A 144,179-nucleotide genomic window follows, 5' to 3' on the forward strand; every position below is an offset into this window, starting at 1 on the left:
CTAGCATAGTTATGTGAAGACAACTTGGGGTAATTCACATGGCACCATAAGAATGTCAGTACAAAGGATGCGGATAATCCTTTGAAAGTTATATTGTGCGATTACTTTTGATTGGCAATACCTGTAAAAAACACCTTAGAGCTTTATTTATTATACTTGTTTTAAGATTTTGTTTTTATACATGAGGTCAGATCCTTTAGGTTACTTGGCATTCAAACTTGGTTTGATTATTCTTAACATGTCTTATCCTGGTATCTTCAACCTGAAAATTCAAGTTTTCTTAATGACCGAATTCATTCTTTGTTGATCCTGTTTAATCCTTTTCAGTGTCAAGAGTCCAGAGCTATACCAGTAAGAAGGTAAAATCCAGCCATGAATGCATTTCATCGGTCAATACAAAAATCAATTGTCCAAATACTAAGCGTCATCAGGAGTCCCATCACATTATATTCCTGCAAAACCTTGCAGAAGTCATTCAGGAATACATGGTAATAAGTCCCCTCCACATCAACTAGGTTGCTGAACTGCCACAAGGTTTACCTTAGGTTTGGGAACCTGTCAAGATAAACAGCCATTGACAACCTTCACTACCAAGATGGTAGTGAGAAAAAAGCACAAAGACAAATAGATACCCCCAAATCCATGTGCATTCAATTAGGAAAAGAAGATTCTTGCTGAATTCCAGGCCTGTGGTTGCAGTTTGTTTGTAAGCATTTTGTAATCGGATCACCAATATAACCCAGCTAATCTATGACCTGATACGGTTTTGTGGAGGTGCCATGTGAGCTTCCCACCTGCAGTTGAAGGATGGGAGATGAGTTTAAGAGAGTTCATAAGCAAAAAATGGTAAATTTTGTATCTTTTTCCACATTGTTTGTAGTAATGGTTGAGAATTTTTTTAAATATCATGTTTTCATTGAAAGTAGAAATAACAAAATTCATCATACAGTGGCCTTGACATTGGGCCCAAAATTAATAACAGGAAAGTTTTCAAAACATCCATTAAAAAAATCTTAAGTTACTTGGATTGCATAATCATAATGTCAGGTATTCAGCCATATGCCACCAACATCCTAAAAATGCATTTTTGCTAAAACAAAGTCACACCTTTTAGTCTTTCATTGGCCGTTAAACATATGCTCATAGCAGTAAACTACAACTGCAGTACTTCAATGACAATTTGTGAAGCTGTATTTGTGAATTGATCTTTTGCTTGTTGAAGCATCTCATTATGCATACCGAGGCATACTTTTCACTTATTAATGTTTTCAATTGCTTTTTTTTTTTTTACTTTTAATGTACAACTGTACACCTCTGTTCCACCTCACTCTGCAATATTGATATTATGTGAAGCACCAAGGTAATCATTGAATAAGCTATTACTGGACAGGACTCTTGACCAATAAATGAGGATGGAGACAAGTCTTCAATTTAAAAGCTCAATCATCTTGTGCACACCTCACTCACACATAAAATGTTTTGAGCATATGATTAGATAGTTGGCATCTGGGTTATGCAACACAAGTAGTTTGAGATTTTTATGGGAATTGTGCTACTGTGTGCTATTGTTCAGTATGGATGCCTATTGAAGCCCATTATATGAGATGTATAGTTCAATGAAAACATGAGATTAACAGTTTTTCTTGCCCATTACTGCAAGCAATGTGGGGTTAGTAAAACAAATTATTATAAATTATAATAATAATAATTCATTACATTTATATAGCGCTTTTCTCAGTACTCAAAGCGCTATCCACACAGGGAGGAACCGGGAAGCGAACCCACAATCTTCCACAGTCTCCTTACTGCAAAGCAGCAGCACTACCACTGCGCCATCTGTGAGGTCCATCTACAGTAGTGACCAGAATACATATGCAAGCATTCAAATAGAATAGACCTTGAATTGAGACAAACAATCATATTCTTTTTATTTCTCGCTTTTGTCACAATCACCAAAAGGGCTCCATCACTGAGTTCAAGAATTATCCACTAAATATCTAGTTGCACCAAACATCACAATATTGTGACTCCTGGAGTCAAAATATGAACTTCAAATTGGTCTAACAACGGTTCCCTCCTTGGTGTTCTCTGTAATTTCTTATGCTCCCATCAGGATGTCAAGCCAAGATCATTAATGAACTGCAGCCTGTTAAGTTTATTCAGGGTAAAGTCTTAAAGATATTTCCTGAAGACTTTGAATCATGATTAAGGCTCTCCTGCTTCTTCTTGCTACTTTTCAGACATCCTTGAGCCCACTTCTCCTTAGTCAAGAAATAGAGCAGAGCATTTAGCCAGGCATTAAAAGAAGCCAGTGGCCTGGTCACTTTATAACAGATGGACACTAGTCGCATGGATCTGCAGTCAATGCCAGAGGAGACTTTCAGGAGTAAGAAGATGGTACGGGTCACATGAAATGGAAAGAAGCACAGTGCGAAAAGGAAGGTGATAGTAATGATGGTTTTAATAGATTTGCGGCGTTTGTAAAATCCGGGAGTGGTCACAGCTGAAAGTGCACCAGCTTGTAACTGTTGCTGGGAGCGCAAAGTTTGAAAGATTGTACGGACTACTCTAGAGTAACACCAGCCTATAATGGAGAAGGGGATGAAAAAGCCAAGGATATGTAGCAGAATCCCATAGGGCACATAGTGGGGCAAGTCATGCTCCATGGCATCATCCCAGCAGTTTACTGTGCCCTTTTGTACTTGGCCAGTCTTAGCAAAATGAAATATAGGACTAGTGAAGGCAAAGACAACTGCCCACACTAAAATGCAGATACCCTTGACGGTGCGTTTCGTTTCCAAGGTGATTGTCTTCATTGGGTGGCAGATGCCAAGATAGCGGTGAAAGGAGATGCATGTGAGGAAGAAGATGCTGCAGTACAGGTTGAAATAAAATAAAAAGCGTACTAAGCGACACATGAAATCACCAAAGACCCAGCAGTCTTTCATGACATAACTGGCAACCAGAAAGGGCAGTGACAGGCCATACATGAAATCGGTGGAGGCCAAGTTGACCATGTAGATGAGTGAAGGGTTCCAGCGCTTTGTCCTCCTGAAAGAGCGATGAAGAATGACTGCATTGAGGCTGAGACTGAAAACAAAAGTAAAGGAGTAGCAGAGTGGAAGGAACACATATTTGTAACTTTCATCTATACTGCAGGACGCTGATAAGTTAGCATATAAAACAGGCAGGAAGCTTAGGTTTCTGGTGCCACTTAACCTCAGGCTTTCCGAAATGCTGCTAGCTTCTTCGTCAGTGGTGTCTGGATTCACATCTCCATCCATTACAGCTGGGTTTCAAGGATGTTAGCCAAGTGATAGAGTTTCTGTACTCATCATTGACAGCAAACAAGATAGAAATATGGACAGCGTATTAAATGCCAGGAGCACTGTAAAGAAGAAAAACAAATATGAAATTAAGAGACTCAATACAAGTTGTATTGAAATGAGAGTACAGGCCTTGGTTCAGGATTCTATGGAATGAGCCATGTAAATCCCAATATTTAATCCGATGATGCTATCCCATCAGCAGCATCTGGAGTGACCAGGGGAGAATTATACCTTGTTTATTTGACTTACTATTGGACCCTTATTCAATGGCAGTAACCTAGATGGGAGTTTTGCTTCATAGTACAGTTGCTTGTTGATTTTGGCTCAATCACACAGTACTTAGTGCAGCTTTTTCATAGCTCCAGGGACCTGGGATTGAATCCTGGCCACATTGCTAACTGATTTAATGTCATATTTCTTTTTTTTCTACTATATATTTATTTATTTATCATAAAGAACAGTAAAAAGGTAATAGTTAACCATCAAGTGTAGACAAAACAACAATTTAAAAGAATCTGAAAGCATAATAGATGCATATATAAACCACTCCTACCTCTTCTCCCTAACACTGTTCAATATCCCTACCCTGGAGATGCAAAATATTAAACGATACAGTTCTGCTATAAAAAATTTAAAAAAAAAATATTTCAAGAATTTTTGTGCTGATTGCCACCTGTTTAAATGATGCTTAGAGGCATCATTAATTGTCTTGGAGGTTAACTACAGATGAGCTACTGTCAATTATAAAATGGGGTGTACCAGTGCCTAAGAGCTAGGTGATCCTGGGATGTCCAGTAAGATGTTATTAGAAGCTGTACCCAACAAAAGTAGTCTTCTGTGAAAGGGATTAAGAGAGGATGCAAAAATCTTAAGTGGTGTTACAGTGTTAGGATTATGGTGCAGATTCTATTTAATGATAATTGTTAAGAGAACAATGTGTGTGGTGTGGTAATCATATGTTTATAGGGTCAACACTGTCACGTGAACATAGTACAGTGGTGTATATAAGTGTCCCTATTTGTCCCAGAGAAAGCTTCATACTGAAAAGTTTTGGTGGCGTATGATAGAGTTTATGTAACCACTTATGTTAGGGATTCATGAGCATAACTAGGCAATATTAAATATGATATTGCAACATAGAAGTAATGGGTACTTTCAGAGGTAAGGTAAGGACCCGATTTGATGGGTACTTAGGTCATTATAACTGTATTCTTAAAGGAGTAAGCACCATAAGGAGACTACTCCCTTTCCAAATGAGCATAGAGTGCTAAAGATCTGAAACTGAGAATAAACATAAAATGAAAAGTTAAATAGAACATGAAGCATTTTAGAACTGAGCACAACTGTGGGACAAAAGACATATAAAGCAGAAGAGATATTTATATAAGTACTTCATTTCCTGGAATGTGTTCAACCCAATACCCTCTTCAAATCAGTCACCCAACTTATGAATCCCGCTGCTTGTTCAGAAGGAACATTTGCATGGTTAACCTCTAATTATTAATTTTATATTATTATAAAATGGAGTAAAAGTATGCCACTTGTGGTTGCATCCAATTTGTTTTCTACAATGTGTCATATCTAGAGAACATGTCAAATGGTCCTATTTCAAATATATAAGACTTGTGATTTAACTTAACAGAAAGCAGCCAATGAAGGAGACAGAGTGAAGCCACAAAAAATGCCATTTCTAGGCAAGAATTGAGTAGAAGCATTACACATAAGTTTGACAAGATGGAAAACAAATGTAATGATTAAACTCTTAGTCAGGCAAAAATAAACTGGTCTTGTCCCTGGATTGCACAAGAAAATTATTGTTTATGTCAGGGTTTATTACTCTTTAAATATATACATTTTGAAGGCAGATATCTGATAAAAGCCCAACATTAGGTAGGAGGGGAAAGAGGAATCATTGAACGAACAAAGTAAACTGTGGGATCATATTCATTTGTAATAGGTGCTATCCACACCAAAAATGAGAGTTCAATAGCCTTCTTAACATCTGTCGATATTCTGCAAAGAACTGGTTCTGCGATGTGCAAAGTGAAATACAAATGTTGATGCACAGACATCTAAAATGAGAAGATACTGAAATATTAACTGAGAGATCTGTCAAATGTGGGATGACACCAAGAAGGAACAATACTGACTTGGTCAAGCTGATATTGTAGCAAGAGAGGTTTTCATAAAGTTTACACAGTTTCAAGATTTAATTAAGTCAGTTTCAACATTTCTTAAAAATAAAAGGATATCATCTGCATAGAGAGATATAATGAGAAGATTCACAAATATTTCTGGACATGATTAACTTTTAGTTATGAAATGCAATAGCCAATTGCTCAAGTGACAACACAAAGAGCAATAGTGACAATAGATAGCTTTGCTTATAGCTGAGTTTAATAGGAAAGAAGGAACGCATGGTTGATTTGTCAAAATAAGAAAGGAAGGGTTTGCATACTAAATTTTACCAGTTAAATAAAATGGGCCCCAAAAGGCATACTGTGCAGAGCTCTCGACAAATAACTCCAATTTATTTGATCAAATACTTATTCTCCTTTCAACTTGGGGTGATAGAGGAACAATCCATTATATGCAGTCCTATACTTATTATCAATGCTAGTCTGATTCTAGTTTGATAATTACAGCCTCCAGTTCACCTTACAGAACTTGTGTTAAAACGTCAACATCAGATTTTGTGAGAGGTAAATATCTACACCCTTAGTAGAGTTTCAGAAGTGATGAAATTACTGTCATAAACCTATATGGATGTCTAAGTTGTCCATCTTATATTCCCTTATTAAGCATGTCAAATATATAGGGGAAAAGGGGAAAAATACTGTATATATTTTCTTAAAGATAAGTGTTTGAGAGGCATACCAAAGTGCTCTATATTTTTCATTAACTTGATAGTGTCCTTCAGTTCCTGTATAGAAATATGAGCTTTTCCACTTTAGATAAATTAAAAAAATTAAACTTAGATAAATATTATTAATTTCATGGGAAGTAATATCTTCTTCAAGTGCAGACAGCTTAGAAGAGAAAGTCTTAAACTCTGAATTATTGGGGTCAGTAGTTACAGTATGACACTGAGGTATAGCAGTTAATGTGAATGATTAGTTTTTCTACAGACACATAGCTAGCAGTTTACCTGGCTTTCTTCTGTTACTATAATAATGGGCATATAAATGATGTGTTTAGAACTCTGTGTGCTAAAATAATAAGGGCCTTAGTTCTTACTGTTGAGATTTGAATTTCATATTAGTGGTTAAGAATATTAGTATAATTGTTCTTTCCTAAATTCTTTAGTTTTCAGTTAGCTATTTTACTAAGTCTCTACTGATTTTTATGAGATTCTAAAGTCATGGAAGTTTTCCTAATAAAGCTGGAAGGGTAAAATGGTGTATTCATGTAAGCTTATATGTAAGCTGAAATAAACTGTACGTTTTTAGTGCCCTGTTCAGCAAGTATACATGGTGTATATATGTCAGTCTGGCATACTTTTCTGTTGAAGCATTGGATTACATAACTATACTTTAATGTATTTTTTTTCAGAAAGGCAATATTGACCTTCCAGGTATGGAGTAAGTCTCAGTAGCCTATGCAATAGTTTATTGAATTATGGGAATGCACATTCCTTGAAAGCACAGTTATATTAAGACCATCTGTTTGTTATGTGCACAAAAGAGGTTTCTCTGCATATAAAGGTTTTCTCCCACATAGGAAAGATGTACAGTTTAGGCTGACTGGCAACTCAAAATTGTTCTTGTTTGCGTGAGTGTCTAGTCTGTTCCCCTGTGATGGATTGGTATCCGATCATGAGCTGATGCCTGCCAAGTCATGGGTGCTGCCAGTATACGTCCCAAGAGCTGGAAAAAGTTAATTCAGAAAATGGGTTAATGGTGGACTTTGTCAACAAGATACGTAAGCAAAGAGAATGTTTGTGGGATGTGATTAATAAATAAACTAGCCATAACAACACCTCCTGCCATCCATGAAATGAAGTCTATAATATTAGACAGATGCACAGCAGTTAAGAAGGATAAGAAAATGCACAAATTACTTGTACGCTAACATGCCTCTGTGTATAGATTTAGTTTGTATGCTCAAATGCATGCAAACATATATAAAACATATAAATGTTTTATGCTTATGTATCTTCTTATTGAATTAACTACCATATTTAAGATGTAAATACCTCCTTATAGTTCCTTCCTCAGTCCAAAGATCTGCAGGTTAGGTCTGTTGGCGATGCTAATTTGGCCCTACTGAGGGTGTGAGTGAATGTTCATCCTTTGATGGACTGGCTGCCTGTCCATGGATTGTTCTTGCCTTGTGCCCAATGCTTGCCAGAATAGGCTCCAACTTCCCTACGACCCTGCTCAGGATGGAGTGGCTTTTGTAAAATTAATGGATGGATACTTATTTATACGCAATATTTTGAGTAAACGCTCTGTCTTCATTGAGAATTATTTTTCTTTGCTTTTTTGTATCGAGAATCTTTACCATTTGCTCCTGTGGTTGGTCTAGACCAAGTAACATATGCTTGGCCTTGTGCAAAAAAATATCTTGATATAGTGCAAAAAATATCTTCATTTTGCTGAGCAACTGAGATGGAGAAAATGGCACATGTGCTTGCACACTGAAATATAGCACAAAAATGAATGCAGTAACCTGGTTATAAACACACATATCTGCATAAGCCTTATAATCTGTACTCTGTACACGGGTGGTCCAAATCACAGATTCCAGTCTGTTTCACTGCATTCATTTCCAGGTGTTGCATATCTTTATGCTATATCCTGCTTGTGAGTATATACCCAAGATTCAAAGTTGTGAAATCTAAAATGTCATCGGTGAGCCATACATAGATATAAGGATATACTGTATGTATAAGTAGATCCTATAAGCAGTCCATCTGGCAGCTTCACCCTGTTTGCAATAAGCCATCTCATGGACTGTATTTTTTAATGCATGTAATAATAAACTACATTGTATTTTGTGGTTGCTCCTATATGCTTCTTTGGAATATACATGCAAGATTCAAATTTGTGAAATCTAACTGTGGATATTACGAAAGACCATTGGAAATGTAATTTTGCTGGATAGTACTTAATTATAATAATAAAAATCTTAGATAAATCAGTTTGTCATATTTTAAAATGATCAAATTGTCCCCTCATTTTCTACAAATCTTCTGTTCATACATTGTCTCTGTTTATTTATTTGATTCACCGGATTAGAAGTTGTATGAGAAACAGTAAACAAACTCCTCGCTGTGGGTAAAGGTTAAGTAGTGCAGGCAGAGTGGTGTAGTGGTTAAGGCTTTGAACTACATAAAATGGAGGTTGTGGGTTTAAATCCCACTTCTGACACTGTTTGACCATGAGCAAGTCACTTGATCTGCCTGTGCTCCAATTCAGAAAAAAAGAACAATAAAATAAAATGTAACCAATTGTATCATAAATGTGGTAAGTCTCCTTGGATAAAGGCATCAGCCAAATAAAGTAAATGTGATATTCATTCAATGCTGTTTTGCATGTCTGTGATATCCTCCATTTGGACCGTCTACTTTTTGGATTGCATAGCCCGTTTTATGGCACTGTATGTTGCAATACTGTGTATGAATGGATGGTATGACAATAAAGCAACGTGACTTGACCTGACCTGTGAATGTATAGAATACTGTCCGGTGGATGATCGCCAGTATTCATTTCCTGTTTTCCTCCATGTTGCGCAAACTTCACCATTTTCCCCTTTCCAAGCTGTTCAGGGTTTACACACAGGCGCTGACTCAGGTGCCGTGCTCCATTACTCCCACAATGAGTAACAGAGCCTCCTCTCACATGGCACATTGGTGCTTTTGACTACCCTGACTCTCCTGTCATTTTTCTAAAACCCATTGTTATTTGTCACAAATAATACACAATTGTTTTATCCATTATCAGGTAATACTGGTTGATAGATAGATAGATAGATAGATAGATAGATAGATAGATAGATAGATAGATAGATAGATAGATAGATAGATAGATAGATAGATAGATAGATAGATAGATAGATAGATAGATACTTTATTAATCCCAAGGGGAAATTCAATATAATAAATAATTGATAAATAAATAACATCAGTTACTACCCATTTTAGCAGTAATTGCTGTAAGCTCCTGTAGTGTGTCATAAACTATGTGTACTCTGTGCTTAAACCCTCTCCCAAGCTCTCAAAAAATCTTTTTGATTTGCTTTGCTGCCCTTTGGAAAATTACCTTGGTTATTCCTGGCGCCTTATCATCCCACCAGTTAAGGTTCTGGAGAAAGAGATTGTTATTCCTTGGAGCGATACAGTTCCAGCTGCTTGGACCTTAGCAACAGCCTCCAGTTCCACCACTTCACATTGCTCTGTTCCTGCCGTTTGCTTCCATATGTGAGAGTGAACCTCAATGCAGACTTGCCTTCTTGGTGTTTCCTGCTTATTCCAAGTGACAGTTCCACTGTTGTAAACTACAGTGCCATCCAGGAAGCCATTTGAAGCTCAATTTCAGCTCCTCTTACATGCACTGCTGCCTCTGTTGCTGAACAACTGCACAAAATGTACCTGAGCGTCTGTGGCCTCTTCAGCATGTTTCCAGCTCCTGCATGCACACCCCCTCCCACTCCTTCTGGAGATCTCACGGATCACTGGTCACCATGTCCACATGAACACACAGACACACCACCATCTCCACACATAAACTCATCAACTTTAACAGAGACAAATGTAAGCAGCCAGACACGATCAAGGATGTGAAAGAGAGCAAAATGTAGCACACATTACCACATTTTCTCCATTGTCTGGCCATGCCTGCATGATGATTTTACGTGTAAAAGAGATCTTGACTCTGCTAGCTGAATGTGATATTTTCCCATCAAGGACAGAGTATTGGGATTTGTATTAATGATTTGTTTTTATTTATTTACTATTTTATTTACAATTTTTTATTTTTTTGTAACAGACTCAAGAGTTTGAGGTTTGCTACTGTATTGTCATGTTTGCTCCATAAATTGCCATGTAATGGCACATTTTTGTGGATGGCATCAAATAAAATAAAGAGTGACAAATAGTAGCAAAGCAATCCATATTGGTCTTTCACAATGTTGCTCTACAAAATAGCACAAATGCTTGCGATAGAGTGAAGTTAACGGAAAACCTTTTGCAAGGTTTGTTGACTTTGTGAAGAGGTCAGGTTGGAGTCAAAGATTTTTGTGAAATTCCTTCCTGAAAAGCTTTTTCCCTTGTAACAGTAAAAAAGAATGTCTTTGTCTTCAAGCATCTCATCTGTGATATTTGGAATGACTTTAGTGATCTTAGAGAAAAATACAGGGTGGTCTGTTTGACGTGATATACTTTAGAGCTCTTTTAATAAAAGGTAAATAACCCTTTTGTTTTCTTGTTTATAGCACTTCTCACATTTATTAAAATTAAAGAATTGTTCAGGAGTTCAGGGGTATGATGGTTAAAGAATAGCACTGACACCCCAAGGGATAAGACTATGTGTCTGAAAATAAGACCATAGTTTTTGGAATCATATTTGGAATCCTGCTGTGTATGCATTTCAGCCTGAGGATGCTTAGACTAACTTCCAAACATCCTTGCAGATGTTTTCCACTTGTGTGAGAAATTCATCCTTATCACAGATTCAGAAGCCAGCAGCAAAAGTTAGCTAAGATCTTCATGGCTTTATCCTGCCCAGTTCCAGACATACCATGACCTCCAACAAGAGACATGTAAATTTGAGAGCTGTCTGCTTCTAGTAACATGGAGATTCTGGATGAAATGTATTAAAATGTAGAATAAACATTCTTCTGTTGCCCATTTCAGGTTCATTCACGCTGGCGGTATGGTCGTCTGGTCCGATCAAACCTGGTTTGCTTGTTCTCAGCTATGCTGTAAACATAAAATGAAAAAAGGGAAAATGGTGAGATAATAATGTAAAGATGAAACCAAGACTTTCAGTTTGGACATCTTTTCATACCAATAGAAAATCCATCATGCAGACTTCTAGCTTTTAATCCATCAATGTTGGAACATGAAGATGCTTTGAGTAGATGGTGGTGGCGCAGGTCGCCACCACAAAAAAAACAGAAAAAGAAACAGAAGAGAGAGTAGGGGTTAGTACGGATTTTAGAGCCACCATGAATAGTTATTATAATGAATAGAATATACAGAGTATCAGGATTAAATTAAAGTGAAGTTTAAGAAGGCCATGTTACAATAATGTGTTTTCAGCAGTTTTTTAAAGTGCTCCACTGTATTAGCCTGGCGAATTCCTACTGGCAGGCTATTCCAGATTTTAGGTGCATAACAGCAGAAGGCCGCCTCACCACTTCTTTTAAGTTTTGCTCTTGGAATTCTAAGGAGACACTCATTTGAGGATCTAAGATTACGATTTGGAATATAGGGTGTCAGACATTCCGATATATAAGATGGAGCGAGATTATTTAAGGCTTTATAAATCATAAGCAGAATTTTAAAGTCAATTCTAAATGACATAGGTAACCAGTGTAGTGACATCAAAACTGGAGAAATGTGCTCGGATTTTCTTTTCCTAGTTAGGATTCTAGCAGCTGCATTCTGCACTAGTTGCAAACAATTTGTCTTTTTTGGGTAGTCCTGACAGGAGTGTGTTACAGTAATCTAGTCGACTGAAAACAAACGCGTGAACTAATTTCTCAGCATCATTCAATGATATAAGAGGTCTAACTTTTGCTATGTTTCTTAAGTGAAAAAATGCTGTCCCAGTGTCTGATGAATATGCGAAATCATAACAGATAAGGCAAAGCATGAGCATCAAAAAATATTAAAACTTTGCATCTTATTTAGTCTTAGTATGGCTTGAGAGTGCTACCTATAGTTGAAAGCGTGTTGCGGTTTTCTGTAATGCAGCAGATAAAGTGATATTGACAAGACAGTTGGAAAGAAAGTCATCATCAGCTAGGGGAGACTGAGGATAGAAGCACAAACTTGTTTACCATGATAATTGTGAGTTAACTTTATTTGACTTCAAATGCCAGTGATGCAAGAAGTTTAATAAAAAAAAAAACCATAGAGGGGATTCTGTTTCTGTTTTCAGGACCCTTATCCAATGGATTAGGGGGAAAGGAGGGTCTTTATTTTAAAAGCTCTGTATTACATGAATGTGTTTTTTGTTTATGAAGTTAGCTAAGTTTCCTGGGAAAAATGCATGTGCTTTCGCATAGCAAAAGACTGGATAATTGATGTGTGGATTATGGGATGCAAGCTATGTGACTATTTTTTTTCCCCATGAATGCTTTTCATATTGTTTGCTGTTATACAACATTTGACAACCTTAGCTACTATTATGTCATACACTTTTTATGTTCATTCTCTATGAAAAGAAAAGATTACACATTTTTTTTTGGTTGTCACCTCAAACTACATGAGGCAAGTAACATATAACAAAACGTACCATACAAAAACAAAATATTTAGGAGGAATATTCCTTTAGTAGGCAGACTGCTCAAATAATAATTCTTTGCATTTATATAGTGCTTTTCTCACTACTCAAAGCGCTCAGCAATTGCAGGTTAAGTGCCTTGCTCAAGGGCCCACAGAGCAGAGTCCTCTTTGGCATTCACGGGATTCGGACCGGCAACCTTCTGATTGCCAGTGCAGATCCCTAGCCTCAGAGCCACCACTCCGGAACACTTTGAAAACACATCAGATCTCAATGGGAAAAAAAAATCATGCTGGATATCTATACTGCTACTGCTAGGTAAAGTGTTAGGAATGAAAGGGTGCCACATAGCTTGCATACTTAGCTAGCCTGCATACTCTCACCACATGAGGCCGGGCATTGTCATGCACCAGGAGGAACCCAGGACCCACTGCACCAGCAGAGGGTCTGACAATGGGTCCTAGGATTTCATCCTGATACCTAATGGCAGTCAAGGTGCCATTGTCTAGCCTGTAGAGATCTGTGTGTGCCTCCATGGATATGCCTCCCCAGACCATCACTGACCCACCACCAAACCAGTCATGCTGAACAATGTTACAGGCAGCATAATGTTCTCCACGGCTTCTCTAGACCCTTTCACGTCTGTCACGTGCTCAGGGTGAACCTCATCTCATCTTTGAACAGCACAGGGTGCCAGTGGTGGACCTGCCAATTCTGGTATTCTATGTCAGACAGTGAGCACAGGGCCCAGTAGAGGACTTCGGGCCCTCAGCCACCATCATGAAATATGTTTCTGATTGTTTGGTTAGAGACATTCATACCAGTGGCCTGCTGGAGGTCATTTTGTAGGTCTCTGGCAGTGCTCATCCTGTTCCTCCTTACCCAAAGGAACAGATACCAGTCCTGCTGATGGGTTAAGGACCTTCTACGGCCCTGTCTAGCTCTCCTAGAGTGACTGCCTATCTCCTGGAATCTCCTCCATGCCCTTGAGACTGTGCTGGGATACAGAGCAAACCTTCTGGTAATGGCATGTATTGATGTACCATTCTGGAGAAGTTGGACATCCTGTGCAACCTCTGTAGGGTCCAGGTATCACCTCATGCCACCAGTAGTGACACTGACTGTAGCCAAATGCAAAACTAGTGAAACAATAGTCTGAAAAGATGAGAAGAGAAAAATGGCAGTGGCCTCCACCTGTTACACCATTCCTGTTTTGGCGGTTGTCTCATTGTTGCCCCTCTAGTGCACCTGTTGTTAATTTCATTAACACCAAAGCAGTTGAAACTGGTTAACAACCCCCTCTGCTACTTAACTGACCAGATCAATATCCTAGAATTTTCATTGACTTGATGCTGTACTCTGATTACAAAGTATTCCTTTTACTTTTTTGAGCAGTATATATGTGTGGCACATATAAAAAAAATCTGCAGACTTCAATGTTTATTTCTTACAGTGAAGGATGTTGGTTGCTGTCTTACTGTGTAGAGTGCGTTTTCCTAACATGGTTTAGGTTCACTTAGAGATGAAGGGAGATCCAGCAAACAAAATTTAAGTCTGATAATTTCCATCCTGTACTGATCTATTGCTATGTTGATACATGTGGAATTCACCAGGAAAATAATGTCACCTTCATCAAGACACAAATGCTCAATGAATGGCTTGAAGAGCAAGACAGTGACATGAACTGTATAACATGACCATCCTAGTTACAGTATTACATTTTAACCAAATTGAGTTTGTGAACAGGAACTAAGACTGCATTATCTACTACAATCAACAACAAAAAAAAAACATATATGTAATTTCACAAAATAGTGTTGTATCCTACAGTTCTAGACCCTGGAAAAATGTATGACCACTCACCATGAAGTACAGTAGTTATAGTGACTCATAGTAGTCTAATCATCTATTAAGAACTTATGCACAGGGGTGATCAACATATTTTGAGGGTGGACCTAAATAGGGTATTCTTGATTTTGTAATTTCTGTGCACTAAAGCATGTGAATTGTAGGTTTCTAAAATGTGTAGTTTGTAGTTTATTTTTTCAGAACCTAGGAAAAAAGGTTTCTGAAAACCACAAAATCAAGTATCATGTTATCATTAAATTTCTAACTCTAGAGAACAATAATCTTTCACAGATTCAATAACACCTCTCTACCAGAACCAGGGATTGCATAGCAATGGTGTTTCTCTTAATATTTCAGGCTCAAGTAATTTTGATCAGTACTTTACACTACGTTTCCTTTATTATTGCAATTGACTGTGTATCTGAATTCCATAATAAAAATAAATTAGGTGGTATAAATTTCATATTTTTGTAGTGTTACTCTATGGCTGCTGATCTTGGGCAAATCCCAAAGCTCTTGTCAGCAGGACATGCATTTTCTAACCAGGAAAAAAAAAACAACTAATGTTTACTTTTCTTTCAAACCGGTATTTAAAAGTAAAGTAACCATGGTTCTAAAAAGAAATAGTAAACACTTACACTGTCAGGTCTTCCACCTCGGTTAGGATGGCGTCCCTTTCAATTTGCAGCTTGTCCCGGCACAGTAGCAGACATACCAGCTCCGAGCTCAGATCTGTGGGCAAGAGTCACAGATTCAGCAGCATTCCTGCATTCCTACAGTTACTCATCTGCTCCCATTAAGTGTTTTACTTTTTGATCTCTTTTAGTCCAAGTAAAAATGTCTGAAGAACTTCAATTGAGTTTTATGTAGTCTATTAGGCCATTTTTATTCATTTCAAAAATAAGATTTTTATTCCTGCTCTTAAAATATATTTATTATAGTATGTCTTGCTAATCTGTAATTTGCCTTGCTAACCTGTAATTTGGTTGTGTGAAACTCATTGCCTTGGGACAATGTAATATCAAGTTAGTTTCTAAAAGTAAAGAAGCCCAAGTCATTAAGCCTCAAAACATCTGTCATGGGGTCTAGCATTCTAATAAAAGACCTAACATCCCATGTTTGTGATTTAAATGGCCACATGCTAAGGAAGAGTACATAGAGAGTCAGGTATAATTTGGAAGGTCAGGTTAAATAAAATAATATTTGGTCAGCCTCTTAGTCTGGGCAAGCACCAGCAAGGATGGCTGAAACCTTCTTTTTAAAAACAGATATCAAACAAATTCTGGTAGGTTGGATTGAAGCATCCAATGTATGTATGTGTGATGCATGCTGTGATTAATAAAGTATCTATCTATCTATCTATCTATCTAGACAATTATATATTTTGAAATACAGGATTGTTTACTTAAAAAGAGGGCAAAAAAGCTTGTTCAAAACAAATACTACTTAGTTTAATTCAGTCTGTTTATGGTTGGTCTTCTAAATGTAAAGAATTATTATTATTATTATTATTATTATTATTATTACACTGATAACAAGTAAAATATTGCTACCAAGGAGCAAATAGTAATGTGAAATCAAAAAGGGATGGTGCATGTGATAGCAGACATTATATGGATTAGCTATGGATCAGTTGAGACCTTCATCAAAAGTGGCCTCAGGACAACTTATAGTTGATTACATGGATTTTGTACAATTGGAGTACAGGCAATAGAGAGGAATGAACTAGCAATCTTATGGCTTGATGTTCAATGTCTAATGGACTGTGGCTCAGTCAAGGTTTCGTTCCAGTCTTGTGACAGTTGATGGCTCCCTGTAATCCTAAATAGGAAAAATGGGTTCAGATAATGGGCATGTGTAAGAACTAAAATAAAGATGGGCAGTAAGCAATTGTATTACTCACAAATTGTTCTGTCCAATTCTCAACCACTGTAATAAATGTAGTACCTGCAGACATACAGTCATTGTACACACATTTGAACACCACACCCAGAATTTCTAACTCACCCTGGACAGCCTGCATCAACGATGCTCTCAGAGACTCTAATTTCTGCACCGAAAGTTTCTGCAGATCTACTCTTTTAAGTCTTCTAGGCAGTTCCGTTGGGCTTTTACTTTGCTGTTAATGAAAAAGATCATTGGATAAACAAACAGACAGAGGTGGGTAGAGTAGCCAAAAATTGTACTCAAGTAAGAGTAGCGTTACTTCAAAATAATATTACTCAAGTAGAAGTAAAAAGTAGTCATCCAAAAAATTACTCAAGTAAGAGTAAAAAAGTACTTGGTGAAAAGATTACTCAAGTACTGAGTAACTGTTTGATCATAATAAATGATTTATTTTTTAGAAATGTTGTAATAAGACAGACAAAAATATAAAATAATGTGCAAATTCTGCTATTTCCAAATAAAATAAAAAATGATTAAAAATAAATAACATCTTCACAAAATAAAGATGCAAAATTAACACAAAGTTCCAAATCTCAGGTTTTCACAACAAAGCTTTTGAAGCCAATACCTACAGTAGGTAACATGTATGTCTGAACAGTGCAAACTACTTACAGTGACAAGATATACTGACTGTACACTGACAGTATAATACTGCATATTCACTTGCCCTCCAAATAGCACAGCTGATAGAAAATGACATTAGAACAAGCCAGTTGCGGATAGTTGACACAGTTGACACAGTCACTGTATAATAGATGTAGGATGCTCTTTTTAAATAAATTAAAAATTGAGACTGCAATTAACATGAACAAGTGTTCTTATAACTGTTCTTATTTTTAAATTCTGTAAGACATACACTGTCAGACAGATCACTGAATAATGCACAGACAGAGAAGTTACTAGATAGATAAACTGGGAAGGCACTGTATAATAGAAGATATAAAACTGTCAGGAGAAAAAAAAACAGCTAGATAGATGGTCTAGCTCAGGCAGGCAGAGCGGCGAAACAGGTGGTAGAAAACAGATCACATGGGTAGTGGTTTACTACATACTACCATAGAGAATGAATGGGAAACAGTTTAGGGAGTTTTAGCTAAAGAATACGCAGCGGCCGCCTTCCGCTGTGCATGTTTGGAATACAGCGTATATAATGGAAAAAAAGTAACGATTCGAGTGTTGCCCAATGTAGTGGAGTAAGAGCAGTGTTTCTTCTTCACAAATGTACTCAAGTAAAAGTAAAAAGTATGGTGCAGTAAAACTACTCTTAGAAGTACAATTTTTTTAAAAAGTTACTCAAGTAAATGTAACGGAGTAAGTGTAACTCGTTACTACCCACTTCTGCAAACAGATACATGTGAACCTGGATTTGTCTAACACCCAGTATTAACTTTACTGTCTCCTAATTTCCTTCTTTTTCCTTATTTAATCACCTTGTCTTCTCTTTGCCCCTCCTTTGCAGCACCTTCTTTAGGTCCAGCTGAAACATATGACTGGTTTTGCAACTCTTCTGGTCGCTCTGCTGTATTTCTGTGCGCCACTGGGGGTGGGGAGAACTCTTCTGGTTGGGTGTCATAATTGTGCTTCTTAAAAGAAAACAATACAGAGACAGAGGCAAATGTCAAATCCACATGTATGCTTTTATACAGTACGACATAATTAAGAACCTAGTGTTTATCTTAAATAGAACCTTTCATAATGATCATCATGACATTTTATAAGACAGGAGTACTCTTTGAGTTACCCAAGATCATACTGGTGGATCTGAATGTGTAAGTGCTGGCTTTATATTTCAACTCTTTAATTTCAGTTTATTTTGTGCAGCATTCTTTTCTGAGTATAGTCTCAGAAGGAGTGCACACATGTGTAGCTATAATGCCATAACAGAAATAATTACACCATACATTATTTACATACATCCATTACTCAATATACAAATAGAATATATTAAGTAATAAAATGACTGACACAGGGGCATGTTTCCATTGTTTGAGAAGAAACCATCACAGTTGCAAAAAATATAACAAATAAAAGAAACCAATACAGCCAATAAGGAATGAGCTGAGATAAAACTTTGGTTCTGGACTTTTGTCTAGACTGGCCCACCTCAATAAGCTGGACACCAAGTATCCTTGCAATCCCTTCATTACATGTACACATAAAATTCTCAAATTACTTGTAAACAAGTTAGTATAAAGTACTCCCTGACATACGAGCAAAGGCTGTGCAGAAACTGCTCTGTCCCCTTTACCCACTCCAATGGTCCTAAAAATTTCAATTAAGACATTACACCACAGAATTGCTCAAAATTATTTAGGAATTGCCACAGAGGTCGCTGATGAACATGGGTTATTGTGAATTTAACACAGATGCTAGAAACTTTTCCCTCATTTTGAGAACAATACAGTAGTGTGTTAGACAGCAGTACCATTCCAACTTGAAGATGTTAGGTAAATAGGGTTTGAATGGCCCATATTTATGTAAAAGTATGATTTTATAATTTTCTTTCCAAGTACTTCACACCATAGTTGTCTCCTTCCTGAGCACAGTTATTGTCAGCTAAAATAGAAATTGAACAGAAATCACTTTGAGCCAAAAGGAGTCACATCTGACTGCATTTTTGAGTTAGCAGTTGGAAATACTTTTTGTGATGCAAAACCTTAATAGTCAAGTGATCCAGTGTTATAATAAAAAAGCAAGTAAAAACATACACAGAGCACACTTCTGCTGGAACAAGGAGGAAGAGGCGACTGTAGTTTAGTGACCAATATAAACCAAGTCAAAATTTGTTAAAGGGAAGTCAATCCTACTTTTGTCTTCATTCAGAAGTGGAGAAACAAAGCAAGGGGTCTAATACCAGACCACTTAAAGCCTATCACACAACAATGAAAAAAAATATGTTTTAAATTATCTTGGATCTTCAGGGTGTACATGGTGCAGACCTTTATACCAGAATGTAATTCTGGCAACATGAGGGTAGCAACGCAGTGGCAACTCTGACGAAATGACGATGTCCATATGGAAAGCAATATGGCTTACCAATAAGATGAAAAAAACCTACTGCACATAGCACAACATAATTAGTTCTGTGATAAAAACTCTTCAATAAATCTCAAAATAACAAACATACTAAAGGATAACAGAAAATGTGAAAATCATGAGCATAGCAATATACAGTAATGACTCAGTTAAGTGAATGGGATTGTAATGACTTAATTGAGGCTCAAAATATTTTGATCTTCTTAAGCTTATTATTATTTATTATTAATCTTTAACATTTCGGTATTGCACAATGGTGATGTTATCAGTTCCAACATTTTGAGTTTGTCTTAATGATCGGGAAGATTGTCTAGATGTTGTATTATAACATTATACAAAGTTATTGTCTGTTTTTACCTGCATTATTATCAATCTTTAATTTAATATTGTTTTTTTGTAACAGTATGCTGCTGCTGGAGTATGTGAATTTCCCCTTGGGATTAATAAAGTATCTATCTATCTATCTATCTATCTATCTATCTATCTATCTATCTATCTATCTATCTATCTATCTATCTATCTATCTATCTATCTATCTATCTATCTATCTATCTATCTATCTATAATACTGAACTATTAGGATCTAGACACTATATTATAATACATTTCAAAGTTTACAACAGTTAATCTTAATTTTAATTGGAAAAAAAATCAGCAGATGTAGCAAAAGCCTAAATACGATACATTGCAATAAGCTTTTAAGTGTGAACAGTGTTGTTGTGCAGCAGGTTTAAAAGTGTTCTACATGCAAGAAGCTAAAAAAGAAGTTGTGGAGATAAAAAAAGCTACTGTATATACTCGCGTTTAAGTTCTCGCATGGATAAGTCGGAGTTTGATTTTACCATATAATTTCCCGTATTTTATAATGTCGGTCGTATAAGTAGAATGCGGAAAACTTGCGCTATTGGTCCAAGAGCTTATGATATGATATGCTAACGCCCACCTGAGAGAGTAACCACGGAGTACACTGCCTTTTTTTCTATTTATTGTGCCTACGTAACCACACGGTAATACCCAAAATATTCAGAAGCGACTTTTGCACTGTTTTGTGTTTTTTTTATATCTCACACCCTCATAAACCTTTGTGTAAGAGCATCCCTTATCTACAATGGAGTGTTCGATCAGAAGAAAATATGAAGCTGGTTTTAAATTAAAAGTCGTTGAAGTGGTGAAAGAAATTGGTAACTGCGCTGCTGCAACAAAATTTGTTGTGTTTGAGAAACGGGTGTGAGAAACTGGTGGAGGATGCAAGAAGATGTAAAAAAAAATAAGTGTTGCATTTTTGAACAGGCGTATTATAAGTCGGGGTCTGATTTTATGATCGTTTTTTTGGGTTTCAAGACCTAACTTATACGTGAGTATATACGGTATATGATGCACATGAAACTAATATCTTCTGTGATAAATTTAAGGCTTATGAGAGAAACCACTGAAAAGGATATCAGGAAAGCTAAAAGTCTCTAGGAGAAATATGTTGCAGAAAAGGCAAAATATTATTAAAAAAGTTTCTTTCAATATTTTAATAGTAAAAGAACAGTAAAGGAGGTACAGTCATATGAAAAAGTTTGGGAACCCCTCTTAATTTTTTGGATTTTTGTTTATCATTGGCTGAGCTTTCAAAGAAGCAACTTCCTTTTAATATATGACTTGCCTTATGGAAACAGTAGTATTTCAGCAGTGTCATTAAGTTTATTGGATTAACAGAAAATATGCAATATGCATCAAAACTAAATTAGACAGGTGCATAAATTTGGGCATCCCAACAAAGATATTACATCAATACTTAGTTGAGCCTCCTTTTTCAAATATAACAGCCTCTAGACACCTCCTATAGCCTTTGATGAGTGTCTGGATTCTGGATGGAGGTATTTATGACCATTCTTCCATAAAAAATCTCTCCAGTTCAATTAAATTTGATGGTTGCCGAGCATGGACAGCCTGCTTCAAATCATCCCATATATTTTCGATGATATTCAAGTCAGGGGAATGTGACAGCCATTCCAGAACATTGTACTTCTCCCTCTGCATGAATGCCTTTGTAGATTTCGAACTGTGTTTTGGGTCATTGTCTTGTTGGAATATCCAACCCTTGCGTAACTTCAACTTTGTGACTAATGCTTGAACATTATCCTGAAGAATTTGTTGATATTGGGTTGAATTCATCCGACCCTCGACTTTAACAAGGGCCCCAGTCCCTGAACTAGCCACACAGTCCCACACCATGATGAAACCTCCACCAAATTTGACAGTAGGTAGCAGGTGTTTTTCTTGGAATGTAGTGTTGTTCTTCTGCCATGCAAAGCACTTTTTGTTATGACCAAATAACTCAATTTTTGTCTCATCAGTCCAAAGCACTTTGTTCCAAAATTAATCTGGCTTGTCTAAATGAGCATTTGCATACAACAAGCGACTCTGTTTGTGATGCGAGTGCAGAAAGGGCTTCTTTCTCATCATCCTGCCATACAGATGTTCTTTGTGCAAATTGTGCTGAATTGTAGAACGATGTACAGATACACCATCTACAGCAAGATGTTCTTGCAGGTCTTTGGAGGTGACCTGTGGGCTGTCTGTAACCATTCTCACAATCCTGCACATATGCCGCTCCTGTATTTTTCTTGGCCTGCCAGACCTGGGTTTAACAGCAACTGTGCCTGTGGCCTTCCGTTTCCTGATTACATTCCTTACAGTTGGAACTGACAGTTTAAACCTCTGAGATAGCTTTTTGTACTTTGCTCAATTTTGTTTTCTCTATTACAAAAAAGACATAACAGCACTAGAGAAAGTCCAGAGGAGAGCAACAAAACTGATTCCAGGACTAAGGGTTATGAGCTATGAGGAAAGGCTAAGGGAGCTGAACCTTTTCTATGCCTATTACTTAATATTGCAGCCTATTATGTGAAAGCGTAATATCAAGAATTCAAATTTGAATAATCCAAATGGTGTTTGGTGGACATGAATGCTGAAACTGTGCTTCTTTATATTTATCTCAAACCCATATCTTTATCTTAATACCCATTGTCTTGGGTATGACGTTAATCTGCATCCAGCCCTGCATGTAGGCCCTAGAACCTGCAGGGAAAAACCTGGGGGTTGGTGGCAGAATTGGCACTTCAGCCACCATGAAAAAAACTCACACTGTTACATTCCATCTGAACAAGTGTGGTGCTGAGGTGTCGCCCGTTGCATGGCTGCACTCGGGTCCTAATCTGGGATCCAGAGTTGGTTTGTCATGTGATGGGTGTGGCAATGTGCTGTATCAGCGCATGCTCCTAACTTCTCTCTCTCTCTCCCTCTTAAACTCATTGTATTTTTAACTATAGTTTGTGGAGCCAAACATCACATATAAAAGTAGTACAATGTTTCACAGATGCTCCGTGACAATCCCCTTAACCTGTGTCTTGAAAAAGTGAGATGTTATCTCCCTTAATTGAAATGAAATATAGGCATTCGATCATAAATAGCAAGGAGCCACATTCTAGTAAACATAATGGGCAGGATACACCATGTATCACTCCAACCCACCCAATCTAAAGCTCACAGACTCCTTTTCATTTAAATCCAGTTTGACTAGTCCATACCTGTTTGCTTTGCTCTTCCTCCTCTTCATCTTCACTTTCACTGTTATTAATAAAACACAACTGCAAGTTCATCCGACTCTGAAGACTTCATGGTATGAAAGGGCAGAAGAAAAAAAAAAGAAATTAAAGAACATTGACAGGTAGGTGTGCTGTTAATCTATGTGAGGCTTTCTTTCTTGCACTTCAGTTACTGGAAAATGTTATGCTGTGTCCAGGTTTCTTGGCAACCCTGGAGATGGACAAAGCCGACAGCACTGTATCTAAAGAGCATATGGTGTGAATCATTATGATGTACTTGTCTGGCCTTTCCTGTGATGTTTGCATTGGAATTATGTACGAAATGACTGTTGACTGTTTTGAGACTTGCACAGTTCTGTGTTTTTTAATGTAGATCTATCATAGTGATGGTGTGACTCTGTAATATCATTGTGCAGTGTGCCAGCTAGTCACTCATGTTTACAGTTTTTATCTAGAGTGTGGGTGTGCATATTTTGCTGCCTGGCACTTATATTAGGCCTCTGAGAAAGCTGGCGTCTCAGTAGCACACAGTTTATTTCACTCCACCAGGGATCCACTTTCTAAACACCAATTTAAGCCAAAATGTTCAGGGATCCAGATTCTGCTCAGTATGGAGTTATGTCACTACCATGAGAGCAACAAATCAATTAATATCTACTAAACTCAGCATGTTACAGTGTGCATCATCACAAACAACTTCATAAAGACAGTTCCCTTTCCTTACTGGAGCACAATAATATGAACTGTGTGGCACCCGGCTGGGGTTCCTACCCTGCCGGGATGCCCGGGGAGACAGGAGGAGGGCTCATGCCCTGGTTGTATTGGGGGCCACGGGTACTGGGCTTAGAAGCTCAACCCTGTAGGGGCCCGTGGTCACTGCCAGGGGGCGTCCCTGTGCCTGATGGACCCTGGACCCCAGTACTTCCACCACACCAGGAAGTGCTGAGGCGAAGAAGAGAGGCAACACCCGGAGTGCTTCCGGGGAGACAGCCGGCACTTCCGCCACACTGGGGCGTGTCGGGTGGAAGATTGCCGGTGCACACCTGGAGCACATCCGGGTATGGATAAAAGGGGCCACCTCCCTTCATTCGAGGCTGGAGTCGGGTGGAAGCAGGACAAGGTCGGAGAAAGAGAGAAGGAGGCGGTCCGAAGAGGCAGAGTGGTTGGCCTGGACTTTGGGGAAGATTGGGGTTTGTGGTGCACTTAAGGACTGTGTAAATAATAGTTAGTGTAAATAAACGTGTGGTGGTGCAAAAATAACATGTCTGCCTGTCTGTGTCCGGGGCTCATTCCACAACTGGTAGGAGCAGACTGAATTTTAATTTACCGAGATGTCAAGGAGATCACATGTCTTGTTGTCTCATCATCTCCATCATCATAGGATGCCCTTATGCTCTGCTTATCATGCCCTCCTGCAGTCTGAAAAACAAGAAAATAAGATTTTTGCTTTGTTGCTAATTAACCATACCATAACTAAAATTTTAAATGGTTTTCCTAAGTATTGCTTTGATTTGATCAATCTCAAATATATCTTAGTTAAAACTCTTCTCTTTCTATTTACTTAGAAACATCATTTTTGTATATATCACAGATTTTAAGTATAAGTGCAATATATGTCATCAATAGATGACTCCTGCATTTGTAGGATGCATTGAGAATTGGAATGAGGAGTAGCATAGACATGTGGCAGAGGACTTTATAGAGAGAACCACCTGGAATTCCACTTAATCAAGGTAACATTGTTCATGGTGGACTCCCAGTGGGCCAGGGAGTCTCTGAGATAAATCAACATAATGTGTGGTAGTGCATAAATCCCCGGAAGTTATCTTGAACAGAAGACTGGGTTAGGTGAACAAAATACTGTACAAAATGAGCCACAGCAGGCTTTTTCTTTTTGAAGAGGCACTTTGATATATGCAACCCCATTGCTAGTGATGTAGGAATAAAACAAGGTCAGAGAATGAATAAATTGATCAGGAAGAACAGTATTACTGGACTGGAGGCAGTGGCAAAAAAGAGAATGATAGAAAAATCAAAAGCCATTATGACTAATATTGCTCATCTACTCTATGACATATTGTTCTGGAACAACTTAAGTTACCAGCTCATTTCACCATGGTTTGGGAAGAGGCACTACTGGGTGTCCTTTTTTGGTTGCAATCATTAGATTTTACAATGATCATTCCAATCCTGTCCATCTTAATAACAGACATTTATAACAAACATGTTGAGATAGGAAAAACATTTCTTTGTATTATTAACCCCCTTAAAATTAACTCTGCTAATGACTCAGCCTTGGAATTCAATGTAATTTCGGTTAAGCTTGAGTCCGAACTGGGGGAAATGGGACTAACTTCAGCCCGCAATACCTATGATATAGGTTCACTTAATGCCCACAGCATCGATCACAAAATGCCCTTTGAGTTCGATAACTCTTACATAACCCTAATCTTAGCCGAAGTGTAACTGGGCCTGCGATGGGCATTTCATGACTAACATTCTGGGCATTTCATGATGTGGGGGTGTTATGTGACTGCCCTCACAGATGCTGTTGGCTGCAGTTGCACTCGGCTGACTGTAATAACCCACGTTACGTTTTTAAACCCAAATAACTCTTTGGACTGTACTCTGCTGCCATCTAGTGAATAAAATAAGATTCTTCTTCTTCTTTTGGCTGCTTATGCTGCAAAAAAAAAAACATGAACAATTCTATGCATTTTGGTACCCTAAGATAACTCATCAATATTCAGGAATGGGATGGAGTCTTCAACCAAAACTCAATGGTGTGCAAACAACAAGGTGTAAAGCCAGTTTTAGTACAAACTAAAAGTGAACCATTAGTTTAATCAAGTGAGAGTGATGAGAATGTAAATTGGCCTTCAGACATTGACACGGATAGTGAAACTGAAGCATACTGTTCACAACACAGCAACTGTTGTTCATGTCAATGGAAATGTGGATGTCACTAAGCCTTGTGCTGTGATAGCCTACAATAACACAAGGGGTGTATTGATCATGCAGATCAGACACTGACATTCTACCCTCTCATGCACAAGCAACAGAAAAAATATTATAGGAATAGTGTGAAAAGAAATAAGTTTCTAATGTATCAATTGCAATGTCATGCTTGATGACTGTTTCAAAACATATCACATGAAGGACTAAATCTACATCAGTACAGAAGTGGACATTAGACAGATAATAATTTCTTTTTGTGATCAATAAATTCCAGCATCCTGAAACTCAATGAATGAAATAAAGTGGTCATAGAAAATATATAAATGGTTTACTGTATAATTTAAAATATAGTGAATGCTTAGTCTTAAACTCAAATATTTTAGGTTAGAGTTACAGAACAAATTAATTTGTTTCTGCACATAAAGTCGTTTATTAAACTCACATTTTTAAGTTTGCAATATTTATTTGAACATTCCAGAGTCTATTCTTCTATTCTCTCTCTCTGTATCATTATACATACTGTAGATAATAATAATAATAATAATAATAATAATAATAATAATACATTATTATTATTAATTAATACATCTATTTTATCCCTGAAAAAGAGAATTGGCCTTATGGTGTATTGTGCTTTGTGCTTCAACCCACAGTACAATCAAGTCCTAGGTATTGAAAGTGATATCTACCTTGCTTCCACTGTCCACTGGACAGCTTTTTGAAATTTCACTCGCTCTGGTTATCTATGAATTCTGTGTATCATAACCCTGTAGGGGATGATTCAGTGGTTAGTTCTGCAGTCTTACAAATGCAGTATCCTTGGTTTGAAACCTACACCGGTTCATTGTCCATGTGGAGTTTGCATGTTATCCCTGTGTCTGTGTTTGTACCTTCTTGCCATATTCCTAAACACATGCTTAGTAATTTAATAGTTGACTCCCGATTGTCCCTGTTTATATGAGTGTATGAGTCGGCCCTGCAATGGACTAGCACCCTGCCCATGGGTGGTTCCTGTATTGTACCTAGTACTTTTAGAATAGGCTCCATCCCCCATAATTCTGTATTAGTTTAAATTTTTTTGCAAAAAAAATGTGTGTATAACCCTATAGGCCAGATCATGTCTGGGGACTGCTTTCTGCCTGTCATCTTTTGAGACAATCTTTAATTCATTAGGGACCCTTCAGACTCACCTCTGCTATTCCAGCCAGCAGATTCTGTGTTTTCCGTTTTTTCTCTCTTTCCACCTCCTGCATCTCCAACTCTTCAATGCGTCGACCAAGTTCCTCCCATTGCATGATGGGAAGCTCAGTATCATCCTCAGATTGCTCCAGCAGAGTGAACTGCTTTGATTCATCACTTTCTTTTTCTTCTCTCTCCTTTTCTTTGTCCTCCTTATTCAGTCCTTTCTCTCTGTCCATGGCTTATTCAGGAGGTCAGACCTCAAATCCAAGAGGAAATGAATGAGGCTGGGTGAGATTAGAATGCTGCTAAAAAGAAGAAGTACACTTTTAATCTTTAATAGGAAAATAAATACTAAAGCCATAGAATTTCAATGTGCTTGGGAGCGAGCTGACATTAAGAAATAGAAAGACTTCATCCTAATAGGGGAAGACAACTTCTGGTAAATGAGTGACTTAGAATGGCCTTGGAATTATAGGTATCTATTGATGAAGCAGATCGAGATACATGAGTACGAGCTCCTTATACTGATGGACGTAAAGTGCTTAGAATTTCATTTAAAGGGGAGAACCCCCTATTCCAATCTGATCAGAGGATAATCAGTGAGAAAAATACTGGTGCAACAGTTAACACTTCTACCTCACAGATCTAGGGACTGGGATTCAAATTCAGTCCTGATTGCTGTTTCTGTATTAATTCAATGAGTATTTTAGGTTAATTATGCAAGTTTGATTCTGAATCCTGGCCCAGCATTTGGTAGTTACAAGTTTAATAGCAGCAGTCTGTCTTTTCTGAATAATTCTGTGTTCTGGTCTGGCCTCCAACATCTTTCCTATTTTTGGAGTATACTCCACATTGCTTTGAGGAGGCAGAAAAGGAAGGAGAAACCTACCTGAGCTGTAGACCGTCAGGTTAGCAGGGGGGTTCAAAGGGAGAAGATGCAGTATGGCCGGTATTAGCTCCTTCAGGACAGGAGCACATTTGAGAAAGAGCTGTTTTTGCAAGCGTCCTTTACGTTTCCAAAGAGCCAGGGGAGGTCTGCTCTCTTTTCTTAACACCAACTTCCTGAACTGAGAGCAGCCACACTTAGTAATTCTGCCCAGCAGGTCTGAGCGTGCCTGAGACGCAGATGTGTGCGTTGTTGGAGTGTGGGTCACCCGTAAATCCCAGCCTTTTGCATATTACTGTAAAAAAGTTTTATCTGCTGCATATTCCAGTTCATAAGAAGAGAAGAAAAAGTAAGAGGCCTGTTCTAGATTGCCGTCCTCCAATCTGGAGCCCAAGGCAAGTACCCTAAAAATCCAGCACCAAATCTCAGAGGCACCAGTCAGCGTCCTGTCCCACCCCCTGTCGTAAGTTGCTGTGCCTCGTGCAGTCATGCAGGGAGGGACAGCCTCAGGGATGGCTAGAAAGCACTCTTGGAGAGGTGTGAGCCAGCTGAAAGGAGGAAAAAAGTAAGAAAGAAGGAGTGGTGGTGCTGGGGAGGGGTTGAAGGGCTCATGAGGAGGAGGAGGGCCGTAGTCAGAAGGAAGAGAAAGAGAAGGTGTCCAATTTCAGAGGTAATTCCAAACAGACACACAGAGGAGTCTGTGTGAGCTAAACACAAAAATGCAGAGCAAAGCTTGCTGGCTCTGGCTTTTGTTACCGTTCCTTACCAGGCAACAGCTCCCTGGTCAGACTCAGCTGGGCCTCCATTGTGGGAGGCTAGCATTGAAGCTGCAAACAGAAAAATGGACTGCTCGGAAACTTATTTTGACTTTTAAAGGAGAAGGTAGTGGTTATAAGTTTCCAGCCTGACTTAATGAGCTGACCTCACCATGGCGTTACTAGAATATCTTCCTTCTGCAGATCTGGCTGGATTAGTAACAACTTGGGTATGAGTGACATTCATAGATTACATGGAAAGCATGTTCTCCCGATTTATAATATAGACAGTGGTGTTTATGGCATGGAATTTCTGGTAGGGCCTTACCAGAATTTTCCTATTTGTGTGCACACTGCTAAAACAGAAATATTAATTTACCTAAATAACAATATATATATCCCTCTTTTGCTGCTAGTGTAGTGTGCAAGTTCATGTACCTTTCACATCACAAAAAATCAAGCAAAGGGATGCTAGTGCTTGATGTGTCTTGAATGGCATCAGATCACTTTGATGATCACTATGATGTCACCTGACAAAACATAGTCATATTAAGTAAAGTGAGAGCCTTGTAACCAATCAATACCTAGGAGAATCCATTGGTTAGGAACTGCCTAAAATGGAAGGGCAACAGCTAAAGTTTAGAATCAAACAGCTTTGAGGCAAAAAAGGACAAGACATGATAGCATGGAAAGAATTCTCAGACTGCACAACACTGTGTGAATGAAACACAAGTTTTTCACCAGACAGCATGAAGCTAGAAACAAAAAAAGAAAACCATTTTCTACTGTCATGTTTGCTGTGGGAGTGTATTGGAGACTCTGTGCAGTAGTTGAAACTGGGGTGGGTTTGAATGAAGCTTAGTTACTAACCTGTCTTCTAGCTCTAGAATGGGTAGGAGCCCACAGAAAAGCACTGACCTCACTTCTGGACCATTTCTGAAGTCCCATGCCCTCTGGTCCATTCCTTATTGTCATGCATGCATGTTGGAGGATCTTCTCATGGGCTCCATCGAGGTATGTGATAACCCGCTAGGGCAAGAGGAGATGCTGTCACTAACATTCTTTTGTCCTTTTCTCCCCACAGTTCAGAGAAACAGTCCTGTGAGGGCACTTAGCCTCACCCCTTCTGGTTTATGTGATATAAGAAACCCAGCTGTCCGGAAGGAGGCTACTTTTGCATTCAGAGCAACCTGCCAGAGGAGCTCCAGTAAATGACCCTCAATTCTGTGGTGAAGAACCGAATACTTTTGTTGTTATCTGCCCAAGGGGCTGCTTGTATTGATGCCAAGAGGCGTGTTTTTTGTTGGACTTTATTCAATTAAATAGGATGACTCAGTTGGTGTCCCGACTATTCATCCATTCCACGACCTGTCGTTCCTGCACCAGGTCACACTACATAAGAAATGAAATGAGACTACCAGAAGTTGGCATTTATTGTCAGGGCCACATCTGCTGGAGCCACGCTAACCCGCAGAAGCCCTTATTCTAATGACCATGGAATAGCTTTATTTTCAGTTCCTCCCTTTTACCTTCTATTTAATTGTACTTAGCATTGCTGCTATTAAATGGGAATCTCTAGAAGACCCTAACACTTCATCTGGTCTCATCTCAGTTCTTTACACACTACATACCTGTTATTTTCACACCACAACTCAGTGTTTTTTTAAAACAAAAACTTTGCACTGCTGAAATGGAAGGAGCAATGTAAGGCTTTCTTGTGGTCTGCCTTTTGAAATTTAATGCTGTTAGGCAGTCCATCTCAGCATTAGGTGAAGATCAAAATGTCAATTAGCCCCATCAACATACTGTCTTGTGTTCAATGCATTCCTGATATTGAGCTTTCTTTTTTTTCAGATTACTGTGGCTACCTTTAAAAAGAAAAAATTGTACTGGACATTTTGTATCTCTTTGCTAGCTTGCATCTCATAGCCTTAACTGAAAACAGCTTGAACTGTAAGTGCAAATAAGTGATTAAAAAACAGGAACAGAAAGACGGTGCTCATTTAAATGTTGTGGGTTCTAGCCTTCAAGCCCCCACTCTAAACAGAAAAGTTGAGGTGACACGTGTTTACAAACTCCCACTGGTAAACCAAGAGCACTGCAGGGTCAATAGAGCTAGCCCCCCTGGCAGAGACAGTACTATAACACCAATAATTTTCTAGATAGGAAATTACATTGGTCATATAATGGAAAATTGGAAAACAAATTGTTTATAAAGGCACTTAATCCAGGGCAGGGTCACAGGGTAGCTGAAGATTATCCCATCAGTCATTTGGCATAAGGCAGGAACAACACCTGGGCAAAGCGCCAGTCCATTGCAGGGTGAACACACACACATTTGGGCCAATTTAGCAACATCAGTCTACCTAAGCTGCATGTCTTTGGAATGTGGGAGGAAACTGGAGACAAACCCACACAGACAACATGCAAACTGAACCCAGGTAACACCAAGGACGCATAACCTGGTCTCCTTGTTGTAAGACAGCAGCTATACAACTTGCCAAAAAGTCACCCTAAACATTTTAATAAGTTAATTTACAGAAGGCAGCTTATTACTTATTTTGCACATCAACTGGTAAGCTGTGCCCCGCTGACCCTTAATACAGAAATGCCATTGGATATAATTAAAATTGTTGAGCTGTAACTCACTATGGCTTGGCTGCTTGAGACACATACACTTCATAGGTGACCGAGGGCCAACTGACAAGTGTTTTCTTCTCTCTGCCTGCAAATGAGTTGCTCATGCTGGCACTCAGTCAGTATATTCCTGTGCTAAGGCCTAAGGTTACTGCCATAGCATGTGAACCAGTCACTCAGCCGGACAGACAGTGCTACAACCTCCCTGGAGCTGGGTCATCAATAGTGAGGGTGGTATCTCTGAAAAACGTAAGTATAAAATGTAAGGTAGTAGGTCTATTTAGTCTGGATTTAAGAACTCTGGTTGTAACTGGAAGCTGTTTTCTTCATCTTAATGTTAAGTCTGAGAGGACATGTAAGTTACACTGATGGCTTTTCTTTTCTTTTCAGAAAATGAGACTGACAAATCTCCCATAGTGATCTTTACAAATATCTGCTCACCCAAGCATCAAAACACATTTGCTTCAAAATCATTTGAATCATATGGAGCAAATAAGCAGGATTGCTAGTTCAGTCCCCACCTATGACTAGATGTATGATGCTAAGCTAGTCCAACTGCTTGTATGTTCAGTATAACAAAATATAAAGTAAGAAATTCAGCACTTCTGCCTTAGGATTGTTTAAGCTCTCAACCCTAATTTTAAATATTTACTGTTTCTTCTGACCATATCATTCAGTTTAATTTTCTTGATAGTAGATTCATGGCAGTAACTGTGGTATTAAACTTCCTATAACTATACAGAATAATTCAAAAAGAGCTGAACACTTTCAGAAAAGTATAACTCACTAAGTCAGTATAATGTGAACATGTAGTATAAACCAAATTATAAAGGAACTCACACATTATTTCATTCATCTTACAAATGCTCAATACGTGCCCCTCATGTCACATGACACACGTTAATCCAGTAGTCCTTTGGTTTTTAAGTTCAATCGTTGGTGACCGAACGGGTGCAGTTTTTTTGTATTAGTTAATTTCATAATCAGCGCGTCACACATACGTTTAATTGATCATGTGTTTTTAATCATCTGCATTTACAAATCTTTCTAAGAAATGTGCTTATTCTTTGCCATAGTTGTAAATGCTTTTGTTTCAAAGAAGTTTAACTTACCCTTTTGTGTGGAGTCCTCTCCCTTAATTGTCTCCAGATGCTGCCGATTAGCAACAAGCAGCACAGGCAGAACCAGCGCCAGGGAAAAATCAGCAGGAGGGCATCTGAAATTTTGAGGTGGGTGGTGATATTTTGGTTAAAATACTACCATCACAACCACTCAAGTGAAACTTTATTTTCATTTTTAGTCCCAAAAAACAGCAAACTAACAACAAATAATCAGTAGTAAAATATGGTATATGTTCAGTCTTATTTATTATTTAATTATTTACTATTTTATCATTTTAGTAATAACCTCTACTCAAACAAAACATTATATGGTTGTATGCTTGACTTCCTCCTGCAGTAACCTGAACAGATTTACAGTTGTTCTGTACCTATAAACGTTAAAGCAAGACAAACACACCATATGAGGAACATGTACAGCTATTGTAAATACGAAGGCTGATCGAAAAGTAATGAGACTGTCTCCGTTTCCATTTCAGTGAGGTAGACATTAGAATGCTGTGCAAGTGTTTGTGAATGGCATACATCGACATGTGTGGACCTGCACTTGCATTCTTCAGCGTTCTCTCATTGCGAATGGAAGCATCTGGTACGTGTTGTCATGGCGGAAAAAGAAGACGTTCCTGTCAGAATACGACAGGGATGTGTGATTGAATGTTGCGTTAAGCTTGGGAAGAGCGGTAATGAAACTCTTGAAATGTTATGGCAAGCATACGGGAATGAAACGATTAGCCATGCAGCTGTATTTCGGTGGTGGAAGCCGTTTAAGATCAGTAATGTGCGGTTACAGATGTCAACATTGGCAAGGCTAACGAACTGTTGCATGAATAATAGAAGATTCCTGATTTCTTACCCTCAATCGTGATGTGTGAGCCTTAAATCAGGAATCTTCTATTATTCATGCAACAGTTCGTTAGCCTTGTGTGTAGGAATATTTTGTATCTTTAGGACCTTTAGGTGTCAGTCTGGTTTCCTGGTAGTCTAGTTTTCTTCACTTATTCAGATTTGGGACTCCAAAGTGCTTGGTGTGCGTGGATATGGGTATGTGATAAGTAATGGACAGGCTGCCACCTCGTCCAGGGTTGCTCACTGCCTTACATCTAATCGTACTTAAGCAAGCTCACCAACTCCTCCAACCTAGGTTGGTTGCGAGCATGCGCTGATACAGCCCGTTGCCACACCCACCACACAATGAAGCAACTGGATTGGGACCTGAGTGCAGCCGTAGAATTTGACTAAATGCACACAGATGACGGATCGATTACAATAATATGAAGAAGAGCATGTGGTTCCCAGTGACTCAGAATTGGAACTTATACAGAAAATAGATGGATAAATATGCTGATCTGAATTTGCACTGCAATAGACTAATGGGCTTTTTATACCAAGTGCTTCTCACAAATTAACAATCACTCAACATCTATGTGAAGTTCTCTCATTTTACAAGCAGTCAAAAACTGGATAATAATGTGTGATGTAAAATGGGCACCACATTATGTACCAAACAAATGTAAAGGCTTACGAATATTAGAAAATTAATGAAAGGAGATTGCAAAACAGTTCCCAATCTGTTTGTTTGCTTGCTTGAAGGTCATCAGCTGATATAAACAAGAACTGGAGTACTCCTCTGCATCACAGAAGAACATGGGTATTGAGCTCACATGCAGGAGGGCAGCATGGCAGCATGTTTGCAGCCATTTTCTCAAGTGCTGATCAATTATGGCTGCTAATGGAACAAGTCTGTAGCCTTAAGTTTGTTTGACCAGCTTTCTAAGGCTGTATCCACACTGCAACATTTTCATTTATAAATGATGTTTGTAAACCAAAACTAGAGTTTTCACATTATTTAACAAAGTGTTTATCTCCATCCACACTAAAACAACTGAAAATGCATATGACGTAGATGTTCACATCTGCTGGGTATTTGTGAATTGCTGGAAAAATTCTTGAAGGAGTGGTAATGCCACCAGTCACGGAATTTATTGCAAAACTGTAGTAACCAGTATATTATATGTTTGCAGTATTCAAACTGTACAAAACGCAATTTTGAAGCATTCAGATAAGTAACACAAGAAACATCATGGAAAGCAACTCTTCTAAGCCTGTTATGTTGGAAATAGTTTACTTCTGTGAAGGCTGACAAATTAGAGAATGAGACTTTGCAATGATCAAGATCCAACCAGAGAAATGCAAAGTAAAGAGAAGAAACCAGTGTGCTTGCACAGGCAATGTCCCTACTGGCTGGGACTCTCTCAAGATGGAAGGACCGGGGTAGAGAGTGTGCACAGGGCATTATCTCCCCTGAATGGCTAGATGGCAGCCCCCCCTGGGTTGCAGCAGTGCCTTAGATTCCCACAGGGCATCATGGATTATGGAGATTTTTGACTCGGCCCTGTTGGATTCCAGGAGTACCACCAGGGGTACTGGGGAGCCCTACTTAATGGGGCTTCCACCTTACCTGGAAGTGCTTTCAGACGACATATATGGAACACCGGAAGTACTTCTGGGTGATAGATAAAAGGAGCTGCCTGCCTCAGTCCTGAGAGCCAGAGTTGGGAGGAAGGAAAATGAAGCTTGTGAGGAGGAGTGGAGGAATGAAATGACCAGTGGCACAGAGAGGAAGAAGACAAAGAGTTGTGTCTGTGCTTACTTGTACTTGTGGCTGTGGTGGGAAACACTTGCCTAAGAAGAGTTTCCCATGACTAGAAACTCTTCATTTTAAATTTGTGTCCAAGCCTGCTTGTGTTGGTGCCCCATATCAGTGTCCACACCAGTCAGAATGCAATTAAAGTCTGTGTTTTTAAAAGTCTATGTTTTTGCCTTTCCAAACCAACATTTTCTGAAGTACTTGGCTGTAGAGAGCTTGTTCAAAGGTATGCAATTTCATGAGTTTAAAACTCCAGGTTAGAGTGGATGAAAGTTTAAAATGGACACAATTGTCTGCACTTTTCAATGAAAATTTAGTAGTGTGGATGGCAGAATTAATACCCTTAATTGTTTCTTATCTCCTTTACCAGCGGAGAAACATTAGTAAGACTCCAAACATCACTTGTTTCACTAATAAGATAGAGTCAGACCATTCCTAAATCTGATTCTGACAGTGGAGACCAACTAGTCATGGCAGTTGGTAATAAAAGTGACACTGACCAGCCGCCATAGTCAGTACCAGATCTGGCGTCCACAATCAGTTATAACATACAAAGTCAAAAGGCAAATTAGTCTCAATCACAGTGCTGAGCCATCTAATATTATGACTTTACTCTGATATGCCCTTACTAACTCTATCAACACATCCACCTTATGTCTGCTTGATTCCATCCTGCACCTATTAATACTCCCATCTTCTCCACTTCCTCCTCTACTCCGCTAGGTGAGTCCTAGTCCTTGCTTCACTCCTGATTCTCCTGGAATAAATGAGCAGATGCTGTCTTAAATCCTGGTCACGGACTACTTCCCACATCGAAATGATGTCTCCAAGCAGCACTTCCAGTGAGCTGAAAGCCCAGGAACTGACTCAGATAAGCCCCTGTATTCCTTCCACCAGGGCTGCCATCCAGAATTACATCTACCAAGTAGCCCCAGCAGGATTCAGAAGCATTCCAGCATCAGCCTGCTGTTGCATTCTTATCTCAAAGATCGGTGGTTGCTCTAGCCCAGTCCTCCAGGCCTTATTTAGATATTCTGGACCCTATCTCAGCATTTTGTCTGTGACATTGCCCAGGGTACATCCCAGATGGGGCACCCAATTCAGTGCAGTGGCCCCTAGCGGTTTACTTTCACAAACATAGTTTAGGAAAGACTGCTGGTTTACTGTAAATGAAAATTAGATTTACAATCGCATATGGCTTCCATAAAAATGTAGAGTAAGTGTACAAAGATAAGTAACATAAAGCTGAACAGCTCAACCAAGTTCAGAAAAAGCTAGTGGTTCTTTTTAATTTTTTTTAATGAATGAATTACCAGTTCAATGCTATATCACAATTAAATCAAATCTAACATCCTATCACCTACTTATCCAGAGGGAAAAAAGTCAGAAAACGTAATATGAAGTTATCAACGTACAGAGGCATTTGAAAGGCTCGGCATGCTTAGGTCATGAAGGAAATTATTAAATGCCTGTCAAATTCAAAACAAAGTTTTAGAAGGCCCCTTGTAATTTGAAATAGATTTTGTCTAATTTGAAATGAAACAGGACATGATTTTCTTACTGAATTATAGTCCACTGTCACATGTGTCCAATTGTTGAAGAGCATACACTGGGATGATATCAATAAGGAAAGCAATTGAGGTTACACCAACTGTTTATTTTCTTCCTTTGCAGCAAGGAGCACCACAACCCAGAAGAATTTCACTAAGTCGTGTTTTGACTTGCTTGAAACTCTTCCTCTTCCAGTCTCCAGGATTAATAAAACCAGGAGGTTTGTAACCATTCAGTGCCAAAGACACACTAGTGTATCTAGAGCATTGGCATTCCTCATTTTAGGTGACTTCACATGCCCTTCTGGCAATAAATGAGGTGTTCTGACTTGGATCCCCATTCCAAGTTACATTTATATTTTTATACACTGGTAAGGTAAGATGACATGCCAACAGTGAAGTGTAAATTATCATAGTAGATCATTCTTTAAGCAGTAATGTTTTTTCTGGGTTACTCTGAATAGTGCTTAAGCAGCTTTAGGGATTATTGTGAATAGCAATTCATGCAAAATTGCATTTGAAATGAAAGCAAAAAATGTTGGTGTTACAGTAAGTGACCAGAAACATTCATGCCATTAATGCAAGAAGAAAGATGTGTTTAGGTCCTGTTATCAACACTCAACAGTAACCTTATAACCCTGGCCCAATCAATTGTAATGAGCCTGGTGGTCTGCATCCGTTTTGTTTGTCTGTTTCTGTAACATTATCACTTTCTGAATAAGTAGTGCTTTGAGTAGTGAGACAAGCGCTATATAAATGTAAAGAATTATTATTATTATTATTAAGTAAGAATTCATGCATGTGATGCAAAAATTAATGCAGGTGGATGTGGATGTGATGCAAAAGATGGACGTGATCATAGATGTTGTACAAACAAATACATACAGGTAATACAAAGAGGTGTGACAGATCTGAAAGGGGTCCAATGGAAATGGTCAAGAATAGGAAGGGTTGACTTTACCTGCAAAGACCTCTTGAAAAGGATGTTGATAGATTGAAGCAAGAGTGTGTGATAATTTAAAGGAAGAAGAGTAGGAGATGTGGAGCATTTCCTTGATGACCTCCTCATTATTTAGTAGATCATGGTGAACTCCAATCTGTAAGTTTATCTAAAAGGAAACAATGCTGGTAATAGGCTTGGACAGTGCCTGAAGATATCTAAAGGTAGGTCAGCTACGTTCAAGTTACGTTTAAGATTTTGGGGAGCGCTCTTTGTCACCCATTCTAACATTCACAATTCTTAAATCAGAGATTTTTCTGTAGTGACATCTATAAGGACTGTATCCATTTCAAACATTTTGTTGGTTCCAGACTTTCATTGTTTTGCTATTATTATTTTTGTTTATTTGTATTATATGTTGTGAGTAATATTAATAGTTCTATTTGAAGAGGGTTTTGGATGGGTTTGTAAATAGGTATTTGAAGGTCTGCAGCATTATGAATACACAAGCTTGATTAGCACAATTGTGGTTGTTTCAGGGTGGCAATTATAGGCGTGTGATTGTGATTTATAAAGGGTAAATTGCATTCAAATGTGTGTATGCTAGGTTTTTTAAATCTGATTTTTTTTCTTCTGGCAAATACATTTTCCTGTTTTTTGGCGTACATATATTTTCATGCTCTAATCCATTATAAATAAGACGTGATCTGGACTTACGTGTGTGAATTTTTGTTGGCCTACTCCCATTTTTTGCACTTCATGTGGCTGGATTACACAATGATTATAAATACAAATTTTATCCTATCTTATATATAAATGTCTACACATGGAAATGTGTGCATCTGTCTGTCTGGCCCAGAAATGCGAGGCTGCAGCATGAAACTCAAAGAAAGCCACACTGTCGCCAAAGTGAAACCGCAGATAAAAGAGAAACTCGCTTAGCCACTAATACACAACTGATGCGATCGATTGATTGAAGTGTCAGAATCCATGGTTTCTAGAAGCCCGGGTTTTTTACAGCATGGGTTTACACAGAATAGAGGAAGGTGCCTGTCTATCTCAAATTGAATTTGTAGTTTGGGGGAAGCGAGTGTGTTTTTTTGTTTTATTTAATTCATTTTCTATATTTTTGAACACTATTGCATGATACATTAATGGAATGTTCAACTCACCCGGCTTGCTTTCAGTTAGGGTTTATCCTGCACACTTTAGGCCTTGTCATACCTACAGTGTACATGCAGAAATGGTGTTAACTCAAGTGCACTTTCCGTGTATTTTTTGTGCCTCGATGTGTGGTTTTCACACTCTTACATTCATGCATTTTCATGCACTAATTCCACATGTCTTCCTCGAATGTGGCCCATTTTCTGTTTAAATAAAGCTCTCTGATAGATAAAACAACTCTCACATGCAGCTCCAGGAGGCCTGCTGTGGTGCTCTTGCTTGTGCAATTCCATTTTTAATGGCTCTATTGGTGATTAATGGATTCAGAAAGTATTCAGACCCATTTCACTTTCTGCCCAATTTATTGTTTAGTAGATTTAATTTTAAATAGATATATTTGCCATTTTTGTCCATCAATCCACATTCAATAACCCATAATAACAAAGTGAAGCCATCTTTCCACAAAGGTTTGCAAATTTATTAAAAATCAAAAACTGAAATCTCTCAAAGAATACTCCAACCAATAATGGAATTTTTTTATATTTTACTTATTCTATGTTGTTTGCAGTGCTGAGAAAAAAAATTATGAAAAAAAAGAAAAAAAAAAAAGTTTTCATTGAGAATGGAGATCATAAAATTTCAGATATACTGAGCTTCAGTGGAGACCAGCAGGGGCAAATGCTGAACAACAGGAAACAATATTAAAATGTCAATGGAAAAAAAATCAAATTACTCATATACAGTTCAGCTATTCAGTCATATGCTCATAACGTACAAAGCACATGAATTTTATTTTATAAAGTATTGTTAAATAAGTATTTCTGGAAAATGAGAATTATGCACAAAAGTGAAGCGCATTCAAGTAAATTTGAGCTTTTAATTGAAGACAGGGCTTTTGACCAATCAGGCAGGTCTTTGAGAGGAACATTCTTTTAATACACTTTTATATACTCTGGAAGTGTTGTCTAAATCTTCATCCACACTGGCCGGCATGGCCTCCGAGAAAGATGAGGGAAGTGAAGATAGACAGGTAGCTTTTGGTGAAACTTATATTTGGCATATTTTAATACATCTCTGAAAAATTAAAATGGGGGCTTCATGGATTCAAAGGATGCAAATATTTTATCAATATGGAGATCTCTAAAGTCACAATCTTTCTAATCTTACATAGAGTGAATACTGCATAAATAAGAAAAGGGTGAAATAAGCATTTATCATGTATAGGAGCAGCAGATAAAAGCCTCCCCTCAGAATTTCAGATTCACAGTTGTGGACTCTTCCAGTGCTGCTGAACTCTTGTCAAGTTCTTCTTATGAAGAGCTCTTGGCTGACACCAATAATGTTGAAATGACAGTTGAAATGCTACTTTTAACATTGTGACTTTCCGAGTGTCTTGTGATGCAACTGGAGTTGAAGTATATCCATCTGTCCATCCATTTTCTAACCTGCTTCATCCTGAGCAGGACTGCTGTGCAGCTGGAGCAACAATAGAGAGCAATGCAGGAACAACCCATGGAGAGGCCACCATTCTATTGCAGGGCGAACAGCGACACACACAAATACACACACTAGGTCCAATTTAACATTGCTAATCCACATAATCTGTACATCGTTAGACTGTGGGAGGAAACCAGAGAACCTGGAGTAAACCCACACAGACATGGGGAGAACATTCAAACTCCATGAAGGGAAGTGAGCCCTGGCCTCCTTACTGCACAGCAGCAGTGCTACCATTGTGCCACCATGCCGCTCAGCTGATTTACAGTATATATACAATTAAAATCGACTCACATATATTTATTTACATTTTTTTTCAATTTTTTCAGAGGACTTCTGAAGTTAAGAGTGACCAGATTGTAGATTAACACATTCTTATCTAGAGAGGCCATGTGTGAACATGAGCTTATATGTCAGTAGACCCTGTTATGGTCAGGCTCCCTGAATTGCATTAAACAAATTTGAGAATGTTTTGCTGCATTATGTTGTGCAGCTTTGTTTTTTTCTGGATGGCTCCTGTGAATGACCGGTGCTGTCATTCATTCCTGCCTTGTGCTCACTGCTGCTGGGATAGCCCTCGGGGTGTTGAAGTAGATCATAAATGTTTGAGAATATTATGTCACACTATTTCATACTGGCCCAGTGTGGGTATGTGTGTGTGTGTGAGAGTGGGTCCTGTGATAGATTGACGGGCCTGTGCAGGGCAGTTTCCCATCTTGTGCTCAGTGCTGCCAAGATAGTCTGCACCCCTCCATAGTTATTATCTAATAAAACATATTTTTGTCGATTTGTTATGAAGATACACGAGTTTCTGTATTTTATTGTGTTTTTTGTTTTGAAGTTATAATGTAGCATTTTTTATATCTTTTCGATTGTGTGCTTAATTATGTTGTCTCTTTAAATATTCAGCCGTTTCTTGTTATTTGTGAGTGGAGTCCACCACTCCCGAGACCTCCCTCTTGCTATATAAGTAAGCTGGGAAGGCTCAGAAGCTGGAGATCATTCATTTATAGATAGATAGATAGATAGATAGATAGATAGATAGATAGATAGATAGATAGATAGATAGATAGATAGATAGATAGATAGATAGATAGATAGATAGATAGATAGATAGATAGATAGATAGATACTTTATTAATCCCAAGGAGAAATTCACATACTCCAGCAGCAGCATACTGATACAAAAACAATATTAAATTAAAGAGTGATAAAAATGCAGGTATAACAGACAGTAACTTTGTATAGTGTTAACATTTACCCCCCTGGGTGGAACTGAAGAGTCGCATGTGGGGGAGGAACGATCTCCTCAGTCTGTCATTGGACTAGGACAGTGACAGCAGTCTGTCGCTGAAGCTGCTCCTCTGTCTGGAGGTGATACTGTTTAGTGGATGCAGTGGATTCTTCATAATTGATATGAGCCTGCTGAGTGCCCGTCGCTCTGCCACGGATGTCAAATTGTCCAGCTCCATGCCTACAATAGAGCCTGCCTTCCTCTCCAGTTTGTCCAGGCGTGAGGTGTCCTTCTTCATAATGCTGCCTCCCCAGCACACCACCGTGTAGAAGACGGCACTCGCCACAACCGTCTGATAGAACATCTGCAGCATCTTATTGCAGATGTTGAAGGACACCAGTCTTCTAAGGAAGTATAGCCAGCTCTGTCCTCTCTTGCACAGAGAATCAGTATTGGCAGTCCAGTCTAATTTATCATCCAGCTGCACTCCCAGGTATTTATTTAGGTCTGTACCCTCTGCTGCACACAGTCTCCTTTGATAATCATGGGGTCCACCACCAGTTCCACCACCAGTTCCTTGGTTTTGCTGGTGTTCAGGTGTAAGTGGTTTGAGTCGCACTATTTAACAAAGTCCTTGATTAGGTTCCTATACTTCTCCTCCTGCCCACTCCTGATGCAGCCCGCGATAGCAGTGCCATCAGCGAACTTTTGCACGTGGCAGGACTCCGAGTTATATTGGAAGTCCGATGTATATAGGCTGAACAGGACCGGAGAAAATACAGTCCCCTGCAGCGCTCCTGTGTTGCTGACCACAATGTCAGACCTGCAGTTCCTGAGACGCACATACTGAGGTCTGTCTGTAAGATAGTCCACAATCCATGCCACCAGGTATGAATCTATTCCCATCTCTGTCAGCTTGTCCCTAAGGAGCAGAGGTTGGATGGTGTTGAAGATGCTAGACAAGTCCAGAAACATAATTCTTACAGCACCACTGCCTCTGTCCAAGTGGGAGAGGGATCGGTGTAGCATATAGATGATAGCATCCTCCACTCCCACCTTCTCCTGGTATGCGAACTGCAGAGGGTCGAGGGCGTGACGTACCTGTGGCCTCAGGTGGTGAAGCAGCAGCCGCTCCATGGTCTTCATCACATGTGACGTCAGAGCGACAGGCCAGAAGTCATTCAGCTCACTAGGACGTGATACCTTTGGGACTGGGGTGATGCAAGATGTTTTCCAAAGCCTGGGGACTCTCCCCTGTTCCAGGCTCAGGTTGAAGATGCGCTGTAGAGGACTCCCCAGCTCCAGCGCACAGGCCTTCAGCAGTCGGGGCTATACTCCATCTGGACCTGCTGCTTTGCTGGCACGAAGTCTCCTCAGTTCTCTGCTTACCTGGGTCGCTGTAATTGTGGGTGGGGGGAAACTCTCTCCTATGCTGGTATCAGCAGAAGGATTGGTGGAGGGTGCAGTACTCCGAGGTGAGAGTGGGTTAGAGTGGTCAAACCTGTTAAAGAAGTTGTTCATGTGGTTTGCTCTCTCCACGTCTCTCTCGATGGTGGCACGCCGCTTCGAGCTGCAGCCAGTGATGATCTTCATCCCATCCCACACTTCCTTCATGCTGTTATTCTGCAACTTCTGCTCCAGCTTTCTCCTGTACTGCTCCTTCGCCACCCTGAGGTGGACTCAGAGTTCCTTCTGCACTCACTTGAGCTCATGCTGATATATAGTGGAGATAGTAAGTATTGTCTTTTTGTTGTTGGATTTTTCTGTTTTTTTTTTTGTTTTTTTTTTTTAATTAATCTCACTTTGTTTAAGGGTTCTGATTACTAGATATTGTATTGGGGATTGTTTGCCTTTGTAAGATGAAGCCATCTTTAGTATTTTATATTATTAGCTATTTTCATTGATAAATCCTTGATTTATAAAGAATCTATGTTTGCCATTTTTAGTACAAACCAGGGTTTCCAGTCATTCCTTCTCTTGTGGGGCTTTTTGCTATATTTCTAGTTGTTTTGCCAGCTTGACGTTTTTCAGCCTGCTCTTGACGAAGTTAAGGTTCTGGCCTGTTCCTCTGCTTGGTTTTGGTGGCCTTTCACCCATTTTGCCATTGTGGACGCTCCATATCATAATAGAATTTTGTATTTGTAAGTATTATTTTTGAGAGTTTTTTTGTTTTGCTATTGCAATTTTATTTCTCATGGTCAGCTGGTCAATTAATCACATTCTGGAATCAAGATCTAAATCTATATCCTTGTTTTGTCTTGGTAGAGTAATATATATTGCTCTACTTTCCCCTATTGTATTATTAATATGTAGCCTTAGAATGCCTAATCTTACAGACTTACCACTGTTTATAAGGTACTATTGTGTATAACTTATCCCCACCTTCCTTTCTATATCTATAAACTCGGGCAATTAGATGCAGTAAAAAGACAAGCAGAAGTTAAGTTACAGTTTAAATAATGTATTATTGATAATATTCATAAATAATAACAAAATGCAAAGTACATTTGAATATTGGCAACCATACAACCTGATTAAATGATGATATGTAGTTCAGGTGGCACATAGACTTGTGGTTACTTAAATGTCTCTAGTTAAGGCATCATTGGTGCTCAGCTTTCAGCCACATGTCTGTTCAAAATGGCTGCTGAGCTGTGCTCTTCATCACAGGATAGCAAGAGAGATGCTTCTTCATCATATGTTGGTTGGTAAGAGAGATGCTTCTTTCAAATGTTGGTTAGTAAGAGAGATGCTTCTTTCAGATGTTGGTTGGTAAGAGAGATGCTTCTTTCAGATGTTGGTTGGTAAGAGAGAGAGTGTGAGGTTAAACACATACATTTATAGATGTTCTGTCCAACCCCTAGAGCCAATAGGACATCATGGTACTTAAAGGCCTCTGAGACAAGCCAATTCCAAACAGCCATACCTCAGACCAATGGGGAAATAGAACATCTTAACACCTGCCCCCAAACCATATATTAAAGTACACCTTAGCCCATTTGCGGGGGTAGAAATAACTTTAGCAAAGAAACACTCGGCAAACTGGTTTAAAACACACATCCCCCAAATCCTGTCGTAAAATTCAAACAGACCCATTCTTAAGGGGGGGGGGGGGTAGGGGGGGGTAAACACTAAATTACATTGCTTTGTCTAAATTACAAATAAAGATATACAGTACAAAATATTCATCGAGTTATATGTAAAATCTCACATCACAACAATCCTAAATCTGACAAAACTGCTATGGACAGTTTTATTTGCTTTTGTATCTTTTCATTAAGTTTAAAAACATCAAACTGTCTTTACTTGATGAGTTGCCATGTACAAATGCCTCAGTCAAATGCAGATATAAACTGTATACATATTAATTTTTGTACTGTGTTTGTGTAAATTAGATGTGGTTGTTCTCTTGCCATCTTCATGTATAAGGCTTTTAATTTGTGTAGAGCACCTTGATTTGCATGTAAATGTGTGATACGCTGCTATATAAATAAAGTTATTATTAGTTATTATTTTGGTGGTATGGCCACCAATATTTTGCATTGATCACAGCATGGCTGGGGGCAATATTACTTTTACAAGTGCCATGCCTGTCGCTGTTGCTACAAAATACAAACATCTTCATTCTTAGATACTGTAGTTAGGAGTAATTAAAACAAGTTGACCATGGTTTTTGCTGTTCTGTTTTGTACTATTAGGATATTAGAGAAATTCTGGATGAGAACAGGCCACTCAACTATACCGTTGATATATCAAGTCTCTTACTATTGTGACCCTTAAGCTGTCCCTCATGTCACCTCTCTCTTCTCCCATGTGTGTTTCTCATCTCCGGACCACTTAATCATGACTTTGCCTGTGGGCAGCCTTTCTAATATGGTAGTTCTGGACATCCAGTATGTAAACAGTTCCACAAAGTGTTCAGTATCTCCAATCACACCGATATTAAAATAGCCTAAAAGAAAACAGTGTACAGGACAGAGGAGGATAATTCTGATCCTATACAGAAAATGAATAGACTAATAAACTAGCTGTCTGCTAAACAAGGAAAGTGAGGTCGTATGAGGAGACATGTCATATTAATTGGAATGGAACGGGCTGAGCTGTTTAGCTAACACCAACCTAAAGTATCTTGCACAAACAGTACAATCAAATACTCTCCCTCTTTCAATTAAAGCACAGGCGGGTTAAGTGGTTTGCTCAGGGTCACTCAATTGAACGCCATTGGAATTAAAACACATGACTCCAGTCTTTCAAGTACAACTGTTTATCCCTTAGTTCAAAGTGAACACAAATACAGAAACAAGACCTCATGGGAGCTCTGCCATACATTTTGACCACTCAGTCAGAATTCCTCTGGGGAAGCTCTTCTTTTTCTTGGAGCATTTTGTAATGCAGAGGCTCGTACAGCTGCTCTTCTGCAAGAAGCTATTTTGAACTTAAAAAGTAATTGACTTGAAACAATAAGTGGAAGGCCAGACTTGCTGTTAAAGCAACATACATATATGGCAGTGTTCATGGAAAAAAATATATTTTACACTTTTAGAAGGTGTTTAAAATCAGACTAAATGTACGGTACAAGAAATTGAGTGAAAGTATACCAATAATAAAGAAACCACAAAGCAGTTAATCTGTGAAGCCACAGCCTGCAGTGTCCGAACTGTGTAGCAAAAAGCTGTTCTTCTGTTGAATAGTTTGAAGTCTGCCATTGTCCTTCACTAACCACATCAGGGTGTTCTGAGGTCATTCATTCTTTCATTTTCCACCACTATTCTGAATCCAGGTCACAGGGGCAACAGTGTTAGCAATGAGGCCCATACGTCCCTTTTCCCAGCTACACTATCCTAAGGTGTTCTCAAGCCATCTAGGAAATATAATCTTCCCAGTGAGCCCTGGGTATTCCCTGGGGCCTCCTCCCAGCTGGTCATGCCTGTAAAACCTCCATAGGGAAGCACCTGGGAGGCATTCATATCAGATGTCCAAACCACCTCATTTGGGTTCTCTCGATGCAAAGGGTCAGCGGCTCTACTCTGGGCCTCTCCCAGATGTCTGCTCTTCTCACCCTATCTCTAAGGGAGAGACCAGAAACCCAGCGGAAAAAGGGCCAGGTAACACCATACTCTTTTTAAATTTATGGATCTGCATCATTATGGGCCGTGAATCATTCTTTGTCTGACCCCCTCAACTGGAACGTATTTGCCTTCAAGACCCTACCAGGAGCTTCTGCTCCAGACAACATAGCTCCCTGGGACACAGTGACATACAAACCTCTCCAATTTTTCAATTCCAATTCAATTCCAGTTTTTCAATTTCAATATCAATTTTAATTCAACTGCAATTCCAATTCTTCGATTCTCAAAGTGGGTGTTCTGAGTTACCCCCACCAAACTCTGTGTTCCTTTTATTCTATGGCAGTGGTTCTCAGACTCAGTTTTTGTTCCAGCCAGCTTCTGTTTCCAGTTGGACACCTAACCTAATTAAGCAAGCTGTTATTGCCCAGTTTCTATGTTCTGGGATCAATGTACAAATTGCAATGCTAAGTTTGGTAGATTTTCATTGGAATGTACCAAGCATTTATTGTATTTCATGGGTATTTTTTTTACCTAGTTTTTAAAATTTTCATCATTACGATGACTTTCACTCTGCTTTTCCAGATTATAGATTATATGATCCATTATTTACTAATGAGCTCCTCAATGGGCCACATTAGTTTGCAACCTTTCAGAATTCATTGCCATATAGCCTGATGTTGTTAGTTGCTATTATTAGGATTAAGTGAGCAACAAAAAAGGTACATTAATATTAAAACAACAAAAGAGAGTCAGCCATCACAAAAATACAAATATTTCTAAATGTCTTATAAATGTAAAATTCACAGTGCTGTGAAGAGTAAGATAAAAGAAACAAAAAACACCTAATGCAATGAGATCCATTAGAGGAAAAAATGAAACACTGTTTAGGAAACTGTTTGGAACAAAAACCTGCAGGTACAGGAGGGGTCCACAGGGCTGAGTTTGAGACCCACTGCTCTACAGCCCTGAAAATGCCAGCCCTGCTAAACTCTGCATTTCCAAGCCACTCCAGCAGTGGTATCTTTTTCATACTGTTTCTGTAGGGGTTCACAAGTTCAGTCCTGGAGGACTTTGTCCTTCAGATACATCATGATGAACGAACATAGAAACACACACATAGGTATAAACGGGATCAAGTTAGATGGTCAGCTGCTGGTTTCTTTGTCATTTGTACCTTATTTTTAGTTAGCAGCTGCCTAAAATGAAAAGATGTAATTAAGGGCTGGGAATCTTAACAAGCAAGCTAACTAAGATTAAGTACAATTAGTGTCTAATTAAGCAACTGTGCTGGAACAAAACCTGCAGCCACTGTGGCCACTCCAGGACCAAACTTGAAGACCCCTAAATTACAGAGTAATGAGGTGCTAAAGCCAGGAACTCATGCTACACTGATTTACATGTGCATTATAGTTAGTTTTTTTAAGCTTCCATTTTCCACATAGATGAATGGCATGTTAGAATTTCTGCTGATACATTAAGTATGCAAATGACTCCTTAGACTTAAAGACATTAATACTTAACGGTCTTGTATTACTGGCATTGAAGAAAGGCAGAGAGAGGAGGTTTGAAAGAGATGGAGTTGTTTAGAGTGGAGCACATTGTCAGTCCCCTACTAAGAAAGATGAAAGGGGTCCAGTGGGCTTTTTAAGCATTTGCAGAGATGGAAAAAGTTCAGAAAGAGTAGGAAAAAAATACAAGTCACCACTGTGAAGCAACATGCCAATTATGTGCATTGAACAAGTACAACAAAACTGTGAAGCAGCTCTTCGGTGATGAGTTTGCTGCACACTATACTGGGTGGTGCAGTAATTAGCGCCGCTGCTTGATGGAGTCAGCATCCTGGCTTTGATTGTGTGCACCCGGTCATTCTACCTTGTGGAATTTGTATGTTTCTACTGTTTCATTCTAAGTTTCCCAGATCCCCAAATTTGTCCTTGTTAGCGTAAGTTTCCATACTAAACTGGCACTGTGTACATGTTGGCTGTGTACGTGAATGAGCCCTGTGATGAACTGTCAGCCTGTTTGTTCATTGCCTTGTGCTCAGTGCTGCCGACTGGGTGAAGCAGGTCTGAGAACATTGTGTTCTCATTTCCTTAGAATTAGAGCTGACTGTTTGTAACACATCTTGATTAACTGACTATGCTTACTGGGTAACTGGAGCAGCAATTTTGGGTTGTGTTTCATGTTATGTGAGGTGCTATAAAACTGATATTCCTATATATTTTTTATTTATGTAATTACAAAAACAAACTCACACTGCATGGTGATGAGGGGTTGGAAAAACTACTTCCTTCCTTTATTCCTGTCTGCAGCATATAGAAAAGTATATTATTAAAGTTGATGATTTGCATATTTTCAAAAAGAATCATGAGAATGTATGAAAATAAGTATTATATCTTATCGCATGTTAGTATAGTAAGGGTTAAATTAGAAAAAGGCCTGTGCCTGTATATTTTTATTTTTCTCAACTAGCTGAAAAGGCTAATATTTTGTAAGTCAAGGTCAGGTATACAGAGAGGGGCTGACAGGAAACCCCAACCCCCCACAACGTGGTGAATGTAAGCTGATGACTAGAAATAATGGTGGCAGGATCTGGGTGGGTGCAAGGTGGGGAGAGGGTCTGTCAAGTGGGCATGATGGATTGAACAGAGTACTCCACTCATTATGCTTGGAAATATTGGTGGAGTTAATTAGACGTAGGCCCAAGGCAACTAGAAGTTGGGAGTCAGATGAGGGTGACAAATGAGCTAAATGAGGTAAACTCTTGATAAGAACTATAGTAAAAGTAAGACAGCCCCACTGCTGGGGCACTCAATTCATCTGATTTGAGTCTTTATGTGCATTGCACAATAAAGCTTGATTCTGCTGGTTGTCCTGAGACTACGAGTGCCTTCTTTGGGCTAAGGGTGTCCATCTCTGCTTCGACATGCATAGACAAGAAAAGAATGCTATGGAAAACAAGTGTATGAGCAAATTATGCTTATCCATGTGTAATGAACGCACAAAGCAACAAAAACAGTGTGACACCTGGAAGAAAATTAATATTTGTAATTGTGTAGTAACCATGTGGGATATTTAACTCTAAATTTGCCCTGCATGAGTGAATGTGATGTGTGAGTATATGTTCAAGCTTACTGTTTTGTGTGAAGGTCTTACTCACGTCTTCAACAGACTAATGAAACTTGTAGTAGCAGTGGCACTTCACCCAGAGTTACCTTCTGACTTGTGCCGGATTTTGTCAAACAGGACTTACCAGTGTTTGGTAATCGGTGAATGGATACTGGTAAAGACAAGAGATGTGCTGGGACGTGCATTAGTACCCAACTTTTCTGGTACAGCATCAAATGTTACACATTCTGTGGAAAGATTTTACTCAGTAGTTAAGAAATTCATTTATGATTATCAATTAAATAAATATAAAGCTGAATATGTGTTGGTCTGGTATGCAAATCCACATAATCTAACTTATCTCCACCAAATTTTGCACAGATTCCCCAAATGTACAGGGGAACACCACAGGCCATGTTTTGTTCTAACATTTAGTTTGTGCCCCCACTCTGGGCAACACCGCTACTATGTAAAAAAAAAAAAAGAGAACCGTATATACTCGCGTGTAAGTTCTCCCACGGATAAGTCGGGGCATGATTTTACTGTATAATTTCCGGTATTTTATAATGTCGATCATATAAGTCGATTGTGGAAAACTCGCGCTGTTGGTCCAAGAGATTATGATATGCTAATACCCATCTGCCTTTTTTTTCTATGTATTGTGCCTATGTGACCACACGGTAATACCCGTACTATTCCGAAGCGATGTTTGCACTGTTTTGTGTTTTTTGTATCTCACATCCTCATACATCTTTATCATAAGAGCATCCCTTAATCTACGATGGAGCGTTCGATCAGAAGAAAATATGAAGTTGGTTTTAAATTAAAAGTCATTGAAGTGGTGAAAGAAATTGGTAACTGTGCTGCTGCAACAAACTTCAATGTGTCTGAGAAACTGGTGCGAGATTGCAGGAGCAAGAAGATGTAAAAAAAAAAAAATGGAAGTGTCGTATTTTTGAACGGGTGTATAAGTCTGGGTCTGATTTTATGATCGATTTTTCAGGTTTCAAGACCCGACTTATACGCGAGTATATATGGTAAACAAATACACAGTAATAAAAAATGTAAAGAGGTGGGTTATGGTGATGACCGTGACATATGACCCCCATGTCACATGAACACCAATAAGCATATTTACCGCCAACAGCATAACTGTGGAAATACAAGACTAACAAAAAGTGTTGACGACCATATAAACAACGAAACACAAAATGCCATTGCCATACTAACAAAAATAATGAAAAAAAAACTGAATGAAAACAGCCAAAAATAAAATTGATACAATTCCAGAATGCAAACACTTAAAGTCAGTACAAAACTAGCCCGACTCATTAGCAATGGACCACTTTAGAGTTACCAGCTAACCTAACCTGCAGATGCTTGGGAAAGTGGGAGGAAAACAAATGCAGACAAAGGGAGAAAAGTGAAATGGGCACAGGCTTGGGAGGTTCTTTTTATGAATGTGCAAAATGATTTCAGAATACATCACTAGGTTATTGGAGGTACAAGTCTTTGGATTTTGATGATGACTCTAGACACCATTGCAATTGTCTGTGCCACTGGCATGGGCATGTTGTTGGTAGGCTGGTACACTGCAATGGATAAAATCTTCTCTTTCTGAACTGTGGTAGGCAAAGTTATTACAGGTTTGCCTTTTTATGTTTATTATTGTATATTTATTAGTTTCTATCTAAAAAAACTTACATTTGATACAGTGGATCAATAAAGTATCTATCTATCTATCTATCTATCTATCTATCTATCTATCTATCTATCTATCTATCTATCTATCTATCTAGTTTATGTTTCTATATTATTTCTGATCTTGGAAAATTCAGTTTAGTTTGAGTTTTTCTACATCGTGTATTTTTTAGTTTTAGTTTAGTTTTCATTTTGCGAAAACATTCCTAATTTATTTGTATACATTTATTAGCTTCAGTTTTAGTTTTAGCAAATAAATATTATGGAGTATAATATTGTGATATACAGTACAATCAGACAGAACTGTACACTTAATGGATTTGGATAAACTGCAATATTAGTTTAATGTCAGAAGAAGCCTCAGGTGTGGCCTATTAAAAACAAGCAAAAATAAGATTATATTTTAAACATTTTTTGAATTTTAAAATATTTTCCACTTTTTGGTTATTTGTGGTCTGATTGTTAACACTTTTCATCCTTTCTTTTTCTCTGCCCTGAGATAATGTCATAGGTCAGCTCGTGATGCCCATATAGGTGAATTTTAAGGTTTGTGAGGTTTTCACTCTAAAGTCCACAGCACACAACCTGCGGCAAGACATTGTGTTTACAAGTGATGCCTTTGATGCTGCATTCAAAAAAAAATTAAAATACTGGGCTTTGTTGTTTACTCCCAGCTTTGATGATCTCTGGTGCCATCTCAGTCATATAAATTTTAATAGACAGAATGTTGCCACCTTTAGACCTGAAAAGCTATCAAAAAATCAGACAATAGTTTCTATTTTGTTCTGACAGTTGTTATCACACAAGTCTTTGGGTTTGGAGGTGTAAGAGATGTGGGCCCTTAGGGTTTGAATCTTTATTCAGGCCTCACCTAACTGTCTTTAGGGAAACACAAAAGTGTCTGTAGTGTCAGAACTCAGGAGCATCTGAGACTTCAACAGGCACTACACGAGAACAGCAAGCAGCCTATGAGCAAAGAGGGAGAGCAGGAAATGGGTGGATGGACAGCCACACAATGACTGAAACAGCTTCTGAGATTATGAGCCACAGAACTACACTCACTGAGCAAATTCTTAGGAACACTACGCTAATACTGGGTAGGTGCTCTTTTTGCTCTTAAAACCTCAGTTCTTTGTGCTGTGGATTCTGCAAGATGTTTGAAGAATTTCTTTTGAGATTGTCGTCCATGTTGACATGCTTGTATCATGCAATTTCTGCGGATTTAGCAGTTTTATGAATCTCCCAAAGGTGTTCGATTGGATTCAAATCCAGTGACTGGGAAGGCCACTAAAGAACACTGAACTCATTGTCATGTTCATGAAAACAATTTACGACAATTTTTGGTTTGTAATATTGTGAATTATTATGCTGGTTAGTAAACATTAGATGATTGGTGAAACTATGGTCATATATGGTTGCACACAGTCAGCAACAATATGCAATTAGGCTATGGCATGCAAACAATGATTGATTTATATTAATAGGCCCAAAGTGTGCCAATAAAACATTACCCACACCATTACACCACCAAAACCAGCCTGGACTGTTGATGCAAGGCAGATTGGGTGCATATTGTTGCTGTTGGCACCAAACTCTGACCCTACCATCTGTGTGTTTCAGAAGAAACTGAGATTCATCAAACCAGGCTGCATTTGTCCAGTCTTCAGTTCCTCAGTTTTGGTGAACCTGTACCCACTGCAGCCACAGCTTTCGGTTCTTGGCTGACAGGAGTGGATCCTGATATGGTTTTCCTCAGTTGTAGCCCACCCTCCTCAAGATTCAATGAGTTGTGGATTCTGAGATGCTTTTCTACACAACACAGGTTGGTTATCTGAGTTACGGTAGCCTTTCTGTCAGCTTGAGCCAGTCTGGCCATTCTCCTCTGACCTCTCTCCGCATCAAGGCATTTCCATGCACAAGACTGCCACTTACTGGAGGTTTTCTGTTTTTCGTAACATTATGAGTAAACTCTAGAAACTGTTGTGGGAAAATCCCAGGAGACAAGCAGTTACAGAAATACTTAAACCAGCCAGTCTGGCAACAAAAATCACACCCTGGACAAAATCACTGTTTTAATTATTCTGGTACTTGAGGTGAACATTAACTGAAGCACTGGACCTGAATCTGCATGGTTTTAGCTTTGTGCTGCAGGATTATGGGTGTACTCGTACAATGAATGTATATTCATCCTTCCATTTTCTAAACCCACTTATGCAGTACAGGATCACATATACTCTACATATACAGCAAGAGAAAGAGCGAGAGAGAGAATTGGCCTGTCAGTTGTTAGGAATACAGAGAATGTGATCCTTCTGTTTTGAGAAAAACAGAGAGATTTAAAACTAAGGGAAGGAAAATATTTAAAAACATTATTCCATCCCCAAATTATTTTCACAATATCGGATATTTTCAGCTGTAAATGTAAAAAGATGTACTGTAAATAAAAAATAAAAAGGCAGGCTTAGTGTTTCACCAGTTTGCACGCTATGGTCAGTTTTTCAGATTACAAATAAACTTTACCTGCGTTGCTCACTAGAGACAAGCCAGCTGAGTATAGTGTTATGAGGTCTGTATTGCTTTATTTTTAAATAAACTTTTAAAGCACCAGTGATTAGTCAACAACATTCTTTTCGTGGACTGTATGTAGTGAATACAATACTGAATCGCTCTATCAGCGCAGTTACTTTTTCCTATGCAAAGTGACAGGTGAATTGAGGTTTCGCAGCCACCTGTAAAATAATCGAAAACGTTTTTCACTCGTGATTTTCTGCACATAGGGTTGTTGACAAGCACATTTTGAATGAAGATCTATCTATCTATCTATCTATCTATCTATCTATCTATCTATCTATCTATCTATCTATCTATCTATCACTCGTTTCAATAGATGGATGGGTAGTTGCAAAGTTACGCGTGAGGTGTTGTACCATTTACGGAGGGGTCTCCTCCTTTTCCACTGGAATTGATAACCTGCACGTGAAGCAGGGTAATGCCACTTGTGGAGGGGCTTATGGACATGCGTGTTCACTTATTTCTGATATTTTAAAAGGATGTGCACAGCAGCTCGCCTGGCCCAAAAACAATCTCCCGGTGTTCCCGATGCCCACTCCGCCCATCATAACGGACATCAGACCTCATGTGCAGCTTGAACACTTGGTGGGCTCTGTCACGATTGCAGTTAACATGTTGTCACTCATGAACAGACTGAAACTGCGTGTAAGAAATCATCTGCATCTGGCCGTGGAGATCCAGTGAACGGCAGCTTTGAAAGTTTCCCAGCGTTTTTTTCATAAACAGCACATTCAGAAGTTGCATCAGAATTTACCAGTTGAGCAAAATTATTGATTTATTTAAAAAGGAATGAGCAGCAGGAGAGCTGTAGAAGTGAAGTGTCGAAGTTATTGGCGTAACTCAGCGTTGTAGATAGATAGATAGATAGATAGATAGATAGATAGATAGATAGATAGATAGATAGATACTCCAGCAGCAGCATACTGATACAAAAAAAAAAACAATATTAATAAAAATGCAGGTAAAAACAGACAATAACTTTGAATAATGTTAACGTTTACCCCCCCCCCCAGGGGTGGAATTGAAGAGTCTCATAGTTTGGGGGAGGAACGATCTTCTCAGTCTGTCAGTGTTCACTATATTATATATATATATATATATATATATATATATATATATATATATATATATATATATATATATATATATATATTCTGTATGCTCACTGTTGTCTGATTAAAAAGAATTGGCTAATAGTCCACGACCTGTGTGCTTTTCCACATATTAAGGACTCATCTGTTTACACTACCGATGTCACTCAAGATCCAAGAAAGAACTGACACCGAACTCTGGTAAGGTGAGAATAACAGACTCCATTCACCCGCACTTATACAGCACCGAATCCAGAACATAAAGTTTTTACACTATCATACTGTCATTGTCAATTCCCGAAGAACTGTCACCGGCTAATGAAGACTTAATCAGTTAGTCTAGCCTCAGAAGTTTTTTTTTTATAACAAATAAGAAATATTTATTAATATTTTTTGATTAATATCAAAACATGATGATCTGTGACACCTACATCTTTCCACTACCACCATAATCAACATGTGTGATACCAATTGCATCTTCTTCTTCTTTTGACTGCTCCCGTTAGGAGTTGTCACAGCGGATCATCTTCTTCCATATCTTCCTGTCCTCTGCATCTTGTTCTGTTACACCCTTCACCTGCATGTCTTGTCTCACCACATCCATAAACTTTCTCTTGGGCCTTCCTCTTTTTCTCTTGCCTGGCAGCTCTATCCTTAGCATCCATCTTCCAATATACTCAGCATCTCTCCACTGCACATGTCCAAACCAGCACAATCTCACCTCTCTGTCTTCCAACCGTCTAACTTGAGCTGACCCTCTAATGTACTCATTTCTAATCCTGTCCATCCTCATCACCCCCAATGCAAATCTTAGCATCTTTAACTCTGCCACCTCCAGCTCTGTCTCCTGCTTTCTGGTCAGTGCCACCATCTCCAACTCATATAACATAGCTGGTCTCACTACTGTCCTGTAGACCTTCCCTTTCACTCTTGCTGATATCCGTCTGTCACAAATCACTCCTGACACTCTTCTCCACCCATTCCACCCTTCTTGCACTCTCTTTTTCACCTCTCTTCCACAATCCCCATTACTCTGTACTGTTGATCCCAAGTATTTAAACTCATCCACCTTCGCCAACTTTACTCCTTGCATCCTCACCATTCCACTGACCTCCCTCTCATTTACACACATGTATTCTGTCTTGTTCCTACTGACCTTCATTCCTCTCCTCTCCAGAGCATATCTCCACCTCTCCAGGGTCTCCTCAACCTGCTCACTATTATCGCTACAGATCACAATATCATCAGCAAACATTATAGTCCATGGGGACTCCTGTCTAATCTCGTCCGTCAACCTGTCCATCATCATTGCAAATAAGAAAGGGCTCAGAGCCGATCCCTGATGTAATCCCACCTCCACCTTGAATGCATCCGTCGCTCCTACCGCAGACCTCACCACAGTCACACTTCCCTCGTACATATCCTGTACAACTCTTACGTACTTCTCTGCCATTCCCGACTTCCTCATACAATACCACAGCTCCTCTCGAGGCACCCTGTCATGTGCTTTCTCCGGGTCCACAAAGACGCAATGCAACTCCTTCTGGCCTTCCCTATACTTCTCCATCAACACCCTCAAAGCAAACATCACATCTGTGGTGCTCTTTCTTGGCATGAAACCATACTACTGCTCACTAACCATCACCTCACTTCTTAACCTAGCTTCCACTACTCTTTCCCATAACTTCATGCTGTGGCTCATCAACTTTATCTCCACAGAACAAAAGAAAACAAAAATTGCTCCATTCATAAATCAGCATGGCATATTATGCTAACTAGCAAAACAGTATTAACATGAGAGCACTCATGTGCTAGACCCACAAGACTGAACTTGCAAATCACTGCAGTAGGGTGGCTTCAGAATGCTAAATGATGGACTTAAGTAAGTGCTGTTAGAGCTTAAATGGTATCACAAAGTTCACTCTGAAAAATAAAGGTACCAGAGCAGTTCATCATAGCGATGCCATAGGGGAACCATTTTTGGTTCCAAAAAGAATCTTTATTTATTTAGGTCTTTAATGGGCTTCTTACAGTAAATAACCATTAATAGATGGTAACAGATTTGTAAAATACCAATGGGTCCTGATTTTAAAGGGACTCTTGCTGCAGACAATAACACAGACTAAATTCAAGTTTTCTTAACTTGATATTGTCCTGCTGGGTAGCCTACCATACGTTAAAGATTTAATTTTTTTCCCCACATATTAGGAAGTTTTTCAAAGCACAAAGAACCACCTTCATGTGCAGTAAACTCTACCTAGTATGAAATGCTGCTTTGTCAAGCAACAGAGCTACAATTGAACCACACAACCCAGTATGATCTATAAAAGAACAGTTATTTTTAAGAGTGTTGGTGAGTACAGTTGGTATAAAGAAGTACTACTCTAGCCAATAACTTCACACTGATCTGATCAATGGAAATTAATATTATCAAGTACCTCCAATGAACAGGAAAAGTTTTGTAAGAGGCTAAGGCAAGAGGAGGTAGGAATATTTCAAGGTTGTATTTCAATTAGCAAATACTCAGCATGGGTTCAGACAAGGAAGGTTGTATTTCACTGGAATTCTGTGATGAAGCAACAAAAGAATACAATCAGAGAGGTACATATGATATTATTTATCTTGATTTTCAGAAGACTTTTGATAAGGTTACGTCATAAGAGGTCAGTGATCAACTAAAAGAATTGGGAATGCAGGGCATGGTGTGTAGGTGGGTACAAAATTAGCTCAAATACAGCACACATAGGGTTAGGGTGTCAACATTTGCATAATTAGGTGATGTTAAAAAGGGATGTCCCTCAAGGATTAATGCTGAGGCTACTAATATACTAGAAAAGAATATAGAAAATAATGTAAAAGATGGGTGGCACAGTGGTAGCGCTGCTACCTTGCAGTTAGGAGACCTGCATGTTCTCCCTGTGTCTGCGTGGGTTTTCTCCCACAGTCCAAAGACATGCAGGTTAGGTGCATTGGCGATCCTAAATTGTCCCTAGTGTGTGCTTGGTGTGTGGGAGTGTGCGTGTGCCCTTTGGTGGGCTGGCGCCCTGTGTTGGCTGGGATTGGTACCAGCAGACCCCCATGACCCTGTAGTTAGGATACAGCAGGTTAAATAATGGATGGATGGATGGATGGAAGTGGTTATAATTATGAAAGGAATTACTACAGTAGATCTCAGTTGTTACTTTAAAATAAATTCTGCAACAAGAACATGGGGACACAGTTGGGAACTTGTTAAAGGTATAGATTTCACTCAAATGTTAGAAAGATTTTCTTCACGCAAAGAGCCACAGACACATGGAATAAACTACCAAGAAATGTGGCGGAGAGTCAGATTTCAGGGACCGAGGTGAATAGGATGGAGGAGTTTGTTGGGCTGATTTGGCTGTTGTCCGACTGCTTTAATGTGATCAACATCGGCAAATAAAGAGACGCACAAAAACCCAGCAAGAAATTTCACCTTTTTTATTGTCATCTCCCAGTTAGTATGGGAAGTACCAGACAAATATACATCCATGCGGAATCAATATACAGTGGTCAAGCACAGTGTGATGGATAGAAGGGGCAATGTCTGGATGCTTGTCTGAGACTGGCACGTATACATGCTCTCAAGTGACTTTCCAAAGTCTGTCATCAAACAGACATGAGAACTTGATCTCCAGGACCTTATTGACCATACAGATTGGTCAAACACTTTAATGAGGAAGCTTCATTTCCTTAAGAAACCTTGAACCAAACAGAATGCCAAAAGCCCTGATGTTCCAATGGCTCACCTGCTTGACCAAGGCAAGAAAGTCCTTACCTGCTGGGAAACAGACATAATAGAGAAAGTGTCCTGCTTTACAGTATTTCTCCTAATAATTCTAATCTGTGTTATTCCCATTTTAATAACACAGTTTATCTACCACTTGATACATTCCTGTACCTCAAATTGCCAACAAAATATGCAATTTCTCCTGTCCATAAATGGTTAATAATAACAGTAAAAGTCACCTTTTAATTTTTGTGATAGTATTTCTTCCTTGCGATATTCAACAACTTGGCTTGAACCAACAGCTTAGAGCCCATCATTACAAGTGAACTAGATAGCTGTTTAGGAGATCAAGTTCAGTAAAAGGGCAGCAAATTGTAGAAATGGAACCCAGACCAACCCTCCACCCTTCCACTATAACTAATATGATAATGGAAAGGCTCGTTCCTCTCATTACCCTGCAAAATGTTCCTGACGTTATCTTTTGATAAGAGGGTGGTCTTTACCTTAGGTAAATCGTGATAAAAGGATGTTCCTTACATAAACCTTCTTCCGCACCCCTGGGATGCCCACTCCTACATCCCATTAAGAAGAATACATTCACATTGATAAAGGTCTCTTCCCCCTAAGTTGGATGTTTGTGAAATATTTACACACATCTCTCTGTTCCAGGCAGCCTGTGTGGCTCCAGTACTAAAGAGCATGTCAAACATATTCAGTCTGCTGTATATATTTGGCACTTTTTTCTTTATTTTGACCCATCCTGACATTGCTCCTCCTTAATGAAATAAATATTGTTCATTATATTTAAATATTAAATATTCTGAATAGTCTATTATTGCTAACATCATAAGTCATGTCAATACTAATATTATACATTCAGAATATATTACAAGATTAACAGTCACATGGGTTACCTCTGTGGAGAAGTGGGTGGAGTCATGCGAGGGGATTTCTTCGCTTGGCTACAGGAAGTGCAGCATACGAGAGGGGTGGGCATTTGGTCGTGGGGCAAAACTGTGCACTCACACTCACGCACACATTAACAGTCACACCAGCGGACAGGAGGCGCATGGACCAGCGGGGCAGCAGGCTGTGCCACACAAGTTCATCAGACAGAGTTCTAAATGTAAAGCTTTATGTTATTTAGTAACTGTCACGGCATTGTGACACAGACTGCCAAATGCAGGTCACCACTGCAAGCAAGGGGAGACTACTTTGATAGTAATATTACTACTGTTACTTCTTTGTCGGTGTTGCAGCTCTAGAAGCCAACACTACTAAGCAGAGGCCATAATGCAAGGAATGCTTGCTCCCATAGTGTGGACACTGGCACCTAGAAGATGTCTTGAAATTCTGGAAAGAGTCTGCATTAGATGATATGGGGCCTTACCACACAATTAGACCCTCTCTGATGGACTAGTAATGGCCATTATTTGACCTGATTAGGACGGACAGTTTGTCCAGCAGGTGGTGCTTTTACAACAGAAATTGCTAATTGACTTTGTACACAGAAAGCTCTGCTGCTCAAGCAGATTGTACTCTGGTAAGGATTTAATTTGCAGTTGTGTTATGCATACTCAGAAGCACACAGATGCCACTCTTTGTCTGCCTTTCATCATATCCTCTCAGACCAATGAGCATTCAGCAGAAGCTCATGGATCCCTGACAAGCCATGTCAAGTAAGCAGGACACTGGTGATCTTTGAAATCAGAAGTTTCCAATCCCTGTCTCCAAATGTGGATGAACTGGCAGCACCAACTGGGCACAGCAAATGAAAAGTTCCAGCACAGCAGACTCACACAATATGTCAGGATTTTGTCACAAGACATCGAATAAGAAGATATCCACCAAATGGTCCTAACGTGGGGTTCACACAGTGTTTGGTACACGGACAGGTGAACAGCAGAAAGACCTAAAGTAAAACAAGGTGCACCTAACTAACAATTAAAATGACAACTGGAAGACCAGCTTCCTGGTGGGACATCTAAGGCATAATGTCTTTAAAAGACTGGATCCAAAAAAGGCTAAGAGACTTAAGAAGGGCTATCAGGGAGTTAGTTGGAAGGAAGAACATTGAAAATGATGTGACTAAATGGGGAGTGTACTATATAAGCAAGTGAGCATTGCTTCTTCCTTTATGCTCAGGTGATTGATTCCACCAGACAACCTTACTCAGCCTGCAGGAGTGTATGCTGGAGAGGGGGTCATAAATTAGGCGACAAGACAAAAGCTCATTCAATAGAGTGCTTTCAGTTGAGGTAGGGGGAGATGAAGGGGTGGGAAACAGAACACAGTGCACAGTTTGTAAATTAACATGGAAACACATTAACAGACCGGCACTGCCCTCCCAGCTCTTCTTAGTTGTACACATCCTTTGGTAGACCGCCGCTCCGCAGGCTTGCGCAGCACTCACTCCAGCTGCACCGCTTCGAACTGACACACTCGTTCATTGACACAAGCAAAACAGTCATGCATGTAGCTCCTACAGGTCGGCACAGCGTTCCTGCTTGCTGTAGTGGTCAAACTGGCTCTTCCAGTGCATCATGTAAGAGCTCCATCGGTGAAATTCTAGCTTCCACTGTCGCTCTGCCTCATCAATGTTATCTGGGGAGAAATACAATTTTGTAACTTTTAAATTTGTGTAATCCACCATAGTGAGTAATGGGAACCTGAGAAAAGCTAAAGATCACCGCTCCAGCAGAACAACAGGCAAAATCACAGAGATGGATGATAGAACACAGTCTTACTTTCCTGATAAAATGAAAGCTTCTCAATGAAGATTCAGCAGTGAAGAATCCCACTCAGGGCCACCAAAACAATTACAAGGATATGCTAGGAAGAAAGAAAAAGTCAAGAATTCCATATGCAAGTATGGATCTTAGTCTCGGAGGATTAGAAAAGCAGAGCGGAGCTAACTTGAAGTCTGTATTGAAAGAATACCATCTGACCTTTAAGTCTTTGTTGGCACGAGCTAGTGCTGGATGGCCTGCAAAATTATAATACTCACACATGGACATCGTTGAGATGTGGATGCTCTAAGAGACAACCATCATGGACTCAGAAAAAGTCCATAGCCTGTGACAGGGGCAAACATCCAGGCAAGCTCCTCAGAGCCGTGCTACTGACAGGTAACCACTGTAACATTGTGCTGCTGCTAAATAAAGTCTAAGAACCCAAACTGTCTGCAGCTATAAAACCCCATGCCACAGCAGCATCTCAAGTCCTGGTTTATGTCAGAGAATAAAACTTCCTGGGGATACATGAACCTGATATTGCAATCAAGTTGCAGCCTAGAGCTTGATCAATCTGAGTCCAAGATGAGAGCTTCAAGAGCGGGATCTATGAGTAAGATTTAAGGTTTGCAGTCCTAGCTGAGTCTGAGCCTTAAGGCCCAAGTCAGTGACTTGTTTTTGAATCTACAGATTAGTGGTTTAAGTCATCAAATGTTAGAGTCTGTTAAAGTTGTGACTTCTTTATAAAAGCCGAGAATCCAAGTCTTAATCAAGGCAGGTGACAGAGTTCCAGCACTTTAAGAATCACTTAGATTACATTCTTGAGATTGGAGGTTTGAGTCCCTGTCAAGATTAAGGAACTCAACAACTAACAGTGCCAGCCAGCTCTAGGGCTTCCACTAGGGTTCTCCGCTTTAATAAATGTGATTCAGAGCTCTGACAACTAATGTAGACCCCTCCTGCCAATAAGCTAGTCTGGGGAACTAATGAAATGACTTAGATCTATTTTAGCCCTTTTTCCACTATTGCCAAGCATACACTAGATAGAAAGTGTGGCACCCGGCTGGGATTCCTACCCGGCCGGGACGCCTAGGGAGACAGGAGGAACTGGCTCATGCCTCCTCTAGACCACGAGGGGGCGACCGTGGGGGGCCATGGGTACAGGGCTTAGAAGCTCAACCCTGTAGGGGCCCATGGTCACCGCCAGAGGGCGTCCCCGTGCCTGATGGACCCTGGACCCCAGCACTTCCGCCACACCAGGATGTGCTGGAGGGAAGAAGAGAGGGAACCCCCGGGAGTGCTTCCGGGGAGACAGCCGGCACTTCCGCCACACTGGGGCGTGTCGGGTGAAAGATTGCCAGTGCACACCTGGAGCACATCCAGGTATGGATAAAAGGGGCCGCCTCCCTTCATTCGGGGCTGGAGTCGGGTGGAAGCAGGACGAGGTCAGAGAGAAAGAGAGAAGGAGGCGGTCCGAAGAGGAGGCAGTGTGGTTGGCCTGGACTTTGGGACTTGTGGAGCACTTAAAGACTTGTAAATATTAGTAGTGCAAATAAACGTGAGGTGGTGATTAAAAAAAGTTTGCCTGTCTGTGTCCGGGGCTAGTTCCACAAAAGATAGATGGAGACAGACAGAATATGTACTTATCCCAAGGGGAAGTTGAACCTACATAAATCACCTCCTTATTCACTGCCTTCTCTTGACAAAAAAATGGAGACCCAACTTCAAAACATACCTGACAGCAATATGGTTAAAGTCGTACAAAACGCAAAGATCTTTCACACGTCATGACTCATAGCTTCATGGAGCGTGTCATACTTGCCTCCCATAGCTCCCATCAATTATTTTTACTCTTCTCTCTCCTACATCTCTGTGGACTGCATGCCAGCTTTCTGATGAATTAATGCAAGACAGATAATTGCAATGTGCACCTTTATGTACCACTAAATGAAAATTGCAATTGTGAACACAGTGGGCTATATTAGAATTGGTTCACTTTCAGACCATTTCATTTCACATTACCGCTGCCAAGACCACAGCCTTTGAATACAGTTGACCTGTGGACAAGGGATGTAAATGTCTCCTGGCAGCGTACTGCAATGGGTGCTAAGCCATCACAAGACATGCTCATTCATACATACCCATATACACGAATGCCAGGCCAATTTGGAGTCACCAGTTAACCTAACACCGGCATCTTTGGGACATGAACGGAAAACAGTAATACTGCACAGACATGGGTAGAATGTGGAGACTGTTAGGCCCAGGAGAATGAAGCAGCAGCACTAATCACAGCCATACTGTAAAGAAATTGAAAAAGTAAAAACTTTGAGGCCATTTATGTTAATGTTCCAGATCACAGTCAATTCCCATTTACTCACTGATTGGAAGATGCGGTGCAGGGATATCCTGATCAGCAGTAACGGCACAAGGTAGGCAGGCTACAGTACTGGTGGAGATGACACACATTCATATGTGGCTCCCTGAACGGGCTGTTGAGCAAAGGCTTAGAAGTTCAGATGTTGTGGGGGACACTCATGAAAGTGAAGCCAAATACATGTTTGAAGTCATTCACTCAAATGTCTTTAGAGAGTGAATGGACTAATAACTTGGACTCTGACAATGCTGTTAAAGAATTTGAAAGGAGAAAAGCAAGACAGAAGCCTCTGTAAGCTTCCTTATTTCTTCTTTAATTGTGTTTCCTACTGTATTTAGACCTGATGTCAGGTCTTGGCCTAAACTGGTTGGTTGAGTTAGGGTTGAGGATGTCACAGTACCAGAATTTTTCAATTTGATACCAGTATCACTGAAACTTTATGATACTTGGTATCTTTTGATACTATCTCTCTATATATAAAAGAAAATCCCGGAATGGAAAGCAAATGCAAGGCTACGATACCTGATAATCTCGAAAGACATTTTAAAGACCCGCAAGACCAAGGAGACTTGCCACGGTGTGTCTCGCGGGGACCGTAAATATGAGACTTGGTGCCAAGAGATTGTCCCAGGGCTGTAGCAAAAAGGACAGCGGCTGTACAGGCTTTAAAAAGATCGAAGGGCAGCGCGACAGCACCTACCCCAACCGAACGCGAGCAGCGTTATACATCCTGCAAGAAAGAATTCAACCACGCCCGGGGCCAGTAATAAAAGACAGGTATTGCTTTTACAACGTCACGCGAGACCAGGCAGTGAGCCATCATTTAAAACAAGTCAACAGACCTGCTAGCAGTTGTTGGATTGCTTTTGGCAGGCAAGCATCATGTGTTCCCAGCTCTTAAAACAACGACATGCGACAGGCAGAAGAGGCAGCTAGCAAGCAGCAAAAAGACAGCAAATGATCCAAAGGCATATCCTTAGCGTATGTTCAGCCGCAACACCCTTCACAACACGAGCAGTATTATACCACACACGTGGCCTGAAAATAAAGGACAAGTATTGTTTTTACAAAAGTTTTTAAAGTAAAAGTGAAAATAATACATATGTAACAATTCACAAGAAAATAACAATCTCTTTAAATTGTAGATTGCCTGCCTAAGGTAAAGTCATCCCTGATGAATGGGGACGTGGGAATGAGGGGTCCTTTCATCGGATTAGCGCTATTTCAGATGTGGAATGGCAAAATGGGGGAGGCAGCTTGATGAATGAGGTCTCCAAGACTTAAAAGAAATCCAAATCATATTATGTGATATCATCTAATGTGAAATTCTTCTCCGTACTTCTAGAATTTTTATTTTTATACTGTATTGAGGATTTATTCTGTTCTATGTATTGTACTGTACGGCTCAGAATTAAAAAATGAGTAAAATGACAAAGTAGTACTTCATAAAGACGTTTACAAACGTTGGCGCTAAACACATGCAGAGCAGGTTAGAGACTATGAAACCGGTGAAATTAGAAAGGCTCAAAAAAAAAAAAAAAAAAAAAACGGCGCTATACACATGTGGAGAAAGTTAAAGGATATGAAAGTAGGAAAATTAGAAAATATAAAAAAGTAAAGATCACAGTAGCACAAACAAAGAAACTGCCTCATTTAAGTTTTGCACAATAATTACTACACTATTATTATTACTTAACACTTAATTCTACTTTATCCACATAATTTTACTTATTTATTACGTTCTACTATACTGTTATCTTTCGATCTATGACTTTTTGTTAATCTAACTGATATTCTTCTAACTTTGCACAGTTTTTGATAAGCAGATCAGGATGCATTTCACTGCGTGTTGCCCTTTATAACTATGCATGTGACAAATAAAGAATCTTGAGAATTTCAAAAACGGAGTTTACCGCACATGCATTTATTGGTTACTTTGTTCATGTATATATATATTTATCTGTCTGCTTATTTAAAAAGCTAAATTTAACCCAGGAGTCACAAACGTTCTGTCTAGTCCTTATACAAAAACCTAGACAAAAGCTGGGGTATCACCTCGGTAAACCCATGTCCTTTTGGAACTGTGAGAGGAAAATAGCACAACTTTACAGACAGGAGTCCAATGCAGAACTCTACTTACTTTTTTACTTTGTAAAAAAAAATTATTAACTGCTGATGCTGTAGATCGTATTGTCTGTGCTGAAATTCCAAACAAAGAAACCTGTCCTGACCTCATTAAAAAGATTCAGCATATTGGGACTTGCAAGATTACAAATATTGTTTTTACAGAAGTTCTGAAATAAAAGTGAAACCAATGAAATAGCAACAATTCAAAGAAAAAAAATCTTAAAAGTGCGTATCCGGAAAACCAAACACGGGGGTTGGTAAGCGAAACGAGCAGGAGGCGAAGCCCCCTAGTGACATAAAAAGAAATCCCATTCAATGGTTCTTTAATAAAAGTACCTCAATTTTTAAAGTGAACAATATTGTGCCTTTTTTCTGTAATATGAGGGGTGTTCAATTATAAACAGGAATTTTCATGCTCTTTTCTTATAAAGAGTGCAAGGTAGACCTGACTCCTTGGGCAAACACAAGCATATACGAACCTGTCGTTAGTAGTGCTAGCTGCTCTTTCTCCCCTTCCTGTCAGTTGAAATCAACATTTAGGAGAAGGAGGTACACAGTAGTGTTGTGCACCAAATTATTATTACATTGTTGACAAATAAAGGAGCTATTCCATCTCAGATTTATTCGAGACTTAAAAATCCATTTGGGAATGAGTGTCTCTCTCAGCTTAGAGTGTATGGTGGTGCAAGTCATTCAGAGAGGGACTATCATCTCTAAGTCCATTTAATGAATTTTTAGGAGGGAAGAAATTCAACTCGAAAGAGGAGGCTATTGATGCTGTGCGAGAATAGGTCAACATGCAGTCAAATGACTTCTACTCTCCTGGGTTAAGAAGCTTCCTGAGCACTGGAACAAGTGGATTGCAGTGGCAGGAGACTATATAGAAAAATAGTGTGTAAGTCGTTTCATTGTATTCAATAAATAAGTATAGCTCATAAATTCCTGTTTATAATTGATCGCCCCTCATATAATATAAAAATATATAAATACTAACAGTAACAACAGCTTTAAAATACTGGTAAATCCATCAAATATTTACTCAGCTATCATTGAACTAAACTAGTGCTGGCATTCATAAATGTCAAAATATAATTCAGGGCTTGAACTTTAATGTGTGGTAGAGATGGGGTTTCCCTCCAATGTCATAACAAAAAGGGGTTTATAATCTTGGGTGATTTCAGCATAGGCTTTGTAAAGAATATGTCATGAACTACCTGATTTATCTTGGCATGTGCATATTTTAAATCTATTTTCTGACATTTTATGCAGAGTAACTGAAAACTACTGCTTAAAATCCATACTATAAATAAAAAGAAACAGTATTATATCTGTACTATTGAATTAGTGAATTCCAAGATAATTCAGAAAATTTCCATTTAATCTCTTTAGAGCTGCTTTTGTACTAATGTGCTTTTAAAGTATGGTTTGCAAGTGATCCGGTCTGTTAGATTTGTAACATTTGCTATTGATTTATATCTGTATCATTAGCTGGTGTGGCACGCGGCTGGGGATGGTACCCAGCCGGGACGCCCAAGAGGACCGGAGGAGGGCTTACGCCTCCTCCAGACCACGAGGGGGGCGACTGCCCTGGTGGCTTTGGGGACCACGGGTGCAGAGCTTTGAAATTCAGCCCTGTAGGGGCCCGTGGTCACCGCCAGGGGGCGCCCTGATGCCTACGGAGCCCAGGACCTCAGCACTTCCGCCATACCTGGAAGTGCTGGGAAGAAGAAGATCAGGGACACCCAGAGTGCTTCCGGGTGCGGAGCTGGTACTTCCACCACACTGGGGAGTGCCGGCGGAAACTCATCGGAAGACACATGGAGCACATCCGGGTGATTATAAAAGGGGCCGCCTCCCTCCATTCGATGGCTGGAGTTGGGTGGAAGAGGACAGAGCTCGGAGGAGAGGAGTGGAGGGGGACCAGAATAGAGAAGAGGCATTGTGAGGCCTGGACTTTGGGGTGATTGGTGCTGCGGCACTGGGTTGTGTGTGCACATTGTAAATCATAATCTGTAAATAAACGTGTGTTGGGTGACAAAACGATGTCTGCCAGTCTGTGTCCAGCCTGTTCCCCACACTGGTTAATAAAATATTACTGAAGAGTAATATTTAATAGATGAGTAAAATTAATTCAAATTTCAAATGTCACAAACTCTTGGTGCTTTGATTTTCTGTCCCTCCTTTGTCCCAATTTGTGAAATCAAACTTGTCAGTTTTACATTAATTCTTCATTTCGGAATTCCTCTTAAAAAGCCTTCGTTTTGCTATTTTCTATTTTGCTGGTGTACAGATCCACCACTTGAAAATTACTTGGGCTGTCATTACCTGCACTCAAATTTATAACAGGGAGACAGCATTACATTCTTCAATGTACCATTCAAATATATGATGTGTGCTTTCACTTACGGGTTATACTAAAAAACATTACTTTGCCTTCAAAAAAATAAAAAAAATAAAAATGACACAAAACAGTGTTTGCAGATTCATATTTAGCAATGAAGTATGCAGTTTTGCTAAGTATGGCGTCTGTGTGTTTTAGCGATTATGCATTTCTGTTAACACAGCACACATCGTATTAATAGGGAGATGTGCCTTGTCCTACCAAGCATTGCAACACAAAATACACTTGATTTGGGGGAATTAACAAATGGAGAAGCTCATGTCATTACAAGTTTAGACAAGCCAAATAGCCACTTTGTTTGAATCTTGCCTCAATGTTTAGTTGCTGGAATTGCTGTTAGCGCTGCTATTCCTCCCACATCCCAGACTCCTATATGTGTAACTGTGGATGTGGTTGAGGTTCTACCCCACCTTGTGACCATGAAATGCATATGCCGGTTAGAAAAATTGACAGATGTGCTCATTACAATCAGAAAGGGAATACAAATCCTCTATTCATTTATTGTGACTGTGTAAGACATTGCATTAAAATCTATTAATCTTGTTATCTTTTCAGCTCCTCTTACACATATATGACAATGCAAGCTTAACGATTACACCTCATCATAATTACACCACACAGGTTTCTCAAGTATTACTGTGCTTTCTGAAATAATTAATCTACTTGCAGTCATGCATGACTGTGGTACTGGCTCTCTCTTGACTACCGATACTGTAAAAAAAATCTGGTACCGTTACATGTTTGGAACACTGCTATTGAATTGGTACCGAAGCATCGGTTCTTCTCACATCCTCAGTTAGAATATTACAGAGAGATGATGTTGATGGCTATAACTTTATTGTTTGCGTCACTCATACAGAATCAGTCAGACACACCTCAATGCTAGCTGTATGTTGTGCATCACTGAAATCCAATGCTGTGCTGTTTGCTCAGCTTTTGTGAGGATATTCCCCATTTGAGACAACTAGTGACTGTTTTCGTTAAGGCTCACAAAAAATGGAAGGCAGACAAATAATGACTGCAGAATATCCCAGCTTGTGCTATTGCAGAATTTTAATGTATATTGTAGTTGGGTTTTACTATTTAATTCAAAGTATGTACAGGCTATTGTTTTTTCCCCCCCAAATTACTATTGTGTAACTTATGGAGTAGTTGCTATCCACTCAGCTAATATAATGAAGTAATCAGATTATGCTTTGAAATCCTATAAATACAAATAAACATTGGCATGTAGTTAAATAATGTAGTTTGATTGAACATGTCTGTAGATTAGTTCTGACAGGAGAGCCTGTGGATTTAGGATCTATCTCTGTGTAAACCCCCTGCTGCATACATACATTCTATAAGAAGAAATCTTCAACTGTCCAGAAGATAAACTAGTTGAGCAAAACACTTTGAAATGTTACCTTTTGTTCTTCACACTTTTGAACACGAGTTAATTTAATTGATTGCTACTACATTTCAATGCACATTACATTCACATCTTTAATGTGCATAGTTATCGTCAGAGGCAACGGGAAATGAATGAGTTTTACAATAAATGTGAAGCTGCAGCCACTTTAATCCCAGCACATGGTATGGTTCAATCGTGGAAAAGGGACCTCAGTTTGGAGGTCCAAGATTCTGATGTTCCATGTAAACCATCATCTGGAGCATCAACTCTAGGAATTCTGCTTAAGTCACAATTTGGAGTGCCATGTCTCAGCATTCAATTTGAATTACCAAGAAATGTTGCTACATTCTTAAGGAACACACCAGGACACGTAGATCCCTAGGAGAAAAAGACATACAACCCTCACAGGTTCATCACAGACATTCCAAAAACCTGCACACTCCTGAACACTATAGCTATTTACCCTTACTTAGAAATGAAGTGCAGTTGATTCTTTTGCACACAGAAGTGTAAAAATACCCACATGACCAGGAGCAAGCCTGTCTACAAATCTAAATGTATCTCTGATTGGTGTCTACATCCGAGACATGAGTATGTACTGTAGCTGTTTATCTGCGTCTAGTATTTTTAACAGGATGAAATCCCATGGAATCCTATCTCAGATAATCTACTCATAACAAAAAAAGCGCAGTAACTCCCATGGTCAATGGGCCCTGTTCAAATCAGCAGGCTTGGGCATTGGAGAGTTAATGCTGGAGAATGCAGGAGATATTTATAAAACATCTGACTGCAGCTCTGCCAGCTGTAGGGTGACCCCTGTGCCCCACAGTAGTGGAAAAAGTGACGTGAGGCTTCAAACAGGGAAGCAGTACTGGAATTCCGAAACGATCCACGCTGGAGTGGTAAAGGGGCATAGCTGCTACCTCTTAAAGCCGAGAGGGTGTGAAGTTGGAAAGTGACACCAAACGGAGGCCAACATCCTAGCAGGCAGGAATATTTACTGACCTGACAGGAGGAAAGGCTCGGTTGAGAAAGGAAAAAATGAGCAAATCAGCCAGACCAATCACAGCTTACATTTGCTAAAGGATTCAAATATTAATTTGAATTAGAAAAATAAACAGTTAATGCTGGACTATGTCATACCTGGATTGTTTCACATGGAGTGTCATCTAGAATAAAAACAAAGCTGTTAGTTTAACATCTCTTAGCCACAAGATATTAACATATTGCAATCTCCAGTTCTCAGATTCTTAAACTCCAGCTCGTCCCGTGGGTTAAAACGCAGGATATGCTAAAACACTCAAGAGTGGAGAGAGGAAGGCCGCTATGCTTGAATGACACTTGATAATTAAAAATTTCATAGTAGGGTATACCATTCGCTACGTATGTGCCTCCAAGGGTAAAGGAGAGCTCATGAAGAAAGACTGAAGGAGTTAAACCTTTTTTACTAAAAAAAAAAAAAAGAGCTTAAGAATTGATATGATTGAATTTTTGTATACTATGAAAGGAAACAGTATGGTGGATTCCAGTTATTACTTTAATTAAGTTCTTTAACAAGAAAACAGGGACAGAGATGAAATCCTCTTAAGGGTAGACTTGCATAAACAGTAGAAAGTTTTTCTTTATGCAGACATATGGAATATATTAGCATGCAGTGTGGTAGAGAGTACACCTTTAGGGAGTTTCAAAACTCAACTTGATGTAGTTTTGGAACAATTAGGTAAATAGGATTGAGGAGCTTTATTGGGCAAAATGGCCTGTTTCCAATTATCAATATATTCACGAAAAAAATAAGCCTACAGTACAGAGAGTTTGACATAGGGCATTAGCAATCACTGAGACAGAGTCGAGTATGATCTCTCATTGAAGGCTTCCTCACACTACAAAAAAGAAATGTTAATAAAAACATTTATACCTGTGATGTTAAGCAGCTTTGGGAGGAAATGGTTCCAGAAGGCGCACACTTGAGTGCGGAGTCCTTTGAAGACTTTCATTGGCTCTGTGTTCAATCCAACATATTTCTGCTCTGAAGGTGTGAAGACAGGCCACTTGCGGCCGGGGTCTGATGGATCATTTGGATTTCTGCAGAAAGAGGGTAGACATTTGAAAAAAAGATTATACAGAACTGAAATCCTTCTTGCAATATGGACGGCATTAATTTTGACCGCTGTTTTCATTTACTTTGGGAGGTTGACCTAGTGCCGTCACTGTCAGAATCAATTCATCAGAAACAACTTGACGAACTTGTTACTGAAGAGCGTACAATTATTAAGGCACCCCCTCATCTAGTTAGCATTTTACTGGACATTTTAGCCGATTCATTCTCTTCCTATTGAAAAGACAAAGGTTGTGTGCCCATGAATGACTCATTGGATAGTTTGGATAGGATAGTGAATATACTCATGCACACTCTGTCCAAAAGGGACCAATTCCAGTGCTGTCATTTACTTCACAGTAGACACTTAAAATCTAGTACAGAACTTATGAATCCAGAGAACAAACCAGCTTGTGAATATTATATTAGTAGGCAACTGGCAAGAAATTATGCCAAAGCATGAGAAAACTCATGGTGCGTCATAGTTGTTATGTTTCAGCCAGGGTTCAAATGTAATTTTTGTGTCATTTATGTGCAAATTTGACGCTTTTATTTATTATAAGATTGTTGGTCATTTAGTTTCTATGTATCTATGTATTTACTTTTATGCTCTGTTTGTCTTGTTGGTGGTCCATCACTTTAAGGGACTGCCCTCTGCCCAATAAAGGCCGAGGAGAACCCACAGCCCCTTGTCGTTCATTGAATGTGTTAGGTGGGTAGTGTGTTCTCTTGTGCCTTGGCTAATTTTAAGTATTACTATTTTTTTGTTTTTTTGTAACCTTTGCTTTGTTTTAATGTTGTGTATTGGGACTTTGGTTGTTACTGGATTACCTTTTTCAAGTAACTTCTTTAATTTTTCATGCATTTTTTTTTTTAGCCAAAGTACGCATTTCTAGAATCTTTTTGGGAGTTTTTCCTTAGGACCTTTCTAGTTAAGCTAGTTAAGTTAAAGCTTTGGTCATTGAGGGATCTACTGATGAGGCGTTATACCTACATGAATCCTAGATCTCGATTAAGGAAAAACGTCTTACATTTAAATTAATTTTTCAAAAATAAAGTGGTCATTTACTATTAAAATGAACCATGAAACGTTCATGACTAAAGGTTTATCAATGACCAGAAGTCTACCAGGGCTTGTGTTAAAGGCTTAATAGAAGGTAACACTGGGGTTATTGTGACCCCTGTCTGAATGAAAGGTCACCGTCTGTACTGAACTACAATATGTTTCTCACCCATCTTTCCCTCATGGTTGATGTTTCTGTCACTTTAAACATTCAATATCTACCAGGTCAATGTCTATACTGTCCCTTGCAACTAGTTTCAATGCACTAAAATAAGACGACTCACCCAGTACGTGCAAAGTTTGCCCAGTATCTCATTATCTTACGGCTCAGACGCTCCTCGTCAATTGTGTAATTCAGCTTCTTTTCCAGGGGAAGACCAAAGACGAACTCAATCTCATAACCATGGATGACTCCCATCCACTCTGGCCACACCAGATTGGAGGCTCTGTGATCAAAGAAGTAAGCATAGACTCCACTGTTGCTCCCTGCACCCTGTGCATTGTTCAAGTTTAGAGAATGTTGGGCATATGAGCCAGCAAAGTGTAGCACAGGACAGATCACATTGTGGTCTCCCACAATATCATCCATGGCATCTCTGTTCTTCACGGGATTATTCTCATCCATCCAGTCTGTGTATTGATGGATGACTGCTTCTAGCCCAATGTCATTGGCATGAGGAACACCCAGCTTAACCCCTTCAAGGAAGTCCTCTCTGCTGATGAGGCTTTCATTATCCTTGCTAAAACCCGGAGCACCATAGAGGAGAAAGTAGGAGCCCTCATCTTGGTTGACACCCAGCAGTATCTGAGTTTCCTTGAAGTTACCTGAGCTAAGCATGGCTTCAGGTGTGTCAGGAAACACAACTCCGTCAACCATTGGCACAAAGGAGAACCGGAACAAGCTATGTGTATAAGGGAGAACCTGCCATTCATGGTCTATCAGCTCCTGAGGAGATTTTGTTCTTAAGCAATCAACTAATTCACTGTCATTTCCTCCTTGGCAACCAACATTATTTGCAAGCTGTGTGGCTCTTCGGCGTGCTTCTGTGGGGCTTACTGTAGCCCATGGACAGTTGGGTGCCCCACTCTGCATTATTGCACGGGTAAAAAATGGTCGGCTGTCTGGGGAGAGGACATGCATCCCCACTGATGCTGCTCCTGCACTTTCACCAAAAATAGTAACGGTCTTGGGATTCCCACCAAAGAAATGAATGTTCTCCTGAACCCACTGGAGAGCCAGCCTTTGATCTAGAATACCCATGTTGCCTGGGGCTTCTGCAGAGCCTTGTAGACCCAAGAAACCAAAAGCACCGATTCTGTAGTTCATAGACACCAGAATAACTTTCTCAGTGTAGACCAAATAGCGACCATCATAAACGTCAAGTGAAGAAGATCCACTGTAGAATCCTCCTCCATAGATCCAGACCATTACCGTAGCATTTTTTGGACGTGGGAAGGGCACCCAAATGTTGATATACAGGCAATCCTCACTCATGTCCCGGTTTGGGTTCCACATCTCTATGCCAGGGAATCCTGGATAAGACATATCGACATACTGGTAGCAGGTGCTGGGATATGTAAAAGCTTCCTTCACTCCTTGCCAAGGCTTTTTGGGTTCAGGGCGCCGGAAACGTAGTTTTCCTACAGGGGGCTCAGCATAAGGCACACCCAGAAATGCCAGCACATGTCCATTGAGAGCTGGCAGACGTGTCCCTTTCACTTTACCTGCGCGTGTGTTGACTATGTACTCCATGTCCTGTGTTAGGCAGACTGCAAGTATATGGAAGATCAGGAGAAGCTGAAGGGAACGGACAAAATGATTGGGGTGCAGAAGAGGCCGGCAGAAGGAGGAAGGTTCTGCCATCTTCAAATAGGTAATTTTTTTGCTCTGTGAAAAAAGAACGATACAAAAATTATTAGTAAATTTTACTACATGGGCACAGTGTAACGTCAAGGGGTCATTGCAGATGTGTTTGTAAAATTACAAAAATGCAAGTAGCCCAATGCAATAAGAAAAAACCTCCTTATTGAGGATTAATACTTTGTCCATTAAACTATCTGAGGTTAGAAAAGGACTCAATCTGTAATTAAAAATAAAAAGGAAAGAAATAAACAACTACACAATATAGGACAAAGGCAAGACTGAACAAGAGCACCATCTCAGATGGACATAAACGTTCACACAAAGATGAGGATTTTAGCTGTGTTTAAATTGCTTTTTTTTTTCCAGACGGCTTACATCTAAATATTTTGTCATGTTTGTGTTTGAATTTGTATTAAATATATTCAATATTTTAATCAAAATCCATTTTTCAAAAATATATAGAGTACAGAATACCACCCCAAAAGCACCATAAGGAGCAGTATGAAACAGAAATGGCTAAAGGGACCATATAGTGCCTGAGTGACTCACTAAGAGGGCACAACAACCAACCTGGAGAAAAAAATAAACATCATAAATAAATGCATAAGTGAAAAGAGAAAAAAACCACCCACAAGCACTCCCATTTGGAATACTGTAATACAATATGATACAGATAGAGGGTAAGACCATGTGAAGATCAAAGTTCCAATGCTGCGATACAGAGTACAGCAGCAGTCACACCACTGCTGTCGATGGGTGGTCCTCACAGTCTTACGGAAAGAGATTTTTGTATTACTGTGTGCTGTGCAGTACTTTCTGAAGTGTTCTAAATATCATCATCCAGCGTTCACACAACTCTGTTAATTGCATGAAGGTGTATAGGGGTCTTTTGCAAAGCAGAATGGTACTTCTATCAAACTTTAGAACAATTTGTGCTGTCTATAGTACATTGGTACTGGCAATGATGGGAAAGAAGAGAGTATCCACACATTGGTGTCTGCAGGGAGAGGAAAGCCCTTCTGGAAGGCCAAGTTGTGTACTTTTTTCAGTATTGCTGTTTTTGAGTTAATGGATTAGGACTGGAGTTACAATGGCAAAACTATTCAATATATTGTGCTTTTAACTTTTATTTTGCATTGCAGGCTTTTTCTACTTAACTGTACACCAATCCTTTGCTATTTGTAATTACTCTAAAATATGCTGTAATATTTGCATCCAAAATTAACTATCCACATCCAAACCCCATATTATATACCTGCATCCAAAAGGTATGTAAAAAGCATGCGCATGCAACATCAAAAAGTTTAAATTGCTTATGCGTGTGCCACAGGCAGTAATGTCTCTATTGCTCTCTTCTGGGTGCCATCTGATGCTTCTGCCATTTAAAACTGTTGTGTTGTGCTTTTGATTTTTCGCTATTTTTGCCCCATTATTAAATGAAAAATGTTTATAAAGAAAGTGGACAAGAAGAGTTTACCTATTCTTCTTCTCAACATCCAAAAGCAGTTCAAGTTTTTCCATTCGGTAAGTAACCACTCTTTTAAAATGGCCTTATTTTATTTCACTAAGTGTTATATGCATTCAATAGGCATTTTAATGTTTATTTATATCACAATACGTGAACATTCCAGTGAAGAAGACAATATAATTGGTTTCAGAAAGTGAATAAATTTGTTGTATTTACATCTGTAGCACAACTAAACATACACAACTATTGAGCCTATGAAGTGTTAAACAAGTAGGTAATTTGTGTTTTAAATCCTTTATATTATGCAGAAGTCCTTGTTGGACTGTGATACCAGTATTAACATGTGTGTGGACATTTTATTAACCAGGTGAATAACATATTTCAGAGGCACTGAACTTTCCAGTCTTCAATTGTTTTCATCCACTGTTTGACGTGTAAATGCCATACTGTGGACTTACTTTTCTTGGTATTTAATGAGCCATTCCTTGCTATAACATTGCATGCAACAGTCTGCAGAGTGAAAAGTCATTTAGTACAATGAGAAATGTGAAACTTTGGTGGAAGACAATTATTTTAGATGCATGTTTATCTGGCTGTGCTTGATGTGTTCACCTAACAAAGCATCCCTGAGTTTAAGAATGAACTGTCAAATTTCTTAATACGTTTGGGCAAAATAAGTAACAAGTACATCTGTTGTTTAAGCTACATTGATTTAATTCTCATATAATCAAGGTGAGATTAAGACCCCCTCCTCACTACCTTCATAGAAGATACCCCTTACCAGGCACACTCATATACTCACAAATTATGAACATTACATATGCACATAATAAACCAGGTACAGGGATTAAAATACAAAACAGTTCAAAACTTTACTTTGGGTCAGCTTCATCTCCATTTACTGTTCTTTGTGCATTGCAATGAATATGACAAACTAATTGATGTGCGCATCACATCTGATGGAAATCAACATTATATTCATTAACTGTGACATCAAAAGAAACATTTTTAAAATGTCTGTGCCACTTTGTGGAAAAAAGGTTATATGCAACCGAGTGTTTAGGGACCAAATAAAAAACTGAAAAGTGGTGTTTGGAGCTTCGGATCTTCGGTGACAACATTGCTGTTAACATCTGTTGGTGACTCCTAAAGTTGCTGGTAGCAGTGATATCAGCTCACATCTGACTATCTGTGAGGTCATTCTCGTTACAATCAACTGCAGTAATTAAGTTTTAAACAAATTACTTGTGGCTGGCGCCCTGCCCAGGGTATGTTTCCTGCCTTGTGTCCTGTGTTGGCTGGGGTTGTCTCCAGCAGACCCCTGTAACCCTGTAGTTAGGATATAGCGGGTTGGATAATGGATGGATGGGTGGACAAATTACTTGTTCAATACATTTTTATGTCTGGTATAATTTTCAGTATAAGACATGTTTCTGTTTCTCTTTTTTTAATTTTTCTTTTTTTTCGCGGCACTACTGGGCTCTTGTTTTGAATGGCCATTATGTGGACTTTGTTTTGTAGCACAGTAACATTTCAAATGTACAATCTCATTAAAGTGTCCTATTAGACACCTGCTCTATTCATGGCCCGTCCATATCAACCAAGCAGGACTCATTTTTCTTTTAAACGCTCTTTATTTTTGTCCAATTGGATAGGTTTATAATCGTGAGGATTCAAGTGGCTTAGAGGTGTGTTTTTGGACAGGGCCTGTACTATCGGTGAAAACATGCGCTTTTCTTGTTATTAGGCATTTTTTCCCTTGCATATGTGGAGGCCTCTTTGTGAGCAGGGCCCACGGTACGCGCCCACGTCACCCTGATGGTAGATCTGGCCATGCATATTATAGACATCTCTATTCAACCTCACAATCTTAGACTTCACTATTTTATTACAATATCACTAACTGACACACTTATAAATATAAAAAATGCCTGTTAAAAATCAAGAAATATGATGTTATTTGGGGTTTATTTTCTAATATTTCTGTTTAATATCAACCAATTATACGGTTTATATCCTCTTTCTTATGAGTTCTATTGGTCTCTTTGAACATTCCTTAATTTTGTACTAATTAAACCACATCATATTGCTTTGTGTGCATGATCATCTTATTAACACACTGAGAAAATTATCCTACCTGAATCTCGGTTCCAAGGTGTGAAGCATACAGGTCATTCTTTTTTCATTTTTCACTAGTATAAGTAACTTAAAGGTAAGGAGATCCAGCTCCTATTGTCACCAACCACTGGACATCCAACTACCCATATCCTTGGTAACAGATGACAATTTTTACCAAATTGTCCAAAAATTCGACCTCGAGATTTTGATGAATCTCGATGTTTTAGACTTCCCCAAGTCTAAAAATACCATTTTTGGAAATATGTGTGTGTGTCTGTCTGTGTGTGTTTATGTAAACATGATAACTTGAGTACGCTTTCAGTTAGGTTAACCAAACTTTGCATACAAGTATTAGATAAAAAAATGTAGATTTCTATCAACTTTTGAGCTATTTCTGCTAACTGCGAGTGGCACTTTTTTTATTCATGCAGCTGCAGAGTCCAATTTATTCAACTTTACTTTTATAATAATTGTTCAATATATTAATAATTTGATTTGATTTATTGTTGATGGTTCTTTAATGTACATAATATAAAAACATAATAATTGTCTTGTGGTTTACTCCTCAAATATCCATCCTTATATCTGAGTATATACAGTAAGAAACTCTAGGGGAGACCACTCCTGATTTTTTTGATGTTGGAGCCAGAAGGTGTGAAATGCTGTGAGCCTAAGAAGAATCAAATAATAGAAAAACAGACTTTGCAGACTCAAACACAGAGTTAGGACATTCTAGTAAGAATCCAGTATCAACTTAGTGATGTTGGTAACCCAGAAAGAAGATACTATGTTGGACTGAAGTTCAAGTAATCACAGAAAGGTCCAGGAAAGGAAGATATGAAATGAGAATGGTATTATAATAGAAGAGTAAGACAGAAAGAGAGACTTCACAACAAATGACCAATGAGTAGTGACGGTGACATTTAGGGAACAGCAGTGACAAAAAGAGTCTGTGGAGTGTCCACTACAAAACATTTAAATGTTGCTGAGATGTACACAATGAAAAGAATTAAACTGAGTATGCTGATAATTAAGCATCTTGGAGGACAGCGTGATATTCTTAGTAATTAGATAAAGTGATGGCAGATGAAAGATCACATTGCCACTCCTAACACAAAAGTAAGGGCTTGCAGGCTGCTTTGCACAATGAAATGCACAGAGTGGCAACTGGCTTTTTATATGGGGACAGGGAAGTTGAAACTGCAGAAAGAGGATGCAGAGGTATGGGACTGAAGAGTGATGCACCATTGACTTCATTTGAAGATAAAAGAAGGGGTGGAAACTCTAGCCCTCAGTGCCTGAAATGTCCAAAGCTCAAAATCATTAAAATATCTCTAAGGGTCAATTCACACACTTCCAGAAATCGTTTACACTTTTTCCAAGCTTTTTATGGCTTTTTGCAAGCATTTTTCAAGCCCTTCTCCAGTGTCTTCAAAGAAGTATTTTACAGGGAAAATAAGATTAACATTTCATAGCTTGTGAGGTGGCTGTTTTGTTTTATGAATGACTTCTAGGACTTTAGAAGTCATGTTAGAGCTTTTAATCCTGGAGATCACAGTACAGAAGCACGGGTGTCATCAGCATCATGAATGCAGATGTTTGGTTCAACCTGTTCTTCAGCAAATGGAGTTGAGAGTCCAGTAGTGATTTGTGAAGAAAAATGTGATCTCTGTGGTGCAGTGACAGCTAGTGAGGAAGGGGTTAAGCACGTGCACAGTGTGTAATTAAGAGCTGAACTTGGGTTGGTTTGGTATACATTTAATCCTATCTGTGCTGAGTGGTACATTGAATCTGTCAAGTTTAAATTCACTGCGAGCCAGTGATTATCATGGAAACACTGGATGTAAAACAAGAAGCAAATATGGTGGATGGTACGCCGATCCTTTGCAGGTTTCAATCTCACAGTCACTCAGAAAATCGTGTGCTGTGTGCAATTCAGTAACAGAAACCTATTATTGAAGTATCTGATTAGTTTTAAATTTTATTATTTGATAAAGATAATTTGAAACAGTGTGATCTGGTGGTGCGGCAGCTAGTGTTCACTGGGAGCTTGAACTAGGGATGGAAAAAATTAGTTGGGTTGGATGTCATTTACTTCATGATGGATGAATATTGTTTACTTCACAGAGGACTAAACATATTTTTTAAATTGAAAAGTATTACTGAGACATTTCCCATATTCAGTGTTAAAACAGACAATCATGCTCAGTTAAGCACTCAGTAATTAAGCCTTTACTGTCATTGTAAAATAATTACAACGAAATTACGAACGCCTCACCAATTGGGTACAAAAAGTAAAAACGAGAATACTTTTTGTGAAAAACAACAAATGCTACAACACATAATACAAGCAAAGAAAACACAGTAATTATATGTAAAAATATAGTTAAAAAGAAATAAGATAAAAACAACAATGGAGCCAGTACTAATACAGTAAATAATACCATTCCACTTGGGAGAACTACCTGGTAATTCCCATGTAGTTTTTGCTGTAAGACAGGAATAACAGCTCTGTGCTACCACTCTGCACTATGTTAAAACATCTGTATTAAACTTACTAAACTTTACCTGAGTGAAACTAAATGTGTACTTATAATGTTTGTTCAGTTCTTGTCACCTGATTGTAAGGAATGCACATACTTGGCCTCTCCCTCAATAGCTGTCACTAGATGATCAAAGCACGCACGTGCACAAAGACACCAGCGTTTTCGGTCCTGGAAGCAGGTGTTTTCTAAACTGCTTGATGCTAAAACACTTAGATGTAAACGGTGACATTGAAAACAATGGTGAATAACTTCGAATGGTTCAAGAGCATTCTAGTCTAAAGCTAAAATGCTACAAAAATGCTTAGGTACGTAGGTTTTAAAAGGTCATTACTGCAACGTGTACAGTAAATTTCTTACTTGAAAGTGATACTCAATATAATCAATCACCACCACTCTCCTGCGCCATGATATCAATGGCCAGAAGTGACCCTGGCATAAAAGAAATGACGTGTCCACCAATATGAAGGGCTCCATTGTGAAAAATAAGGGACAATTTCCAAATATTTCATTCAGAAAATGACATGTAAATTTGGATTTGCAAGGAGTCAAAGGAAAATAAAGCCATAGTCTTACACCAAATATGAATGTGTTGAATTTTGGAGTTTTAAATGGCAAGGAGCCACTTTAGGTCCCATCTAAATCCAAAGGAGTGACTTAAGTCTGGCTGAACTACAAGGTTTCAAGTTTGTCTTTACATGTAGTTTTCAGTGAGTGCGGTGTGTTGTTTTTCCTAGCTCACACACTTCACAGTCATAATCCTAAATAACATTTTATGAAGTGTCAGCTACAGTTGATAAGAAATCCATTTATTTACAGTGTTTTTTTGTAGCTTTAACATACCCAAATCCAAGTCCTGAATTAAAACTGCAAGGACTGTATTATGCAGTCAGCAGGGGCAATATGTCAAATCCTGCTAAGTAACAATCAGTAGAACATGAGCTTGACACCAATATATGGTGACATTCATCATATGCTAACTACATCCAAACACAATTATAAAGTTCTGAGAACAAACATTAAAGTCCTGTCCAAGTTCACTGTATGGCCCATGAACTCACAGCCTACTTGTCACCACTTTGACTAAATATGGCAATTAAGAAGGGTTTGAGGTCATGCGGCTTAAAGGATAAGATTGGTATTTTTCAAGTTGAAGTATATAAATTTTTCACATAAAATTCCTTTCTAAAGTAAAGTATATTTTATACCATTTTTAAAAATAACTAAGTCTACTCTTGCATTTTATAATGGAGCCAATTGGTACCTGGGTCTCAAAGTGAAAAATATGTTTTCAAACTTACCAAATAATGTCAAGTTTTCAAGCCAAAAATGTTTGAGTATTTGATTTGCATCTTGAGATTACACACATAATGCAAAATGGGGTATCCATGACATTTTAGGAAGGAAAAAAAAAAAACAAAAAAACACACCATTGCGAGATTCAGCCATTTTAAAAAGAGACCCACTGTGCACTTCAGTTTGCTGCTCATCTTCCTCCACGACAACCTTTCAGTGCCAGAGGCACGAATTTACTCAGGAAGTCCTCACCGAGTGCTATTATTATCACAGAACATCTCTGTTCTATAGATAACTAAACAATAATAACTGACATAGTCACAATTGCTTATATTCTTTCACTATATGCAAGCTTATTTTATTATTTACCAACAATATTGCCTGCTGCCTCTGGAATGATAATGCATGCATATGCTTCAGTGGTCTAGCGAGAGAAATATTGAGCACGCGCATAGCATGTAATCAAGAGACAAGAGCTGAATAGACATTAGAGGAAAACATTTTGTTTTAATCAGGCTGAAGTTTACTAAGTTCAGAAGAGATGTTTTAGCATAAGCTAAGCTGTTATCACTGCTTTATAGTGCCATATTCTCCATGGAGTGTCCACATTCTCTTTGTGTCTATATGGAAAATTGGTATCAGTGTGTCCATGAGTTTACTTGCTCAAAAATGAGGTCCTCTGCACTTTGTGATCAGATTAAATAAACTTTATTAACCCCATGTGGATTTTCAGATATCTTCAGCAAAACGTGACCCATTATGCATTAATAAACTCAACAATAGGGTTGTATTCAAACACAGGAAGTCTGCAGGGGTGTGTCTTATTACCATTACTGTTTACTGTTTACTCTGTACACAAGTGACCCGAGACAGAATAATGACCACTGCTCCATTATCACGTATACGCATGACACCACGCTCATAGGACGCATATATGGGGAGGATGAAAGCCACTGTCTAAATCAAGTGGACTGTATGGTAAACTGGTGCAATAAAAACCCTCTCACTCTGAATGTAAAAAAGACCAAAGAAATGATATTTGATTTTAAGAGACAGAAATCTGTATATTCACCTATTGTAGTTCTGGGAGAGGAGGTAGAAATAGTGACTGAATATAAATACTTAGGAACTTACCTAGATAACAATCTTAACTGGAATACAAATACAAAAAAATTATTTTCTAAATGCAACCAGCGCTTATTTCTCCTCCATAAACTCAAACTATTTAAAGTAGACAAGGACCTCATGTTGTCCTTCTATCGCAGTATGATCCAGTCTGTCATCACTTTCAGTTTCATTGCCTGGTTTAACAGTCTGACAAACCAAAACTCAAAAAAGCTCCAGCAGATTACAAAGTATGCAGCTAAAGTTATTGGGGCTGATGTAGATGATTTCACTAGTATGTGTCAGAGGGCAATGTTAAAGAAACTGGAAATCATCTCAACTGATGACAGTCATCCATTACATGTAGAACTAAAGTTCTGTAAATCAGGAAGGATAGTCGCTTTGAAAACCCACACAAATCGCTCCAGAAACTCCTTTCTTTCTAGTGCCATACGACTTTTCAATAAGAAATATCGGAGATAATGATTAAGGTTGTTGATATATATCCTGTAACCTTTTTTTTGGTGTAAATATGTATTATCTAACTGCCTTACCTTAACCTTTCTTGTTTCTATTTTGTCTATTTTATTTCATTCTGTCTGTTATTAGATGCAACTGAGAAGGAAAATTTCATGTTTTCTTATGTAAACATGACTAAATAAAGAAACCTTAACCTTAAACCTTAGTGCTTCATTCAGTTTCCTTGTGATTGTACTCTAAGGCCTTTCTCATTTTCTGAGTATTTTTTTTTAATTGTGCTTATGCATGATATGCCATAGAAAGTGAAAAAAGTAGGTGGCTTGGCTCTTTCAAAAATCAAAATCTTTAATTAAAAAGTGCAATGAGTTAATTTCAGATTCATTGTTATTTGTGCAGAGTACAATGAAACTCTTGCATGCACCTTTTATCACGACACTGCTACTTGGCATGAATCTTGCTCTGTAGGCTGTGTAATATAACAACACAGAATGTAATATGTGAAAAGCAGGTGACATTTAGGAAAAAATACTCATATGAATTCAGTGCACATCTGTCTTTTTTTATAAGCCATGGTAAAACAGAACGGGTGAAGAAAAAGAAATATAGAAGCAAAAGGGGGTTGATATCATAACCCATGATGTCCTCTGCTAGCAGACAGGCAAGCAAGAAACACATCCTTCTCTTGAGAAAGTAGTGACTTTTAAGGCTGTTCTTCACACTGTGACCCAGGTGCCCAATAGCTCCACTGTAAAATGTAAGAGCTGACTAGTTTGTTTATTTATTTTTCTTTTATTGATAAAATATGCTTCACTTTAATATTTCATGTGACAAATTAACATACAGTATACCATGCCTGTGAAAATGAAAATATAACTTTGAGTTGAAAAATACTAACCTTATCCTTTAAGTGTGAGTATTCATTCCAGGCAACTTCAACATATTTGACTTGACCTTTTAAATGAATCAGTGTTTGAATTAGGTTAGAAATTTAACTTAAAGTAGCCTTGTTTGGAGACAGAAGCCAGAAATTGCACAATATCCGCTCACTTATGTTCTTAGCAGCCTCCACTCATGTCAGGCAATTGTCCTTACACCCATCTCATAAAAGTGGCCTTCATGGAAGGCTAGCCTTAATCTTGTCAAATGGCTAGACTGGACCAGGTGACCAAATGGTCAAAGATCTTGAGCCACCTGACAGGAGGAGTCATCCACATGTAGAGAGAGCTCCAATGCTGACAACTCCCCCCACCATGAAATGTAAACCTGCACGTTTGTTCCACTGTTGTGTACGGTTGCCATAGCGACTGGATTAGGGTTGTCCTGAATGAGGGAAATGCTCACACGCCAGCTGGGCTCGGAAGCTATTTGTAGATCGTCATTCCCGCATGCTTGCAGACAACTGTGCTTGTTCCACTAATAAAACGGACACACATTGACGCCAGGACCTATTTATACTTGGCTGCCCCTGCAAAACAACAACAACTTGCAGGTGTGGCTGCTGGATGTCCACCCCTACAATGCCCCTTGTTGATTGTACCTGCATCTATGCTTCATTGTGAGCTTCTGTAGTTCTTCACAGACATCACTTAAGTCAATTTAGCTATTTAGTTATTCTCAACAGTAAGATATCTGATGACTTTAAACGTGATCTCTTCATTGTAATCTCCCTATCACCATCCAGCATCGGTACTTTTCAAGCAAGTTGCCACACCTCTGGTAGCATTTGGCAAGGGTGCTGGGTTAGTCTTGGAAGCATATCAGAACCACATAGAGGATGACAACTTGCACATTTACCCGCCTCATCTTCCCCACCTCATAACTGTGAAACAAGCAGCTGATTCACTGGAAAGGCGAAGATGATGTTGGTGGAGTGGTTGCTCCAGAAATAGTCTGAAATCTTTGCTGCGGTTCGCAAGGAGATCAGTTTCATCTCTGCATTCCGAGGTGCTTCCGACAAGATGCTGAGCCAAGCAAATGAGATAGGAAACACGAACAAGGGCCTGATTCACCCGCCCTTCTCTCTAATGCACATCCGCTTCCTTCAGATGTCAGAGTTGCTTCTGTAAAACTGTAAATCATGGGACAGCCGAGTCCAGGATCTAGGCACTCTCTCAATGAAACACTGACAGCCATGCTTTATGGCATCAACAGTCCCTGCTCCTTAAATTAGTATCATCTATTTAGTAAGTGGAAGCAGATGTTAGACATTTGCTACAGTGGATAGATATAAATTCAAGGTGACTTATAGATTCAAGGTGATGAAATACAGAATTTCTTCTAATGGAAAACAGGCACCAATATCTACAAACATTCTAAAACCATGCCAAGATACCACCAATACAATTAGCAATACATCACAATAAAGAAGGGCTGAGGCTTAAAGGGATAGAAAATGTGTGTGCAGGATTGCTGCAATGAACAAAACTCTACAAGTGTTTTTGGGGAAAAGTCTTTGTTATGTCATCTACACCCAATTTGTAAACCACACTTTCTAGAGACCATACCCTCCACCCTAAAATCAAAAATAAAGACACCTTTAGAAATTGTGTCCCATTCAAATTTATAAGCAAAGATACCCGGGATACCAACCTGCCTAGAAGAAAAGCCATTTTTGGCTCTTGGGTTGCTGACACAGCAACTTATGGCCAGCTACATCAGCAAGCTGGATCCAAAGGTCACCCATTCTGCAGGAGTCTGTGCCATCTAGAGTATTTCATTATTTCTATGGCCAGCTTTTTAATTATTTTATGAATTACATGGGTGGGGGAACACATGCAGACCTGAAGAGAATATGTAAACTACACTGGTAGGTATCTCAATTCTGGACTTTAAAAGAGAAGTGTAACAACTGTGCCACCTTGCAACCTTGAAGACAGTCTCTATATACCTATACAAGAATATAATTACTTGAGAAGACATTTAATGTAAACAGGTGATTTATCTCAACCTAGCTGGTCAATTTCTATTAAACGAACTCTTCATACAAAAAGCCAAGATTTGAGGGTCCTCAAAGGCCTACTACATAACTTGGTAATTTATTCAGTTTGTCTACGATTTTCAGTATGAAAAAATACCTTCTTATATTTATTGAAACATACTTAACCAACTTTAACTGAACCCCGGTGTTCAAGTTGAAGAGCTTATTGTAAAGTAACAGCTGGCGTCCACAATATTAATCCCCTTCAGTCATGTCACCTCTTAATGTCCATTTGCATCAACTGATAGCAGTCCGCTCTCCTTTAGGCCCCATCCACACTACTAAATTTTCATTTAAAAACGCAGACATTAGTCTCCTTTTTTGTCATTCATGCACACTACTCTCAGAGTTTACAACCCCTGAAAACACAAGTTTCTACAAATGCTCTCCAGCACCACATACTTCTGAATATTTGTGGTGTGCATGGGTGAAAATTGAGTTGTTTTTTTTTTTTTTTTAAATGCTGACTCTGATTTGTTTGTGTTTGTTACGCGGCTCTTGCATGATCGGATCCTGCACATTACATTGTTGCATACCCTGACTGGTCACAATTCATGGAAGTAAAACATACTCAAACATTCAGAAGAGTTACTTTCCATGATGATTGTTGAGTGAGTTACTTGTATGCATCTAAATTGCTGCAAATGGCAAATAATGTAGAGATCACAATAAATCCAATGGCTGCTGGCTTTACCATTCCTTCGGGGATCACCAATTTTGGCTTAGATGTTTATACTATGTGCATGCCCAGTATAGGTGGATGGCTACGTTATATGCGTTTCTAGTCTTTATATTGTGGATTGTCATAAACAATGTGAAAATGCTAGTGTGGATGAAGGTCATTTTCATTTTAAAATATCATTTTTAGATGAGAACATAGTAGTGTGGATGTAGGCTTAGTCCTTCCTCATAACTCAAACTCCGCAGCTCTCATCTCTAAACTTCCTTGGGCACCAACATGTCTTTTTGTAATATGAAGATCAAATCTACACACATTGTTACAGGTGAATTCTTGCAAAGGTACCGTAAAGCCTAAGCACAAACCTTCCTTGAATCGGCACCCTCTACATCTGCCTGTACAGCAGTGCCCCAGTCTCTCAGGTACCATAAGCAACTCATATCCTGACCAGAAGTCACTGCATCTAAAATGACAGAAGACACCCTTCTATCTCGCTGTGTCATAAATAACATCTGTATTCAAGGCTCACATCCATCTCACCTTTTCTGAAAGCCACTTACCTTCCTCCGCAAACTTACATAAATACATCACATTACCAGAAATGACCCTTAAAACTATTCATCCATTTTAAAAATTTGTTAATTTTAGATTAGGTACTGCCTAAAGATCTACCGCTGAAGAAGTATTACATAATGGTTCTCAATGACATATAATGAATGTTATTTTAAAGTATTACAAATGCAGTTTCTGTAGCCGAGGATCGGACCGCCAAGGTCCCCGCCTTCGGCCACCACCCAACTCACACTGCACCCGACCTCCTTGGCTCCTCCCATAGGTGGTGAGCCCATGGGAAGGGGGACCCACGTTGCCTCTTCGGGCTGTGCCCGGCCGAGCCCCATGGGTGCAGGCCCAGCCACCAGGCGCTCGCCATCGAGCCCCACCTCCAGGCCTGGCTCCAGAGTGGGGCCCCGGTGACCCGCGTCCGGGCAAGGGAAAACGCCGTCCAAAATGGTTTTTCTTCATAGGAGGTTTGTTTAACCGCTCTTTGTCTCATCCCTCACCTAGGACCAGTTTGCCTTGGTTGGCCCTACCAGGGGCATAAAGCCCCGGACAACAGAGCTCCTAGGATCATTGGGACACGCAAACCCCTCCACCACGATAAGGTGACGGTTAAAGGAGGGGCTCACCTCGACGCACAGCTTGGACTCTGGAACCAATCTCCTTGAGAGGGGCTGGACTCTCTACCACTCTGGAGTTGCCCCCGGTGAGAGGCGCCGAGCAGGTGTGGGTATACTTATTGCCCCCCAACTTGGAGCCTGTACATTGGGGTTTACCCCGGTGGACGAGAGGGTAGCCTCCCTTCGCCTTCGGGTGGGGGGACGGGTCCTAACTGTTGTTTGTGCGTATGCACCGAACAGCAGTTCGGAGTACCCACCCTTTTTGGAGTCCCTGGAGGGGGGTGCTAGAGGGCATACCTTCTGGGGACTCCCTCGTTCTGCTGGGAGACTTCAATGCTCACGTGGGCAATGACAGTGAGACCTGGAAGGGCGTGATTGGGAGGAATGGCCCCCCCTGATCTGAACCCGAGCGGTGTTTTGTTATTGGACTTCTGTGCTCGTCACGGATTGTCCATAACGAACACCATGTTCAAGCATAGGGGTGTTCATATGTGCACTTGGCACCAGGACACCCTAGGCCTCAGTTCGATGATCGACTTTGTGGTCGTGTCGTCGGACTTGCGGCCACATGTCTTGGACACTCGGGTGAAGAGAGGGGCGGAGCTGTCAACTGATCACCACCTGGTGGTGAGTTGGCTTCGATGGTGGGGGAGGATGCCGGTCAGGCGTGGTAGGCCCAAACGTGTTGTGAGGGTCTGCTGGGAACGTCTGGCAGAGCCCCCTGTCAGAAGTAGCTTCAACTCCCACCTCCGGCAGAACTTCGACCACATCCCAAGGGAGGTGGGGGACATTGAGTCCGAATGGGCCATGTTCCGTGCCTCTATTGTTGAGGCAGCTGACCGGAGCTGTGGCCGTAAGGTGGTCGGTGCCTGTCGTGGCGGCAATCCCCGAACCCGCTGGTGGACACCGGCGGTGAAGGATGCCGTCAAGCTGAAGAAGGAGTCCTACAGGACCCTTTTGTCCTGTGGGACCCCGGAGGCAGCTGATAGGTACCGGCAGGCCAAGCGGAATGCGGCTTTGGTGGTTGCTGAGGCAAAAACTCGGGCGTGGGAGGAGTTTGGGGAGGCCATGGAGAATGACTTTCGGACGGCTTCGAGGAGATTCTGGTCCACCATCCGGCGTCTCAGGAAGGGGAAGCAGTGCAGTGTCAACACTGTATATGGTGGGGATGGTGCGCTGCTGACCTCGACTCAGGACGTTGTGGGTCGGTGGGGGGAATACTTTGAAGACCTCCTCAATCCCATTAACATGCCTTCCAATGAGGAAGCAGAGCCTGGGGACTCAGAGGTGGGCTCCCCCATCTCTGGGACTGAGGTCACCGAGGTGGTCAAAAAACTCCTTGGTGGCAGGGCCCCGGGGGTGGATGAGATACGCCCGGAGTTCCTCAAGGCTCTGGATGTTGTAGGACTGTCTTGGCTGACACGCCTCTGCAACATCGCATGGACATCAGGGACAGTGCCTCTGGATTGGCAGACCGGGGTGGTGGTCCCCCTCTTTAAGAAGGGGGATCGGAGGGTGTGTTCCAACTACAGAGGGATCACACTCCTCAGCCTCCCTGGAAAAGTCTATTCAGGGGTCCTGGAGAGGAGGGTCCGTCGGATAGTCGAGCCTCGGATTCAGGAGGAACAGTGTGGTTTTCGTCCTGGTCGCGGAACAGTGGACCAGCTCTATACCCTTAGCAGGGTCCTGGAGGGTGCATGGGAGTTTGCCCAACCAGTCTACATGTGTTTTGTGGACTTAGAAAAGGCATTCGACCGTGTCCCTCGGGGAATCCTGTGGGGGGTACTCCGAGAGTATGGGGTACCGGCCCCCCTGATAAGGGCTGTTCAGTCCCTGTACGATCAGTGCCAGAGCTTGGTCCGCATTGCCGGCAGTAAGTCAAACCCGTTTCCAGTGAGAGTTGGACTCCGCCAGGGCTGCCCTTTGTCACCGATTCTGTTCATAACTTTTATGGACAGAATTTCTAGGCGCAGCCAGGGTGTTGAGGGGGTCCGGTTTGGTGGGCTCAGGATTGGGTCACTGCTTTTTGCAGATGATGTTATCCTGTTTGCTTCATCAGGCCGTGATCTTCAGCTCTCTCTGGATCGGTTCGCAGCCGAGTGTGAAGCGGCTGGGATGAGAATCAGCACCTCCAAATCCGAGACCATGGTCCTCAACCGGAAAAGGGTGGAGTGCCCTCTCAGGGTTGGTAGCGAGATCCTGCCCCAAGTGGAGGAGTTCAAGTATCTCGAGGTCTTGTTCACGAGTGAGGGAAGAATGGAGCGTGAGATCGACAGGCGGATCGGTGCGGCATCCGCAGTAATGCGGGCGTTGCATCGGTCTGTCGTGGTGAAAAAGGAGCTGAGCCGCAAGGCGAAGCTCTCAATTTACCAGTCGATCTATGTTCCTACCCTCACCTATGGTCATGAGCTATGGGTAGTGACCGAAAGAACGAGATCGCGAATACAAGCGGCTGAAATGAGTTTCCTCCGCAGGGTGTCTGGGCTTTCCCTTAAAGATAGGGTGAGAAGCTCAGTCATCCGGGAGGGGCTCAGAGTAGAGCCGCTGCTCCTCCGCATCGAGAGGAGTCAGATGAGGAGGCTCGGGCATCTGATCAGGATGCCTCCTGGACGCCTCCCTGGTGAGGTGTTCCAGGCACGTCCAACCGGGAGGAGGCCCCGGGTAAGACCCAGGACACGCTGGAGGGACTATGTCTCTCGACTGGCCTGGGAACGCCTTGGGATTCTCCCGGAAGAGCTAGAAGAAGTGGCCGGGGAGAGGGAAGTCTGGGCATCTCTGCTCAAGCTGCTGCCCCCGCGACCCGACCTCGGATAAGCGGGAGACAATGGATGGATGGATGGACAAATGCAGTACACATCATTAATAAATACTTAAAATGTCTATGAACAAAACAAATCAGTCAAGCATTATATAATGTTTATTTATAAAAAGGTATCAAACAACAGTCTCTCATATTGCACCCTCCTGTGTTTGACAGTAAGCCAGGCGTACGTCTCTAACATATGGCACCCAGCAGTGCATGTCTTTAACGCAGTCCCCCAGTGTCACAAACAGCACACACATCACGTAGGCATCCATCCAAAAAGAAGCCAACTGCCACACAACTTTAGTTCCCATGGTAAGGTAGTCCAGAAGTCCCCTTCCTTTCTGGTCTCCCAAATAATACCCTATCTGATATACATGCCAGCTTTTCATTGCTCCTAGTAGGAATCCCATTCACAGGTCTCTTATTCTGTCAGACACATCGGGATATTATATATCTTAACCCTTGACAAGGAGCCACTATGGGTGACATGAAGCCAGACTGCAGAAACACTTTTTTCCCCTTATAAACAGGAATGCCAATCTAACAAAGGGCATATTTCTGTGTATTTCTGTGTATGACCAGAAAGCAACATCCTTCATTCGACATATGGCTCCCTCTTGGGAAAAAATATTAGAAGTGCATTCTACCAAATAAATACATTACCAATGAAAAGTAAGGGGTGGAAGCTATCTTGGGTATACACAGTGTGACTGGGTACATACATCTGCCAATGTATGCTAGTCCACAGTGTCCGCAGATTCCCTGAATGGCATCCACTTAATAAGGTAAGCCAGCTGAGGGCCGTCAGCACAGTAGCTGACAGTCAGGCTTGCCGCTGCAGGAAGAGCCACCCTGGGATCGCTGCTGAGCACAAACTGCTGGTTGTCGGAGTCGCTTGCTTCCGGGGCAATAAAGCTGAGCAGCTGAACAGAAAAGTAGTAGCAGCCTGGATGGGCTTGACAGGGTCAGTACAGTACGACATCACATGAGCCCAGAGTTACGTGTCATTGTGCACAAAATAAATTATAGAAATGTGCAACACAAGCCATGATTGAATCTGAGGCTCAAGGGTGTCTATTAAATAAATCAGGGGAATGTGTCTGCTTTTCCAAAAGCACATTTCAAAGCAGTCTCACAGCAATATACACAGTCGGTAAGAGCAGTCGACAAAATGAAGGCAGTTGGGTAAACAAGCCTGATAATATTTTCAGACAATGACAAATACTCTTATTTACGTTCTTGATCCATCTCGTAGTGTACAGAACCACTAGGGAGACTACAACAAGGGTGATTCCAGAAAATGTACTTTGATATGCTGAAATGTCAAACACAACAGAAGGCAGTAAATCAGAAAGCATTTTTTGAATCCCCTTTTCCTAATGAGACAGCACAATTATACTCATGAGATATTTGGTGGTTAAAAAAAATCCTTTCTAGGAACAGAGCTTGGCACTTCTGCTTTAACAGATGCCGTGAGTTCATTCTGTGCTTCCATTACCACAGTGTTGATTGGCAACATATTCAGACTACGGGTATTTTCCTTTTAGCATTTTTCCCAGCAATCCAAAATGCAAAAACATTAAAACTCAACTTACTGTGCACGTTGTCCTTGCTTTTCTTAATACCATTATGAGCTATGCTAATGTCTGCTGTTTAAGTGATTGGTGTTTGGATTCCAGCTGCTCAAGACATATTTTCTGGAAATAAAGACTATTGGTACTACTATAAGATGCATTTTTGATGTGTCTGTCATGCTTGCCTCTACTAAATTTACCCCGAGCCCATATGTACAACGTGTCAGCAATGTACGGATAGGTGCAAAAGAGACCTGGCAGGCGGAATATTTTCCACACAAATGTGTAGCGTGCAGTTCCCTTGGGTGATTTCATTCCTCAGCTATTTATCTGATGGCATATCGTTTTCCTCCACAAGCAGAAAAAGTGCATATTCTGTTTAGGACTAAATTCTGAATTGAACTGAAACCATGGTGGGCTAGGTGCATTCAGAAGATGAATGCAATAATGGCATGTGACCAGACCGCTAAATATCAATATACCTACGTCTTAGTTGTTCTTTTGTTTAAGTTCAAATATAATAGCACTATAACTGCAAAACAGCTTTACACCTAATAATATAGCATTCTAAAATGCCTTCAGGGTTGTATGGGACTCAAGCCTAACAGTATCAGGTGCAAATTTGGAACCACTTCTGAATGGAGTTCCAGCCCATCACAGGCCCCAAGGATGCAACCAGTTTAGAATTGGCAATTAACCCAACACACACATCTCAAGCCGATGTCACATTACGTGACTTTTTGTCATGAGTTATTTCAATCGCAGTGTACCATGTCAAATTACATCAATGAAAATCACAGCTCACATTTACAGTCTATGCTCTGATCTTCTAGCACAGTCCTGCTCGCCCGTTTATGTGACAGCTAATAGTGTGCTACATGACAGAGACATCGCTATACAAAGGGGTTAAAGGTACAGTGAGTTTAGAAGCAATCGCAGTTTTTCTGTTCCGTCTTAGTATGTAAAAAATTAGACTTCAGACAGATGAGCCTCTCGTTTGTTTATGAGGTCCATGGCAACCCATTCTACCTGCTGGATCTGGCATTGTATGCTGGGCAAGTTCTGCCTGCAGTCGTAGTCATTTTTTTCCTTTTTCCATTCTGTTTTAATATGTAACAAATAAGACATCAGACAGAAGAGCCTCTCTTCTATATGCAAGGCTCAAATCACATGTGCATTCCTTAGTCCTTGTCACTGCATTCTATACATTGTACTTCTAGATACGCGTTCATCGGCTGTCAGTCCTCCTGCACACACAGCCCGTCCCTTTAACTAAAGACAAAAATCAAACTGGTTTGAATTTATTGTAGTGAGTTACAGACCTGGTGGTCTCAGTCGCTGGGTATGTCACATTAGGCAAGCAACTTTACGGGAGCAAACTTCCGACTAAGATTACGTAACTGAAAGCTACAAGTGAAATATCTGGAAAAGTAGAGTAATTTAGGCCTATGCTTATATGTGATAATTAATGACTATATAATTAAAATACCTTTGTAAAGAAATAATTGGAATTATTTTTTTATTTAATAAAGAATCACAAAATCAAGGACACCAGTGGAAATTAAAGCAAAGTTTATTCAAGACTGAAGCCAGGAAGCACTTTTTTCACACAGTCTGGAACAAACAATCAAATAATGTACTTGAAACAGAAACCTTAACAACCTCTAAGTATCTGGATGAGATGCTGAGAAAATGTACTCACTGGCTAATAAAAAAGGCTGGACTGAATGGTTTCCTCTTGTTTATTAGATTGTTTATGTTCTAAAGGTGAAGACTAACTCCCACAGTCAGCTCCCCTTCTGGCAAAGGATATAATCTAAAATGACACCTTTATACAGGAAAACTTTAATACTATTAATAATAATTGGACACAATTACAGCATCACCTACTGGTGACTTTTGGCCTTACAGCTGGAGGGACAGAACCACTAGTACAGATCGATCGATCGATCGATCGATCCTTGCTAACAAGGTTCCTATAATACCAGTTGTGGCATGAATGTATAGAAGTCTTCAAGAACAAAAAAAATTACATGTAAGCTAAAAAAAAATGTTTTATTTGCCAGGAGAAGACCACAAAATATCAAGTCATCCCCTAATATGAAATGTGTTCTGAAGGGACTGCATAGGACCCTTACTTGCACTACTGACAGTAAACAGCAAGACCACCAGACTAAAGGGTTTGGACTCCAAAAGTAACCCAAATAAAAACCCTTAATGCTACCTCTCAATTGAGGATATAGACAGACAGACAGACAGATAGATACAGTTAGGTCCATAAATATTTGGACAGAGACAACTTTTTTCTAATTTTGGTTCTGTACATTACCACAATGAATTTTAAATGAAACAACTCACATGCAGTTGAAGTGCAGACTTTCAGCTTTAATTCAGTGGGGTGAACAAAACGATTGCATAAAAATGTGAGGCAACTAAAGCATTTTTTAACACAATCCCTTCATTTCAGGGGCTCAAAAATAATTGGACAAATTAAATAACTGGAAATAAAATGTTCATTTCTAATACTTGGATGAAAACCCTTTGCTGGCAATGACAGCCTGAAGTCTTGAACTCCTGGACATCACCAGATGCTGGGTTTCCTCCTTTTTAATGCTCTGCCAGGCCTTTACTGCAGCGGCTTTCAGTTGCTGTTTGTTTGTGGGTCTCTCTGTCTGAAGTTTAGTCTTCAACAAGTGAAATGCATGCTCAATTGGGTTAAGATCAGGTGACTGACTTGGCCATTCAAGAATTTTCCACTTCTTTGATTTAATAAACTCCTGGGTTGCTTTGGCTGTATGTTTTGTGTCATTGTCCATCTGTATCATGAAACGGCGCCCAATCAATTTGATTGCATTTAGCTGGATTTGAGCAGACAGTATGTCTCTGAACACCTCAGAATTCATTCGGCTGCTTCTGTCCTGTGTCACATCATCAATAAACACTAGTGTCCCAGTGCCACTGGCAGCCATGCACGCCCAAGCCATCACACTGCCTCCACCGTGTTTTACAGATGATGTGGTATGCTTTGGATAATGAGCTGTTCCACGCCTTCTCCATACTTTTTTCTTGCCATCATTCTGGTAGAGGTTGATCTTGGTTTCATCTGTCCAAAGAATTTTTTTTCCAAAACTGTGCTGGCTTTTTTAGATGTTCTTTAGCAAAGTCCAATCTAGCCTTTCTATTCTTGAGGCTTATGAGTGGCTTGCACCTTGCAGTGCACCCTCTGTATTTACTTTCATGCAGTCTTCTCTTTATGGTAGACTTGGATATCGATTCACCTACTCCCTGGAGAGTGTTGTTCACTTGGTTGGCTGTTGTGAAAGGGTTTCTCTTCACCATGGAAATGATTCTGCGATCATCCACCACTGTTGTCTTCCGTGGACGTCCAGGTCTTTCTGCGTTGCTGAGTTCACCAGTGCTTGCTTTCTTTCTCAGGAAGTACCAAACTGTAGATTTTGCCACTCGTAATATTGTAGCAATTTCTCGGATGAGTTTTTTCTGTTTTCGCAGCTTAAGGATGGCTTCTTTCACCTGCATGGAGAGCTCCTTTGACCGCATGTTGTCTGTTCACAGCAAAATCTTCCACATGCAAGCACCACACCTCAAATCAACTCCAGGCCTTTTATCTGCTTAATTTATAATGACATAATGATGGACTTGCCCACACCTGCCGATGAAATAGCCTTTGAGTCAATTGTTCAATTACTTTTGAACCCCTGAAATGAAGGGATTGTGTTAAAAAATGCTTTAGTTGCCTCACATTTTTATGCAATCGTTTTGTTCACCCCACTGAATTAAAGCTGAAAGTCTGCACTTCAACTGCATGTGAGTTGTTTCATTTAAAATTCATTGTGGTAATGTACAGAACCAAAATTAGAAAAAAGTTGTCTCTGTCCAAATATTTATGGACCTAACTGTAGATAGATAGATAGATAGATAGATAGATAGATAGATAGATAGATAGATAGATAGATAGATAGATAGATAGATAGATAGATAGATACTTTATTAATCCCAAGGGGAAATTCACAAGGATATTGATTCCCTAAAGCCAAATCTGAAAATTAACTGAACTATGAACTAAAAAGAATGAGGGAAAAAAATAACATATTATATATATATACACACATATATATATACACACATATATATATATATATATACATATATATATATATATATATACATACATATATATATATATATATATATATATATATATACACACACACACACACACACACATACACACATGAGGTGAGACACAAAAATAACCGGATTGGTAAAAAAACAAAATATTTATTGATGTATTACAGCATTCTAAACATTGTCAACTTCTATATACTCCCCCTCCCGATCACTACACCGCTACATACGTATCTTCCATTGATTGAAACAGTACTGTAAGTTTTCTTGCTTGAGGCTCGTCAACAGGCTTGCCATTTTTGTCTTCGCTTCATCCATTGAAGAAATATGTGTTCCCATCAGGTCACTTTGATTTTTGGGAATAAGTAAAAATCACAGGAAGCTAAAACTGGCGAATAGGGAGGATGATCGAGGACAGGAATATTTTTGTCAGTCAAAAACTGCTTCATGAAAAAAAGAGAAAATTCATGAGAAATTTGATGTTGAATTGCTGTTCGATTTTTTCACCCAACATTATCGTGGCAACTCGTGTAGCGATTGTTGTGCAAATACTGACTAGGCTGTTCACAGGATATACCTAACCAGTTGGCGGTTTGAGAGGGTATGTAGGAGGGGATATATAGTTCTATGATTCCCGTCCAGCCGACCTCCAGACAGTTTTCTAGGAAAGCCCCACGTAGGGTCCAGTTATTTTTGTGTTTCACCTCGTAATCCCTCCTCCATCGCGGGGGTTGCGTTCCAGAGCCACCCGCGAAATAAGAAAATCCACGAAGTAGAAACCATATGTTTATATGGTTATTTTTATATTGTCATGCTTGGGTCACAGATTTGCGCAGAAACACAGGAGGTTGTAGAGAGACAGGAACGTTATTCAAACACTGCAAACAAACATTTGTCTCTTTTTCAAAAGTTTAAACTGTGCTCCATGACAAGACAGAGATGACAGTTCTGTCTCACAATTAAAAGAATGCAAACATATCTTCCTCTTCAAAGGAGTGCGCGTCAGGAGCAGAGTCTGTCAGAAAGACAGAGGAAAGCAAACAAATCAATAGGGCTGTTTGGCTTTTAAGTATGCGAAGCACCGCCGGTACAAAGCTGTTGAAGGCGGCAGCTCACTCCCCCTCCGTCAGGAGCAGGGAGAGAGAGAGAGAGAGCCAGAGAAAAACAAACAGTCAAAAATCAATACGTGCCCTTCGAGCTTTTAAGTATGCGAAGCACCGTGCAGCATGTCGCTTCAGGAAGCAGCTGCACAGAAGATAGCAACGTGAAGATAATCTTTCAGCATTTTTAGACGAGCATCCGTATCCCCTAGGTGTGCGAACAGCCCCCCTGCTGACACCCCCTACGTCAGGATCAGAGAAAGTCAGCGCAAGAGAGAGAGAAAAGTACGTTGGGTAGCTTCTCAGCCATCTGCCAATAGCGTCCCTTATATGAAATCAACTGGGCAAACCAACTGAGGAAGCATGTACCAGAAATTAAAAGACCCATTGTCCTCAGAAATCCGCGAACCAGCAAAAAATCTGCGATATATATTTAAATATGCTTACATATAAAATCCGCGATAGAGTGAAGCCGCGAAAGGCAAAGCGCGATATAGCGAGGGATCACTGTATATAGATTTCCAGCCATGTCAAATTTAGCAACTGTATGCCAACCTTCCAGCACAGTCATACTTGCCCATTTTTGTGACATCCAAAAACATGTTGCCTGCTGGAGACATTTCTGTACAAATGGTTAACAGGTACAATTTAGACACAATCTCAGCCCCTTTTTCCATTCTATCTTGTGTCATATATTTGCATTGAAAAATCTCCTCACGGGCTCAATCAACATATGTAGTAACCCGCCAGGACAAGAGAAGGTGTTGTTGCTAACATTCACTTCTCATTCTCACTGAGAAACCACCCGGTAAGGGCATTTAGCCCAAGCTCCCCAATTCCAGTTCATCTGCTAAAGGAAACCCAGCAGCCGGGAAGGAGGGGTCTTTTATGATCAGAATCACCCGCCAGACGGAGCTCCTGTGAATGACCCTTAATTCCGTGGCTGAGAGCCGAAATCTGTTCATATTTTGCTGAAGGACTGGCAACATAATGGCAAGAGGCATTTCTTTTGTTGGACTTTTTTGCTAATTAAACGGGACGACCCGGTTGACATCCCAACTTTTATTTTTGCATGACCTGTCACTCCTGCACCTGGCCACATGTGGTACATAAAATATGAGATGACAGACCAACAAGCCTCTCTTCTGTTTGTGAGGTCCAAAACATCATCATTCCTCTTTCCCCGTCTGTGCATTATATACATTGTACTTCTGGATGGGCGGTCATTGTTTGTCAGCTTTCATGCACATAGAGCCCACCATTACAACTAAAGTTGGGACGAGTCATAGCCTACTTGGAGTGAGTCTCCACGGATGTCACATTATGCAACTGGATTCACAGAAGCATGAGGCAGACTGACACTGACTGGAAAAAATATTTTAAATGATAGCAACAACTAAATAAATAAGTAAATAAAATCACTTGAGAAGTCATCTAATGTGGCACAGCCTTTAGCTATTCACCAGCCATAGAAGCTAAACAGACTAAATGGTCTCTTCTTGTATGTCAAACCTCATACTCTTATATCAATACTAAAGCAAACGGATGAGACTTGTAATAGCAACATTAAAATGAAAGGATTGAAACCCTACTGCCACCTTTGAACTGGAATGAAGGGGAATGATGGGAAAATATTTTGGAAAGTATATTTAATTAGCCACATACAAGAATGCATTAGTTGGGCTGGCCAGCACTGTATTAATACTTATAAAGTTCTCCTGCACCACGACAGTTATGTTATCTTAATCAAAGCAACTGACTGGCATGCTATACAGTCCTATTGTCCTTGTACCCTCATTATTGAAGATAAACCATACATTGTGAGATCCGCTAAGTGGCGCAAACCTGAATACTTCCATTTCACTGCATGATTAAAGCCAAAGCCACTGTATCAGTCGATGATAAGACGCCCAAGTTCACTTCTTCTTTCAAACTCCCACAACCAGTGCGAAATTAGCCGTACCATTTAAGTGCAAAGTTCCAAAGGCTAAAGAGAGTTCAGCTACATAAAAACAGAGCAATAAATAAGCAATAGTTTCAATTTGTTTATCAGAGAAGGTGGTACTGCTCTCTTATATGGAGCTGTGTGTAGATCTACTCTACAGTCTGAGCACCACCAATAAATCAATTTGCATCTACCAGGAATTACAAACATCAAAGGCTATGTCTCCTGAGCAAGGACGTTTATGTAAAATCCAGCTGGAAATAATTAAATTTATGATGCTGGTGCTGTTATTACTGTGCAATTTATTTAAAAGCAACACTGGCCTTGTAAAAAGCCTGGGACATTACATGCACTTTAAACAAGATGAAGCACTTATTCTGTAAGCCGGAAAAGCTTCCTTTAAAGAAACCATGCCACAAAATTTGCAGGTTCACGTTTAGCCACTGGCTCACCCCTGAACACTTTGCCTGACTGAGCTTTAATTGTAAAGAGATTTGTAATTCTGTGCCAGCACACTGTTCCCATAAAAGGTGCTACAAAATTTAAAACAACTGTTTGAACGGTGTCCACTCCAGAACGACATGGTGGTACAATGGTGAGCACTGAGGCCTCACAGCTCCAGCTAGTGTTGGTATGGAGTTTGAATATTCACCCAGAGTCTACGTGGGCTTTTCCTGGGTATTCTAGTTGTTCACCCACATCCCAAACATGTGTTTATAAGGTTAAGCCAAGCATGACAGCATGTGGATGCAGTGCTCTACAACTGATTGACATTCTGCCACACATTTGGTTCTTATCATGATGCGGATGCTATTGGGATAAGCTGCCCGAGACACTGTAATGTACCAAGTGGATTCAGATGATGGATTGCTTAGATACACAATTTCCTTCTCATTCAAAAACAGGGATCTAATCATTACATCATCTTGAACATTACAGACCCTATGCCTGCCATCAACATCAACCATGTGGGGGCTGAAGCTACTGGTCAACTACATTCTGCTGTTGCACCTGCCAACCATCTCACCTGTGCTTATGTAACATGGAGGAGGATATACAGTTAAAGTGGAGCACAATGCTATGTTGTATATTCACCACCTTTCTGGGTGGACAATAAAAGATGGAGTGCGAAGATGTAGTGGATTCTACACCTCTGATTACAGAAATATAAAGTCTGTTTTTGCTGTTTCTTATGGTAAATATACACATCACAAATGTCAGGGCTAAATTGACACTAGCAGTACATATGTCTCTCAGGGATGGACTGGCCATCAGACTACTAGGGTAGTTTCTGGTGCACTATTCTAATTCTGCCTTACAGAACTGGGTAGTCAGAATTTTCAACTGGAACACTCCCTTAACCCTTTGCGGTCGTTAGGCCAGAAAACTGGCCTTAGTAAAAAGTGCGCTTTAGGTCGTCAGGCCACCGCTGGTGGCCCTGCAAGTTTCTGACCGATTTGCACAGTCGCCTGGTCGAGAAAAGTGGCCTGTGTTATTCCTACGTGCTTGAAAAAAATAACTGCTGTAATTATTGGCGTTTTTTCAATAATTAATTACGACTAATGTAGCGTGACGTTGAAAATTAAGTACGACTGCAAAGGGTTAAGTCAGATTTCCAACTCAAAAAACTTGGGGCTGGTGTGTCAAGTCTGAGATGATGATGTCAATCCAAAATGGCGAGATACACCGCCACCTTTAGTGAAAGCTGCAGTATTATACTGTTTATTAGAAATTCTGTTGATTTGTGTCTCATTAAATCCATCGTATACAGAGTACTGTCCAACTTCTATTTGTGGACATGTTGCTACAATGTTTGGATACATAAAATCCCGTGTAATGTATTGTTATCAATTGCTACTTAGTCTTATGGAGCAAGCACATCTGGATGGTTTTCTGAATGCTTTACTGGATCATGATCAACTCAGGTGTGATGTCATTCCCAGCCCCAGCATCAGACTTCTGAGGTAAATGGAACACAGCATAAGAAACCAAGAGTGATGTGATGCAATGTGATTGGCCCACACTGCAACCTCAGTGCACCTCTCTGATCACATGATTATGCAGGGACACCCTTACTGTTGTAAACCATCTGAGAGGAGATGAATTTAAATCACTTCAACAAACAGCATCAACATATATAAGAAAGTCAGCACCTCAGTGGCTTCTTTACTATGACTACTTCATAAAAACATGCACAATAATAGAAGTTTTTTTATGATTTACTAACTAGTAACCAAAATAGCGAAAGGTAAATTGAAAGTTCATGACCATGGTGTTAAACAAGAAGATGCCATACTCTCACTAACTAAGCATGTCCACAATGGACTGGCACCATGTCCAGAGCTGATACCTCCCTTGAGCCTGAAGCTGTCTGGATAGCCACTAGCTCTAAATGACCTCGGATTAAAAAATGTGAGCATAAAAATGTATTCAGGGCCTTCTTCGGTGGGAAACAACCAGTACAAATAAAAACTCCACAATCCATACTGGCATCTGCTTATCAGAAACTCGCTTCTTTATAGGAAACTCACAAAGTGTTCTGGATCAAACCTAACAGACTAAAAAAATAAATCATGGCTCTCAAAAGGCAAATACAAGTTAATGCAGTTGTTTGTGAGAAGGAAAGAAAATAAATCAGCAAAAAATCTGATTCAGCAACTGATTAATTTATACTGTAAACTAGCTATTCCCCGCGTAGTAGTAAAAAAGGACAAATTTTAAAAATCAATAAAAAATAAAAAAAAAGCAATTTGTATTGATAAGAATTTATATTGATAGCTTTCATATCCAAGGGCCTCTTGATATACAATATTTTTGGTTTTGCTGTCAGGGGCAAGAATATAGCTGTGAAATGTAAAAAGTTGGCAAGGCATCTCCGGCCAAGTGGAAGGTAGGTATGCTCCCATGTCAAATGTTGCCACTGTATCTGATCGTGCTCAGCTCTGATGGGAGAGTGTCCCCATCGTGGGGAGAAGAGCACATGGCCAAGATATCTCTGCCAATGAACAGGTACCCTCTAAAACACATAATAATAATAATAATAATTCATTACATTTATATAGTTGTGATCTCTCTCTGAAAAATGTTAAACGTTACTCTTCTACAATCTCTAGATGATAATGTGTGCTGAAAAAACAGGTATCGCTAGCTAAGTGGAAGCAATACGTGGTGAGAGGCAGAGTGACTTGAACGAAGGCTGGCACATGAGTGAGGATGGCTCCGCCCATCTTCCTACTCCTGAGGTCCCACCTCCCCCTCCCTTCGGCCCGCAGCCTGTCTCTCCCAACCAAACTATAATACTAAGCGTGATAACAGAAGTTGCAAAAGCAACCGGAATGTTCAAGCAAATTATAGAGAAAAACCAGTTCTAAATCCATTAACACTAGAATTACCAGAGCCAAAGAAAAAACTCGTAAATCCGGCCCACTTTAAATCCCTTCGCACCTCTCCATCAGCGTCTTTTGTCTTCTAAATGTGTCAATAAGCCCAAGCAGCAAGCAGCCTGCTATACCATCCCCCCACCGCCTCAGAACAGGCAAGAAGTTCTCCCAGTTCCTGCCTTGATTGATTATCTGGGAGTGAGCAACCCAGAGTTGAAACAGAAACGTTTTTCATGTTTTAGTAATAAATAACAAATGTAGACATGAACTGTAGAATGTGTGAAGGCTGATGGCCAAATATCAAATAAACACTTTCACAAAAGTTGCAAGTACAAAACAACAATTTCCGTGGTGCTGTGGTTAGAACTGCCGACTTATAATCCCGAGTTCGAAACCAGCTCAGTGGCAAATTTACCATTTAGAGTAATGAGCTGCTTATTGTTAATATATTATACAATAAAACATACATTTGATGTGTGTCTGTAACAGCTGGTGTAAATTTATAGTACTTGTAAAAGTTACTGTTTTTTTTCCCACTTTTATTCTCTCAGTCACAATCACGATACAACATACCCCCAACCCGCCACAGATCTGACGTGGTTACTTTTTATCTGAAACTGGGAATAACTGTAGATGTGAGTGGTGTTTTGAGACAATGGAACTGGAAATTCTCTGATCTGGAGGGATAAAAGCTGACACACAAACGCTGGTGAATCTGCCTTCTTCGTATCTTACCATCACTTGAATTTTTTTTTATATTCAGTTTTAATGAGTGTTCCTGCTTATGCTGAATTAGTATGCACTTTATGGTCCATGATGTCAAAGCCGGACTGACAAAAAAACAGAGACATAGGCATATATGATACTTGGAATAACTCATTTTATGACCTGTATAGTACTTTTCGGAAAACATTGTGGCACTGATGCAACATTATTCATATTATTCATATTCATTTGCATGCCTTCTTGTGCTTGTAATCAGTGACCGCGCTTTTTTTTTTTCGATCTTGCCAGTGTCCACTTTTGGGTGCATTGGGGAGTTTCTTTTGTACTCCAGGACATGCAGAGGAAAGAATAGTACAGAGAGGTCAGTTCCACGATATAGGCAATCATCAGATTCAACAGTTCACATAAACCCAAGAACCATCCTTTCTAAGTTTACAACATGTGTACCTGTTGCAATTTGCACACTTCTCTCTGTGCTGTGGTTACTATTACACTGAAGGTGCTGGGGAAGCGGCGGTCTTGGAACAGAAGCTTGTCGATGTTGCATCCTTTTTTGCTTTATTCATCGCCTTTTCTTGTAAGAAGCGATAATGAAGCTCCTCTGCAAAGTGATCCATGAACACAATTCTTTTCTCAGTAGCCCCCGTGTATGCCTTGCACAGTACATGTGCGTTAATCGCCGCCAAGTCAAGCATGTTATAGCGCAAGCAACCAGCCACCCATGTGCTTCTGCTCGCACTGGATAAGCTCACGCTTACTAATACTAATTAAGCATGAGAAGGAACACTCAATAAAACTGAATAAAAAAAAATTCAAGTGATGGTGAGATACAAAAAAGGCAGATTCACCAGCGTTTGTGTGTCAGCTTTTATCTCTCCAGATCAGAGAATTTCCAGTTCCATTGTCTCAAAACACCACTCACATCTACAGTTATTCCCAGTTTCAGATAAAAAGTAACCGTGTCAGATCTGAGGCAGGGGTGCGGGGTGGGGGGGGGGGGGGTGTGTTGTATCATGATCGTGACTGGGAGAATAAAAGTAAAAAAAAAATATGTTAATTTTTAGAAAATGTAAAAATGTACACTGGCTGTTACAGACACAAATCAAATGTTTATTTTATTAACAATAAGCAGCTCATTACTATAAACGGTAAATTTGCCCGGGAGGAGGTTTCAAACTCATGACCTCGGGATTATAAGTCGGGAGTTCTAACCACAGCACCATGGAAGCTGTCGTATTGTACTTGCACCTTTGTGAAAGTGTTTGATATTTGGCCATCAGCCTTGCCCATTCTGAGGTGGTGAGAGGGTGGTATAGCAAGCTGCTTGCTGCTTATCGACACATTTAGAAGACAAAAAACGCTGACGGAGAGGTGCAAAGGGATTTAAGGTGGGGGGTATTTCTAGTGTTAAGTACTTCTCTCGTGAAAAGCGGACAGACATACAGGATGTTCGATTTTAGATATATTTTGGTAAATTGCAGGATTATATAGTTACCAAATGTTTTCAGTTCCTGCTTTTCGTGAGCAGTGATGCAGATTTGATACAGACCAGGAGAGCAGTTTTCATTTCAGACAGTTTACATGGTGCACCCAAATGTAACATTTTATACTTTATTTCCCTGAAAGATTCACAACCCATAACTGCATATTTTACTCATTAACAGTCAAACCCTGAGTTTGCTAATTAAATAAATATTTACTAGTAAATGAATTGACAAAAATTAATTTTTATTTATATGTAATAATATTCCAAATATGGACACCACACAGTAACCAATTAAACTGCTCAATTTTTAATATATGTGCAATCAATTTTAAAAAAACATTTCAGTACAAAAGTGAGCAAAAATAAAAATAAAAGGACTAGCTAATCAGTGTTAGGTCATAAAAAGTTTATGGCGATCTAGAAAAATAAAATCCACAATATTAGAAACATCAGAAAGACATTGGGCCATACAGTGAAATAAGTTACAACTACAATTCCCTTCTAATTAAGAAAATGGTCGGCATGAAAAACTGCAGCCACTGAAGCCCTCCAGAAGACGAGTCTGACACCCTCAATACAGAAAATCTCTACAGCCATTCCCATCTTCATTTCAAAGAGAGGGTCTTTGTGAATTTGCACGATACATTCCTCATCTATGTACCTCTAAGGACCCGTTATGAAACTAGATAGCAGTTTTTCTGCTAAGATACTCTTGTGCTTAATATGAGGAATGCACCTGGGAACAAATGGACTGCCATTACCCCCAAAAAATGAAAATTAGCTGTGGATTATGATAGCACATTGATCATATCCAAAGTTAAGCTACCACGTGAACAATAACACCACCAAATACATATTTTCACACATAGCACAGAAATCAAATAATTCCATTTCATCCACCCTCTTTCAGAACAAACACCATCAGAAAGCAAACAAAATGAGGGATTGCATGATAATTAGATTAAAAATCTATATTTTTTTTTTGCAAAATCTATAACAAAAAGATATACTTGAGCCCAATATTTGCTTGTGTACAATAAATTCACCATTCAGTTTTCAAACCCACTTGATTCACTTCATGTTTGCAGGGCTGGAATCCATCACAGCGGCATTGGGCAGAGCACACACACCCAAACTCGGTTACACAGATGCAAGTTTACAGTGGCTACTTGAATTAATGTGCATATCTTTAAGATATAACAGGAGGACTGGAGTGTCAGTTACTAAACATACTGACAGAAACTGAACAAAAACAAATAGTGCATGTGACTGGTCACTACTAAGCCCTGCAAACTGTGTTACCATCTTGTTAAGCTCCTGCCAAGCTCTTGTATGTAAGGTTCTGAAAATGGAGCTTGGATAAATTCTATCCACTTGGCTTTGTCTTCAGCTCACAGTACTTGACCATAGACACCTTAGAATGAGGCACTAATTCATTCACGGCGTTCTTTACAGACCCTGGCCATGAAGGGCCGAAAGCACACATTTAATGGCATAGTCCAGAGAGCTGCACAACACACAGACAGACCATGATCAGAATGGTCGGAACGTGTAGCTTTCATTGCAATAATATTTTCTTTCCCTCTCAAAGTCATTTTCTGCACAGAAAAGTGAGCAAAGGCTTCATAAAGGCTACAGTTCTCTACAAGACTTGGGCCAGGCTGGATACTGGCAAAAATGAGACATTTGAACTCAGATAAGGGAGCCCTGGGGGAGCTGTTGGGAACCCAAAAGCCAAAACATAAGTTAGCTCTCAACTATAAACAGGGGCCTCTGGGGAATCTGAAAAGCTAAATACATACTGCCATTCTTTCCTGACTCCTCAAAATAATCTGCCTGCTTGATAAATATAAGTAGACTGGATACTTAGTGGTAATTGAAGAATGTCAATCTGTTTCTATTTTGATTTGCTTTTGAGTAATGCACCAGACAAAATCTTCCCTACATTCGTAGGGAGCTAATAATGCTATTGCTAATTCTCTACCAGGGAGGCAGGGTGTTCATAGTGCAATTTTTCAACTGAAAACAAGACATGTCATTCATCAGCTGAATGGACATTCAGGATGAGCTCGCAGACAGGTTCACAATGCCAGAACCAAACCAAACCAAACCATGTGTTTGAACTCAAGCAAGCCAGACAACTGAATCCCAGTTACAGCCCCATCCCTAAAACTCACGGGAGGATTGGGAATCTATGCAAGCTGTAAAACATAACCATTATGCCATGGCCCAGGTAACACCCTAATGCCAGTACTTAGCTGTCAACCTCTGCAATAGGAGCTAAACACGACGCTTAAACCCAGGGGCACGTCCATGTACAGGTTATTCAGAAGTGGGTATCCTAATGCCAGACCCAAGCTACCACACGTTGGTGGCACCCTTTGATTTTCAGCCATTGTTCGGAGATTAAATTTGTGCCCGAAAAAGTCTTAAAAGACAATTACAAAAATGGGATGAGGTATCAGGCAGAGGAAAAGATACAAATATACATCTAAAAACTAACATATATCAGTGACGGACGTCCACGTATACCGACTGTAAGAGAAAATGAAATCTTCAGATCAAAAAAGATTTAGAAACTCACTAATCGCGCGGCATGTCGTTATCTGCGGCGAGAAGAGCAACCGTTTTGAGCAAACAATATCCTTTGCAACATAAAGCTTTGCAGGTCATACCTTTAAACTGACTAAAGCAGCTTGACGACACTAGGATTCGCTGACGCGTTTTCTTTCCCTCTTTGCACCAGCAATGTGGACCCCCGAAATCGGCGGCAGGAGGCAGACGCGTCGCTAAGTGGCCCCGGCGGTGTGCTGTGCACCTGCGTGTGAAAGTGAAACGAAGCAGATGGCTGTCAAGGCAGGGCACCTCCCCTTCCGCGAGGTAAAAACACAGGCGGGCACCACGCCCCTCACCACCGCACACGCTCACCTTTCTGCGCAAACCCACCTCTAGTACGAGATCGCCCAGTCCCTGCTGCCTCACGCTCAGAATATGCGCCCCGCAAAGCAAGCAAAAAAAAATAAAAAGTTACTCCTGAGAAACTAAGATCAAAGGTGACGAAAGATCGCAAGGCGCCTGTGAAAATCGGGGATCCCCTTGCTACTGTTAAGCGCCTCACCTATATGTGTCTCACTAGGTTGTTGGCTGTTTTTCCTCGTCTGGCGTCTTCTCTCCGGCACCTATGTATGTCTCGCTGGGTTGTTGGCTGTTTTCCTTCGTCTGGCGTCTTCTCTCCGGCTCCCCAGTGATCTGTCTGCTCATCTGTGGAAGTGCTAGCTGCTTATCGGCTCCTATAATAACCCCCTACAATTAAAGGCCGGACGAGCTCTCGCGAGATCACGATTCCCATACCCCTCACCCTCGCCCCCTCCCCACACCAGTGGTTCAGCTGCTGGCTGCGTGCGCGCAGTGGGGGGTGCAACTCCGAAACTGCACATCTATGACCTCCACCCCCCATTAGAGATTGTCAGCACGATGCTGAGATCAGCTCTGCAAGAGGAATTAATGTCGTGAGGTCCAGGGATAAGCGCATCGATCTGCCTCTACTCCCGCGGCTCAACATCCAAGCTACAGGCAGATGACCATCGCCCAGCCAAATGCACTTTGCCGCAAAGCATGAACCACCCTTCAGAGGGTACAGTTTAAGAAAGATTTGCAACACAAAGTATGCCCGTTAAAATCACAATGGAACAACGTATACTGTACTCCTTTCACGAAACAAGAAGGATGAAGGCATAAATCTACTACTGAAAATTATTTAATGCAAACCGCGCCAGGTCTGGGGACTCTCTCCTCAGTTCTGCCTATGCGATTTAACTATCCCAACGTCCAGCTGTCTCGCCTTGATAACCTCTTTGTTATCTGTAAATTAAATCTGTTGCCTGTATTCAATTTTAAACTTGAGTCCATGTGGACCAGTCCTTTTGTACCTCCTAAGCGTCTCCTACTGCATACACATGCAGGTAAATCATTTTATACTCTTAATTTGCTCCCTTGACATGAGTGACCTCATTTCAGAGTTACACTGCCGGTATTTCCCATGGGTCTGAACTACCCCAGGAATTCTGGCATCCCTAAAGATGCACATTGAATGTATTAGCTAAACAAATGAGCTTGAAGGACTGAATGGTCTCCTCTCGTTTGTCAAATTTCTGATGTTCAAAGGTGACTTTACTTTGGCCCTGTCTTCAGTGGTGAGCTGGCTTTCAATTTGACGTTGGTTCTTGCCTTGCACTGGTTTCTACAAGCAGCGCCAGTTCTGTGGGACTTTCCCCATAGTTCTGCCCATGTAACTGATCTATCACAACATCCAGCTGTTGCCTAGAAATTCACCTCATCTTTTGTATATGACACCTGCAGCCTGCATTCAATTTTAAAACAGTCCTTGCGGACCAACCGTGTTGTGCTCCCTTAGCTTCTAATGAACACATATTCTGGTAATCATTTTATACTCTAATTTGCTCCCTTGAGATATGAAAGCTCATTCTGGAGTCTTGCTATTTCCCTTGGGTCTGAATTACTCCAGGAATTCCTGCATCTTAAAGATATGCATGTAAGGTTACTTGAAATTGGCTTCATGTTCATTAATGAGCTGACTTTCAGTCTCAGGTTGGTTCTTGCCTTGCATCGGATGCCACAAATATAGAGACCCCTGCACTAGAAAAGTGGACTAATCATGGTTGGACAGTTGAATTTCATTTTAAAATGTGATCTTGTTTCTTATTAGCATTGTTTTATTATGTAAGAAAATAATGTTAGGTAGCAGTTACTGCTAAATAAAGGTTGATCAGTCAAAGTAACACCCCTCTGAACTGTCAAACTGAAACTTGCAATCAGGAGGAGGCGAGTACAATGAGATCAATGTAAATTGCCATGTTACCCTCACCAGAGTATCAAGAAGTATTTCCTTAGAATTAATGATCCAAAAACTTTCATAGGTCTAAAACATCACACACAAACACACAGGAAGGTCTAACGGTTCATAATGCTCTAAAATGTCATCCTACAAGTACTTCAGTGGTGCAAAGTGATACCCATCTTAAAACCAGAGGGTAGTAATGACAATCACAGGGATGTAAAGAATCACAACAATTCATTTTGGAAGGCTCTGGACAAAAAAAAGTTACAAATTATAAAACTGAAAATTTGAATAAGTCAGTCAGACCCCCTTAGTAAAAAGCTATATATCTAAAGTATAATGTCTGTTTGTATTCTCCCTATACAAGTGTTTCTCAACCAGTGGGCAATGGCACAGTGGTACACCATGACAACTACTCAGATGTGCTGTGGAAATAATACTGTAGCACACCTGGTTCTGAACCTGAGAGGGTCAAGGTACGCATGTGGGCGAGACCTTTCTGAATTCCTGGAGAAGCTGTCATAAAAGCAGCTCCATGATCGTTATGTTTCAGATGCAGCACTTAGAGCACTTCAAATGGGTCTCCTGGCTGGTAGAGTCCATCTGCCTGGGTGTGTGGTCGCCAGTGAGCCTCACAGGGCTGGTGGATGGTAAGAATACAAGTTGCCTCTGTGGCAGAGAGGGGTGGGTAAAGGGACGAAGAAGCCGAGAGATGCACCCAAAGTGTTCACTATGTGCTGTGTCTGCGAACACTGATCTGGGAGCTGCTTTTTTACTGGCTTCTCCAGCAGCCTTGCCCCTTTGGGCAGTTGAGGATGTGTATGAGACATAATGAGCTCGTGGTTGGTTGAATAGTGGTGTACCTTGGGATGTTTTTAGTTTAAAAAAATTGTGCCACCATAGAAAAAAAGTTGTGAAACACTGTCCTATGCAATTCCAAATCCTTTGACTGGTCCAACCCAAATTTTGCATAGTCACGCTCCAGGACCACATGGATAAGTTAGACTACTTTGGAACCCAAAATTATGATGCTGGGGGTCCCAGTGGGATTTTTCCTGTGTGCTTTAGTTTGTACATCAATGCCACCTGCTGGCTCAGAGCGAAGTGAAACAGTTTCAAAGTGAAACATCTAAACAGACTGAAGCCAGACTAGCAGATGACTGGCGCTTCTTACATTACTTACCCGGGCAATGCCACATGCTGTTTATATCTACTGTAGTTTAAAAAGGAGCATCATGCACTTTTGCAGAGGGGTGTTGCGTGAGGTTGACCGAAACCTAGCCACAGGGGATGCATAACCAGTGTGTTTCTTTGTGCTGGCCCCAAGCCCAAATAGATGAGTAGGGTTACGTCAGGAAGGGTATCTGGTGTAAACTTTTGCCAGATCAATATGTGGACAACAATACAGATTTCCATACCGGATCAGTTGAAACCTGGATTAACAATGGCTACCACCAGTACTGTTAGTCAGCAGAAAGGGGGTTACTGTTAGCCAAAGAATCAGAAAGAAGAGAGCAAAGGCGTGTCCAGAGGCAGGAGGAGAGGAGGAAGGTGAAGAGGGTGGAAGTGAGGGTAGGAACTTTGAATGTTGGCAGTATGACTGGTAAGGGGAGAGAGTTAGCTGATATGATGGACACAAGGAAGGTTGATATATTATGCGTGTAAGAGACTAAATGGAAGGGGAGTAAGGCCAGGTGGATCAGAGGTGAGTTCAAATTGTTCTATTATGGTGTGGATGGAAGGAAAATGGAGTAGGGGTTATTTTGAAGGAACAGTATGTCAAGAGTGTTTTGGAGGTGAAAAGAGTGTCAGACAGAGTAATGATTATGAAGCTGGAAATTGAAGGTGTGATGATGAATGTGCTGGAAATTGAAGGTGTGATGATGAATGTTGTTAGTGCATATGTTACCCAAGTTGGGTGTGCGATGGATGAGAAAGAAGATTTCTAGAATGAGTTGGATGAAGGTGTGGAGAGTGTACCCAAGGGAGAGAGAGTGGTGATTGGAGCAGATTTCAATGAACATGTTGGTTAAGGGAACAGAGGAGATGAGGAGGTGATGGGTAGGTATGGTGTCAAGGACAGGAATGCAGAAAGTCAGATGATAGTGGATTTTGCAAAAAAAGATGGGCATTGCTGTGGTGAATGCATATTTTAAGAAGAGGGAGGAGCATAGGGTGACATACAAGAGTGGAGGAAGATGCACTCAGGTTATATCCTATGCAGGAGAGTCAGTCTAATGGAGATTGTAGACTGCAAAGTGGTGGCAGGGGTAAGCGTAGTTAGGCAGCATAGGATGGTGGTCTGTAGGATGATGTTGGAAATCAAGAAGAGGAGGAAAGTGAGGGCAAAGCCAAGGATCAAATGGTGGAAGATGAAAAAGGAAGACTGCAAGGTTGACTTCAGGAAGAAGGTGCTCTGGTGTGCAAAATCTGCAAATTTGTATCTATACATTTTATTTTGCTCAAGCCAAATGAGATGAATTTAAATACAGAACACTTGCATGGACAGTATTAACATCAATGCATCCTGTTTTCCTGAACTGTACTAGTAATTAAACACAGTAACATCTGTTGCACCTAGGACTAAATTGGTTTACAGCTTGGGAAGGGAAGGCATGCCGATGCTTCATGCTGTATCAGATTACTTTACAACCTGCAAACAGTAGGAGTTGCTGTCAGGCTAGAAATTGCCAAACCATTTTACAGCTTGGGAAAGGAAGGCTCTTAAAGCATCAGCATCAGAAACTTTATTGTTTGGAAAACGGATGTACTCAAACAGATTAAAGAGTTTGAGCAAATTCATCCATCATACTGATAGCCAGCCAATCAGATGCATGTAACAATCACATGCTGAAAAACCTCTGTGGAATTTAAAAATAAATATGATGGACTAAACAACAAGACTACAGAGCAGCAACATTAGAAGAGGGCGAGAGCGATGTCAGAGCAGGTCGTTAGCAACGTGCGACCGTTTTTATCTGATCGTCAGCTAAAGCATTCCATGAATATCTACTACTAAATCAATGCAACATGGAACAGTCATATATATTGTAACGGGCGGCTGGGTCCCATGCCCGGCCGGGACGCCTCTGCTGCATATGTTCCGGGGAGCAGCCATGGGCTCCTCAGTACCTCCCCAGGGATGCTTGGTGGCAGCCTCCTTGGGTGACGATGGTGCCTCAGTTTCCTGCAGGGCTCCATGGGAGATGGAGTTCTCCACAACCCTGTGGGGATCTGGGGTGGCCGCCAGGGGGTGCTGCATGGATCCAGGAGCCAACCTGGACACCTCTACAGCCCCGCTGTGCAATTAGCAACAGGTGATGAAGCACCTGGAGCACTTCCGGGTGGACTATAAAAAGAGCCAGCATTCACCACTCAGGAGCCAGAATCGGGAGGAAGAGGACGAGGTTGCCTGGGAGGAGTGGTAGTGCCAGAGGAAGGATTGGTTTGGTTGTGCTTTATTTGAAGTGCTTTGGGACTGTGTATTGCCTGTGGGGTTCACAGAGAAGACGTGCCCCACAGGTGACGAAAAATAAAAAGTCTTTGTGCTTTTACACGTGCCTCAGTGTGAATCTGTGCCGGATCAGGCACCTATATAGCGCCTTATTTCACAATATATATAGTCTTAAGGAAACGCTTACGAAAAGTTAAAGATGTCAAAGATGACTATCCCAGCATTGATTTAGCAATATATATATATATATATATATATATATATATATATATATATATATATATATATATATATATATATATATATATATCTCCAGACATTGCTATCCACATTTTCTTTAGTGCTTTTCTCTACTGGTATTATTGTTCTTTTATAAATACTTCGGCTTTTAACTTTCTATACTTTGTCTTCATATCTGGAATGATTGAAGTATTTTTACTGCACCTGGAGAAGGGAGGGAGTGCCATATGATCAAAACTGCAAAGTTTATCGAGCTGAGGATGAAAAGCTTTGTCCAATAATGAACAGTGCATTAAAGAAAGACATTCATTGTTTGATAAATGGCCTATAGCCAAGGATGGTGAGCCTTTGTATGTTTGAATATATTCCAGGAAACCAAAAGTAATATTTAGGTGTAAGATATATTGTGGAGTGTGAGTCCCTGTCTTGCACCTCAAAACACGAGGCTGAGTGAAAGAAAGAAGAAAGAAAGAAAGTATTTTAGCAGAACCAGCTTTATTTAGCCTGAAACAGGAACAGCATGGTTATTTATTGTAGTGGAATCTACCACTCTCCTATAAACAGACACAGCAATCAGTCAGGGTCATGGCCAGGTTAGTGGCCAAGTAATACTGTTCCCTGCATTTGTAATGTTCCTTGCATCACCCATCGACGACGACATTTATAGCACGACTGCAGTAGGCTCGGATTTGCTTTCGTGGCGAGCCGCTGCAGCGCTGGGATTCTGCGGTTGCCCTGGCAATGGATAAGCTGTCTTCTACTGATGCAACTATTGTGCTTTGGGGCACTCTTCAGCGTGTCGTACCATTGGGGGTAGTCCCAAAAGAATTTAGATACCTTACAATATCTAAGACATCTTATGTTGTTCATATCTATGATAAGTCTCTTAGAGTACTAGGGAAAGCGTATGTGTATGTTAATCTTAAGGTGTGACAGTAGACCAACCCGGTAACGAACCTGATGAGTACACTTATATCTGAAGAAAACATGTAAAGGGTTAGTAGAGGGAAATATCACAATAATACAGGAGGTAAGACAGGCACTGGGTGGCAGTGAAAAGTTACCAGACAGACTGGCAACTACAGCAGAAGGAGTAAGGGTGACAGCAAGAAGGGTGCTTGGTGTGACATCTGGACAGAGGAAGGAGGAAAAGGGAACCTGGTGGTGGAATGGGCAAGTACACGAGAGTATACAGAGAAAGAGGTTGGTGAAAAAGAAGTGGGATAGTCGGAGAGATGCAGAAAGCAGACAGGAGTAAAAGGAGATAAGCTGTAAGGTGAAGAGAGAGGCACGGAATGCAAAAGAAAAGGCATATGATGAGCTATACAAGAGGTTGGACACTGAAGAGTGAGAAAAGGACCTGTACTGACTGGCTAGACAGATGGACCGAGCTGGCAAAGATGTGCACCCGGTTAGGGTGATAAAGGATAAAGATGAAAACATACTCACAAGCAAGGAGAGTGTGTTGAGCAGATAGAAAGAGTACTTTGATAGGCTGATGAAGGAACAGAATGAGAAAGAGAGACGGTTGGATGATGTGGAGATAGTAATTCAGGAAGTGCAACGGATTAGCAAGGAGGAAGTAAGGACAGCTATGAGGAGGATGAAGAATGGAAAGGCTGCTGGTCCAGATAACATACCTGTGGAAGCATGAAAGTGTTTAGGAGAGATGGCAGTGGAATTTTGAAGCAGGTTGTTTAATGCAATCTTGGAAAGTGGGAGAATGCCTTAGGTGTGGAGAAGAAGTGAACTGGTACCGATTTTTAAGAATAAAGGGGATGTGCAGAGCAGTAGTAACTACAGAGTGATACAATTGATGAGCCACACTATGAAGTTATGGGAAAGAGTATTGGAAGCTAGGTTAAGAAAGGCGGTGATGATTAATGAGCAGCAGTATGGTTTCATGCCATGAAAGATCACCACAGATGCAATGTTTGCTCTAAGGGTGTTGATGGAGAAGTATAGAGAAAGCCAGAAGGAGTTGCATTGAGTCTTTGTGGACCTGAAAAGCATATGACAAGGTTCCTCGAGAGGAGTTGTATGTATTGTATGAGGAAGTCAGGCGTGGCAGATAAGTATGTTAGTGTTGTAAAGGATATGTATGAGGGAAGTGTGACAGTGGTGAGGCCTGTTGTAGGAGTGACTGATGCATTCAAGGTGGAGGAGGGATTACATGAGGGATTGGCTCTGAGCCCCTTCTTATTTGCAATGATGATGGACATGTTGAGCGGTGAGATTAGACAGGAGTTCCCATGGACTATGATGTTTGCTGATGACATTGTGATCTATAGCGAGAGGAGGGAAAGGGTTGAGGAGATCCTGAAGAGGTGAAGATATGCTCTAGAGAGGAGAGGAATGAAGGTCAGTAGGAAAGAGACAGACCACATGTTTGTAAATGGGAGGGGGGGGGTCAGAGGAGTGGTACAGATGCAGGGAGTAGAGCTGGAGAAGGTGGATGAGTTTAAATACCTGGAGTAAAAGAGACTGTGGGAGAGAGGTGAAGAAGAGAGTGCAGGTAGCAAGGAGTGGATGGAGAAGAGTGTCAGGAGTGATTTGTGGCAGATGGGTATCAGTAAGAGTGAAAGAGAAGGTCTAAAGGATGGTATTGAGACCAGCTATGTTATATGGCTTGGAGAAGGTGGCATTGACCGAAAAATGGGAGACAGCACTGAAGGTGGGAGAGCTAAAGATGTTAAGATTTAAATTTGGTGTGATGAGGATGGACAGGATTAGAAATAAGTACATTAGAAGGTCAACTCAGGTTGGACAGTTTGCAGACAAAATCAGAGAGGAAAGATTGTGTTGATTTGGACATGTGCAAAGGAGAGATGCTTAGGTATATTGGGAAAAGGATGGAGCTGCCAGGTAAGACGAAAAGAGGAAGGTCTAAGAGGAGGTTTATGGATGTGGTGAGAGAAGATATACAGGTGGTGGGTGTAACAGAGGATGATGCAGAGGACAGGAAGATATGGAAAAAGATGATCTGCTGTGGTAACCCCTAACAGAAACTTTTGAAAGGAGAAGAAGAACTTGGGTGAGGTTGATCAAGAGTGGAAGTACAGAGAAATACAGAGGAGAAGTCAAGGGTCATGTTTAAGTCCTGCTTTGTTGGGTTTTGTTCAAAATTTAAGCACTACAAACTGTCCACCTGGAACTAAGAGGGTGACTCAGACATGATAGTGTTCATGGTTCCAAACCAGAAAGGTGGTACCACAATTCTGGAATCCAATCGGACCCCAAAAGAACAAATTCTCGATTTGTGAGGGCAGAATCATCGATGGAGAGGCTGTGGTGATATTTGCTAGCAATAACAGGGTCACCATTTAAAAAACACATAAACCCTTGCTTTCTTTCCTTAATCCATTCTATAATTATACAATGTCGGGTACTTTGACTAGTACCTTATAATTCATAAACAGTGAAGATATAAGTCTGAATTAGAACTCTGAAAAGGGTAGCTTCTTCAAGAATAATAATAAAGCACATAATGACACCATTGATATTTTGAGGTTGCTTAAGTGTCATACTTTCAAATCACAATAGTTTAAAGTGACTCTGACTGCAAGGTCATACAATGGATAGTACACACAGCAGAAAAGGTTATTGGGACCTCTCTGCCCTGCATTAAAGACATAATTGTAAAGTGTTGCTTTCTCAACATCTATAGCATTGTGGAGGAATACTCCCACCCCGCATTCAATCTGTTTGTCCCACTTCCATACCATTCAAACCAGGTAAACTGCTTCTACCCTTTGGCTGTCCAGACTTTGAGTTCTGTGCTGCCAACCTCTCCTCAGATTAGCACCAGGTAGTCTAGATAGATAGATAGATAGATAGATAGATAGATAGATAGATAGATAGATAGATAGATAGATAGATAGATAGATAGATAGATAGATAGATAGATAGATAGATAGATAGACTTTATTAATCCCAAGGGGAAATTCATGTACTCCAGCAGCAGCATACTGATGAAAAACAATATTAAATTAAAGAGTGATAAAAATGCAGGTATAATAGACAATAACTTTGTATAATGTTAACGTTTACCCCCCGGGTGGAATTGAAGAGTCACATAGTGTGGGGGAGGAACGATCTCCTCAGTCTGTCAGTGGAACAGGACAGTGACAGCAGTCTGTCACTGAAGCTGCTCCTCTGTCTGGAGATGACACTGTTTAGTGGATGCAGTGGATTCTCCATAATTGATAGGAGCCTGCTGAGCGCCCGTCGCTCTGCCACAGATGTCAAACTGTCCAGCTCCATGCCTACAATAGAGCCTGCCTTCCTCACCAGTTTGTCCAGGCGTGAGGTGTCCCTCTTCTTTATGCTGCCTCCCCAGCACACCACCATATAGAAGAGGGCGCTTGCCACAACCGTCTGATAGAACATCTGCAGCATCTTATTGCAGATGTTGAAGGACGCCAGCCTTCTAAGGAAGTATAGTCGGCTCTGTCCTCTCTTGCACAGAGCATCAGTATTGGCAGTCCAGTCCAATTTATCATCCAGCTGTATTCCCAGGTATTTATAGGTCTGCACCATCTGCACACAGTCACCTCTGATGATCACGGAGTCCATTAGGGGCCTGGTCCTCCTAAAATCAACCACCAGCTCCTTGGTTTTACTGGTGTTCAGTTGTAGGTGATTTGAGTCGCACCATTTAACAAAGTTAAAAAAAAAATTATGCGCAGTGGTAGCGCTGCTGCCTCGCAGTTAGGAGACCCGGGTTCGCTTCCCGGGTCCACCCTGCGTGGAGTTTGCATGTTCTCCCTGTGTCTGCGTGGGTTTCCTCCGGGCGCTCCGGTTTCCTCCCACAGTCCAAAGACATGCTGGTTAGGTGGATTGGCGATTCTAAATTGGCCCTAGTGTGTGCTTGGTGTGTGGGTGTGTTTGTGTGTGTCCTGCGGTGGGTTGGCACCCTGCCCAGGATTGGTTCCCTGCCTTGTGCCCTGTGTTGGCTGGGATTGGCTCCAGCAGACCCCCGTGACCCTGTGTCCGGATTCAGCGGGTTGGAAAATGGATGGATGGATGGATTGTTAATACTGTTGTTATTATTAGTTGTTGTCATTATTTATTCACGGTGGCGCGGTGGGTAGTGCTGCTGCCTCACAGTTGGGAGACCTGGGGACCCGGGTTCGCTTCCCGGGCCCTCCCTGCGTGGAGTTTGCATGTTCTCCCCATGTCTGCATGGGTTTCCTCCGGGCGCTCCGGTTTCCTCCCACAGTCCAAAGACATGCAGGTTAGGCGGATTGGCGATTCTAAATTGGCCCTAGTGTGTGCTTGGTGTTTGTGTGCGTCCTGCGGTGGGTTGGCACCCTGCCCAGGATTGGTTCCTGCCCTGTGTTGGCTGGGATTGGCTCCAGCAGACCCCCGTGACCCTGTGTTCGGATTCAGCGGGTTGGAAAATGGATGGATGGATGGATTATTTATTCATTTATTTATTACTGTCTATTCATTTCTCTTTTATTTATCTATTAAGGTTCATTACTTTTGCTTGCACTTTTCCTGTTTTTACGTACATGTTACACTGAGGTCCCAGGGAACTTTATTTCTTATCACCATATGCTGCAATACTGCTTATGGATGATATGACAATAAAGCCCCTTGACTTGACTTGACTTATAGTTTTACCCATCAGACCAGCTGGATGCTCAATGTTGTTTTTAAAGTCAAAGCTGTTAATGTTATAACAATCACTTGGCACCTTAACCACACTTGTCATATGGTAACTACATTTAAGTAAATGAGCAGACTGTGAGTGACAAACAAGATGAGACCATTCAGTCCATCAATCTCTTGGAGTCAATTAGTAGTTAATTTTGTCTCAAGATCTTCAACCAGATACTTTTTAAAAGTTGTCAAGGTTTCTGCTTCCACTATATATTCCCATGACTCTTTGTAAGAAAAAGTGCATGCTGGCTTCAGTCTTAAGTACACATTCCCTTAATTTCCATCTGTGTCCATAAGTACATGAATTACTATTTAACAGAAAGAGTTCTACTGAATCAACTTCATCATTGCTTTTGCTGACTTGGATTTGGTCCCAATGCAACATTTCTTGCTTGAGACTAAAAATTTTTTTTATCTCCCTGAGCTTGTCAGTATAAAACCCAGCCTTTAGTCCTGCAGGATGCAATTGGTCATTCTGTTGTTCATCTGTGCCTTTTTTTGTAGCACACAGTACTCCAGATTTGCTCTTTCTAGCATATCAAAGTTTGATGATAATGTCCTTTGCCCTTTTATCAACAGCTGTTACACTACCATTTTATTCACCTTGTAATCACTTCTAGACATTGCATAAATAATATAAGAAGAATGTTGTACCAACCTGAACCCCTTAGTCTTTTTCAAAGGTTACTTCATATAAAGCAGCAAAATCTTGTATTTGTAACTACTTTTCTTTTTGGCAGCATGTACCACTTTGACCTGTACTACAGTAAAAGTCATTGTCCAAGAGTTCACCCAATTCTGAAGCTTATCTGGGTCTAGTTGAATAGTTTTTTCTGCCTCTTCAGTATCTTCTGTTTCTCTAATTTTAGTGTCATCTGCAGATTCAACAAGGTTCTAAGTTCTAATTAACTCAGAGTCTATGTCATTAACATAAATCAAAAATAGTCCAAGAACAGACAATATAGGGTCTCTACTCATGTCCCCAAGAACAGTAGCAGTCCAAGGCCAAACCCTTGAGGTCTTCACTGAAGATCTCATCTCACTGGAAGCATTTGCCACTCATCTGGTTGATTTACCAACTTGAAATTCAGTTTTGTAAGCCTCCTCTGATGCAAAAGCTCCATGTTTCAGAATTTTTTCTGTGTGCAGCAGTCTCAAAGGCTTTTTCAAAGTCTAAGTATGTTATGTCATATGCTTTGCTTTTGGCGAATGCTCCAGTCATCTGTTCATAGAAGTCTCATAGGTTAGTTTGGAAGGTACTTCCTCTCATAAACCCACTCTTGCTCTTATTTAAAACATTATTTTATACAAACAGGAATTATAACTGCTGGTCATGAAAAACTATACCATAAAAACTGTCAGAGGTATTTCTGCAAACTGATTATGCGCTAGAAGGAAAGAAAGTGTCCACTTTTCTTAGCTCTAGAAACTCCTACCAAGCAAAGTAAACAGAAAGTCAAACTTGGAAAATTAGCAGAGGCTGGACTGACACCAAGAGCTTTATGTGAAGAAGAGCACCACCTCACCAATTGTGTTCCAGAAACAGCAGGGGGCACAGTAGTTACCTCTCACAGATCCAGCATGCAAGATTCCTGTCCCACAGCTGGTGACAGTATGTGTAGAGTGTGCATGTTCTCCTTGAGTCATCTTGGGTTTTGTCTTCCACCTACAAGATGCACATGTTACATTATTTTACAATTCTACATTGACCTCTTGTGTTTGTCAGTAATTAATCTGTAGGACAGCCATCCATCCAGTGGTGGTCTCTGCCTAATGCCCACTACCGCTAGAATAGACTCCATGAAACCCCGACTTAGACCAAGTGGGGGCTACATTATCTTATCTTATGGTCTGTAACAACATCAACCCTTGGCAATGCCCAGAACCTGGAATACAATTGTGCCAGACCTCCAAATGAGAAAAAAACTTTACTGTGCAAATAAGACAGGTTTAAAAATTGAGGTGAATACACCATTGTAAACATCTACAGTGTATTCAGAAAGTATTCAGGCCCCTTCACCTTCTGTACAGTTTATTGTGTTGTACATTTCATTTTAAATGGATAAATCTGGCATTTTGCCAGTCACTTTACATTTTACAACCCATAATAACAATTGAAAGCATGTTTTCAGAAAGAGTTTTCAAATGTATTACAGATCAACAACTGAATTCCCTCACTCATATAAGAATTAAGACCCTTAATTCAGTACTTTGTAGAAGCCCCTTTTTCAGTAGTAACAGCTTAAAGTCTTCATAATCTCTACAAGCTCTGGACACCAGGATTTAGACAGTTTATCCTATTCTTCCTGGCAGATTCCCTCAAGCTCTATTAGATTGGATGGGAAGTGTCTGTAAATTGCCATCTTCAGGTTTCTCTACAGATATTCTATGAGGTTTAAACCTGGGCTTTTGCTGGTCTACTCAAGGATAATGAAAGACTTGTGCTGATGCCATTCCAGTATTGTCTTGGCTGTTTGCTTTGGGTCACAGTTACGATGAAAGGTGACCAGTTACCACAGTTTGAAATGGAGGGCATTCAGGAGCAGGTGTTCATCAAGAACCTCTCTGTGTTTGGCTGCATTAACCCGTTCCTCAAATATAACCAATCTTCCTGTTCCTGCAAATGATAAGCACCTCTTTGCATGACACTGCCACCACCATGTTTTCCTGTAGGGATGGTATTAGGCAAGTGATGAGCAGCACCTGGAGTACTGCCCAAAGAGTTACATTTACATGTATGACTTATTAGACCAGAGAATCGTTTCCTTATGCTCTCAGGGTCACTTTAAACTGTCAAATGCCTTTATCTTGAGTGGCTTTCATCTGGCCACTCTACAACAAAGTTCTGGTTGATGGAGTGCTGTTGAGATGGCTGCCCTTCTGACAGGTTCTCCCAACTCAGCAGTGGACGTCTGAAGCTCTGTTACAGTGACCATTGCATTCTTGATTAGCTCTTTGATCAAGGCCCTTCTTGTTCAGTTACTCAGTTTGGCTGAATGGCCAACTCTGGGAAGAGTCCGAATGGCTCCTAACTTCTTCTGCTTCACAATTATTTAGGCCACCTTGCTTCTAGGAACAGTCAAAACAGTACAAAATGTCTTATACCATTGCCTTGATTTATGCCTCATAATAATTTGATCACAGAGGTGTACAGAGAGTTCCTTGAACTTCAAGGCTTGGTTTTTGTCCTGACATGCAGTGTGATTTGTGGGACCTTACATGCAGAAAACACACTTTCATAAAACATGTGTAGATTATTGGGCAAAAATGGCAAATCTACAACACAGTAAAGTTTGTAGAAAGTGAAGGGGTCTGAATACTTTCTAAATCCGCTGTATGTGTCCTCCTGGTTCACTGCATACCTATGGCAGCAGCTTGTCCACTTTTCAGGCTAAAATACTTTTTCCTACTTCCAAGGGATTTGTGTCTCTGCCTTCTTATCCACACTCAGCTTCTTCTGGCAGTGGCTTTAAACCCATGGCTAAGGTTACATTTAGGGTTAAGGCTCATATCACCAGCCATCCAAAAATGCTTCCTCCTGGTGAAAGTCTGTCCAAGGCATCAATGATAGTTCCTTGGCTGACTGTTCTTCCATATACTGTACCCATAAGTTGGTTTACCACACTTCCACACTTACCTTTCCTGGTTACAGTTTTATGACATTAAGATAAGATTTCTTTAGGGTGGCCTCTCATCCAGGGTTGGTTCCTGATACCACTTGTGTAGACTCTTGGTCCCTGCAATCCTATGATGGACTAGAAGGTGCCCCATCCCGAGAACATGTCCCTTACAGTTTATTCAGCCTAGCCAGTCCTTATTTTGTCCATATTTTTTCAGTCACCCATTTCTCTTGTTTTCCTCTGGAGCCATCACTCCCTATCATCAGGTGTCACCCGTACCTAGGATGTAACAAACAAGCACACCAAAGGACACCTTCTGATGGCCCTCCATGTCCCAGTCCATTTTCATAACTGCTTTATTCATTTACAGGGTCACGGGTGGCTGAATGCTATCCTTGGACTGGGTTCTAGTGCATTACTAGGCTCACTCATGCAAACACTCACATTTACTCACACTGGGGGTCTTTAGTTACACTAACAAACACATGTTTGAGAGTGTGAACTAAAAACCAGTGTGATTGGAGAAAAACTCTCACAGACATAGAGAGAATGTGCAAAACCTACATAGACAAAGACCAGGCTGGAACTGAAACCTATCAACCAACATGTATGTGGCAGATGTACTTACTACTGTCCCAGCCCAATTGTTAGGAATTTTCCTTCCATGACCTATGCAGCATTTTTGTAGGTGCTTCAGGTGGGCAAATCACCCTGTAAGTGTTACATTTGCTCAGACATTCTACAAGTGGTGGAAATGCTGTTTTCCTATTATCCCATTACAATGTCAAGTTGTCCAAGCAAGCACTATCTATACCTACCTTGGCATCTTTCTTTAAATGTAAGATATTTTCTGTTGGTATGGATGTAGAGGTACGAGTCAAACTGCATGTCAACTATCTGATAACATGTTTGCTATCTTCTTTCTGTGTTATTCTGCCAAGTCCATCATAATTCAGATAACAAAGGTGTACCCAACATATAATGGGCACTCTCCACATCTTTACATTTATTGGGTGTCAGTATTCTTAATGTTCTTCACTTTAAGAGGCATCCTTCCCTCTCTACACATCCTTGGGTCATGTCCAGTAGGAGCCTGATGTAATTTTCTTGTATTCCAGAATTGTTTTAGTTTGGGCATCCTCATTTGTAGTTGGAGGCGCACCCTGGGCTTCCTGTTTCAGAAGATGCCTGCCATTAGAGCCGAGATTTGACAAGAAAGTGACACTGGGCAGGTGAGATTTGACAAGAAGGAAGATACTGCACAGGCTACCAGGAGAGGTGCACGAGTGCATGACATGGCCTTGCCCCCTGCTAACGCCAGGTTTACACATGAGCGATGGGCACCTGTCTCAGCAGTTTCTCAAAGCTGCCTGATCAGCAGGGAGCTCTGGACAGAGTACTTGCTTTTCACATCTTGACTTAATTCTAAGTAAAAGCCTGGTCGATGAGATAGAAGGAGCTGAGTGGACAGGTGGGTGTGTTTGGGGGGGTTAGACAAGTGCTTTGGTGCAGTCTTGTTAATTAAAGAGAGTGCTTGCTGCCCCAACCCAAGAAGGACATTTTAATAGTTATTAGGGAAACTGTCAGTGTCTGCTTTTAGCACCTCAAGATCCACAGGTTCCATGAGTGAGGTTTCCAAATGGATGTGGGGTGATCGAGCAACTCACTAACTAGGCATCCCAAAGGTCATGACCTCCCGTGAACATCACATGCGAGACGAGAAGGCAGGCTGCCAGTAACAAGCCCACTATCGATCAGCTGCCTCACTGGCAGCCTATAGTCGTCTCTGCTTCTCCGACTGGAGTGCACTCTTTTACCTTTAATTAGATTTGGTCCATTATTTCTGATTCTGTCTTATTACTGGCAGGAACAAAGCTAGCAGAAAAAATGGAGGTGGTTAGCTTGCCTGCACTGCCAGTCGGCACCAGCCCATTTGTGAGGTGCCCGGCTGCCCAAGGCTCCAGGAATCAGACTGCTTCTAAATGCTGCTGCCAAAGGAGCTGCTGAGTTAAAATGTGATGGATGCGACTGGGCCAGCCAGTGGGGTTGGTGTGGGGGTTGGGTTCTGTTAGAGGACTGATCACTAATGGACATTATTACCAGACGAGCGCTGACTTCTGGCTTTTATCTAATTTGTGTCTTCTGGCAGAAAAGAAACGTCTTGCAGTATTACTTCTCTGTAAAAAAGCTGCCTCATGCTGAATGATATACATGTCTTTTCTGCTGTCACTTCATGTGAGCTGTCCCATCTGCATCACAATGTGGGACTGTGAGACACAAACCCTTAAAGCTTGTCTCTCTAGGACAGGATAGCTTATCTTTAATGATTTAACATGACACCTGAAGTGACAGGGGAGTGGGAAGAGATTAGCTAATACAACATAAACAGAAGTCTCCTGTACGATATGCTAGAATTCAGTCATTTCATCAGTTTTAGATAATATGGCTGGCTTCTACAATACACTCCACTCAGCCACTCCTAGGATCACTTGAACCAACAGCCCCAACAATGTAATCAATGGCTACCAAGCTATGCAACTTCTAACCCCTTCACTGTGATGAAACAGCAAGGATCTCTGAGTCACTTGAATCTGTATATTCCACCACACCCAATGTTAATAAGCTACTTTTACTGCATATACTGTGACCCAGCAATTCCAGAGTCTCTGAACCACATGAGCTCTTATCTAGCACTGCCTCAATGCCAATAAACTACTCTACCCCCTACATTGTCATCTGGTACTCCCTGTGTCTCCATTGCACTTGATCACACTTCCCTCACATGGCATCCCTGTAGTCTTATGGTCAGTCAATGACTTGAACCTATAGTGACTACTTACTAACTCCACAACTGAAATGTTAATAACTATACACATTTATATCACCTACTCTGTGAACCATCACTTTCAATATCTCTGCGACATTTGAACCCATATCCTTCAATGATCCCTGTATCAATTAGATATTTCAGCAAATATCCCCCAACCCTGTGACGTAGCAGTTCCAGGAACGGTGAGTCACTTGAACCCCCATCCCCAATCACTCCATGTGTTAATAAATGTCCTACACCGAGACCCAGCACTGCCAATGTCTCTAATTCACTTGAATCTATATTTCCACTACACCCATTATCAATAAGCTACTTGAACATTTATCCTATACAATGTAACCTAAGTGATCTATTTGAGTGTGTATCTCCTACTCTCTGGCCCATATCTAATTGAACAGATTATTTAGAACTCCTGTACGCCTGCTTATCCATGAAATTATGTAACCAATCATATGGCAGCAGTGATTTTGACCATTGTAAATTATTGGTGACACGTGGGCTGGTTTGACTATTTCTGTAACAGCTGAACTCCTGGGATTTTCACACACAATAGTCTCTAGAGTTTACTCAGAATGGTGCAAAAAATAAAAAATGTCTGCAGTGTGGCAGTTGTTCTGTGGACAGAAACTCCTTGTTGATGAGATAGGTCAGAAGATGATGGCCAGACTGGTTCAAGCTGACAGAAAGGTTACAGTAACTCAGATAATCACTCTGTAAAACTGTGGTAAGCAGAAAAGCATCTCAGAATCTCAGGTTAAATTCCTGTTAGCCAAGAACAGAAGGTTGAGGCTGAAGTGTTCACAGGCTGACCAAAACTGGATAGATGAAGACTGGAAAAAAAAGCTTGGTCTGATGAAACTTGAATTCTCCTGTAGCACACAAATGTTGGGGTCAGAATTTGGTGCCAACAACATCAGTCCATGTACTCTATCTGCCTTTTGTCCGCAGTCAAGGCTGTGCTGGTGGTGGTGTAATGATGTGAGAAATGTTTTTTTGGCATACCCTGGGCGCATTAATAACAATCAACCATTGCTTAAATGCCATGGCCTATCTGAGTATTGTGCATCTTTTCATGGACATTTACCTATCTTCTAATGCCTATTAAAAAGCATGACAAGGCACCATGTCACCATCAAAAGTCATCTCAAAATGGTTTCAGAAAAACATGGTAATAAATTAAATGTTCCTCGGTGGCTTTTCCAGTCATTAGATCTGAATCAGATCACCTTTGGGAAGTGGTAGGACAGGAGATTCACAGCATGAATGTGCAGCTGACAAATCTGCAGAAATAGTGTGATGAAGGCACGGTAGCATAAACCAGAATCTCAAAGGAATGTTTCCACCATTCTGTGGGGTCCAAACCACAAAGAACTGAAGCTGTTTTGAGAGTAAAAAAGGCCATAAACAGTATCACTATAGTGATCCTAATAATTTGCCTGGTGAGTTTATATCCCCACATGGTAACTTAGCACTCCTTTATTCACTTAATGAGTTGGACATATAGTCTCTACATTGTAGCTCAGCAAATCCAGTGTCACTAAGCCACACAAAGACATATACAATACACTGTTACTCAGTACTGTTTTTGAGTTACTTGAACCCATATCCTCCAACACTCCCCATGTTAAATAACTACTTATACCAGTATCTGCTACACCAGGCATGTCAAACACGCGGTGCGGCCCGCAACAGAAATCTGTGCGGCCCGCATGACAGATCCTAGTTAGCACTGAACTTGTACAAAATGATTATTATCGTTTGTGATTGAATCATTTTGCATCTTTGGTGTTACTTATTGACTTTTCTTACTTCTGCCTTCTGACAAAAGCGCGTTTTCCCATGGCATTACGGTACCGGAAACGTCATTTGCTAGTATAGCCACGAGCATTGTCCAATGTTAATGAGCCGCAGCGTCACAACTGAAGTGCTAGGCTGCAGCAGGGGCGGCCTTGGGCATGTGCTAACTATGCACCTGCACAGTGCCGGCAAATCCCAGGGGCCGTCACACCAATATATATTGAATATAAAACAGAAAGATAAAATAACGACACAGCTGACGGCAATGTGGCCGAAAAACAGTGTTTCTTGTTAATTAGTACGCTGTATTTACAAATGTTGCTAGAGTCGGAGCAGTAAGCTGTATGTAGTATTATAATTTTTGCCGTAATGAGAATATCATGGGCCGCCACTTGGTTTTCAAGTTACGGGCACGCGTATATAGAAGCGTGTCATGAGCACGAGGCGGCTATGCAGAGTCCGCAACGGATGTGGCCATCCGCCGTGCATAAGATACCGTATTGACATTGCCAGGCGAAGGGGCCACTGATTCTTTCTCTGCCCAGGGCCGCCACGAGCCTAGAGCTGCCCCTGCCAAGGCTACACTACTGACTGGGTTGCTGAGACTGGCCACTGGGTAGAACTGACCATCACGAGTAGTAATAGCCCGCATATTTTCACGTTTTTTTGTTCTAGTTTAATGTAATTTTGTGCTAGTATTGTAACGAACAGTTAATGCAGACTACAGCTGAAGATCTGAAGTGGACGGGAGAAGTTGGTGAGTTGTTTATTAACATATTTTTGTGATTTTGAGTTCGTAAAATTATTGTAGGTCAGGTGGCTTTTTGCATATCGGCTTATTTTACAATATAAACTTTGAAGTAAACTTAGTAAAGTAAAATTTGATTTTTGGAGGATTTGTTTTCCAACTTGAATTACTGAGCAATGAATTCAGTGAGCATTTTCGTGATTTCAGTTCACACAAACAGGGCATTGCGCTGTTCTCTTACAACGTTGAGAATGCGCCAGAGAATATCCAAATGGAATTGATTGAAGTGCAGTCAGATTCTATTCTGAAGGCAAAATATAACGAAGTTGGTGTGCCAGGCTTGTATGCTTACCTGCCACCCTCGTATGTGCAGATCCGTAAGTTGGCATCGAGAGTACTGTCAATGTTCGGAAGCACTTACGTTTATAAGCAATTGTTTTTGTTAATGAAAGCTACCAAAACCCCACATCGCTCAAGACGTACCGTTGAGCACCTTTCATCCCTCATAAAAGTTGCAGCTGCAGAAGATTTCAAGCCCATTGATGAACTGCTTACTAAGAAGAGATGCCAAGTGTCGGGACAAAAGAAATAAATCTCACACTGTAAGGCTCCTATATAAGCAATGAATATAATATAATGAATATCAATCATCAAGACACTATATAAAAGCGGTTGGGATTGTCCTTCCGTCCCGTGAGTGCAAAGTGTAGCGGTATTCCGCTTATCACAGACTTACTACTTGCGGCTTGCGGTACGAAGCGACGCGATGTGAGCAGAGTTCTGGTGCTCCTATCGTTCCCTTGTGTTTGTGCGCGATGCGCTGGAAAAATAGACAAAATTATGTCTCTGGAAATAATTAATATTGATGGAGTACAAATGCCTCACCGCGTAGTAAATATCAGGGGAGATGGTGCTTGCTTATCCTCACCTATAGCTTATTTAGTGCACAAAACTCCGTCTTTAGCGGTACAGATTCGGACTGACATTGTATGACATGTTTTAAGTAATTGGTCAAGGTTTCAGCCATTTACAATGATGCCGTCAGGAATCTCTTATACAAATGAGCTTCAGTATCTAACTGTAATGTCAAAGTCTCAAACTTATGGTACCATTTCTGAGCTAATGGCAGCGGGAGAGTTGTTCCCCTATGAGTTTCAAGTATATTATTATGGAGTCCTACACTCCAAGTTTGGGCAGGCACTCCAGGGGATAAAAAAAACTTAGGTTTTCGGGAGATGTTATGAATGGGCACTTTGATGTTCTCATTCCCTACACTTACATGCCTGATGTACACATGGAGTGCACACAAATTGAGGATAAAAGTCGGTCGCCTTAAAAGACTGGTGAGCCTAGTAATATAATAAGGCCCAAGCTAAGAGGTTAAGACTCTAATTCTACACTGTTGTATGGAGACTGCATGGAAATAAATTGCTTTTCTTTAAACTTTAAACTTTAAGTGTTACATTTTTTAAAGTTTTCAGTATTGGAAAGAAAGCTACAGTAACTTTGTATAATAGTATTTGTTACAGTATGGCCCGTTGACGCACGTATGGCAGTCGAAGTGGCCCACCAATGGTAGTGAGTTTGACATGCCTGTGCTACACGGTGACCAAGCTATCCCAGTGTTTCCATTCCAGTTGAACCCAAATTATCTCATCTTTAGTCCAAAACTGACATGGCCACTGAGCCAACTGACCCTATCACTTGCATCAAAGCAGTCCTAAGGTTACTGAATGACTTGTTTCAAAACAGTCTACAACTCAAGTCAGCATTTCACTAAGCTATGCATTTTTATCTACCACACAATGGCACAGCAGGTTCACTAAGTTACCTGATCTCACATTTTCTGCATGTGACTGGCACTGCCAGTTGCACAAAGATACTTTACCTTGAGTGTCATGCAGCTAATTCAGTGTACACATCCCACTTTGTAATCTGGCAATCTGGCACTCCTAACATCATTATTATGATATATTTGACTGATTTACAAGATCAAAAAATCTTGTAATTGTTTAGATTTTGTTTTGCTGTTGTAGCACAAGCAGGTTTAGTGACTTTATCATTTTCAGATAGCAAGTTAGAGGCAGGAATTGAACCTTAGTTAGAGGTGGCAGAATTAAAGATGCTAAGATTTGCATTGAGTGTTATTAGGATGGACAGGATTATGAATGAGTACATTAGAGGATCAGCTCAGGTTGGACGGTTTGGAGACAAAGACAGAGAGGTGAGATTGTCTTGGTTTGGACATGTGAAGAGGAGAGATGCTGGGTATAATGGGAGAAGGATGGTAGGGATGGAGCTGCCAGGCAAGAGGAAAATTGGAAAGCCTAAGAGGAAGTTTATGGATGTGGTGAGAGAAGACATGCAGGTGGTGGGTGTGACAAAGTAAAACACAGAGAACAAAAAGATATGGAAAAAAGATGATCCACTGTGGTGACCCCTAATGGGTGCAGATGAAAGAAGAAGAAGAACTTTCAAGTCCAGTGTCTTAGTCAGTCCACCGTATTGCCTGCTTAACAACATTCAAAGTCACTGAGGCAGTTGAATCTGTAAACCAGTAATCACATCTTGACCTTTGTAGCACCTAAACTATGACAAAGTAAATGTCACTAAGTCACCTAAACTTTCTTCTGCAACATGTGACCAAGTGTAAGCTATCTGAACATGTATTACTTACACTTTCACCAAGCTGCTTAAGTATGTATTCTTCACAGTGTGAATTAACACTTCCAGGGTCTCTGAGTCACTTTATCCCATATACTTTCTGTGTGCTCCAACAATATCTTCTTCTTCATCTTTTTCCACTTCTTCTTTGGTGTCAATGTGCTTGATCAACTATCTCCAAACAGCTCGGTCCTGCTCCTCCTACCCAGTCAAGCTCTTTTCCTTCAGATCTTCATTTATTTTATCCATCAACCTCTTCTTTGGCCACCTTTATTTTCTCTAACCCTGTAATTCTATTCCCATCACTCTTTTGCCCACATATTCATTGTCTCTCCTCCACACACGTCCATACCACTTCAACCTACTTTTCTGTATTTTCTTAGATATCTGTCCCACTTTCATTGAACCTCTGATTTTCTCATTTGTTATTCTGTCCTATTTTGTAACTTCACACATCCATCCCATCATTCTCATTTCTGCCACATCTAACTTCTCCTGCACTCCCTACTGTGATTGTGATAGCTCCATACATCATTGCTAGTCTTACCACTGTCTTAAAAATCCTACCTGTAACCTTCACCTTAAATCTTCAATCACACTATACTCCCGATACCTTATTCCAATTGTTTCATCCACACTACACTCTATGGGTTATCTCTGCATCTAGTTTTCTTTCCATCTTGGGCTACCACCAATCCTAGATATTTAAATTGATCCAGTCTTTTCAATAGCTCTCCCTGCAGACTAACGTCTGAATCCTGATCATCATTAAAACTCAAATATTCTGTCTTTATCCTATTTATCTTCAACCATCTATCTTCCAAAGCCCTTCTCCATTCTTACAATGTTTCCTCTCCATTTCCTCTTTTCTGGTGCTATATAGCACAATGTTATCAGCAAAAACATGCACAAGAGGGATTGGTCTTTTACCCCATGACTTGGCACATCCATAACCAGATCAAAAAGTAAGGACTTTAAGAAGATCCCTGGCGCAGACCTACTCTAACTGGGATCTTGTTTGTTACACCAACACTACTTTTAACTCGAGTCCTCATTTCCTTATACATACCCTGGACAATTCTCACATACTTTCCTGGTACTTCTCCCACTCTCATGTACCTCTAGACCTCTTGATGTGGCACTCTATCATAAGTGTATGGCAAATCAATGAACACTATATACAAACCTTTCTGTTTCTTTTGATGCTTCGGTATGAGCTGTCTTACCGCACACACAGCATCAGTTGTTCTTCCCTTTGGTAAAATATACAGTAAGCTGCTACTCCCCTATGGTGGTCTCTATCTTAAGCCTTCTTTCTATAACCCTTTCCCATATTTTCATTGTTTGTGACATCAGTCCTATCCCTCTATAGATTCCACAATCCTGTGTATGACTCTTCTCCTTGTAAATGGGTGCAATCACACTGTTCCTACACTACTCTGGCATTCCCTCCTGTTCATAGATCTTCTACATTAGATCCCACAACACATCTACTTCCTCTTCTCCTAAACTCTTCCACACTTCTGCTGGTATTTCATCTGGTCCTGTTGCATTTCCATGTTTCATTCTTTTCTGTACTCCAACAATATCACCTAAATTAATCCATGTTTCCTACAAAGCTGTGATCCAGCTTTCCCAGTTTCCCTATGTCACTTGAACAGATTTCTCTCCTTTCTGACCTCACTAAGATCCTTGAACTTATACACCTCAGAATAAGATCCAGCAAACCTATTGTCACTAAGGCACTTCAGAACATTTTTGTCCGTGCAATTATGCGACATTGTGAGGTGGTCTAAGCCACTTGAACCCATATCTTCTTTACAGTGACCCAGCTTTCTTAGCATCTGTAAGTCACTTGAACACACACCTTGCACTCCATGACCTGGCATTAAACTGTCACTAAACTACTTGAATTCATCTCCCTCACATGTGACTGCATGGCACTTGAGCATACAGTATTGGGCATTCTCTGCCTCACCTTGTCACGATGTGACAAAAGTCAATTTCTTGCACATTAATTTTTTTGTAAGATACTTTTTTCTTTTGTAATAAAAGCAGTAAGACGTGTACAGACAGAGAGTGTTGGAGTGAATGTATTTCAAAGGTGAGTAACTCAGCTCTGTTAAGCACAACAATCACTGAGCTGCTCAGTGTTGCTGCTTGCCCTGATCCACAGTGCCACCTGATGGTAATGTTCTGCTTTTCACAACGATAACATTACAAGGTGGAGACTACTAGCGTTTTGCCATTTTTTGCTGCCTTACCAAATTTTGCTTATGCAGATGTCAAAAAGAAGGGAAGCAAAATGTGGCTGGTTTTGCTGTCTTTGCAGAAAAAATGGAAAAGTGTTACACAGAATTGTTCCCCAGAAAATGAAAATTTAGACATTTTACAAATGAAAAAATGAAGTTCCACTAGTTGTTTTATGAGAAGATAAGACTGTAGGAATCTGTCATATTATTCCTAATATACAGTAAAGATATCAATTTATAAATGAGCCCAAAATCTATTTGTGACTGTGTGTTTGGTCTGATTGATGTTACTTTATTTGAATGAGAAGAGCCCTTCAATTGATATAAATCTCCTGGTTTTCCCATATGATTGAGTTAATTCATTAAAATTAGACAGTAAATCCAGCGGCATTCAGTTTTACTTAAAAGTATGGTAGCTTTATAATAATTAACCACATAAAAATCAAGTAAAGCATTGTTTAAACATCAGAAGTAATTGTAATAAAACCTGACTGTTCGATGAAAGACAATCTGTGCAACATTTTCTGGTAACAAACCAGATACCATACATTGTCAAGCATGTGACATCAAGCCATGTCTAACTGGGATGGGTTGCTCAATTGTTATAGGGAGAAATTTAACGGTGACACCACTAACCCAAGTTCTGTTCACCCAAGAGTGACAGAGGACAATCCAGAAGGCCACTAATGTCACTTCCGCCAGGAGGCACAGTTAGCCCTTATCTGCCACTTCTGCTATGTTACTTAAAGCCGCTGACTACCTGTAGTCTTTGTCATTGCTGAGCTAGGACCAGTTCCCAGAAGAGTGAACAATCTGCTTTAAGTGAAAGGTTCTATGATATTTATGTATGACTGCTTTCTCAAGTCCTACTCCAAGCTGATGTTCCCCACCACTGTATCTTGTCAATTTTTGATTCATTTGACAAAAGTATAGTGGACAATGACAGACCAGGTCAACCTATCCACCCTTGTGCAACAGTTGGTAGAACAGGTCTGAGAACTCCAAGTACGAATAGCGAAGCAATTTCACAGAGGGATAAGTACAGAGCAATTTAGAAGTTAAGTGACTGGCTTATGGGTCATGAAGCTATTTACAAGATGAGGTTGAACCATCCTCTTTTGCTTTTAAAGACCAGTGTCTTAGCCACTACACAATACTACTTACATATGATACCTACAAATTCAGCAGCATAAAAGGAAAACAGGGATTAGTAACACCAATGCTGGCACCAGATTACATTACCAATGGCTGCTACAAGAGCTCTTCACAATCCAGTCTCTTGAGACACTCTAGGGGGCATGTGTGTTTTTTGGCCAATTTTGATAAGGACTTGCTTTAAAAAATGTTTTCATTTATTTTCCAAGCCCAACAATTGTCCAGATCCTTGTTAATAAATTATTTGCCTCACTAGAATCTAACACAGAAGCAATAGCTTCAGTTGGGACCAAGCTTTAGAAGAGGAGCTGGTTCATCACAGGGCACTTCCAAAGCCTCTCACCACACTGGATCAAAACAGATTTACCAAACCAGCATGCACGTGTTTAGGGAAAATGCCAAAAAATGGCATACAGTACTGACAGATTTAGGAAGGTGTGGAATAGGAGGTGTGAGGCAGCAGATTTAACCAGTGCACTACGCTACAGTGTTTCAGAGTTTCCAGATGTTGAATGTGTGTACTCTTATTTCTGTGAGCAGTGATGGTTGTTGCTTGCTCACAACTTTACAAACCAGGGTTCACTTCTCAGACTGGTCAATGTCTGTGCAGTGCTTGCACATTATTTTTCAGTTTTCAGAAACCGAACATGGGCCGAACATGTGAACAACACAAAGAAGACACCCCTGATTAAGTCATGTTATCTGTGTTCCAAATGTTGTGAGGTAAAAGCACTTTCATCACATTGCTGCTGAAATGTGAATTTCCTCTTCGTGAGTTACTTAGTATAGCATCCTTCAGCATATACTGCCACATCACATAATCTGATAAAATAATTACATTGTTTAATTCAAAAATGAAAAAAAAAAGCATAATATGCATTGTTAAACGTAAAGGTTTAGCTCATGAAAAAAGACTATCAAAATGCAAGAAGAGTTGTAAGTAACAACTAACCTCTGAGTGTTTGTGGTCTAGTGTGTTATGTTTATTTTATTTTGTCATTTTTTCCTGAAAATGACAAGTGATACAGTGTAAGAAAGGTGCTATATTGCGCCTGACCCAACACAGATTCACACAGAGGCACGTATAAAAATAAATAAACTATTTTTCTTCAGCTGGAGAGCACGACTTCCCCATAATCGGCGGAGTGGTGGCTCTGAGGCTAGGGATCTGCACTTGCAATCGGAAGGTTGCCGGTTTGAATCCCGTAAAATGTCAAAAGGGACTCTGCTCTGTTGGGCCCTTGAGCAAGGCCCTTAACCTGCAATTGCTAAGTGCTTTGAGTAGTGAGAAAAGCGCTATATAAATGTAAAGAATTATTATTTATTATTATTATAATCCTTCCAGCCACAACACAGTCCCAATCACAGTACACTAAGAAATCACCACAAAACACTCTCTTCTTCCACCACCACTCCTCAGCAAGCTTTGTCCTCTTCCTCCCGATTCTGGCCGCTGAGTGGTGGTTGCTGGCTCCTTTTATAGTCCACCCGGAAGTGCTCCAGGTGTTTGATCACCAAGTTCCGGCTCCACTTCTGGGTGTGACGAATATGCTGCCCACATGGGGTCAGAATTCCCAGGTACAGCACACCCTGGCAGTGCCTATGGGACCCAACAGGGCTGCACCCAACTCCAAGTCCCATGGAGCCCTGCAGGAATCTGAGGCACCGCTCCAACCCAGGGGGGCGGCCATCTAGTGTCCAGGGGGAGGTATTGCACTGTCCAGGGCTGCTCCCCCTGAATATAGTGTGCAGGGGCGTACCGGCCACCTGCCACAACAGATAGAGTAAATGAGCAATGTAAGAGGAAGCCAGTGGCAAGGACATCACCAAGTCAACACAGGTTGGAAAAAAGAGAGTGAATGCCAGTCTAGGTGTAGAAGAAGTTCTGCACATGCAAGTGAGAGAATATAGAGGTTACTTTGGGAGCAGTATGTTCAGTACATGCCATTGATGATCCTCAAGGACTAAAGTTAGGGTCTCCAGTAAAAGACAGAGAGAGAGAAAGAGAGAGAGATGAAACCTGGTTGGAAACATGCAATCGATAGAAGATGGTTGACCCCTCTCTTTAGAGAGTAAATATATAAGAATTCCTGGATTCCTTATAATACAATGGACCAAGCTATTTTCTAAGAGGAAAGTCTGATGGTGTGGAGGACTAGAAGACCAGAACGATTCTTGGCTGTTAAGGAGCACATGGTCTCAATTGGGAGCATATTGGAGAATGTCCTCCCTTTAACATAGCTGACTGCATGAACATTGTCTGAATGACACAATTAAAGGCTTAGTTGTGCAAAGACACTAGGTGCGACTAGAAGAAGGTCTTGCGTGATATACCTGACTGGGGCCACATCTGACTTTCAATGTAAAAACTCAGCAGGAAGTGACCCCATCTGTCTTATGGAAGAGGCATATTCGAGATGATGATCATCAGCACAATTGTGATGAGGATAAAACCAAATTTTAGAAAGTGGTGAACTTACATTTGAAATGGACAAAAAGACAAGCCACCTGTACAGGCAAACTGGGAATCAACACCTATTAATACAGGCACAGAGCAACTGCAGGATTTGCTGTTTTTCTCACTCTATGTAAGACTTTATCTTTCTACCTTTTTCTTTATTTTTCTCTATTTCACTGATCACTCCTACCACTTTCTTTTATGTGGACTCGTTCCTTGGACACTTTTTAGTACTTGTGAATTTTCCCTTGGGGATTAATAAAGTATCTATCTATCTATCTATCTATCTATCTATCTATCTATCTATCTATCTATCTATCTATCTATCTATCTATCTATCTATCTATCTATCTATCTATCTATCTATCTATCTATCTATCTATCTATCTATCTATCTATCTAATTGTGGCCCCCTTGTTATCATTCTGGTGTGGACAGTTTTCACATTGATGTTGGCCTTTATTCTGAGATCGTGTTTCAGGTGTTACTGTTAAATAGTGGACGTACAGAATCTGGGTCAATGTGGCTCTAAATCTTGGCACAGGATGGAGTTTGTATTTCATGGTTGCCAAAAAAAAACAGCTTTATGTGACTTTGAACTGCATATGTGGATTAAACATTGAAGGGATATTCAACAGTTAAGTAGTCCAAGTCGCTGGCCACTCTTCAGCCATACTGAGGTTTTTAAAAGTGACATGCCTCTTGGGGACTCAATGGAAATGAGGCCAGTGTTTTGCCCAATTTACAGTATTTTGCCTTGTTTCTGTGATTGCTCAATGTTTCCTGCCACCATTTCTGTAACTTAGAGACATTTTCCAATAAATCAGTAGGAAAGAAAGGAATAGACAGAGCATACTTTTCTAAAAGTGGGGCTAAAATGTATTTACTGGAGTTTTGAGAATCAGGAGCCATATGTCACAAGCTCTTTCTTCAAGCAGGATTAAGGGTTCTCCATATTGTATGCAGTAACACTTGATTGATCTTGCTGTCAAAAACCAGGCTCTTGGGAGCAGTTCATTTTGAGAAGCCGAGCTTATTGATTATCGAGCAGCTTCAGTACTCTTGGACTTAAATTATTATCACTGTGAACAGAGATTTTTAGAATAACATCATGTTTTCATTCATGCAAGTTGAATTTGTAGAATAAATTAAAAATAAACACATAATTTGGTAGAACAGTATTCTAAGTGCTTAAAAGGTACTGCATATTAAAAATTAAATTAGTCCAGTCTGATGTCAATTTCTTTGGGATCCGCTCAAGAGTCTGTCTAACTTAGACATCATGATCAATGTATGCCACTCACTGAAATACACTACTCATCACTCACAGTCTTCTTTGTGTCATATACAGGCACTACACTGCCGCCAGCACTCCTATTCTACAGGACAGTCTAAATTACTGGAGGCATGGATTCAACAAGGCTCTGGAAACATATTGGAGGTATTTTCTCTATCTAAACTCGATAGCAGCAAACAGTTTCTGTACATTTTTTGGCTTCATATTCATTTTGTGAACCTCTCCCCACTTAATTGCAAATGAGCTTTATTGAACTGAGACCGGGAGACTGTGAAGGCCATTAGAATAGACAGAGGTCACTGTCAGTTTTGTGAAGGCAGCAAAGATGATGTATTGTTTGTGACATAGTTTATTATCCTATCCTTTTGATAAGGGGTAGATTGTGGACACAGAGCGATGCACCTAGTCAGCAACAATGCAAAGGTACACTGTCAACCAGCATTGGTCACAAGGTAGGAACACACCCTGAATATGGTGCCAGCCTATTATAGGGTGAACACACATGCACAGACATATTTATCAGGTCTAATTCAGCATCTCTAATTCATCTAACCTCATGTGCACTCTGGGAAAACAAGCAAGCTCCACAGAGAAAGCACCAGTGGCTTAAACCTCGGTCTCCTTTTTGCAATGCAGCAACACTACCACTAACCCACTATGCCACCTTAATTTTATATGTAAGCAAAAAAAAACTTGTAAACTCAAAATAATTCAGGCTGTATCCTTTTTGGGTGTGATTTGTACTACAATCACTAACACAGAAGCCAACGAACTGCATCCTGAAGCAGTTACATTCAGTATGAAAAGACATCATAATGATTCCAATGTATTGCTTTTAGTCCAAAAGATCAATTTTATTTTTATAATTTAAATTAATTTTAAGATACTGTAATAATTGAGATAGCTTGACTTACTATCACTTCGAAAGTTTTGGTTTATATACCCCTAGAAAGCAATATGACTATGGTAGTTGATTTTTACCTGTAACCTCAGAGGTTAAGGCTGTCTAACTAGTGCTCTATAATAAAATTTCAGGGGCTAAGTAGCTATCTTAGCCTGTGTTGCATAAATATTTCATATGCAACCTCAGAGGAAAAGCATCATTCCTTAATGTGTGTTTCAGAATAAAACCTCAGAGTCCAGGTTGCTTAACTTTATGTGCATTACATTTAATTGAAAGCCTAACTATTAGAAAATACTCAGCAAACAGGAATATTCAAAATGTGAATATCAGAGGCCAAATTCCAGTGTGTGTCCACAATGAAAGGTGCAATACCTTTCAACATTAATTACAATGATAGCAAGAAGATAACCAGTAAAATAATTGACAGTTTATTAATAGTGAACTCAAAATTATATCTTTATATTTAATACGCTACCTTGGCTGTTCGTTTGTCTGTCCAGGATTTTAAATCACCTGTAGCTTGCAAACCGTTTGACCTGTTGACCTGAAATGTGGTACACATATACTACATGATGTCTACTATCAGCTTTTGGGGTGATGATTGACCTCTAAGGTTATTCCTCTTTTTATTTTATTTTATTTTATTGTAAAATCAACTCAGCAGAGCAGCTGTGCGGCGCACACGTACGGGCACCGTTCTAATCCCTACCACCTTCGCCGTCACTTCCCCTACCTCTTCATATCTTAAATCATTCTTGAGGCAGATTGAAGACTTAAATGCCAGCTTAAGTGAGAAATTAAAGCAAACGTACTAAGTAATTGCAACGCAAACACTGACTCAATCAGTTTTAATGTAAAAAGATGCCGAATGAAGAAGAGAAGAAGCGGGCTGCTAGGGTGGAGTAAAGAAGAGCTGCTCACGAAGCAGCAAGCACATCAACCTCTGAGCAAATGAATGCTAAACATACAGAGAAAGCGTATGAAAAGTAGGAATGCTCAAGTCAAGTGTATTCACTGCATGTTATCGTGCAGTGTGCCATTACAGGTACAGTAATAAAATGGAATAAATTAATAAAAATGACAAAATAAGGGACACTAGAAATCACAGCATGCATTCCAGAAGACAGATATATCCTTATATATTTTAAAGTTGTTCACAGATCAAGGCTCATCTAATTGGAAAAATGGGTGACTATAACATCTTCAAAAGAGTTAACACCTGCTACATTTGCTGCCATAAAATACAAAGAGAAGGAAAGAAGATCCACATGTTGCACATCATAAAACCCACAGCTTTTCCCCAAGAAAGCATACCTCGGATCTGCTTCCTAACTATGGAAAGGTTTTTCAGAGCTATAATAACAGAAGCAAACACTTCTGAAAATAGCCCTATAACATTAGTATTAATTTAAGACCAAAGGTGACAATGACGAAATCACTTATGTCACAGAAATACTTAAATAAATTACAAAGAACTATGAAGACATAAAAGTGGTTGACTGTCCATTTGTCTGACTGCTGGAAAACTTGCAATACCTGTGATCTTGAGAAGAAAGCCCATTCAATACTGAACTATAACAGTTCTCGCAAGATGAAAGGAATTCTTTCTGTCCTGTAGATAAACCACGCTTTATTGCTGACAAAGATCTAATTGCCTCACACCACATGCTCTAATTTCCTACAAATGTATCTTAAATAAGAGGGGTAGGGGTTAATAGGAGAAGTGTACAAAGACATAGTCCATTCCTGAAACTCCTTTTGTGAATTTTCATAATGTAAACACCTAATTACAATTATTTTAAATAAAAAACAATTTAAGCATTAACTGACCCCGTAAAACGACACCAACGTTTTGCGTAAATAACACCAAACTACAAGGAATTTGAAAGAAATTGCTTAAATAATAACAGGAGTCCCAAAAACCAACCCTGATAATGTTTAATAAAGTACTTTATCTTGACTTAATCATTTCAAGGTTCACATTAAAAAAAATGGCTTGTAGTTTTTTCTTGGGCTGTTTTAGAGCTGTGATGCCCAGCATAATGCGAGAATATGTGAGCAACACATGTGACAAGGTGAGTAAAACACAAGCATTTGAACACGAAAGTACACTTCACTGTAGTCTGAGGGTCAGTCCTAACCCTTTCTGTAGTCTGTAGTGAGGGCAGCATCTGAACACAGCAAATTACTGGAACTGCAGCCTACAAATCATCTCAAACACTGTCGCATAAACTATGGAAATATCTGAGACTGGGATTGTACGTCATCAACATCCAGCCCCATCCTGTTCCGTGGGCTAGGGCGAGATTTTCTTGGAATGACTGCGTAGATGATTGGTTCAGTTTAAGTTCAAAGTTTATTGTCATGTGCACAGTAAAGAAACGTTTCCCTGTACAATGAAATTTTTTCTTTGCTGTCCACACCAAATGACAAAACCAAAGTATAAAGAAAAACATAAATAATAAGTAGCAGATAGATAATAAGTAACAGAGGCAGCATAAAGTATAAAAACAGAATAGAAATATAAAGTGTAATGTCAGGTAGGTGTGTGATGGACAAGTCAAATACAGTTGTGTAAGGTAGATAGAATGAGATAAACCATGGTTATAAACTCCAGTGAGTTATTTAGGAGTTTAATGACCTTGGGAAAGAAAGAGTTCTTTAGCCTGGAAGTCCTGCATTTCATACTCCTATATGTCCTGCCTGAGGGTAGAAGTGTGAACAGTTCGTGTTGGGGGTGGGTGGGGTCCCTGAGGATCGAGGCAGTTCTCCTGTGGACTCTGCAGTTGTAGATGCTCTGCAGAGAGGGCAGTGGGGTCCTGGTGATCTTCTCAGCAGTCTTTGCCACTCTCTGCAGGCGTTTGCAGTCCATAGCAGTAGTGTTGCCATACCACACGGCGATGCAGTTGGTCAAGATGCTCTCAACAACGCAGCTGTAAAAGTTGCAGAGGATCTTAGTTGATATACTAAACTTCCTCAGCCTCCTCAGAACGTACAGCCGCTGTTGAGCCCTCTTGACCAGCTGTGTGGTGTTAAGTGTCCAAGTGAGGTCCTCACTGACGTAGACACCCAGGTATTTAATGCTGCTCACCCTCTCCACTTCAAGCCCTCGGATGAACAGTGGCCGGTGAGGTCTCCTCTCCTTCCTCATGTCCACTATCATCTCCTTTGTCTTGTCTGTGTTGAGGGTGAGGTTGCTGTCCTCACACCATGACTCCAGACTGTCCACCTCCCTCCTGTAGGCCACCTCATCCCCGCCAGTGATGCGTCCAATTGCTGCGGTGTCATCTGCGAACTTTAGGATGATGTTATCTTTGTGGGAGGCGACACAGTTGTGGGTGAACAGGGTGTAGAGGATGGGGCTGAGAACGCATCCCTGTGGGGTGCCTGTGTTTGTGATAATGGTGGCTGAAATCCTATTACCAATCCTGACAGACTGGGGCCTGCCAGTCAGAAAATCTAGGAGTCAGTCACAGAGGGTGGGGTGCAGGCCAAGTGCAGACAGTTTATAGGTGAGTTTATGGGGGATAACTGTGTTAAAGGCGGAGCTGTAGTCAACAAAGAGCATCCTGATGTATGAGTCTTTGTTCTCCAGATGGGAGAGGGAATGATATAGTACAGCCGCGATGGCATCTGAGGTGGACCTGTTGGGCCGGTAGGCATATTGCTGGGGGTCCAGAGTGTCCGGTATGCTGTTCTGAATGTGGGCCAGCACCACTCTCTCAAAACACTTCATGATAATTGGAGTGAGTGCTACCAGCCTGTAATCATTCAGGAAAGTGGGTAGGCTTTTATTAACAAGGGGGACGATGATCGTAGTCTTAAAGCAGGACGGAACGATGTGCTGACTGAGGGAAAGGTTGAAGATGGAGCAGAGAACATCAGCCAGCTCGTTGGCACATACTTTGAGAGCCCACCCATGGATGTTGTCTGGTCCAGCTGCCTTATGGGTTTGATCTGCCTTAGTACTTTGTGTACCTGACCTGAAGAGACCATTGGGGGAGGGGGGTTGTGTGGTCCAGGTGTGTGTGTGTCTCCACTCTGTGCTGTTGCTGTATGTCTCAAAGCGGATGTAGAAAGTGTTGAGATCATCCGGCAGACTGTCAGTGG

General features: G+C 40.3%; 3 protein-coding genes across 7 annotated transcripts; all 3 read right to left on the minus strand.

Annotated features, from left to right (window-relative positions):
- Nucleotides 1–2,098: 2,098 nt before the first annotated feature.
- si:dkey-6n21.13 (P2Y purinoceptor 3) lies at nt 2,099–10,115 on the minus strand. Its single transcript, XM_028797993.2, has 2 exons — nt 9,593–10,115; nt 2,099–3,388 (listed from the first exon to the last, which is right to left on the minus strand). The coding sequence occupies exon 2, from the start codon at nt 3,282–3,284 to the stop codon at nt 2,160–2,162; it is 1,125 nt and encodes a 374-aa protein (XP_028653826.1). The 5' UTR covers nt 3,285–3,388; nt 9,593–10,115; the 3' UTR covers nt 2,099–2,159.
- Nucleotides 10,116–10,258: 143 nt separating this feature from the next.
- Nucleotides 10,259–28,809, minus strand: si:dkey-6n21.12 (schwannomin-interacting protein 1). Of its 3 annotated transcripts, none has more exons than XM_051924203.1 (8): nt 28,238–28,809; nt 27,357–27,605; nt 24,536–24,627; nt 23,191–23,275; nt 18,007–18,159; nt 16,637–16,748; nt 15,268–15,361; nt 10,259–11,250 (listed from the first exon to the last, which is right to left on the minus strand). In XM_051924203.1, the coding sequence occupies exons 2-8, from the start codon at nt 27,582–27,584 to the stop codon at nt 11,187–11,189; spliced, it is 828 nt and encodes a 275-aa protein (XP_051780163.1). In that variant the 5' UTR covers nt 27,585–27,605; nt 28,238–28,809; the 3' UTR covers nt 10,259–11,186. The 3 variants fall into 3 exon arrangements, with proteins under 3 accessions (XP_051780163.1, XP_028653828.2, XP_028653827.2); XM_028797995.2 differs by having other exon boundaries at nt 10,260–11,250; nt 27,357–27,653; XM_028797994.2 differs by having other exon boundaries at nt 10,260–11,250; nt 27,357–27,650; nt 28,238–28,808.
- Nucleotides 28,810–58,763: 29,954 nt separating this feature from the next.
- On the minus strand, nt 58,764–109,463 carry ache (acetylcholinesterase). Of its 3 annotated transcripts, none has more exons than XM_051924148.1 (4): nt 109,305–109,463; nt 73,540–75,143; nt 72,013–72,179; nt 58,764–61,671 (listed from the first exon to the last, which is right to left on the minus strand). In XM_051924148.1, the coding sequence occupies exons 2-4, from the start codon at nt 75,117–75,119 to the stop codon at nt 61,550–61,552; spliced, it is 1,869 nt and encodes a 622-aa protein (XP_051780108.1). In that variant the 5' UTR covers nt 75,120–75,143; nt 109,305–109,463; the 3' UTR covers nt 58,764–61,549. The 3 variants fall into 3 exon arrangements, with proteins under 3 accessions (XP_051780108.1, XP_028653836.1, XP_028653837.1); XM_028798003.2 differs by having other exon boundaries at nt 109,244–109,462; XM_028798004.2 differs by lacking the exon at nt 109,305–109,463 and adding an exon at nt 108,801–108,960.
- Between the last annotated feature and the right edge of the window lie 34,716 nt (nt 109,464–144,179).

The sequence above is a fragment of the Erpetoichthys calabaricus genome, chromosome 3 (genome assembly GCF_900747795.2).
Source record: "Erpetoichthys calabaricus chromosome 3, fErpCal1.3, whole genome shotgun sequence".
Lineage (NCBI taxonomy): Eukaryota > Metazoa > Chordata > Cladistia > Polypteriformes > Polypteridae > Erpetoichthys > Erpetoichthys calabaricus.

Coding starts and splice junctions, on each gene's coding strand:
- si:dkey-6n21.13 (XM_028797993.2), bottom strand. CDS start 3,284: ATGGATGGAGATGTGAATCCAGACACCACTGACGAAGAAGCTAGCAGC.
- ache (XM_051924148.1), bottom strand. CDS start 75,119: ATGGCAGAACCTTCCTCCTTCTGCCGGCCTCTTCTGCACCCCAATCAT. Junction 72,180..73,539: donor GCAAACTTTGCACGTACTGG/GTGAGTCGTCTT, acceptor CTCTTTCTGCAG/AAATCCAAATGATCCATCAG. Junction 61,672..72,012: donor AAAGCTGCTTAACATCACAG/GTATAAATGTTT, acceptor ATTTCTCCCCAG/ATAACATTGATGAGGCAGAG.
- si:dkey-6n21.12 (XM_051924203.1), bottom strand. CDS start 27,584: ATGGACAGAGAGAAAGGACTGAATAAGGAGGACAAAGAAAAGGAGAGA. Junction 23,276..24,535: donor GTGATCTCCTTGACATCTCG/GTAAATTAAAAT, acceptor CATACCATGAAG/TCTTCAGAGTCGGATGAACT. Junction 16,749..18,006: donor AGGGGCAAAGAGAAGACAAG/GTGATTAAATAA, acceptor TTTCATTAACAG/CAAAGTAAAAGCCCAACGGA.